This window comes from Eublepharis macularius, chromosome 6, assembly GCF_028583425.1.
Source record: "Eublepharis macularius isolate TG4126 chromosome 6, MPM_Emac_v1.0, whole genome shotgun sequence".
NCBI classification, from domain to species: Eukaryota; Metazoa; Chordata; class Lepidosauria; order Squamata; family Eublepharidae; genus Eublepharis; species Eublepharis macularius.
This window is the reverse complement of record NC_072795.1, coordinates 90,213,587-90,335,482: the sequence shown is the minus strand read 5'-3', so window position 1 is coordinate 90,335,482 and position 121,896 is coordinate 90,213,587. Positions and strand designations below refer to the sequence as shown.

Sequence of the window (121,896 nt, the reverse complement as noted above, 5' to 3'; positions counted from 1 at the left end):
AGTGCAGTAAGCAGCAGCCGTGATTCTGCAACAGGGAGTATGAGAGAGGAACAGATGCAGACCTATCAGTTCTTCCCCTTAGCGAGAAACTTGTTAGTTTTAAACTGATACTTCCCAACCATTTAGAAAAATAAGATGGCTGTTCACTGATCGTTTTCTAAATAACCTTATCAGCCACTAATGTAAGTTTTCCCATGAACCAAATTCTCTGAACAGAAAGAGGAGATAAACTAATTAAGGTTTTCAAAATTTCCAAAATACACAGTATCAGTTCCTTTATCTTAAGCTATGTAGTGTCCAGTTTCAAAATGACAGAATAGAGAATCTTAATACTGCCGTTAGCGTATGTGCTACATAGGCTGACTGCACTGTCTGAACTCTGCTTTTCTTGTAGGTTAAATTGAGCAGGGGCAGAAAATATAGGTAGTAGAACTAACATAGTCTCTCACAGAAAATGAAACTGCCCCATCTACCTGTAAAGGATAAAAGTCAGCAGACACCAACACATCCATTAATTGAAATTGACTGTATTACTGGTTATGCTGTGATTCTTGGTTAGTTCTACATCATAGCAGTAAGTGTATCTCTCTGGGGTTTTTTGTAGAAAAACAACTGTGACACAAACCTACTCAGAGTAGTTTTGTGCTGTGTCATGATTGTATACAATCAACATTCCTGTTTTGTCTGCCATGTGCCAAGCACTAGGACAGCAATTGAAGCGGGGACTCAAGAAGCTTTATATACTTTATATACTGATGGAATTACTGGTAACTAGATCTCACTAGAAGAAACCCATTATGGAGAAGCCTCACAGGGTGCAGTTTCCTGATTAGAAATTACTTGTAACTGTATAAACTACTAGAGGTCTCTCTCTCCAAAAATTCGGTAAATCTGAATTTTCTTTACCAAATCTAATAAAAAATTCAGAATTCCCTGAATTTTGAATTTATTCTCTCATTCGGTTCAGGTATTTCCAAAAAATTCAGTCATTCACTCTGGGAGATATCAAGTGGGCTAAAGGAGTCATTTTTCAACCAGACTTCACCAAATTTGGAGGGAAACTACTGAGCATCTTCTAAGGATCTTCCAAGTTTCATGAAGATTGGACCCTGGAGGCCAATTCTATGCCCCCCAAAGAAGGTGCCCCCCACTCTCCATTATTCCTTATGAGGAAAAAATATCTTGGGGCTGGGGGTGGCATTTTCCCTGCAAATGCCACCAAATTTTCAGGGGACTTACACCTGACTGTCCTCTAATGACCCTCCAAGTTTCAAGAAGATTAGACCCCAGGGGTCAATTCTGTGAGCCCCTGAACAAGGTTCCCCCAGCCACTCCATTGTTTCCCATGGGGAAAAAAGTTAGAGCTAACTGCCATTGCAGAAACTCACTGGGGCAAGACTCCCATGGCCGAGGCAAACTCCCAAATACAAGCTGAGCTCATCCTAGAGAAAGTTAAACAGAACCAAGGAATGGGACCAACATCACATTCGAGAATCACTATTCCACTCAAACCAAACTGAAGCAAGGAACACTGTTGCAGCTTAGCCCAACAGAAGCAAACTAATGCCTTGTGCTTGTGGTTGGGTACTGCTTGGTTCTGTTCTGTGGTGTTCTCCCACTGGTTGAACCCAGAGTCTGGCTCATGTAAATGACACTGGTTCTGTTAGGCCGAATTTTACCAAATTGTTTTTAACACTTTGGTAAAAATTCAGGATACCTGATTTTTGATTTGGAAACCCAGATTTTACCAATCAGCCAAAATTTGGTATTTTAATCCGAATGCTGAACCAAACTGCATACCCCTATAAATTACCATAGGAATAAAGGCATCTTTTGTAAAATCTGTTCTTTTTTATAAAACCTGAAGCCCCCAGGCCTGATGACCCTCTCCCTGCTTCCCAGCCTGCTCATGGGGACTGAGCTGATGGAAGCTGCTCAGTCACCTGGCTGATAAGAGCATCATTCTGCTTCCATCTTTCATGCTCCAGCTCATGGCTGGGAGCTGGACTTTTATACAGCTGAAAGCAATGTCTGCAAAAGGACTTTGGTGGTGGTGGAGAGTGCCATCAAGCTGACTTACGGCAACCCCTAGTGTGGTTTTCAAGGCAAGACACTAACAGGTGGTTTGCCGTTGCCTGCCTCTGCAGCCCTTGTCTTCACTGGTGGTCTCCCATCCAATTAGTAAACAAGGCTGATCCTTAGCTTCCAAGATCTGATGAAATTGGGTTTGCCTGGATTCACCAGCTCAGGGCATGACTACTTTAAAAATCACAAATGTAGTCACTGATCTACCGATGGTACAATATTCAATGTTTTCACTCAGTATATAGAGATGTAGTTATTAAGATTCAGACATGTAGCTAAACCTATAATGTTGTATTTTGTAGGTTGACATGAATCAGTAGATGATTTGAGAACTTGATTGTTAATGAAATCTTGCAGTGATTATTCATGCCCAGGTGGAACACCAACAGACATCATATGGTTACAATTTTTAACTTTGTAAAAAGATGCATACCAAAATACACTACGGTGTGTTGATTGCGCACAGGAGAGAACAAAGTAGGCATGGCACTTCCACTAAACATTCATCGTTAAAAGTGTGTTACATTTTTAGGATATAAGCCAGAAGCTTGCTTTTGTACAGTCAAGTTTTGAAGCAGGAACATGATACGCCACTAACAAAACGCTAATATATATATATATATATTAAAATACATTTCTTCAAAATATAACTTTGTTTATTCACAGTTTCATTGCTGGAAAAGGTAGGGGCAAGATAGAAAGGAGGCCATTTTATGTTCTAGGGTAACATCTGAATTAAGTGTTACATTGAAGTAAAAGGCACATTTTGGAAGAATATGGTATGTGTTATAATTGCATCTAAATAGAAATGCTTGATGGTTTTAATTAATACAACAGGTAGATGTCTTCCATGGAGGTTCTGTTTACCAAATGCTTACAAAAACAGCAAAATGGAGTCTAAGATTAGTGTTAGCAAAACCGTTCTGTGCAACACTACAAACTCCATTATAGTTTAGGTAAAAACAGACTGTACATTTTTTACATCTATATTCAATGTTTAACACTTTTAAATAAAAAATACAAGTGTAAAAGTTATACCCAAATCGTAAGTCAACACTCATTGTACAGTAGTAAACTTCTGTTTTTCCAGCTGTGCCATCTTATAAATATACAATATAAATAAAAAGTAAAAGCAGCTTAAAGAACAGAACCATGAATCCCTTCTGGAGAAAGGCACTGATTCAACTTCTGTGACGTGTGCCACTGTTCCGTTTTAGGTCACTGATTGCTCAGATTTTTGCCTTCACTGTCCTGGGTTAACTGTTCCAGTAAGTTCAAAATAATTTCTATTCTTTCTAGCAGAGTCAGGTTTTTATTGGCTACTGAGCGCAAGAGAAGTGAGTAAACATACTTATTGGCCTTAAGAATGTCTTCCTCTTCAATGTTACCTCTGTGAGGAGGAAAAAAGAAAGATTATCTGATTGTCCAAAAGAGCACAAGAACTCTACAAATTACTCCAGACATTTTACAACACTACTTGTCATTCAGGTATGACAGTATACCTGAATCCCCACCCTCAAAAGGGGATTTAAGAAACGGAAGATAGAGATGGAATGGAACTGAACTCCAATCCTTTAAACTGCAGCAGAACCACAAATCAGCTCCCATTTCTTTTCCTGACACCCGAAGTAAATAGCTGATTATCCCATTTCTCATACCTTCAGTGGTACAATTCAGAAGAATTGCTACCTGCAACTTTTAAAGATATCAAATGCCTGTTTTGTCAGGTTTTGGTCGGTAGCCGTGTTGGTCTGCAATAGAACAATGGGATTTGAGTCCAGTGCCACCTTCAGACTTAAGGGAGCTCTGACTCTCGAAAGCTTACACCCTGAAAATCTTGTTGGTCTCTAAGGAGCCACTGGACTCAAATCTTGCTGTTCTGCCAGAGTTAATGCTACAGTATTCTGCTAGTTAGCTGCAGATGGGTAACACTTAGCAAAGTTTGTTCTCCTCTCTGCACACAGGTATTTAAGGCCTAGGAATACCCCATAAGCACGAGCCGAAGGGCTCTTGTCCTACAGCTGGGAAAAGATCACCTATCTGAAAGAGAAGATATGCTTGGAAGCATCCCCTCCCTTTCTTTGTTCTGGGTTTTTTTTGGTATTATTAACTACTCTAGGTGCTCATTGGGGGAAAACGTGAAATACTATTTATTTACACTAAATAAATTAATCCAGTTTTCATGGCAGCTTCATCAGTACTTCTATTTATTTATTTAAAATAAATTTTAGCTTGCCTTTCTCCGAGACCAATAAAGAGGTTCTCAGTATTTGCTAAAAACAAGTTGCACACACATATAACCCAATCATGGCATCTATGAGCATCATGGTGCCCAACAATGGGCTTCCTCATGCTTATTTGCTTTTCCCCCAAAGCAAACAGCCAATCTTCTGCCACCTCACTGGAGCAGGAGAACCTAGAAAAAACTGACTTTACAGTAGGAGGCTGTTTGACTTCCTACTTCTCAACATTTTGTCACTGGTCCCCTGTAGAATTCATTTTCAGATTGGCCCCGGGCCTCCATGGCTGCCATTCTGTGGCTCAGATCTCTGAAAGTGTTTACAGGCTCAACAAGTTTGGGATCCCTGCCGTAACCAATATAATTATGGACCAGCTTCTCTGCACCTATGACAATACATTTTAGTAGCATCTTACATTTGTCACAAAAATAATTTGCCATTCAAATATGTAAAATAATTTCCCTTCTGCTAAGTGAGGAGTCATTTATTTATGTATTTAAAATATTAGCATTTAAAGTGCATATATAAGAACAATAAAAACATACATACATACATCCAAAACATCCTATATACATACACACGCATATAGATATATAAGCACACAACCAGGAAGGAGGGCTAGTAAGATTTTACTGAGGTCTTGCTCCATTGAAGGAAAACTTGCTTACTTCGATCCTAAAATTTCCTCTAATTCCATATTTTCATTAGTTTCCAATCACAACAATGTATAATTACAGAAATCTAAAATTTTAATCTCCTCTCTATGATATTTATCTATCTAAGATTAAAAATTAACACACACAAATATAGAACTAAACTTTTGCAGTTTATGGACAAGTATTTTGTTGGATTCTGTGTAAGCTACAAAGAGTCAATGTTAGAAAAACTTTCAGAATTTGATGTGAGAAGTTTTCAGTGACGAAGACTGCACCAAGCATTAGATTTATGGCGTACTAAGACTTACAGAGAATAGTTGGCAGGGTTTTTTTCTTCATTGCAAATGTTTTATTCCAAGAAAGCAAGCAGCAATTAAATTCTTGCTGGCAAAGGGAACTGACAGCTTCATTTATTACCTAAACTAGTTTGTCAATTAAGATGTTCCAATGAATTTAAATCAGAATATCCAGGAGTAGGCATATGTTTTAGTGTTTTAAAACAGTTTTTGTAGTCAGATACCACTTAGTATTTCTCTTTACATAAAACACCATTTTTCTCCATAAATTCTGTGGATTATTCACTGCTGTTTTAGTGATGGGATGCACAATATAATAAATATTGGTTGTCAAAATCTATTCTTAGCTATGTGCTCTACTTTAATCTAAGATGAGATAAAGCAATGTAACAAACTCCATCTCCATATGGTTGCTCCTTTCTGCAGAGTTCTGAGTTAAAATCCATGAAGCCTTCTGTGCAGCCCAATTCTATGCTTTAGTAGCAGTGGAGCAAACAACATTTAGTGTTTGGCAGCCCTTGTTAGGCATCTCTGCATCTTTGACCTTTCTCTGCATAATGGCCAAGGCAATGGCATCAGGGGAGCTCCCAGGGGAGCTGGATTTCAGCTTTGCAAATGCCATAGTGAATTACATTTTCTGTGTGCCAAGTAACTGGTGAGGACCAAGTATTGTCTTCTCTCTCTGCGTCTTTCTTCAACTCTTTCTGCTTTTCCTAATCCCTTGTCCTACAATGCTCATGCCTCCTTTAACAAACTGTCTGCAACATATGGTTGATTCATACAGGCTGCAGTCAAATTATCTGAATGAGCCATAACAGACATCACTTTAGAATCATCTTACATGCTGTGCTTTTAAAGCAAGTCAGTTCACACATGCTGACAACCATCAAGCATTGGGTAATGGAAGCAATGGAAAACGAAATGATAAAACAACTAGACCCCTACATTAATGTTAACTTGGCCCTCAAAGCCTTTTGCAATTAAAAAAATCCACCGTACTTGGCAACCCAAGCCTATGGTATTAAGTGACAGTATTCTAAAACGAACACAAAACCACCACTAGAGACCACGTGCTGATACTCAATCCTAACTCCAACTACTAAGAAGTCTGAAACTACTACGATGCTGCTTAAATCTGTTGGCTTATAAAAGCATAGTGCAAAGGTGTTTCTGCCTGAGTGAGTTTCAAGCTGATGTAAGAGCCATGGAGGTTGGTGCAACTTGTCAGCAGCTTCAACTGAGGCAGCTGATGGAGCTACGTGGGATCATGCCAAGTATATGATTCTGCTGTAGCTCCAGCTGCAACCAGGTGCTTACTACAGCTTTATGCTTTCATTTTGCCAAGTTCAGAAAATTAAGAATATAATTAGATTGCAGTGTACATGTACAATCTTTAAAGACAATTATTAGCGATTAAAAGAGAAGAAGAAGAACAGGAAGTGTAAGTAAATATTCTGGCATCTCTAAGCCTACCACAGCACTGTAACATTTAGTGACACTAATGAATTAACAAGAAATGAGTTAATCTGAAAAAGGAACTACATTTTGATCTTCTGTATTTATATTGCCACCTTGTGGAGATATAAAAATCTAGTGCAACAACTAAAGACAAAACTGGAAGTACTGCAACCTCCCTGCTGCCATTCCATCCTGCCAGATATTATGCTACCCCCCCCCTTAAGCTGTTCAGCTAGATGGCTAGTAGTTGCTAGACTTTTCCAAACACATTATCAGCACAAGTATCCAAAGAAGCCTGAGGGTGACTATTCCCCTTGCATGGTACATGATTGGCACTCCAAGATGCTCTCCCACCCCCACCCCCGGCCTCAGATTTTCTAATATGAATGCCAAAGCCCACCATTTGTATTTTAGATACAAATAAGCAATCCAAATGTATATGTAAAGGATCTGGAGTGAGCGAACAGGATGAGCAAATGGAGTTTTTTCTGGGAGAAAACAGATGGCAGTTCCAAGGGAGTAGTTTGTGCTTGGTTTGTCTGGTTTGAATCCTTTCACTGGGTCTGCTAGGTTCTTGGTGAGTAGAAGCTTGTGTTGGCTAGTGTGTGTGTTTCCCTCCTTTCCTTCCCCTCCCTTTTCTCCTGTGGCTGCTGAGTCACCTGACTTGAGTTGGGGGCAGGGTTTGCAACTGCACTGCACAGTTGCAGAAATTGCCTCACACACCTAGGAACGAGCAATCTGAAGTGAGTGAACAGGGAGTTTTGTCTGGAAGTTTGGCAGGGGGTGCAGGAAAGTCTGGTACATTTCTTGTATGGATCCAAGCAACATGGTTGGTGAGGGAGATGAAGCAGTGACCTGCAAAGTCTGTATGTCATGTTTGTCTTTTTATTGAAGGGTAATGGAAATTACACTTACAGCAGGTGTAATATGAAAGCTCCACTGGAGGAGAAAATACAAGGGCTAGAAACTGCCTATCCACACTTCAGCTTATTAGGGAACATGAAGAGTTCTCGGGGTGGGGGTGGGGAGACATGAAGCACTCTTGATTTCAGTAAAGCTTTTGATAAGGTTCCACATGATATTCTTGTTGACAAGTTGGTAAAATGTGGTTTGGATCCTGTTACTGCTAGGTGGATTTGTAACTGGTTGACAGATCACACCCAAAAAGTGCTTGTAAATGGTTCCTCGTCCTCTTGGAGAGGAATGACAAGTGGAGTGTCTCAGGGATCTGTCCTGGGTGCTGTGTTATTCAACATCTTTATAATGGACTCGGATGAAGGAACAGAGGGGATGCTCATTAAATTTGCAGATGATACTAAATTTGGCGGGGTTCCAAACACAGTAGAGGACAAAAGCAAGATTCAAGATGATCTCGATAAGCTGGAAAACGGGGCTAAAACGTACAAAATTAATTTCAACAGAGAAAAAGTTTTGCATTTAGGTAGGAAAAATCAACAGCATACATATAGGATGGGGGACACCTGTCTTGGCAGTAGTACATGTGAAAAGGATCTAGGGGTCTTAGTAGATCATACACTGAACATGAGTCAGCAGTGTGATGCTGTAGCTAAAAAGGAAATGTGATTTTAGGCTGTATCAACAGAAGTATAGTGTCCAGATCACACAATGTGGTGGTATTACTTTTGTCTGCTCTGGTTAGACCTCACTTTTCCTCAGTGGAACAGGCTTCCTCAGGAGGTGGTGGGCTCTCCTTCCTTGGAGATATTTAAGAAGAGGCTAGATGGTCACCTGACAGCAATGATGATTCTATGATTTAATATGAATGTACACAGATCAGAAGAGGGAGGACATGAAGGGATGAGCCGGTGCTAGGCTCTCATGGTCTTTTCTTGTATGCCCTGGAAAATGCAAATCACCACTTTGGGGTCAGGAAGGAATTCTCTTCCAGGCCAAATTGGCCAGGAATCCCAGAGATTTTTTGCCTTCCTCTGGGCATACAGCAGGGGTCACAGGGGAAGGTGAAGGGGGAAATAGCTGTGAATTTCCTTCATTGTGCAGGGGGCTGGACTTTGTGTCCTGGACTATATGTCCTATATGTCCCTTCTAGCTCTATAGCTCTATGAGACTGTAAAGCAAAATGAAAGGGTATGAACTGACCCTTACCCCATTTTCTTTTTTGTTGATGTAAGCAGCTTAATGGACTGAAGGAGGAGAAAGGACAATCGAGATTCAAATATACTAAGGAGCTTTGATACTTCTTCCTTATTAAGGCTGACAGCGGAATTTTCAATCGATATTTTCTCAGCGTTGCTTTTGCCTTCTTCAAGTCCCTAAAAACAGAAAAGATGTTTGTAAAAATCTTAAAATCTAGACAGAATATCACAAATTAAGACATAAATGAACATATACATGTTCACATAGGTTTCAGAACAAATATATAATTTCATAGAACAGAACAAGCAGCTATAGAGGAGTCATCAAATATTTCCTTCTGAACACACAGTAGCCAGATGTAAGCGACCAGGCAACATGCCAGAGGCACAGATCATGCTCTCTAATTACCTGCTCACATTCATCAACCAGTTCCTTTCTCAAGAGATGAAACACAGAGTGGGTCTGTGTCATTATATCCAAGGCACCATACAGAGTCTTTAACTTTCCACCACTACTATTCTGACCTAAAATTAGGATCAGACAGACATGAGTGTTAAACATTTCTCTACTTAGAGAATTTAACAACTGGAATTTTCTTTTAACACAAAAACAACAGCAAATTTCAGTGTATCCCAGGGAACCACTGATCAACCTTTGCTCATTTTTTTCCAAAAAGAACCTGGGTAATAGTTACTCCTAATACAGCAACTATCCTACTTACTTGCCATTTGAAATTCTGCAAATGCAACTCTTTCCAACTGTACACGCAACAGTTCACATGGTGCATCTTTCAGGAGCTGGAAAAACTTCACTGATTTACCATAATGAAGATCGACAAGTACTCTGTGTTGTTTCCGCTGATGTTCATCACCAACCTTCAAAGAAAAAAATATTTTCGTTTTCAAGTTCGTCATCAGAAGAAAAAAAAACATAACCCCACTCTGTCCTATGCTTTTTACAGAGCTGCTTAAATACGTGCTCATAAGCATATAATATGGGGTTTTCTTTCTGACTGTTTAAAAGACTAATTCTTTAATAGATTGCTATCAAATACATGCAGGCGCCTACTGAAGTAGTCACATCAGTCTGCTGCAGTGCCATGCAGTTACATTTTTTCTTATCCATACTCACAGCTGAAGGAAAAGCTCTCTCTCTATGGCTTTTCAGACAATCATTTTTGTAATGCAATAAACACTAGTTAGCCAGTGTGGTGTACTGGCTAGAGTAACAGCACTAGGGTGCTGGGAACCCAGGTTTAATTTCCCAATATGCCACAGAAGCTTGCTGGGTGACCTTGGGCCAGTCACAAACTCTTAGCCTAACGTACATCACAGGGTTGTTGTGAAGAAAAAATGGAGGAAAAGAGAATGACGTAAGCTGCTTTGGGTCCCCACTGGAGAGGTGGGCTATAAATAGAGTAAAATAAAAACAATTTTAAAAACCAGTTTGGGATTCAAAGAGAAGGGAATTAATGGAAGGGATCTTTGTAAAAGCCCACTACAGCTCCCTGTGTTTCCTCAAAAGTTGTTCTTTCAGGGGAAGAGGATCCTTGGATTGCACAAGGGATCAGCAGTAGGGCTCTATGCTTCGGGTTTTGCTTCGGGTAAAGTTACCAGAAGCAACCCGATTCAGAATGCTTCGGTATTCCCTGAAGCGGGGCCAGCATGCTGGAATACCAAAGCAAAGCTTTCCGAAGCAGTGGAGGGGCCCTTTAAACATTAACCCCCCACCTCCCCCGCCACCTACCTTGCGGTGGCTCCAGGCTAGCTCCTCTGCCACCGCCGCACCGCCGCCCGAGCCGGCAGGGTGGTGGGGAAGGCCGGAGCCGCCTCTTCCAGCCCTTCCTGCCCCTCAAATGGCCATGGTGGCCATGGCGGCCATTTGAGGGGCAGGAAGGGCCAGAGGAGGCGGAGAAAGCCCTTCCTGCCCCTCAAATGGCCGCGGCGGTGCTGGCACGCCGCAGCCATTTGAGGGGCAGGAAGGGCCGGAGGCGGCGGCTCCAGCCTTCCCCACCACCCCACAGGTTTGGGCGGCGGCACGGTGGCAGAGGAGCCGGCTGGCTCCAGGCCACGCAGCCTTGTGCTGCCGCCACCGCCCAGCTGATAACCCAGGTAAGTGGGTGGTGGTTGGAGGGATCTCCCCAGGGTTGGGTGGGGGGTGGGGGGGTCTCCCCAGGAGGGGTGGTGGTGGAGGGGTTGCCCTAGGGAGGGTGGGTGGTGGTGGTGGGGAGTTCCCCCCCTCGCTTCACTATGCTCTAAATCTTCACGGAGCAAGTGATTCCCGAACCCCGAATCTGAAGCTGTTTGCCACTTCGGATTTCGGGGTATTCTGAATACTGAATCTACCCACCCGTGCACAGCCCTAATCAGCAGTAAAAAGCAGAGACTGATGGACATCAAACTGTTCTTCCAAGCACTTGTGCAAAAACAGCAAGAGTTTATTCAGGGGAGGAAGGAGATTCTTTTGATTTCTCCTGCCCACTGTGCCACACACTTCCCAACTCTCAGGAACAACTTTGAGGAACCAGAGGGGAATGCAGCAGGAAGGAAAGATAATTTAGCAATGATCATTTTTGCAAGCTTCCTTTGTGGCTTATGGATTCAAGCCACAGTTTTCATTCACTTGCTCAGGACCCAGATATTTTTCTTCAGTGCAGCAGTTCTGCTCCTGGGGTATCACACTGTACCAACACCGAAGCTGCAGTATTCCCTCACTAGAAAACACACATCTCCTTGTCTCCAGCACACCCCTGGCTATTATGACTGTAAGTTGTAAAAGCAACACTGGCATCTGCTCTACACTGTGTATGACTTCACTCAGCACAAGCAACAATTCCCACACACATTCCATGGCCTTGCCATTTTGCAAACCGTTTTAGCATTCTCTGTGGCTCTGTACTACTTGCTGCAATGCTCAGCTAGCATTAAGACACCATTTAAAGAAAAGACAAAGAAAAAACGACCTTCCTCTGCACCACACTTATTTCAGGTATTCTTGCTTGATTCTTAAAAAATATTATTTGAAAACAGTACCCTCTCTGTTATGCAGCAGTGTTAGAAAATCCAAAGTTGTTGCAAGAAAAGGAAAGCAGAAGCCTATCCTCCACAGATGTGGGGCAGAGAATTTTCTGGTGCTTTATTTTTCTGCAGAAAATCATTTCTAAACATTCATTATTTCATTAAAATAACAATGAACAGATGTCCCCTGCAAATACAGTCTTTAGGCAAGTGCAGCAGTTTCAACAATTACAATGTCTTCTAGGTTATGCTTAGAAACAGTGAAAGTACATGTATGTTTTACTGATCGGTAAACAGGTGGGAGAATAAAGCCACACATAAAATAGCAATTCAAATCAAAATATCACGATTTCATAACCTGACTGACCTTCAAAGCCAAATCAAGAACCAAAGCTAAATTTCTTATATGTCTCTTCTCTCATAGTGTAACGGATATTGTAATTCAGATGGGTGACCTACCCTGTAATGCAAGTGATGCTATGGAAAGTGATAGCAAAACTGAGGTGCTGCAGTGAAAGAGTAAAATGCTATTGAAAAAGATGAGTGGACAACCACATCAAAAACATACCATGCACAGTTCTCTGGAACTGCTAAAATTTGTGTCAACAGTTTTCAATGTCTTTGAGATTTTTCTTCTTAAATTTATATAAGGGAAGTATATGCTATACTTCACTCACATACACACACACATTTTTTCAGCTTACTAAGCCTGAAAAATTAAAAGGTATCATGCTCTTCGTTTAATACATGTAATAAGTAAAAACCATGACAGAAAGGCACATAGGTGACTCTTTAAGGAAATACCTGGTTTCGCAAACAGCTGTGATACATGGAAGCCAGCCTGTGATGAATAGTAGCTGCCCGGTACTGGCAAAGGGGTTGTCGTGCAGACACAGTATCAACATCACAGTATTTCAAAGATTTCATCATTGATTCACTAACTTCTTTTTCTATCTACAACACACCAAAAACAACCTTTCAAAACTACAGTATCAAATACAATTAGTCATCAAACCAATGGCTTACAATGACAAAACCTGTCCCACATAGTTCCTGTTTTCATACAGTACCAGAACAGTATTTATCTGAACCAAATAAGTGGCTTGCATAAAACAAAAGGCTTCCATCAGGCATTCTGTGGCATTTTTGACTTCTTTAAAACTTATGTAAATCTTAAATGCAAACTGAAAAATATAGGCATAAACAAGAGAAAAGGGGAAAAGAAAAATAATCATGCAAAGTACCATCTTTCCAAAAATAAGCATTACATCTATATAGATTATTTTAAATAAAAAAACAAAACTTATTTTCTGTTTACACTTTCTTTGAATTTTATCTTGTTCCGAAACACTATATATGGTTTTGTGTTTTTTTGACAAAGATTTCCTAAGCAGATTGTCTATAAGCTGCAATTTTTTTCCATATACACAATAAATCATATTTTACAAACCTCCATACTAGGTAGTTTCTCTTGCTTCCAATATTATGCTATTTACAGTTTTGCAGCTGTTAAAATATTATCTATGAACGCCATATTTTTTATTTTATTTTTAAAAAATCCCAGAACAATTACTCCATGGTTCCTTAGAATGTTGCTATTAACAATTTATCCTATGGCTTTAAAAATTTCCTATTACAACAACAAAAGAATACAGCTGAACCACAGTGTAAATACAGAGAAAACCAAGTTCACAAGTTGTGTGTTTATTGCGTGTAGGCTATTGTGAAACATGACTCTGAGGAAGGCATTGAAACGCATGCTATAACCGGATGGGCGTAAGCCGTGTGTTCATTAACAGCATTACAGAAGATGAAAGACTGAAACAGTGGGAAGTTTCCTGTATACTGAAAATGACTTTCATTTGATTGTATATCTGCCTGTACACACCTTATTTTAATTTGTTAAGTATTGTAAGAGTAAAGTTTGCATTGTTAATTGCCAGTTTACAGCACGGTGTTTATTGGTTTTCTCTTTAAAAATTTCCTGCCAAAATATTTTTGAGCATTACCACCAAATATGAATAAATAAGCCAACATGCTTCTTGCATTTTCAGCAAATTTTGGAAGTTATTGGCATCATCTGAGCAATTAACTGGTGGTGGAAGAGATAAGACCCTCCAACCCATTACTTTTCTTGCATTTTCTCCAATTCTAATTATTAGTGAAAATGTTTAGATGGCCATGTGTAGCTTTAACCATGCACTTTTGAAAGCTGTCATTAAATCAAGTTTCCCATCTGTTCTTATATTAAGGTGGTCTGCCCCAGGTGCCTGATGGATCTTGATGGCTTCCTTTCTGTGCTTGGGGACTTTCCCACCTCAGCTACTGATAATTCTGTCGCTGCCCTCTGGAATAGGCAAGTGGCCGGAGCTACTGACACAATCATCCCTAAGTGCCCGCTCCCCCTGTACAGAGCCAAGCACTCTGCCTGGTTCACGGAGGAACTGATGGCGATGAAATGGGAGGGATGATGGCTAAAGCACTGCTGGTGGAAAACTCGACTGATCAAAAACAGCATACAGCCTGTATTAGAACCTATGCTTTGGCAGTGACGGTGGCAAAAAGGCAGTATTTCTCCACTAGTGCATCTCCGCGTAACTGTCCAGATGTTTCATATGGGTTGAGGGCTTTTACACTACAGCCCCACAAAACTGGATTCTGACTACACAACAGCTCACTGTGATCAATTTGCTATTTATTTTATAGACAAACTAAACAAGGTCCACTCTGAGTTATGGCTGCCAGCATGGATGCATGCTGAGATGATGTACTTCTGGCATCTGCTTTTCTGATTTATATGGATACCTTTCACCTTGTGGAACCCAAGGATGCGTACAAGATCCTTGCAGAGCTAAGATAAACCACCAGTGTCCTTGGACCCTTGCCCTTCCTGGCTAATAAAGGCTGCAAGAGGGGGACTGGCTGATTGGTTAAGGGGAGTGATAAATGCTTTCCTTGAGAGTGGGAACTATACCACCCATGCTCAAGGAAGCAGTAATTAGACCTGTTGGGAAAAATCCCTTCCTGAGCTCTACTATGTTGGAGAACTTCTGCACAGTCTCCAGTCTTCCATTTTTGAGCAAGGAGCTAGAGCAGGTGGTTGCTTCTCAGCTTCAGGGATTCTTGGAAGAGAATGATTTTCTGGACCCATTTCAACCTGGCTTCAGGCCAGGATCTGGAACAGGGACTGCACTGGTCACCTTTATGACCTTTACCAAGAACTGGACAGGGGGAAAGTAACCCTGCTAGTCTTGCTGGATCTCCCAGTGGCCCTCAATACCATTGACCATGGTATCCTGAGTCATCTCTTGACCCTGGGGCTAAGGGGCACAACGTTACGGTGGTCTGAGTAATGAGTCTCAGAAGGTGGTACTGAGGGACTTCTGCTCTACCCCATAACCCTTTCCCATAGAGCTCTATTTTACCTCTCGTGTCATTTAATATTTACATGATGTTAGCAGTCTGACCCCTCTGTACCCTGAGAGGGCAGTTTATGGATGAAACATCATAAACCCCTTCCATGCATAATTCCAAGGGACTGCCTGAACCAAGGCAGAGAGGATGTCAGCTGGCCTGGAGACTGGAAAGTAGCCAGAACATGAGTCAGAAGTGGGTGGCTGACTGACTACCCTTCCATGTCCCAAAGAGACACAGAGATAATGAGGCTCCCTGAGAAAAATCACTGCATAATGCCATCAATGCCCTCCTCTACCTCTCCTCATCTACTTACCCTAATCAAAAACTATTCAGCAAGCCTGATAGCCTTCCCATCGTTAGCAGTCAAACCATACCCTCATGCTAATAGGGAAGTTTATGAATATGGCTATATTATAAACTCATCTCCCCATGTGCTTCAAGCACATGACACATGGTCTGGCTAGGCAGAACAGTTCCCAATCTGGCTGGAAGAGAAAATCACTGGAACGTGAGTCATGAGGCAGGACTGGCCAGCAGCCTCACACCCCAGAGATGTGCAAAGATGTAAGGACAGAAGAGGTCTTTCAGGAGTTCTGAGCTGATCTCCTCCATACCCTTCCAACCTTCCCTCACCCACCTTCCTAATCAAGGCTGCTCAGGGACCTGATAGCCCTTCTCACCCAACAACTGTGGGTCATCAATCACCTTTCTTACCTTTAGTAACACCCAGGAAGGTTTAATCAAGCCCATTTTATTCTCTCACCTCCAGAGATAGCAATTATTTTGGAGGCAGAAAACATGATTCTGCCCCAGGGTACATTCCACAGTATAACTGGACTGCCTGTAAGGATGCCAGGCAACTCTCAAGAGACTTCTCTTCATGAGTACAAGTTCTTTATTGATAAGATGCCAGTATCAAGTATCAAGCAGATATAGGTTCCCTGAGGCTACTCCTCCTAATCCGCCCCCCTTTCTCCTAACAGTCCTCTAACTCTGCAGACAGGCTCCCCGGCTCGAGCGAGACTGCAACAGGAACAAACACCTCCCACTCCCAGTTTCCCACCCTGGGTTCAAATAACAGAATCAACTTCAGCTGCAGGGGGTGGGGGGTGGGGGTAGTGAATATGACAATCTCCTCAAGGAGGTATGTCTGGTCTCCTCACTTTCTATCTTTAGGAGGCAGCTGAACACTGTTTTAATCAGGATGGCTTTTGCTTAACCACTTTTTAATGTATTTAACTGCAACCCTGATCTGAAGATACTTAAATCGGGAGACTGCAGCCATGAATGGAAAAGACAGCTCTTCCTACACACCTGAAAAATGTCCCAGGTTTGCAGAAAAATCTGATATATATATTTAAAAAACCCAAAAATGATATATATATATAAAAAACTAAAAAATGATAAAAGGAGCACCTGTAGCTTCAACCAGATGCCCTCAGTGGCTGTTGCTATGCAATCATGACCGGTCAGCCAGTATTCCATGCTTAGATTCTATCAGTAAAAGGCAAGGAGAGAAGGCAGGGGACTTTCCAGGGCTGTTTTGGCCTTTGAGGGAGGACTCATTGGGGCCAGGCCCAGAAGCAACCACTAGGTTGCTTGATACCACAACTTGCATGACTCACTCAGGCTGGGTTGCTTGCTACTGTTGAAAAGTAGCCATCTCTTCCACAAAAGCCAGTGCAATATAGTGGTTAGCATTTCAGGGTAGAATCCGAGAGATCCAGGTTTGAATCATCACTCTGCTGTGGAAGCTCACTGTGTGACTTTGATCCAGTTACACACACTCAGCCTAACCTACGTCTCAGGGCTATTGTGATGTTAGTATGGAGGCAAGGAGAATGATGTAAACTGCTTTGGGGTCCCCACTGTGGAGAAAGGCAGTATATACAAGAAGCAAATAAATAATAAATATAATAAATATATAGATATAAATATAGAGATGAAGATGGGGGGCAGATAAGTTGTTTAGTGGGTATGAAGGAGAGAACGATATAGGAAAAGGTAGCAATATGGAGGCTGCCAGGAGGAGGGAAAAGAGGAAATAGTGTCAGGAAGGGGATACAGGGGAAAGTGAAGTACTCCTCTGCTAGTCCTTGCAGGTTCCCCAACATGCATCAGGGCCCAGCTCAGACACCATCATGCAACCGGGCCACAGGGGAGAGGCTGCTGGGGAGAGGGTGAAGATGGAGGGGTAGACAATGGTGGGAGAGAAGGAAGGAGGAAAGGAGGTAAGGTTATGAGGGACTAGGAAGGGAAAGAGAAGATATTGAGATAGTGGAGGAGGGGAAAATGAGAGGCACCCCACAAATCCTTGCGGATTTCCACTTGTATTTTATACTGTAAGTTGCCCTGGGTGCCTTGCTGGTAGACAGATGACTATAAATGTTTTAAATAATTCTCTATTTTCTTCTCATTTTCTGATAGAATCACATATATTTTAGCAATGAGACCTGTCTGGCAAATTGGCCTAGATATTATACATCCTAGCTCATTTAGTGGGTCCTCCTTTATATGAATATACTGTAGAATATTATTACAATACATCCGTGTTTTCCAAACTGGAAGACATCTGGTACTTCAGCATGCATCTGGTACTTTTGATGATTCACAGATGAAAATATTAGAAATATCTCACAAAAATCCAATGCCTTCAGACTTTTATAAACCACATGTACACGCTATGCAATGCCCTAAGACAATCCCAAAGATAAGAATTTTCTTGCTCCAAAAGATTCTATGAATCACAGAGAAGATTTTGTTCTCCATGTGGCAACATTGCAACTGAAGGGGGAAAAGTCTTCCCTAGAAAGAGATGAAGCTGGGGATCCTCAGGATAAAAACTGCTACCCCTAGAAAGGGAGAGGCTAGATTGTTTTCCAAGGGTAAGAAAATATTTTTATGTGGTTGGAGATGTTTGGGAACCCTTTTATTATGCCATCCTGGAAGGAGCATCATTATGAGTTGAGCAGTGCTTTTCCCAGTAAAATTATATATTGAAAAGTTACACAAGAGACGCTTTTCTTCATATGTGAATGCTAGTAGAATAGCTTGTTATAATAAATAAAAATGGTTACCTGTTCCTGAGCTTTTCTAGATAAGGGAGCATAGTCTTGCAACAGAGTTGCCATAGTAAAATACGTAGTGGACAGTTCCCAGTTGACAGAATCCCAGACAGCTAAATGGACTTCTCTTTTTCCCAACGATCTTAAAGCCTTCAGATAATAGTCAATAGCCTACAAAATATGATCAGTGCATAGCAAAGTAGTTATCAGAAGTAAGTATCACCATTAGAAACACATGTGGTTCATGGTTGGTATTAAATACCACTTGTTGGTTTTGAACACTGGTCATTGTAAACATCTAAACAGAATACTCCCAATTATTGAACTTTAGTCCATTAACCACTCTTTAATAGCAAGTGTGAGGAAACATTTGTATGACTTACCTCTGAGGAGTGTTCAAATTAGTCAATTAACTCAAATGACTGCAAACTTGGACCCAAAGATCTGGTCTTTCTAGAATTTCACATGAAAAACTAAGCAAACACTGCAAGTAGTACATGCCCTCTAACATGTCTCAAACTCACGCTGTTCCAGCATTTTGATTTGCTTTTAGGCCAGGGTGCAGTAGTAAGGCTATGTTGTTCACTCTGGTTGATTATCTTCCTCAGGAAATCATTAGAGTAGCAAGATACTGCTTGTTTATCTAGATCCCTCGATACCTGTTGACACAATCAACCATGGTAGCTTTCTGGAACCACTGGCTAAGACAGAAGTTGGAAGAACCATGCTACAGTAGTTCAACTCCTATCTCTCCAGGGGAGTCCAGAAGATAATTTTGAGGAGCTTTTATTTCCTTAGATGGAAGCTCACTTTCGTCCAGCCCGGATATCTTATTCATTTATTTTTATTTATAATCCACCTTTCTCACTGAGACCCAAGGAGGATTACACAGTGCAGTGCAATATAATCAACAGCTAGAACATTTACTGAGCAAAATACAATAATGAACAACAGAACATTCAGTGAGCAGATACAACAGCTGAGCACAGAGATGAAAGCTTTCTGAAACAAGGCATAACTAATTTATGTTGCATGTTTAACAATATAGAAACTCCCTAGTAAGAGCATATCTTCATCAGTAGACAGTACCCAATAGCATAGTCTATACTCCTTGCCCCTACCAGGGCATTTCTCTGAGTTATTTCTTATGACATAGCCTTATAATCTAGGCAGAAACTCTTCCTGAATCATTTAGTTTACATAGTTTGCAGAAAGCCAGGGCAGTAGAAGCTTTCCTAGCCTTCTCAGGCAGGCCATTCCATAAGGTGGGGGCTACCACAGAGAAAGCACGTGTATGGGCAGCTGCTGATTTTGCCCAGTTCCAGGGTTGTATCTGCAGAAGGCCCTGTTCAGATGAGCAAAGCTGCCATGGAAGAACATGGGGGGGAAAGGCAGGTGCATAGATACGAGGGAACAAGCCATGAAGTGCTTTGAATGGAAGTGATATGCATGCTCCATCTAGCTTCTGAGAGTAAATGAGTTAGGAGCGTTTCTGCACTAGCTGGAGTCTCCAAGTCGACTTTTAAAACATTTTTCTAAAGTCTCTAGTTGAGATGGAGATTTGGTGCACTTAATCACTCAGCTTTGTCTTTACACATCTTGTATGTGATGAAGAATGGACTGGATCAGGGTGAATAAACTGAAGCTTTATCCAGACAAACTGAAGTAACGCACAGTGAGTAATCCTACATCTGGTGAAGCAGCAGAAATGCTCACATTCCTCAGCTGAACAGACTGGAGTCTGGGAATGTTCTTGGAAATAGTTCTCTTATTAGAAGGCCAGTGGTCATTTTATCAGTTTCAGTTCATTTCCCAACGATATCACTTCCTACAACAACTAAAGAGTTTAGCTATAAGCACATACCCTTATTAACCTTATTAGACCTCTGTTATGTAACAGAGGGGCTGTCCTTGAAGACAATTTGGAAGCTATACTAAGTTCAAAATGTGGCAGGAGGTATTCTAGTTTCCTCTAACTCCCTTGTGAGGTGGGACACTGGAGATACCCTTCAGTAGCCTCTTCTAGATATCCCCCCAATGTTATTCCCAAGGGGTGCAATTGCTCAAGAGTGCCCTCAGTAGTAGTGGCTAGCAGTATGAAATATGTGGGTTGGAATCAAGGCAACGAGTCTTAACTAAAACAACTACAAAGGTACTCTAGAGTAAATATAGTAGAGAACTAGGATACAGGCTAAGGGGAAAAAGGCATAAAAGGTTGCTAAACTAAATGTAGGCTTACAGTTTCAGAACTGCTGTAGCATAGCGCTTAAGCTTTGACCCTTGAAAGCTTGTAAACTGGAAATCTAGTTGGTCCTTTAAGGTACTCCTGGGCTCGAATATTATGTATATGTAATGCAGGTGATCTTTACTTTTTATCTCCTTCGTTTATTAAAATAAAATTGGTTTATTAAAATAAAAAAGAAAAATAAATAAAAGAAAAATAAAAGAAAAATAAAATAAAGAAAAATTTTAAAAATTGTAAAATAAAATAAAAGTGATGGCCAGGTTGATTTCTAGTGTTAGTATAGAGAACATGTTTCAATAAATCTTAAGAGTTATATTAGTTGCCAATTTGCTTTCAGCTTAATTACAGTGCTGCAATTATCTTTAAAGCCCTATATGCCATAGCCCCAGAATACTTAGTGAAAGTATTTTCCTCCCCGTATCTTCTCCCACTACCTGAAATCTTCAGGGGCTAGTGTCACTAAAATGGGGGGGGGTCTCCTTGTGAGTTGGGGGAATTAGCTCTCAAGGAGATGCAGAGAGAGAGAGGGTAACTGGGAAATCTCTACCTATGTATACCCAGGATTGTTCCCTTAGAGAATGCTCAAAAGACAAACACACAGAAAATCACACACAGCATACACACAGAGGTAACTAGGAAAACAGTGAGGAAATGGGAAAGCGTTTTCAAGGAAAGGGTGAAATTTACCAGGCTCGGAGGGAAGGCAGAGGTCTGCAGAGGAGCAGCAAAATGACCAGCACTTTACGGAGAGAAGAAGCCCAATGGAGTGGAGGTGCGTGAGTAGATACCAAGTCATACACACACTGAGCATACGGCTGGACAGCCCAGTTATAGGGTGAAACGTACCCTGGAGCAAAACTGATGTCTTGCTTCCAAAGACAGTATCTCCATGGCTTGTCCATAGGACAATAAGTTGGGAAAGGTGTGATATGTCTATCTCGGGATGGACTATAGGTAAAAATATAGCTTGATGACCTGGTAAGTATCAGATAGGAGGGCTATCAGATGTGCTGAATAGTCATTCCCCTATGACTCCTGTCTTGGTAACTTTCCAGTCTCCAGGCTGGCTGGCATCCACTCTGCTTGGGGCCAGGCAGTGTCTGGGACCTCTGGCAAGGGGTTTGTGATATTTCCTATTCATAAAATGCCCTTTTAGTATGAGGGAGCGGCCTGATTGCAAACAATAGTCTTCTGATCATTCTAACTAATTTCAGGGTGGGAGCCCTTCACAGCATGCATTTTCAGCCATGGTCAGCTTTTGATCCAGTTATGCACTGAGAGTCGTAAGATCCAGGACCTCATAGATTCAAACTCTACTTAAAGCCTAACATAAGAACATAAGAACATAAGCAAAGCCATGTTGGATCAGGCCAGTGGCCCATCCAGTCCAACATTCTGTCACACACAGTGGCTAGAAATCCAGTGCCATCTAAAGGACTGTCAGTGAGGCCAGGACACCAGAAGCCCTCCCACTGCCTTCCTTCCAGCACCAAGACAACAGAGCACCACCTCCCCACAAAGAGAATACCATCTATCTCCTGTGGCTAATAGCCACTGATGGACCTCTGCTCCATATATTTGTCCAGTCCTTTAGAACTTATTCACAGCTATGGTGTTGGATGTCACCAATATGCAGATGGCACCCAACTCTGTATCTTGCTATTCAGGTCCCCACAGGATGCAGTAGAAATCTTGGATTGCTGCCTGACAGCTGTGATGAAATGGCTGAAAACGAAACAAATTGATGGTGTTTGTCTGACCCTTGCATACTTAGTTAAGAGCCTAGGGATTATACTGGATCCAGTGCTACTACTAGAAAAACAAGTTAAGGCAGCTGCAAAAAATGCATTTTACAATCTCACTCTAGCCTGGAAGATGACTTCTTACCTCGACAAGGCTGAATTGGCCACCTGGATCCATGCTGCGGTAACATCAAGACTTGACTATTGTAATGCACTATACATAGGTCTCCCATCCAGGTTAACTAGGAGAATCCAATTAGTGCAAAACACTGCAGAGTGACTGTCATCAGGAACGAGCAAGAGCATGAACATCACCCGCATTCTGCAGTCACTCCATTAGCTACCTATCAGTTACCGCGCCCAGTTTAAGGTATTGGTTATCACATACAAAGCTCTTCATGCTCTTGGTCCGGCATGCCTACTGGACCGCCTCCCTCCCTATGTTCCTCCACAGGGTCTCCTGCAGGTGCCAGCCTGCACATGGGCAAAATCAACAGCAGCCCATACATGGGCTTTCTCTGTGGTGGCCCATATTTTGTGGAACAACCTGCCTGAGGAAGTCGAGAGCCCCCACTCTCACAGCTTTCTGCAAATTATGCAAAACTGAATTATTCAAAAAGGCTTTTGTATTGTAGGAAAGGGATCTTAGATGCTTCGTTAAAGAGTTAAGAACCATTGACTTCACCACTACATTGCCTTACATACTATCTGTTGTTTTGAAGATGTGCTCCTATGAGCTACCTGCGCTTCATGTTGCTTAATGTCAGCCCTAGAACTGCTTATGTTCTGTTTCAGCATTTCTTCAACTCTGTATTGGATTCTTACTCATTCTATGTCTTTGTAAACTTGTGTTTATTTACCCTATGGCATTGTTTATGGAAATGCCCTTGATACTGACTGTACTAATCTCACACTGTGTAATCTGCCTTGAGTCTCAGTGAGAAAAGTGAACTACAGATAACATACAAAAATAAATAAATAAATACATACATACATAGAGGTTAAAAGCAAGCAAACAATCTTGAAGACATTTTGTTCATTTGCACAGCTGATGACATTGTTGAAAAGCTCGTCAAATGTTTTAAATAATGAAACAACTACATCCAAAATCACCTATCTGGTTCCTGCCTTTTTCCTACAGCTGTCCTTGATGCCGAGGCTGCAGTCCAAAGAAAGTAAATTTCTCAACTCTGAAGCTGAATTTCCATTAGTCCATTTGCTCCAGTTGACCATCCATATGAACATTTACTCAAGCGAACTACATAACATCATGGATACTCACAAACTCCCAGCAGCACTTTCTATGAAAGTCAGTGGGAATGTGAAAATTTAAAAAGCCGCTTGGACTTCTGTGAGTGTCCTTATCCAGGAATGCACTTCTTTAATGATCATACTGCACGCGAGAACAGTTATGTGTTCATATGAAACACCACACAACCATCTGAACTGGCTTTTTTTACTTGAGGTAAGAGTGTATAGGGTCAGGTTAGGAACTATCTGTCCCTATTCTAATAAAGAACGGAAACTTATGCTTTTTATAGTTCATATGTTTAATGCATCACTAGTAACAAATCTGAAAAATCATGCAGTCTAATCTCATGGCAGAACCCCCCACACTAAATACCACTTTTGAAAATTCAACATGTAATTCATCCACGTAATTGTTTATCTCTTTCCTATGCTTAGAAAGAAATCAATACACAGGCCTGTTCTATCCAGTAACTGTAATCAGCTTAAGAGTTTACCTTATTATAATAAAGGGCCTCTTCAGGGGAAAATTCTCTTTTAAAATCTCCACCAGCAGCACAATGGGCATGAGCACAAATCCGCATCAATCTTCCCATGTTACACAACAGGAGCGCAGCATTGGTAGCATCATCAATAGACTCAAAGTTTTGAATTCCTTTTTCAAAACAAGAGAAGCTTTTCTTCCACAACTGCTGTTCAGCTGAAGATACAGTTTTGTTCTCTAGAACAGAACAGAATGAGTAAGGCCAGTTTCACTGAAGGCTGGAGTAAGATATTTGTTTAAATCTCTCTGCAGAATCAGTCCAGTGTGCTGTGAATGCTAACAGTAAGACTTCTGATGCAAATATGGAAGACATGAACAAAACCCAGGCTTCAGTTTTGTAAACTGTTGTTGCAGAAGATGATGTTTCTAATCCTTACCTTGTATTCTAATACTGACACACAACAGCAAATGCCAAGCAACACCAGAGGCCAGTGGAGTGTAACAAAGCCCGCTGCTTGATCAGGACTGTCAAAGGCTGTACCTTCCTTCCCCCAGTTCCTCTACTTGCAAGCACAAAATTCCTCTGCCAGACTGTGAAGTGTTATATTAGCACTGCCATTAATTGTAGTAGATACTAATCAGGGTTTTGTCTTTACTAGGATTTGAAATCAGCCTGGCATCCAAGAGAAATGCCATGGAAGGAAAATGAAATTGCACAGCTTGTCCCCAATCCCTTTGTCATAGTAAGAGGCCACCTTAAGTCTACACTGATGGAACTTATTCAGTATTTTTTACTATGCAAATACCATCTGTGGTGGCAAGTGCACTTATGGCATTTATGGCAACCCCATAGATTTCCAAGGCAAGAGACATTCAAAGGTGGTTTGCCTTTGCCTGCCTTTGTGTAATGACCCTTGGTAGTCTCCCATCCAAGTACTGATCAGGGTCAACCCTGCTTAGCTTCCGAGATCTGACAAGATCAGGCTAACCTGGACCATCTAAGTCACCAAATGGAGCACATTTACTTAACCAATGTTTGTGTTATCATACTGGTAAACTCCATGTAAAGAAGTTGCTAACTGGAGACTAGGTCTTTGAAAGAAAATGGCTGAACTTAGATTCAAGGCTGTAAGTATTATAAGGTTGTGGCCTAGCTCAGATATGTGGTTACAGAGATGATTAGAAACACCTGGGGAGCAGGCTCTGAGTTCCCCAGAGATTCGGCCTTGTTTTCAGAGAGCTCTGTGTTAACTCCCTAGTTTTTCACACAGCTGAAACACCAATTTGCAACTCAGCCCTGATTGGTTCTTGAGTTGCTGGGTGATTCACTAAGTTCTGGGGAAAATGGCTTCTCAGCTCTCAGTTCGCTTTCAGCATGATGCCAATATGCCACAGAGAAGCTGAAAGCTGCATGCTGTTCATTACCTCAGCATGTCCATATGCTGACTCAACTAGGCATGCAAGAAGGCTCATAGTCTAATGGACAGATGAGATAGTCAATAATGGTGACCACTCAGAGATGCTCTCAAATTTTAGATAAGCAGTTTTATTATCTAGCAACAGTAAGGTTTACTTGTTTTAATGCTTGTTGCTTGTGTAAGTGATTCACGCTTTTGAAGACCCTCCTTAGTTAATAAACTCATCTTTTATTAAGCTGAGCCTGCAATTCATATCTTGCATATGGGTACACCCCAGATACGAGCCCTGAGTAGAGATGGGCATGAAATGGGGAAAAACTAAACAAGTGTTTCGAGTTTTGTCGCATTCCACGAACCACGAACTTTCACAAAATTGTCCCGTTTTGTGAAACGATTCGTTAGTTTCATGATTCGTCAGAACCCAGGGCACTTCAATGGCCCCCTTCATACCCAGAGATGCCAAACTCGCAAGGAGACTTCAGTAGGCTCTCCTCCACCCACCCTCACCCAACAAGCCAGCAAGAACAAATGCTCTAAATAAGAATCTAAGCAAAGAAAAAAAAAGGTAGGCCTCAGTCAAGCTAGGCCCCAGAGCCAGGCAATGCCCTGAGACTGGGGTTGGGTGGGGTGGAGAAAAGAAGGCAATCTCACCCAACGACCTTCCCAGCAAGGCCCAGAGCTGAAATTAAGAAAAAGGCTTTTCAGTCTCTTTTAAAGCAGCAGCAAATCCAGCCCAAAGTTTCCAATTCCACTCTTTCATTCCAAATCCCAGCAATAGGTCCTCCCTCTCCCTCTGTCTACTGGAATTGAAAAGCATGAGGCAGAGAGCTGTGCCTTATATAAGAAATGCTCACATAGAGCAGAACAGGAGGTCTCTGGTTGGCAGACAGACCTGCCTAACAGCGTTTGGAGGGATGAGATTGGTGTTCCCATGGCTACAGAAGGCCCATCTCCCCCCGCTCCTTGCTGTATAGGGCAGAATGGAAGCTCTCCAGTTGGCAGGGAGAGCTGCCTATCAAGGTTACGTAGGCTAAGACTGGGGTTTCCAATGGCGACAAAAGGTCTGCAGACATTCTAGGCCTATGTTGCCTAGGGAATCAATGGATCAGCACCAGCCTGTCTGGCATCACGAATCATTCACAAATCGAACGAATAGGTCCAAAAAGTCATGGATTTTGTGAAAACCGCGGCCCCACAAAACGCGTTTCACGAAACACGAATTGGCCTGATTCATCACGAAATTTGATTCGTATTTCGATTTGTGCTCATGTCTAGCCCTGAGATTGGAAGGCCGTCTTTGGGAAAAGAAGAACTTTTGGTCTCACAAAACAAACAAAGGGAATAGGTCCTGCCTGCCTGACTGCTCGACTGGCTGTGATCAGTGCCCAGAATTGAGAGCTGAGGTGCTGGGTCCCCCTATACTCTGCATACCTGATACAAATTAAATGCTAAATAGTAAAGAGTCCAGTAGCACCTTTAAGACTAACCAACCTATTTGTAGCATAAGCTTTCGAGAACTACAGCTCTCTTCGTCACGTGGATCTAATGAAGAGAGCTGTGGTTCTCAAAAGCTTATGCTACAAATAAATTGGTTAGTCTTAAAGGTGCTACTGGACTCTACTACTTTGCAACTACAGACTAACACAGCTAACTCCTCTGAAATTAAATGCTGATTTTAAAAAGATACTTACCTACTCTTTCACTCTGTAAAGCAGCAGCTTGGTTCATGTAAAATACTCCAATTTCATTTCGGACATTACCAGTCCTCTTCATTACTTGTGTGTACTGCTCTGCATTGTGCTCTTTTAAGTTACTAAAGAGCAAAATTTCATTAGCTGCCTCATAACATTTGCAGCTAATTGAAAGCTGGCATTCCAAATCTGTAGACAAGTCAGTTGCCCAAGAAAATACTAGAAAATAAAGTTAGGACACCACATTATTTGTGAATTATGGCAAAATTGCATTAAGGAAGTGCATCAGAAGCAGTTTGACAATGACTACTCGTGCAATTTCAACAAATCATCTGCTATGAACCTTCATAATCACGTAGCATTTCAGTGTAAAAAGAATAATTAGTTTAAGAATATACAGATTTGGGTTATTTTTTTACAAGCCTGGGGGAAGCCCCAGGTAGGCAGACAAATATGAAACATTTTTAAAAAATGGGGGGGATAAAAATGGGGGGATAGAAAAAACTCCAAAATAACTGATACAATGTCTGCTTCTTGAAGAAAAGCAAGCTACACTGTGAGGTTTCAGCAGCCGTTCAGGGGTTGCTAGGCAAGCTGCAAACAATACTGCAGAGGACTCTAAGCCTCAGTTACAGAGCAATCCTAAGCAGAGTTACACTGGTCTAAGCCCATTGAAATGAATGGGCTTAGACTGGTGTAACTCTGCTTAGGATTGCACTGTTAGTGTCAGCACAAGGAAAGCCAGGGGAGAGACAAGTTAAGAGAGAGGATGGAGGGGAAAGTAAAGCTGCACCAGGGAGGAGTAGCAAAGGTTAGCAGGAAAGCTGAAGATGAGGGAAGGACCGGAAAAACTTAGGCAGGGAGATGGTTGAGGTGGGACAGAAAGAATAGGCAGAAGCTGCAGGCATTGCTGGGGGAGGCAAAGAAGAAAAGAAAGATGGAGTGTGGGAGTGGAGAATGAGATCTCATCCAAGCAAAGGCTCCTATTCCTCCCCTCAGCCAAGTTCAAAGTCTTCCTCCAACTTAACGAGCCTTCCTTCAAAGCAAGTGGCTCTTCCTCTGGCAGAACTATCACATACTTAAGAGGAAGGGTTTGAACTTCTCTGAATAATCTCATAATATACAAGTCCGAAATGTTTAATTTCAGTCCAAAGCTTATTTTGTCTGATATTCTTTTAAAAAGACATTCAACCTTAATGAGGTACAAAAGCAATCCCAGCACCAAACAAAAATATATTGCGTTGAATCCAGAAGGTGGCTTCTGCAAGTGGAAGAGCAATTCTGTTTGTGTGATGGAGGATTTTTATCAAGTCCCACTTTCTATTGCAGATGCTCACGTTGCACCCCTACTGCTCCCAAAGTTCCACATTTCAGGGAACACATGAAGAAAGCAGGAAAGATCTGTTCCACAAGCAAAACCCTTAGGATCCAAGACATCATGTCTGCCAAACAAATAAAAAGAAAACTATAAAAAGTAAATATGACATGGGGCCTTTCCAAATGATTAGTTTACAATGTAACAAATCCACAGCTTTTGCTATTTTTTTTTTACTATGTTCAGACAAGGGAAGAACAACTTTTTCAAGAATATCACATTCTTCAAAGCATTGAAATGGCATTTGTTGCCAGGAAAATGCAATTTCTTCCTCAGCTAAAGAGATCATTTTAATTTGGAGTGCTGCCTGGAATGCTGTTGCACAGGTGTCACAGTTGCCTATTGGAAAGAGTCCACTAAGTATCTGGCAGACTGAACTCTCCCTTGTTAACCAGCACTACACTCACCATCTATCGAGCAATTCTGCCGTAAGACTTGAGCTAAAAATGAAGCCAAGAAGGGAAACTACAGGTTTCTATACCCTTTGTCCTTAGACTAGTATACTTCAGTTCTTATATAAGTCCTTCTTTACAGGTTCATCCTGAAACATTTTCTGCACAGGTGCGCATCACCCAGCTTTTAAGTATGAACATATACAGCAGCATGGCTATTCCGACAGATGTCTATCCTTCATCTGTTATAGGCAGATAGGAATGTACCATTGCTGAAACTTGCAAAACTATGCTCCACCTCCCCACACAACAAATCAGAAAGCATATGCACAAACCAACTTCACAGATAAAATCTGTCCCCAAATCATCACTGTACCTTGGCAACTGGATTCTCTATGTAGGCTGTGCAGGATCTCCTGATCTTCTTTTGTTTGGTAGTTGTACTCTTCAAGATACGCAGCTCTATTGTTTGCATTTTGAGCCAGCATTAGTTGGATATCGCCACAAAGAGTTAAACACTGGCAAAGAAACAGGAGTACTTCAGAAAGCATGTTCGTGCAGAGGCAGCAATATGTATCTAGTTAGGGGGAAATTAAGACAGGAAACTAGTGAACACAGAGAGCCAGAATGCCTTTTTGGCCATTACAAAGAAAACCTGTATCCACATAGCACTTTCTCAAAAGTCAAAGCACCATGCTTTTATCTCTGGCTCTGAGCCCAACTTCAGATTTGCTGACTTAGGTTCCAAGTACTAAGGAAAGCAGTAACCTTTAGTACTAAGTGTATAATATAGCAACATTTGGCATCTGGGTTCTAGGCCTAAACCATTCTCAACCCACACTCCTTTGTACAATGCTTACAAAGCATGTATTTTACAGTCTCCTTAATCGCCCTCCCAAGATGTTAAGAATGCACAGGGATTGTATTGGTAATTTGCTTGGATGACAAGATTTAAAGGACACAAGAACCTACAAACACAGTTCTTGCCTCTCAGTGAAAATTGTCATGCTGATTAAATTACAGAGTTTTACAATTAGTACAGAACACTGAGTTTAAAAAAAGATGGTTAGTTTCTCCGCATTCTTCAGCATGACTTTTTTATATTCTACCTGTGCCCATTAAACTGGTTGGCTTTTAAAATGGGAAACATAGTTCACTTGTCTAGTCATTAATGAGCCAACCCTCAAAGGCCTTCTCCGTACTCGTTAATTTAAGTCCATTGTTTAAGACTATACTATAAAAGGAACTTGGTTGCACAAAACAGAAAAGATGTAATCTAATCCAGAACTCTGCTCAAGGGAAGAAAACAGACCCCGGACAAAACAACACTTAACCCCCCACAAAATATCACCACAGTGAGTGAAGATAACACATTCAAACCTGTATGTCAAGAACTAAACAAAAAATATTCAGCAACTTACCATGACACTGCAGGGCTAATTTTATGTATCGTAATGCTCTCCCATATTTTTGTAGACTCACAGCAGCATCAGAGAGGACATAGTAAGCTTTTGATGATTTCAAAATCAGCTGAAGTTTCATTTTGTACTGCCATGATCCCGGAATCATTCCTGACTGACTAGAATGTTTAACTTCTTGAAACAACCCCACTATAATTAAAACATAAAAACCATTCTTATTAACTTTGTAGTTAAATTTAACTCTCATTATTTCTGTTTTTCTATCCCGATGTGAATTTGTGACACACTTTTACATAAAGGCTGGCATGCAAGTGTACATATCTCACCATTGCATTAAGAAGTTCCAACGAAGTTCATATAATACTTTAGTATACCTTCACATACAAAGCCAGCCAAAGAGCCCAACATGAGAGATTCTACGACAAGTTTTGAGAGTTGCACTTATGAAGGAACATGCCAGTTTTGCAAAATGATATATTGAAAGACTACTAAGGGCTTGTATTCACCAGAGGCTTTCCATGGGAGCAAGGATTTCCTCTCGCGAAATACAGCTTTCTTGGCTCCTCCTTCCCACCCACAGCAGACCAGGAAGCCTACTGAGATCTTTCTTCTGAGGGAGAGGGGACCCCTGGAAACAGGATTTCCTAGGCATTCTAAGCTGCTTTGGCGGGGGGGGGGGGGGCTGAGAAAACTATACCACATACAAAGAAATCCTTACACCCATGGAAGAACCTATGGATCCCAGCCTAGATGTCTAAGATTGGTTTTGTGTCTGAAGATGTTTGAACTTACACTTTTCTCACCTACAAATTAATTATATAAGACATATTCTAATCTAACCACTTTTAATACTAAATATATTATAATATACCAAATTATGCTAATTATCAGTCTAACTGGGATGTTTGAACTTTTAACTAGTGAAAGATTTTAAAATATTGCTTACAAGTGAAGAAAGGATTTGCCAATAAACTGTTTAGAGGATCAAAACAATGTATCAATATCCTTAATTGAATGGTTCGTTCGCACAAGAATTTAACTTACTCTTGTCTAAAAACAAGGCCATCTGTTTCTCAAGGCATTCATGACCAGCACTTGATTCATCCTCATACTTTAATGGAATAGGGGTATGAGGATCAGCTGCAGGAAGATCGCTTTCCTTCTTGATGCTACTGTCAACTGATTTTAAGCCCTGTAGAAAAGTCTTTCAGTCATTATTTACACTCTGAGGTGGATATAAATAAAACACACTGATTTGTTGCAAGGCTATAGCAGTTTACAAAATGACTCATTTAATAAACATACCTCAAGAACATAGATGAGTACCAGTCTGCATCGTTCTTCAGTGTCATGGCAAACAGGAAATGCACAGCTAGGCTTAAGAGAAAAGATAAAATCAGCACTCACACTGAATCAGTGGCATACAACAGAAACTCCTTTTAATGGCTTTCAATGAAAATAAACTACTCAATAAAATATGTCAAAGAGTGATAAAGGCTTACACTTTTAATACTGACAGAAGCAAAAGTTTTTAAAATGTGCAATTCTTCAGCCACAAATACTTTTATGCAACTTGCTGCATTTCATACTGTTTGAAACCTGGCATCTTCCAGAATCCCAAGCCTTAAGGGACCATCTCTCCCCATATATACCCCAGAAGGTGCTGAGATCTTCAGGTAAACACTGGCCCCAGGGAGGCTCGATTGGCCTTGACCAGGGCCAGGGCATTTTCGGTCCTGGCCCCGACCTGGTGGAACTCTCTGTCAGAAGACACTTGGGCCCGCCAAGATCTTCCATCCTTTCGGCGAGCCTGCAAGACAGAGATGTTCCACCAGATATTTGGTTGAGGCCAACATTAAATCCATTAAATGCCTGCCTCCCACCTGGGGGGAGGGCTATATGGTCATCTGCTCCCCACTTATGAGCAGCTGCAGGATATTAACCCACACCTTCACCCTTTGAGCAGGGGCGAATTGTTGAAATGTTGTATTGTAAGATTTGTGATTTTATATGCCTGTGTTTTTATTTTCGTTGTAACCCGCACGAGCCCGCTTGTGGGGAGGGTGGGCTATGAATTAAATAACAACAACAACAACAACTTAAGAAGAGCCTTCCACAAAACTCTGTAGTCTTTCCAGCCAACTCAGAGTCCCTAACATTTCAAACATTAAAAAGCATTAAAATAATTTGTATATATTTGTATTTTAACACAATTAAATAAAACCATATATAAACAAAAAATATAAACACACACTAACAGGGAGGAGGGCTAATAAGAGTTAGTGAGAGAATGCCAAACCAAAAAAACCCTCCCTTCACACAATGGCAGAAGACAACAATAGAGACAGATGGATCTCCCAGGAGAAGGAATTCCAAAGTTTTTTTTTTTTTAATTTTATTGGGTGAGTAAAAATTAATATTACAGATTTTCAATTAAAACCCTCACTTCCATGTTCTCCCACCCTTTTCCCTCCCCCCTTTAATTTAATTTAATGTATTATATTTATATTCCGCCCTCCCCGCTTTCGCAGGCTCAGGGCGGATAACAAATACAAACATCATTAAAAACATTTAAAAACATTAAATAATACATTTAAAAACATTTAAAAACATTAAACATTACAATTCATGCTGCATAGTGGTTCATACATGCCTCTGTGCTCGCATGGGGCGATGGTTTAACCCCCCCTTCACGGGGGGGCGGGCACTGCCCGGCGTCAGCCATATGCCTGGCGGAATAGCTCTGTCTTACAGGCCCGGCGAAATGCAAGCAAATCTTGCCGGGCCCTTGTCTCGCAAGACAGAGCATTCCACCAGGTCGGGGCTAGGACCGAAAAGGCCCTGGCCCTGGTCGACGCCAGGCGGGTCTCCCTAGGGCCAGGAACACTTAAAAGATGTTTTCCACCAGAGCGGAGAGTCCTCCGGGGCTCATATGGTGAGAGACGGTCCCTCAGATACGTCGGTCTCAGTCCGCGTAGGGCTTTGTAGGTTAACACCAAAACCTTGAACCTGATTCGGTACTCCACTGGCAGCCAATGCAGCTGGCGTAGCACCGGTGTAATATGCTCCCACACCGGTGCTCCAGCAATGACCCGCGCTGCTGCATTCTGTACCAGCTGTAACCGCCGGATCAGGCCCATGGGAAGCCCAGCGTAGAGCGCGTTACAGTAATCCAACCTAGAGGTGACCATTGCTTGGACCACTGTAGTCAAGTCACGGGGAGACAAACAAGGGGCAAGCTGCCTGGCCTGCTGAAGATAATAAAAGGAAGACCTGGCAACTGCAGTGATCTGGTCCATCTTCAGGGAGGAATCCAGAATCACCCCCAGGCTCCTAACTCTCAGGGCCAGTGTAAGTGCTGCCTCATCAAGTGTAGGAAGCCGGGGTCCCAAAGCCATCTCCCCACGACCCACATACAGGACCTCCGTCTTCGTGGGATTCAATTTCAGCCGACTTTGTCTCAACCAACCAGCCACAGCCTCAAAAGCACGCTCCAGGGCATCAGGGGCCGATCCAGGCCACCCGTCCAACAACAGATAAAGCTGGGTGTCATCCGTATATTGGTGACACCCAAGCCCGAAACTCCGCACCAGCCGGGCGAGGGGGCGCATATAGATATTAAATAATAATGGAGAGAGTATCGCTCCCTGTGGCACACCACATACCAGTGGCCTACGAGATGACACTCTCTCCCCAAGCGCCACCCTCTGTCCCCGATCACGGAGAAAGGAGACCAGCCACTGCAGTGCTGTCCCCTGAATCCCCACATCGGCAAGGCGGTGGGTCAAAAGCTCATGATCGACCGTATCAAACGCTGCTGACAGATCCAGCAAAATCAGCAGTGCTGATCCGCCCTGATCCAGATGTCTGTGGAGATCGTCTGTGAGGGCGACCAGCAATGTCTCGACCCCATGTCCTGGGCTGGAAGGGGTCTAGGGCCCCTTTAATCTAAGACTCCCAACAGTTTTCCAACCCGCTGTCTGAATCTACTACTTATATCCCCTTTTCTATTCTTAACTATCTTAACACACTAGTAAAATAGATAATATATATTAAACAAAACCTAACATCAAACTATCAGTTACATTATGTTTCCAGCCTATCTCCTCTCTTCTCTTGTAAAGGAGTTCCAAAGTTTTGATGCCACAATCAAGAAGGCCCTTCTCAAGTTACCACCTGTTCCCAGGAGCTGTGATGGTTCAGGAAAAATCTGAACACAATATCCAAGAATAAGTTTTATTAAGATCAACTAAAACAACACAAATCATTGCAAGACCATTCAAGTTCCCCAGAACTCTTCCTCAGGCTATTCTTCACATGCTGGGGAATGGGGGGGGGGGGTGTTTCAGACCACAACACTGAAGCCTGTTTGGAACAGACAAAAGGCCTCAAGTACTATTCTCTATCTCCCCATATTTTAAGATACATTGTTTTTTTGCTCTTAATATAAGGTATTCTCTCCTCTATTTTATCCTCACAAGAGCCTTGTGAAGTAGTTTTCGCTGAGAGGGAATGCTTGTAACTGTATAATGTTAAGTCCAAACTCTTATTTTGTTCCAAAAAAAGAAAAGAGGAAGACATTTTCTTTCATATTATATTTCATTTTGTTAGGGAATTTGTTGCTTGAGGCTGTCATCATTTAGACAGGCTATCATGTTTCTATAAAAAAAGGTTAATTCCACTCTGCTGATTCAACACTGCATACTGGGTTATCTTACACGTATCTGATGTGTAGATTTATATTTTTCAGGAACAGACAATTCTCCGACAGATTTGATTACAGCAACTGCCTTGTTGTCATCAGGAGGATCTGAGCTGGTGCTATACGATCCGTTTTCATCACTATCAGGCATTTCTTCTTCTTCTTCACTGTAGCTTTCATCAGAATTCCCATTTAAGGGAAACTCGCCAGCCTCTTCTTTTTTAGGCTCATCAAGCTGGAACAGTTCTGAGAGCATGTAGTTTGCTGAAGCAATAATCTTAACAGAAAGAAGAAAACCGTAAATTCAAAAGATTTCCTGACAAAGGAGACCACGTATTGTCGAAGGCTTTCACGGCCGGAGAACGATGGCTGTTGTGGGTTTTCCGGGCTGTACTGCCGTGGTCTTGGCATTGTAGTTCCTGACGTTTCGCCAGCAGCTGTGGCTGGCATCTTCAGAGGTGTAGCACCAAAAGTCTTTTGGTGCTACACCTCTGAAGATGCCAGCCACAGCTGCTGGCGAAACGTCAGGAACTACAATGCCAAGACCACGGCAATACAGCCCGGAAAACCCACAACAGCCAAAGGAGACCACTTTTGAACAAAGCTGAAAACCCAGCTTTTAAAGTTGTAACGAGCTTGATCTCTATTATTCCTATATTATCTGATAGTCATTGTGGTTCTGTAATAACTGTGTTAGGACAGAATTCTTACCTGAGGATGTCTACCCTTGTCCAATAACTTCACACAATTAAGGAGTAATGTTCTGATAGTACCATAATGTTTCCTGTTTTGGTTTTTCTTCAGCATCATATTGCAAGCAACTCTTAAGGGGGAAAAATCAGGTAAACAGAAGAATCTTTTATACAATCCATACAACACTGATTGAAACAGCATTCTTTTCATAAACATAAAGCTGATGTTCTTGTATTGATTACTGGAATATGACTAATTCTTATGAAAAAGGCAAAAAGATCAATCTGCTAAGACCTTCTCAGTCAAAGGACAGCTTAGCTGAAAGGTGTCACTGGAACTGACCAATATCACTGTGCATTGCATTTAAAAAAAAAGAAGAGAAGTCAATGGACGCAATATGCTCCTAGCAATACTCCCCTTTAAAGGCTTTCCCCCTTCATGTTGTATTCTTTCTAGACAACATTTAATAGGTAATTTTTCTTTCAAATGCATTCATGTCTAAGTAACATTTAAAAAGGTAAGTATTAATGCCAAGGACATTCTGAATTCATTATGAAGAGGCTCTTTTTCTTATTTGTTGCTGGGATGTCTGCTAATTAAAGTCACAATTTAATTGACTGTATCTGACAACGATACTCGTTCATAGATCAAAATTTTACCAAGAATTGTTATTCATAGTTTTGAGGTACAACTACACAGAAGATGATACTACTAAGGTCCAGAACGACCCCACTGAGGTTTGCTCAGCTCCAATGTCTTATTTTGGCATTTCCCAGCCTCCTACCTCAAAACCTTTGAAGCCAATATTGAGTGTCATTTGACTGGGGAAAGGGTACTTGGCAGCTATTAGGCTTCACTTCAGCATAACAATAGTGTGGGCAGCTGCTGCTATTACCATCCCAACACATGGAAGTATCCTTGCACAAGATGTAAGCGCTGCACCCCAGTCCATGTCCCACTGTTTCTTAAGTGCAGGGCACAGGCTTGAACTGTTAACTATTGCTGGATGATCTCCTGCTCCTATATACTGAAATCAGTAGGGCAGACTTACTTGTATAGAAGAATTGCTACAGGCATTGTAAAAGGGTTCTGGTATTTATCTTCAGTTTCTTCGCAGAGAGTTGTGAGGTCATATAGCTTTACTATATCGCTTCCACTTGCTGAAAAGAAAGAAGTAGTTATTCTATCAGTCTAACAGTCTAAATATCCTATGTAAGACCCCTCCCTCACACTCTCTCTCTCACACACAACATTTTTGGTTACATCAGCATGACAAAACAGAAGGAAAGCAGAGGGTCACGGGTACTCTTGAGACTTTCCAAGTCCCTCCTCTCACTATGACATTCTTACCCTGAAAAAAAAGCTGAAGGAGATGTGAAGTAGCAAGGAACAGAAAGAAATCACTGCCTTCTTCCCAGTCTGGTCGTTCCATTCATGCTCCTTCTGCACACACTGGGCCACCCAATTTGTTTCCCTTAGACTAGTGGAGCATAGGTCCAAGGCAGCAGAAAAGCACTGTTTGAGTAAAGTAGGCTGCCACTACATGCCGAGCAAGCAAGGGAGGACTGCCCATGCACTGCCAGGTGCCCCAACACAAGCCACTGGAGGAGGGGAGACAGCAGCATTCTCCTGCCCTGTGCACTGTCTACAACCCACAGGACCAGCCAACACATCACATGGTAATGCTTGGCATGGAAACACTTACCCTTAAATAGCCAATATGTATGTCCTTCTTTGGTGCAGTTAGACTTCAAAAAAGATAAAATATTTTGAGCAATATCTTTTATTACTTTCGTAGAGAAATTAGAGTTCTCCAGATTGGGTATATCTTCCGTCTTAATCATTTCATACTTCTGCAACAATAAAAAAGTCCAGCTTTGTTAAACTGAAAAAGTGAGCAGCACCACAATGGTTTTCTCATATTGAAGTATTCTGCAACCTGCTGCACTTAAGATTTTCATTACTAAGAGTATTTGTAGCATTACAGAGACTGAACACATAACATTTGGATGCTAAAGAATGTTTTGACTTAACCATCCTAAAAATCACTGCATTTCATTAATCAAGGACAAAGAAAGTGAGCAGAATTATATGAGTCAGAAGCTTACCTGGACAATTCCATTGACATGGAAACACATTACAAGTTCTGGCACATTGCAGATCAAGTTGTCCAGCCAATAGTCAATGCCTGTCAGCACATTAATGGGCTTATTGTTATCCCTACAATGAAAATATTTTGAGTATTATTTCAGTTATGGGACTTGCTAAACCATAAGGACCCCCTCATTCCCTCTATTAAGCCTCAAGTTCACAGAACAGACAATTTATATTAGGTTGTTGGCTGAAAGCTAGAAAGTAGGCTAGAGAGATGGAGGCTAAGAAGGTGAACCACAACAAGTAGAAAGGACCTTTGACTCTTGAAAGCTTATACCCTGAAAATCATATTGGTCTCTGAGGTGCCACTGGACTTAAATTCTGATGTTCTACTGCAGACCAACACAACTACCTTTCAAGGAATTATAGAAAGGACTTAGAAGTACGAACAAAAATAATTTAATATGGGAAGAAAATCTAAGGCACCATTTCAACAACTAGCATATTAGGAGAAAAACCTGTCTGCAGGTGAGGTGTGTGACGGTCCAAAAGAGAAAGGGACATACTGTATGATGCTGGTTTTCCCAGCTTGGGAAGAGAAAATACTGTTAAAGCCACTGAAAGCACGGAGGAAAAACTCCCACAAGAGAAACAAAAGAGAATGCTCACCCACCCCCAAAAGAAAAAAATATTTACAAGGCTCTTTTAAACATAGATGAAGGCAATATATATTATCTATTATTAAGGAGTCAACTTGTTCAGTTCTGGGGGGGAAAAGTTCGCAAGTTGGGGGTACCATCAGATCCACGTTCACAGATGGATGCTGAATTAACCTCTGTGTTGCGCAGTGCTTGTATTCAGCTTTGGCAGTGTACCAGGTGTGGCTGTTCCTTGATCAACAGAATTCAACCACAGGTACCTACCTATTCTTTGATAACATCTACATTAGACTTGAAGGTGATTTGGCAGTTTTAGCTGATGAAGAATGCAGCAGCTACACTTCTGACCAGTATTTAGTATCAGGAAGATATCTCACTAGTATTAGAAGGCTGATGTTATTTCCTTTCAGCAAGTAGGCCATCTAAGCACAGATTAAATCCCTTATCTTTACCACTGGTTACCTATTTGCTTCAAGTCACAATTCAAAGTCTCTTAGTCCCAAGTGGTTTGAGAACAGAGTACTTAAAGGGCTACCTATTCCCATAAGATTCGGCAATTTAGGTCATGCACCAAAACCCTTTTCTCCGTGTGTGCACGACAACAGAAATGAGATGGGTGACTATCAGACTGTTGTTGTTAACCTATCCAAGAATTATTTTTTTTTAAAGTCAGATAGCAAGATTAATAATAAAAACATCATAAAGAAAAAAATCCCACCCACTGATCTAGTTCAATACAGTGAAATCACAAATAAAAAAATCAGAGTCTTTACAACGCTTTTTGAAAGATTACTGACAGCTCTGGCACTTGAACTTGCCTATATTTTTCTGAATGCTTGAATGGCTACAGCAGGGACCAAGCCTATACAAGTGACCTCTAGCATGTACAGCTAGCATTCTAGCTACTGGAATCTTATGCCTTTTAAAACACAGCCAGTTATTATGCTGACTTCCAGATCTATGACTCTTATCCAAACTACTCACCATGTCTCAAATAAAGGTAGCAGATGAGGCCATACAACATCAAGAACAGAACTGCATCTTAAATTCCATTACCAATATAGAAGATGGCTTGTTATTTATGAATAACCTAAATTACTTCCATATGATAACACTGCCTAATTTAACCCCTTCATTTTCATAATGAAGGCAGAAAATCTGCTGTTATTTCCTTTCAGCAAGTAAGCTATTCAAGTACAGATTAAGGGCCTTATCTTTATGAAAATATTTGGCCCTCACAAGTCACAAGTCAGAGGGAGGTGTTTAAGCTTGTTGAATGGAATTCAGTAGTTTTCTTAGATCACACAAATTAATGTATAAAAATAAATGCTACTGTTCTTAATCTCTTTACCAGTATTCCTAAGGCACAAACCATGATTAATCATCATGTTAGATACTGACTGAAAGACACAAATTAATCAGTCTTTTGAAAATATGTTGCATCTCTAATGGATGAACACCAATTTAACTCCAGAGGGTGACAAATTAGTCTCAATGAAGTAATCAAAATTGAATAGTGCGCATACATATTGCTTTATCTGCCACTCTTCTCTTTCACAGCACCTGTTTTAAATAGCTAGAAATTCACCTGAGACGCAAGCTCACAGCAGGGTATCTTCCTCCTCCAAATATAGGCATATTTGATCCAACCAACATGTGAATATCTTCAAATGTCCACAAGATGTTCCGAACAAAGTCATTTTTAAGGCCCTTTATATTTGAAACAGAGTTTTGAAAATTGTTTGTAAATCATGTGTCTCTTTAAAAGGGAGAACACACAACACAGTTTGCAAATATACTACGAGAAAGCAAAAGGCAAGAAAAGCAAATAAAGTTTGACACATGAAGACTATGCTACATATTCACAGAGGCCACAAAGCAATTGATAGAATAGACATCTTTTCTCTCTCTCTCAGATGCACTATAGATTAAATTGAGTAAGGGGATTAGACTTCTTAGTTTGGATACCACATAAAACCATACCTGACTGTTTTCCCCGTCATTGAACAAAGTAGCTAGGTTTTGTTCTTTGGGGGCTGAGGCCACATGCCCCACTACATATGAGGGTTCAAGAGGCACACTTCCCTGTGAAAAGCACAAGGATATGAAGAAGTGATTCTACTGAAGATATTAAATGTCTCTTTAAATCAAGTATGCATCCTGCAAATCTCAACAGTAGTCATTTGTGAAGTGAACACTTAACACCTCTGCACTCTTTATCAACATGTGTATTAAATTTTTCCATAATTCATCAGTACTTTACATTTGCAAAATAAAGTACTTTACATTTGCAAAAGAAAGTCTTGCAAGTCTTCTACAACGTCAACTACAGAATCCAGAAGCATTCTAATTCATAAAATAATTTCCTGTAAAATTCTGCAAGGATAGTGATTTGATAATTCAGGAGATTTTATTTTGCCCTGTTATCCTAAAAAGAATGGATACCACATTGCAGTGGCAGCACACTCATCCCTTTACCAGTGTCAGAACCTCAGCCAGGCAATACCATTATCTGTGACATGAAACACTATGGAATACATTAATTCATCCTTGGGATTTCTATATGCTACCTGCAAATTGCCTAAAACTAGTGAACACAATTTTTTATCTAGATTCACAGTTAAAAAGACATTTAAAAATGTCTTAGACTGAGTAGTAGACAGATTACCAGGGGCACAAAACTCTCTTAGTATATATCACCAATGGTTTAGGTGATATATGCAATACACGTGGTATGCAATGTCTATTCAGAGATCCTTAATCTACTGAAAACATGGAAAGGGAAAGAATAAGAAGTGACAAGTTAATGGTTTGGATAAACCAGGAAAGAGCCAGAAGGCAATGGAAGTGCAACAGCTTTGTTGAATAGGGATTTCGCAAGGCATTTAAAGGGGGGGGGGGGAGACATCCATTAGCCTGTAAAAGAGAACCACAACAAAAAGCAAAAAGATACTGATGTGCAGAGCTTTAAGTCCAAAGATTTAAAAAAGAGAGGAGGGAATCACTTAAGAGACTTAAGAAAAAAGATTATGTAGATCAGTGATGAAACAGAAATATTGTGAGAACAATGGTTTTATATAGCCTGTACTATTTAGAACAAGGTATCAAGATGTCTGCTCCTGAATAATTCAAAGAACTTCCTCAACCTATTAAGAGTCCACGTTTTGCAAGTCTTCTCTAATAATTTTGTTTTCTATCTGAAACAAACATTCATCATTCAAGAGTTATACAGGTTCACAACTTTTTGAAATACTTTAAACCCAAATCACAAATCAAATATCAGTACTGGAAATTATATCAACAAATCCCTGTCAAAACATCAGCTACTAATGAAAAGCTAACTAAACCAACTATCATGTTTCCATCAAACAAAACCTAAGTATATTTCACCAAAAATATAGAACATATGTTAATAATACTTAGGCTTGGATCCCACGCAGCACGAGATGAGTTGCAATGGTAATTTTCCACTGCAGCCATCCATGACCCCAAAGTTGTTCCCCTGTAGATCAGCAGACCCCTAAGAACATGAGAGGGATGGCGGGCTGCAATGAACAGAGGGAATCTGCAAAATTGTCTTCCCCTTGTTTTATGTGTAGAAAATGCCTGCCACTAGGAAAAGTAATCCTTGTAACAGTGGGGCAAGTATTATTACCGCCACATTGCAAATGGAGGGAGTAGTGAAAAATCATGCCATATCTAAGGTCACTTTGTTTGTAGCCAAGATGGATTTCAAATCAAGAACCTCACAGTTCAGTTCATTATCTTAGTCACTTTGCTATAGTATATTGAGCGATTCAGCACTTTTTTGTTTCTAGCACATCACCCCATTTGTAAGTATGTCTACAAGTAAACGTTAAATAAAACTTCAACCATATTAACCTGGTTAGAAGAACTTGCATCTTCAGATAGCGAGGAAGGCATTTCAAAAGGGGCTGGCCAAGAAACTCTTCCAGCTTCACAAGCTTCATCGTCAGCTGTCTCTTCTTGATGCTGTTCGTCAGGGTTAGGAATGGGCTGAGCAGCTCCATCACCATTGATACTGACAAGACAGACACTGAAATTTTAGTTTAAATCCTTTCCCTACAATTTAATGTTCTGGATATTAGTTCTGTCGACTTCTAAGTTGGTTAACAGCTGCAACTCTTCAGAACTTATTTTCCAACACACATTATAACTCCCAGAAGCAAACTCTTGATAGGTATACTCAATAGCAGAGTTTTTAATCATCCAGTTCCTTGTCACCAAGATTCTTACAATATACCTATAAAGTAGGATTATTATACAACAAAGTTCTCCACAGTTAAACTTCCAGTTGGATCCAGACATTACATGTTACCATCATTAAGAAAAGAACCTAGTTTGTTAATGGGCTTGTGTGACCAGGCCTCCTTCCTCATCCTTTTTTTGCACCAAGCACCATACATCAAGAATCACAGCTACCCACCAGCTACAAATATGTCACAGGTAACTGGAAATAACATTTAACCACAATTCTTGGTGTGAGAAGACTGAAGTAAGTGAGCACAAGATCAGCAACAAACCAGGTTTGTACACATCTTTCCTTGACTGCAGTTACGTACAATGTCTGCAAGCAGTCACTATGTTTATCTGTGATTGCTTTCTCTTCCATTCAAGATCATGCAAGTAGTATCCAGAACAGAAAGCTGAATCCTTGCTTTCTAATGCCAACAGTTCTATGATTTTATGAACAATGAATGTATGTTGTCCCTGAACAGATGCTGAAGCAACGTTTTCCCTGCATGGCACCTTTCTGCTTACACAGGATCCAAACCTGCTCCATATTTGAACAAGTGATTTCTCCCATACTTGCCTTTGTGCTCATTAAGATCCAGCAGTTAAAACTATTTTTATTATAATACTTTAGGCTAGGGAGGTGGTCACAGCTAAACATACATTTTGAAAAGCTGCCCCTAAACCATGTAGCCTGTGGGGTCTGCCAGATCTAGAACCATGATTTTTTTAAAAAGGCCTTCCTTAAAGATTCATCTTTTTAGTCAGGCCTTTGGTAGCTAATGCGTCCAGTAGTGTTTGAGCCAGTTTCAGTTACACATGTATTCTATTTTTATTGTATTTTTACTGTGTACCTCACTTTGAGCGCATTAGTGCTAGAAAGCAGGTTATGAAAATTTTCTAAATAAATGAGTCAGAAGGGTAACGTGTTCACAGAAATCAGCTCCTGTCCATACCACTGGATGTCAAAACTGACCTGATCCATGGGCAGGAACTGATTTCTATTAACACATTGCCCTTCTGACATATTCACTTTATTTTGAAAACTTTCATAACCTGCTTTCCAGCACTAACGCCCCCCCCCCAAAAAACATACAGCCACTGAAGATTAGGGGGAGGGTTCCCGCTCTGGAGCAGCAGTTCATGAAGTACAAGGGGATTGCCATTAAAAGGAGTAAACAACACAGGCACATGGGATTTCTCTGCATTAGCGCCATATTCAAGAAAAATCTGTAGGGTATCAAATTTCCAAATGATAGCCACAGTCAGTCAGTCACCGCTTCCTTACTGGGGGCAAGGGAGGGCTGAGGCACTTTAAAACTCTGGAAAGCATGTTTTTCCCTTAGGGTGCTGATCTGTGTATTTATCAGCAATCAAGTAATTTTAATTCAATGTAATAGACTAGAATTTATGTAAAACGATACCTGTAATACAGAAATTTGGAAAGTATAGCTTTCTGGTACCAGTGTTCTTTGCTCTTCTTCTTCCTTTGCCACTTCTGATCTATTAATCTCTGATAGAATTCTTTTAACCATGTCCAATCTCCAGTCTGTGATATAAATAAGCATACAATTATTATATGAATAAAGCACCTTAGTGTATGATATTCAATTACCTGGATTGCACATGAACTTAATAATTTTATACCTGTTTCAACAGTTACACTTTTACAACTGGTACGTCTTGTAAAATCAGCTGTTTTAACATATCAATTAAACCTATTCCTGGCAAGAATGACAGTTTACATTCCATCTTAGAAAAATAATTCATAAAACATTCCAGTAGTACCAAAACAACAAATGCTATTTAACAGTATCATTAGCCAAGATGTAACCTGCTATCTAGTACAGTTATTGTAGCAATCTCCATAACGGAACATGTAATGCTTCTTAAAACCAATGTCCTTGGGAACAAAAATACCACATGACCAAAAATACCAAAATATTTCAACAATATTTCTCACCTGTGATGATCTCATAAAGAGTTCTTGAATATCTAGGTCATCCAATAAAAGAGTTCTCCCAATCCGATGTACAGCCATACTGACATGTGATTTGCTATAAGGAATCTTAAGAAGTTTTTTAATGTTCTGCAGAATGAAAGAGAGAAAAGATCTTTCAGTTTGTTCTAAAAGCTTAAGATGATTTCAAAACAAATGTTCAAATGTTCAAAACAAATCAAACTGTAATTCTTCTAAGCAGGACTCAATTTAAGGTTTAGACCAGGGGTGTCAAACATACAGCTCGTGGGCCAGATCCAGCCCTTCCAGGGTTTGTATCCAGCCCGCGAGCAACTGGGAGAAAAGGCAGGAGGCTAGAGGCTGCTCCAGGGTGTGAACAGGGCGTGTGAAGTGAGGGTGCACCAGCTCAGAACTCACCAGCTGAGACTTCTGGCTCCCAACCCAGGCTGCAAAATGTGACTCACAAGATGCTGTGCATCAGGGGTCCTGACAGCAGTAAAGCCACTTGCTCTCAGGGGCAGGACGGCTAGTTCAAATTGCCATAGCAGTGGAGTGGGTAGGGAGCTGGCTAGGTGTCAGACAGTTGGAGCTGGCGGCGGCGATGCATAATTCAGCTGCAAGGGATGTTAAGGGGCAAGTTGGAGTGGGATCACTGAAAAAAAGTGTGTTTGTGTGAACCTAGTGTAGCTCTGATGAATTGCTGGGGTAATCAGATGTCAAGAGCACATGGATGTCAATGCGGTTGGTGTTTGAGGGGGTGATTGCAATACAATTAGGAGTAGGAAAACTGTGTTGGGGGGTAAAGCCTGATGTTGGAACCTTTTTAAACCGGTGCTTTAAGAATCTTATTATTAATAATTTTGCATTTGCATGTTTTCTCTTCCACTCCCGGTACTGCAAATGGCATTCTTGCCTAAAGCATGTGTGACTCTGTGCAATTCTGAGAGCACTTTCCATCAACTGAACTGACCTGAGAAGGATTCTGAATAGAATCTGTTTAGGACTGTTCTTTGTACTCCTACAATAACCATCATTACTCAGGACTAAGGTACTAGTAAACAGGACTTCGTTCCCAAGAAATCAGTAAGACTTAGATTTAAATCATGGTTTTCTACAAAAAGACTCATTCTTTTCTACATAAAGACTCCTCACACTTAGTTTCTTGTGCAGACCTATTCTACTCCCAACAATCTTCTATTCATTGAATTTTTTAAAACTTAGCACTTAAGAGGTAAGGGGTTGGTTCTGTGTACAAAGATTTGCAAAGAAATAATGGGATTAAGGTCTTTTTCTCAACTGTGTACGTTTATTTTATAACCTTTTTGCTGTGAAGAAGAGACATGATCTTTGCAGACACAAATTCAGTTTTGAGTACTGTAAAACTAAGCATCTGTAATAATATCTTATAGACAGAAAAAAATGCCCTATCTTACAGAAACCTCTGTAAGAGCATGACACTGTGAATGGATTAATAGAATTCATTTACCAAAAAATTTAAACACTGCATGCAAATACAGCCTCATGCTACATAATTAAAAAATAATCCTTATTTCATGATGCTAACCTTTGGACTATAATGTATCTTAAATAGAAAATTATCTTTAGATAGATTTTTTATTCAAAAAAATTTTATTTTAAAAAATCCGATTTAAATTTTAAAAATCTGGTTTTTAATTTTTTTTAAATTAAATCATTGATTTTTATCTACCCCGATTTCATAGAATCATAGAGTTGGAAGGGGCCATACAGATCATCTTGTCCAACCCCCTGCCCAGTGCAGGATCAGCCTAAAGCATCTCTGACAAATATTCATCCAGCCTCTTCTTGAAAACTGCCAGTGAGGGGGAGCTCACCACCTCCCTAGGCAGCTGATTCCACTTTTGAACTACTCTGTCCGTGAAAAAGTTTTTCCTAATATCCAGCCAGTACCTTTGAAGTGAGCTCACTGAGGAGTAAGGCTTCTTGGGTGAAGTGGAAATGATAACCCAGTCCTGTACACGTTTAGTAGGAAATAAGTTTAAGACTGTAAATTTTCACTGTTCCGGAATCTTGTGGGGCAAGATGAAAGTTGCTTAAGGTGACAACTGCTGCTAGTTTTCTCTGATCTGGGTTTCAAAAGGCTGCTGAAGCAATGGGGGCCGTAGGTGACCATAGGGATTTCCAACCTAGAGGTGACTGGTGCACAACTCTTCATTAATGTATGTATGAGCATTTAAATGAATTGGCATATTTTTAAATGTTGAAGGAAGGGTGGTTTTTTTTGGTGAAACTGAAAATTGCATGGCATGGAGATATGTAATAGCAGAGCAAGAGGTATTATCAACGGGTTAAATAAAGGAAATGTTGTAAGAGTGTTAATGTTTTAAGCATATTTATATTTTGAGTAAAAATAATATAATTAATTGAGTTTGCCTGTGTCCTTTATAAAGTTTATATTTCCAGTACCCAGCATTACATTTTATGGTATACGTGGCCCAACAAAGTGAAATTTATGTCAGATCTGGCCTTTGTAACAAATGAGTTTGACACCCCTGGTTGAGACTCTAGTATCTCAATAGTCCTGGTCCAACATTCTCTAACCATTTCACTAATTCTAAGCCACTTAGAGAAAAGAGGAAAGGCATGGAATGTGTTTTGTTAATTAATAGCAAAACTTTCCTGGGAGTAAGACCCTTGAATAGACTAGAGTAGGGTTCTACTTAAGTTTTCTCTTAATAGTCTTGTTTTCTATTTTCTACTTTACTTTCCCAATTTTTCTTCTCTGGCTATTAGATGACTAGCCTATGATGCAAAATATATCATATTGAACTACCTTGTTTATGCCACTACCTAAGTTGTGTGAAAGTTCTTTACACATAGATAGTTGAACTACTGCTGAAAAAATTGGGTTCTGGTTTTTCTCTAATGATGAAAAATTTCTTATTTGAATAAGCAATCAAGGATATTAATCCAAGGCAGTGTTTCATCTTATTGTATTTGTCAATTTAACAAAGCATCTTAGAACCAGGACTGGTAGAGTGCTCTTAACTGATATATGTTCTCTCAGAGGAATCCTTAAGAAAGATAAATATTAGCAACCAGATAATTATAAGATTTGATTATAATTTTTTGCTACTAGCTGCACCATTAAACCAATTGCAGAGTCAATGTAAAAAAGTCAAATAGTGCAACAGTTCCAACACAGCAATGAAACAAATGGTGCAACAGTTCCAATTTCAGAACTATACAAAGAGGTTAAAATTATTCTTATAGTATGATGCACATTCATATCCTCAAGCAGTCTGTAAAAACTTCCACTAGGTATATAATTTACTATATCATACATTGTGCATTTTTTAGATTTTCTTTATCTGCTCATAATTAGATAGAAACTATTCCACTCACTGTTCTTTTGAAATACAAAATAATACATTAATAATATAGCACAGAAATACATGAGAATCACATTTATTGTGCATGGCTGCTCTCACAAGTAAAATTGATTAATAAAAATGAAAGTTCTCAAAATCATTTCATCATGGCTGTTCAGCAAGAAGCATTATTAAAAGAATAAGATCAACAAAATAAAAATTTTAAACCTAATTACTATCAGTTACCTTGCATTATTTCAGTGAAAAATATACATACCTCAGAATCAGATACAACATCCACATCATTTCCAACTGAGTCAATAAAATCATATGCCATACCAAAGCTATTAAAAAAAACAAATAATTTAAAGTACAACATTCAAAGCAACAACTTACTATTGATAAAATATATTTTAAGCATACAATAAAATACTATCATTCAGCTACACTAACTAATCAAATCACCTAAACTACTCTCCAATTACATGCCAGGAAATAATATTAGTAAGCAGGACCTTTCAAAATGCTTTGTTTTACCATTCTCCAATTATGCCCCGGCTATATTACTACCCATACCATATTTTTCGCATGAATTTTCTCAGGACGTTATCTTTGTAAAATTCAAAATCTTCATGAATGAGCCTACAAATTAACTAATAAATTTTAATGATAAATTTTTAAAACTTACACAAATATCAGATGCTTTCAAAATGGAAAATCATTACAAAAATTATGAAATATGTAAGCTGTCTGACAATCCTGCCATGTTTCTATAAAATCAATTATTTCATTGCCTGCCTTACATTAAATCTCTTTTCTATGGGTTTTCTAACCTCTCCTACTGAAACAAAGCAACTGTAAGTGGAATGAAAGCATGTTCTTCCACTTCCCCATTTCCCCCATCTACTTTTCTCCCATCCTTCATGTCAAATTTTAGATTGTATGCTCCTCAGACAAGGACTTCTGTTCCCTAAAGAACAATGCATACTGATGACACTACATAAACAACAGTAGTGGGAATAAACAAGATTCAAAGTATATACCTGGAAAATGGTTTGCTTTTCTTGCTGTTACCAAGAATAGTTGCCCCTGCCGGTCCCAATTTAGCACTTTCACGCAACCAGTTTGCAGGGGGCAGTTTTAGGTCAGTCTTCTCTTGTAGACGGGCAAATGCTGCTTGTGGCGGAGCAGATGAATATTTTACCACAGCACTGCTCTTTATTTCATTGCCTCCAAGAAATAAAATAGATCCCTAGATCGCATAAAATAGAGATTTAATTAGTAAAATAGTTCTAAGTCCTTTACTCCTTACTACAGATATCACTACACACTGCTTGAATTAGTAATTTCCATTCAAGAAATAAGCGAATAATACAGTATTCAGTAAACGTAGCAATGTAACATTGACAACTCAGAACCAAGTATCAGTTTCTTCCCAGCAGAGTACAACACACACACCAAGACATAGTACACTATACTAGGCAACCATGCACAACAGACCTCAGCATCCCAGCAGAAGCCCACTGATAAAGGTAAAAAAAACCCCTTCATCAGTGGGCTGCTACTTGGATGCTGAGGTCTGTTGTGCATGGTTGCTTAGTAGACCGCAAGTCCACTGATATCAACTGACATTTCATAAAATCAACACCTTCACTTGATAATCCAAGAGAGCAGAACTGAGGAACAAGGACCTACATATCACTCTATGCATCAACTTAGATAAGCCTAACAGCCTCTTTTGGTGAGTCCTTAAACCCAGCAGGTCCATTCCACTACATCTAGAACCCCTGGGTTGGAGCCCACTACTAGCTTTTCCACTGTAGTAAGTGGAAGGGGAGCCCCTTTTGACCACCCCGCCCCCCCCCAGGCCATGCTTGGAATCATGGAACCGACATTATTTATTTATAGTTCACCTTTCTCAAGAAGCTGGTAGGATCCAACCCAATGATTTTCAATTGTAGCATACACCCTGTGTAATAATCTTCTGAAAGATGCTCTGAAAGTACCCTCTGAGCCTGTTGTTCACAAGCTGTGTGAGACTTTTCTAAAAAACATTTAGAAGAGCACACACACGCTGCAGCCGTATAGACACAGTCTTTATTAAGAATTTTCTGGGGAATTCAATCAAATTACCAAATGAAAGAAAGACACAATGCATCAGATGTTCTCTACAACAATGCCCTAGACTAGTGCTTCCCAATTTTATCTGTAGCTATGGTTACAAGTGTTGCGACAGGGGTTTAAAATGCCTTAAATTACATCAGGGGACCCAAATCTCAGGAAAGAACACGCTTTCCCAGGGAAGGGAGTAATAAATTGCTTAAATCGCTAGCTAAGCACAGATGAGTTTCCTGCAAGGAGATAATCATTTGCCCCACTGCCAGGAAGGGGCAAGACAGATGGCTATTTGGATGACATCAGAGGGGCAATAAAGGAAGGTGACGTGCTCCAAGTTGATTGAGAAAAAAGAGTACCGTGTGACCCATGAGAGGCGTCACTCTCCAAATTCAGGACTGAGTGAAGGAAAACCCATCCAGCTAGGGTAGGAAGGGTTAAAATATTTGGACACTCTATTATCAGTGCTCAGGCCAAACCAGAAAGGGAATAGATTGATATATGCCCAGACTAGCCTCTATTTCATAAACTCCAGCTGGCTTATGTCCATACCAAGGTAGGGATGTCAAAGTAACATGTATGTCTCTAAAGTTTAGCTAGCCTCATAAGTCTTTTCTTTCTTAGTTCTGCAATAGCCTTTTAGTGCTGTGATATATTTTCCCCCTTAGGACTGGTAGCCAGAATGTACAACTGTGTTAGATGTACAGCTGTGTTATTCATTATAAGAATCAGACTGTGTTCAAAGGGCTTCATCTGCACAGCTGACCATTTCTTCCACTCAAAAACTATAATCTCCTAGCTAGGTTGGGTTAGACCACAAACAGGACACATTGGGCTAGGAGCATCCAAACTTCACTCATGGAAATGGAGCCCAACCAGTGCCCCAAGCCTCTGGTGGACGAGGAAATGGAAGAGTCCAATTGGGGGGGTAGCATTCCCAGAATAGCCAGTGGGAAGGGGGGAATGAGGTGACCCCCCCCAACACACGCATAATCATTCCCATCCACTGTGACAACAGGTACTTCCATGTAATAGGCTTAGTGGCCACAGTGTCTCACATGTCCAGTGTCTCTGTAGCACCACTGGTGAAACCATTAACTAGATATATTCCTACAATGTCTATCTCATGCCCTGTCTGAATAAGCAGGCAGCAAGCTACTCTGGGAGACAAGAACTACTGAACTTCTCCTTTGTTTATGTCAAGAGGACTCCCTAGAGCACCAAAAATCATGTTGAATGTGTCTCCTCCCTTGGTGGATTCCTCTCAGAGAAGATGCATCCTCCAGAGAAATTCCTTGATCTTTTGGACCTGATGAGCAATGATACAAGACACTGTAGAGTACAGTTCTTCCTAAAACGGTGTTTCATTCTACAATTTCCTGCATTGTAAGAACATTCCCCACAAAACATGACCTGCCGAAGTCCACTGCACAGAGCTCAAGATAGACATGTCAGATGTTTGCTGTTAAATCCTTATCCTATTACTCAGCTTAATCTGAAGTGGACTATAATAGGCAAACCAAAACCATATCCCTGGCAAGACTGTTACACTCCTCTCTTTTCTAGGCTCTCTGTCTGCTACAGGCCAGTTCACCCAGAACTTACATAAGCAAATGAAGCATCTCAAGGATATCAAGTCTTCTCTATCATGAAATTTTCCCTAGTATCTCTGTGGCTACTGTGTCACTCATCTCATAACAATATACTTATTTGATCATAGGAAGGAGGAAAACCGTATGTGGTCTTTGGGGTGGGATTCCTGATGCCCTTTTATGGTTATTTCAGTACAGAAGGCAGATGTGTCCTCAATATTATTTTGTAGAATTCAAACACATCTTAACATCATGGAACAAGGGCTAAAGAACAGTCACAATGCATACAAAAATATGTTTTAGGTAAGTTCCTCGGGTACCACTAGTGCTACAGGAAGGCAGACACCTTAATATAGTATATATATGCATCCCTACGAACACTGCTGTGACCGCTTGATGGCAGTTATTGCAAGATGCCCCCTCCTTTTCTCTCTTCTGCAAGAAGGGAGAGCAGAGAGAAAACAAGGCTGGGAAAGAGGGGGGGGGGGATTCGACAACATCAAGGCCACAGTTCACCCTCGTGGCGGAGCCATCGGCCACTTCCCCGCCGGCTGCTGGCAGAAACGGGCGTACGAAGACAGGCTGCAACCCAACGCCTCCGGGTGCGCCGCGTTCACACACAACCAGAGTCCCTCCCGTACAGACTGTGCCATGCGAGCAGCATGCAGCTCCGCCAGGGGCGGAGTACGAGCTGGCCCTTCACCGAGAGACCCGAAAGGGGTCCGGAAAGTGGGTGTGAAACTTCGCCGCGCCGGCTGAAGTACCTGCTTTGGCTCCTCTCGTTCCCCCTTCAGCGATGCCGGGCCAGGCTCCGATGTCCCCGGGTCCTTTGGCCCAGGGCTGTTCCATTCCGCCCCGGCTCCCCCAAAGTCCCCCATTGGCCTCCCTCCACTCAGCCAGAAGCGGAGAGCGCTGCCCGCCCCGCGCTGAGCAGGTTCCGGCAGTCTAGAAATAACCGGAAGGAGCTCGAAACAAACGCGCACGTGTAGGCTCCGCCCCCTGAGTGTCGTCACCGACTCAATTTACCTCCGCCTCACGTTCCTCATGGAACAACTGGCCGGCGAGCTCGCGCGAATGCTGAGCTCGCGAGATCAGTCGGGAACCTTCTCCCTCAAACGAGGGCGGGCGGAGCCAAGGCTGGCGGGGGAGTCAAAACTCGGCTGTCCTCACGGCCTGGTGAATGAAGAGGTGGTCGAATCGATTGCGCCATCATTTCATCCTGGTGGTGGTAGAGTCTACTTTGTCCCCGTATTTTTTTGTTTTAAGCGCAGATGGAAACGCAGCGAGGCGAGAAGTTCCACCCTTTGCATTTGCAGGGAGTTTTTAACATAGCATTCCAAACCATGTACTCTTCCACGAATGATCCCTCTCTGCATTCTGATGTAGTGTAATCCTGTCTGTTGCCTCATTCCCTTGTTTGCGTGAACAGGTTTGTGGCATTGTAAAGTGACCAGAGTTAAGAATTTGTATGGCGGTGGCGGAGATGCTCATCTGGAGTCTCCAGAGTAACTAATCAGAAATGCAAATAGCAGTCTTGTGATGCTTTAAATACTGACGTGCTTATATTCTAGCATAAATTTTCATAGCGTAGAACTTGCTTTTTGCTGTAATGTAGGGGGGGAAACTACCCCATACAGTTATTGGAAGAAAGTAATACCAGGATCTTCACGGATCCTGCAGTTTTTTAAATCGGACACCCACAAAATGTAACATCAAATCACATATTTCAGCCTGGTCCACAGACTGAACATAAAAAAAATACGGATCCAAAAATATGTGCCACTGTTACAGCAAAAGTAAATCCGAGGCACAGATCCTCATGAATTCATATGATTTTTACTTTGAACCAAAAACACTTGTCATATTGTAGATCTTAGGCAGCACCAAAACAATCATGCATAACAATTCATGGCATTCCCACACCACAAACACATGGTTTGAAAGCATTGGTCCTCATTGATCCTCTGGATTTTTAAATTGGTCACCCAAAACTCCATACAATCCCATATCATGTCTGCAAAAATCATATCATATAAACCACAAAACACCCATCCGCCACTTGGTGGCGCTGCCATGCTGAAAAAATGTGGTTCGAAAGCATGGATCCTCTAGATTTTTACATGGGCTCACCAAAACTCACCATACAATCCTATACCGTGTCCATAGCCACAGACTGAACCACAAAAATCTACCACCAGCCACTTGGTGGCACCTCACAGTGTAAAAAAGTAAATCTGAGACACGAATCCTCATAAATTCATAGGATTTTTACTTTGAAACAAAATTAAAATACCGTCATATTGTCGCTCATGTCTTACTCTATAGGCCCACCAAAACAATCATGGATCCCCCACTTCATTGTGCCACTATGCTGCAAAAATGTGGTTCGAAAGCATGGAATCTCATGGATTCTCTGGATTTTTCCATCAGGTCACCCAAAACTCACCATACAGTCCCATATCATGTTGAGTGCCACAGATTCCACCAAAAGAATCATGCACCTGCCTCTTCATGACACCACCATGGCGTAAAAACACGGTACAAAAGCACAGATTTTCCTGGATCCTCTGGATTTTTACATGGGGTCTCCTAAAACACCATACAATCCAATATGATGTCCACTGCCATAGATTGCACCCAAACGATCATGCACCGCCATGATACAAAAACAAGATTCAAAACCACAGATCCTCATGGATCCTTTATATTTTTACATGAGGTCACCTGAAACTCACCATACAATCCCATATCATGTACATTGCCGAAGATTTCACCTAAAAAAATCATGTGCCCACTGCTTCATGGCACTGTCACAACACAAAAATGTGTTGGATCCTCCAGATTTTTACATGAGGTCACCCAAAACTCACCATACAGTCCCATACCATGTCCGTTGCCACAGATTGCACCAAAAAATCAGGCGCACACCGTTTTGTGGCACCCCAAAAGCGCAAAAATGTGCTTCAAAAGCATGAATCCTCATGGATTCTGTCAATTTTTATACAGGTCACCCAAAACTCACAGTTCCATATCATGTCCATTGCCAAAGGCTGCACCCAAAAACTCATGCACCCACCATTCCATGGCACCGCCATGGCACAAAAACATGCTTCAAAAGCATGGATCCTCCAGGTTTTTACACGGGGTCATCTTAAACTCACCATACCGTCCCATACCATGTCCATTGCCCCAGATTGCCTTCCCCAAATCATGCATGCATTCCTTCATGGCACTGCAAAAACGTGCTTCAAAAGCATGGATCCACTGGATTTTTATGTGGGGTCACCCAAAACACACTATACAGTCCCATATCATGTCCATTGCCACAGACTGCATCCAAAAAAAGTATGCACCCACCACTTCATAGCACCACCATGGCACAAAAACGTGCTTCACTCCAAAAAGTTGTTACTCTGTGTTTATGAGAACTGAGGTTGTACCCCATTTGCTTTATTGGAATAATAATATTTTATTTTAGACCTTGGACTGATTTCTGTATAATACAAAAAAACCCTCCTCGTGTAATTTTCATCACTTTGATTTTAATACTTATTCCAAAAAGTGAACACATATGCAGAGTCATTACCTGAGTGGGTCTACTCAGATCCTACATAGCCAGCATAGGGTGATGGTTAGTGTATTGGAGTAGGATCTGAGAGACCCAGGTTAAAATCTCTCCTCTGCTTGCTGGATGATGTTGGACCAATCGCACACTTTCAGCCTAACCTAGCTCATCACAGTGTTATTGTAAGGGCATGAAGAAGAGAGAAATGTTGTAAGCCACTTTGGGTTGCATTGTAAAATAGTTTTTAAATTTTTTTACAAACTTTATTTTAACTAGAAAAATATACAAACATATATAATTAACATAGTCAAATGCCATCAGAAACAAACACTAGTATCAGTGAAAATATAGATTAATACACAGTGTAAAACAGTTTTAACCAAATGAAGTCTTGCATTGTTCCTTTTTAAAAAAACCTCCAGGTTGGCAGACACAGAATCCTGTCAGCTTTCTGTCTCCAAAAGGCACACATATCAGCACTCCATAGAGTTCTCCTTTAGGTGAATGTGCACTCATGCCTCTTTGTTGCTGCAATCCTATAAAACTTACCTAGAAATAACCCCTAGTGAACCCAGTGGATCTTACTTCTGAGTTAATATACACAGAGTTTCTCTGATTTTTTTTCTCCTTCCTTTTTTTTTTTGAAAAAAAAATATTAGGTGAGTACAAATTACAAATAAAGTTTTTATTTAAAAACCTAAATATCAGTTTTCCCCCACCCTTTCCCTCCCCCCTTTTTCTCAGACTTCCAACAGCTTTCCAACCCATATCTTATTCTATTACTTACTTATCTAATAATTTTTTTTTCTCCTTCCTGATGGTCCCTGACACGCTTCCTCTTTTTCTATACATACACACTTCATTTTCTCTGGATTATTAGTTGGCTGTGATTTGACCTTTTTTTAAAAAAATAACACCCAATATTCACTTAGATAGTGTATCCTATGGATATAATGACCTTGCAAGATTTTACAAAAACAGTTATCAGTATTCTGAATCTGTAATGTCTAACTTGAACAGGTGTTTAAAATTAAGACTAAAATAAATTGCTATCTTTCAATATCAAGAAGTCACAAGATCTCTTTACAAAGGGACTAGTATTATTATACAATGGCTATTAATGCTTTGATTGGGAGGAACCTGATCAGTTGCTTTAGGCTCAGACTTGGTAAGATGTATACAGAAGAATGAAGTAGGAATGAAGTGGTAAGGTGGTAGAATAGACTTCAGACAGCAGATAGTAGATTCCAGCTTTGAATATTCCTGTGCCTAAGAAACTGCATGCAAGTACAAAACTAGCACAGAAAAGAAGTTCTCACCCACCGCCCCTTGCTGGCTGTGGTAGCTTTGTTATTTGCAAGGAGGAGATTTTAACATAGATGAGCATTCCTCTATGATTCGCCATCTATAATCTGATGGTACAGTACATTCTACCACCTCAACTTTCTGCCACATTCTCCTGTATGCAAATATATGAAACTGTGTTATGACCCTTTCTTTCTCTTGGGTAGATTTTCGCCTTTAATTTTTCTCTTACACCTTCTGGGTAGATTGCTGCCACCAGGAATATTATATTCCAAGATATTTTATTTAAATTTCCCCTTTAGTAACGTGCCCAAGGGTCAGGCTTTTTCGTGGTACTATGTGGCCCTGAGGAAAGGAATGGGACTTCCAGGATGGAGTAGCGAAGGCATGGCAGCTGCGTTATGAGCTCTCTGCCGTGAGCTTCCTGGTTCCTTGGGACTCGAGAATTCAGGCCCCCAAGTCCCCCCCCCACGGAGAGGGGGGGCAGGCTGGAACAAGGTGGAGGGCCTCAAGGGGACTGGCAACCCCCGGGAAGCCCCCACACTGGTTCAAAAAGCAAGGACCATGGGAGTAGCCAACATGGCTACGAAGCTGCAAAAGCCGAAAGTCCGACAAGCGAAAATGAATTGAAGCGAAAACAAAGCAGATTCCTGATAAGACAAATAAAGACACCTGGAAGACGGAGCATTGTGACCCTACAAGACTTCCCATCAAGTAAGAAGATTATTTTATGACTTTACGAGGGCTAACCAGCTTGATTGCAAGGCGGTTGCCCGGGCGAAGGCTGGGAGGAGGGAGGAAGGCACGGAAGATTGATTGCAAAGAAAACTCTCTCAGCAGAGGGCTGGAAAGCAATAAATCGTTTGAAAATATAAATAAAAGCGAACCTTTTTACCACTTTGACGAGAGTTTGGACATAACACTTAAAAGTAACTTTGAAATGGCTTTCCCAGAAGAAGTATTTTCCAACTTGCAAGAAATTGCTAAATTGATGACTGAATTAATAACTAAAGCAGATACGATATTTGGAGTGGAAATGGATAAAAACACTATAAAAGATGATAAGGCAGAAGAAATTTCTAAAGGGGCAGACCTAGCTGAAAGAAAACTAGAACAGAATGAGGAAAAGTTTAGCCTGCAAAATGGAGGAACACATCAGTATGTCTCTGTAAAAAGACAAGGCATAAACAAGAAAGAGGAGGAGCAATGAAGCAACCCATGAAGAAGCCCAGCGTACTGTTTCTGAATGAGGAGAAAAGAATGCAACGTATCTTAAAGAAGAAGAATAAACAGAGACCAAACACTATTCTTACTAACCCCTTCCAGAACTAGTTAGAAGATAAGAAGAGTCGTCTTTGGGAATGCAGATGGGAAAAAGACTTGATGTACCATTTTCCAGGGAGGAAGAAGAAAAAACGAGAATGAAATCCAGATTGTGATCCAATAATTTAGGCTTAACCTTTTATATCTATCTGTCTCTCTAACCTCTTATACTGTTAAGGGATAAGAGAGAGGGGGGCCGATGTCTTCTCTTTTTGTTTCTTGTTTGAAAGGGAGAAAGAAGGAGAAACATAGATTATTAGGCTCCCTCTCTATGCTTAATGATATGTAATACAGATTTATTGAAAGTTTAGATGTTCTGTAACATGTTAGATTTTGTATATTTACTGTTAATGGATTAGTGATAATGTGATAACTGGGTCTTTGGAATTCTTTAATCCTTCCTAGACTGTAGCTGTTTTCTTTAGAATATAAACTAGTGCTTAAGCCAAATACTTACCTGTTCTTCCCAGTCTTACTATTATAAAAATTCAATTATATAAATGTAGATGGCTTGGATAAAACAGATGAAAGACCTACCCTCTCTAGAATATAAATTAGTGTTTAAGCCAAACACTTATTTGTTCTTCCCAACCTCACAATTATGAAAATTCAAATGTATAAATGAAGATGGCTGGGTTAAAATAGAGGAGAGAATGAGGGAAAACTGGTATAAAGTGTTCCTTTTTCCTATATTGATATATAATAAGAATCATTTATCTTTCTGCTTATACTCTCTATTTTTCTATTTTTATCTCCTACTCCTGGAATGATTAAGGGATTTTGGTTAAAATGTAAGGGATTGGAAATGTGATTTATGCATAATATATATAAAGGAAAGAATTATTAGAAATGAATTAAGAAATAGAGTAAAGTGGATAAGAAAGCATAGAATGTAAATAATGATTGCAGAGATTAAAAGGGAAGCTTGAAGGTAGAAGGGGCGTTAACTGGGTATGTAATGTCTTGCTGTATTTATGGATGGATGGATATGTGTCTTGTACACGAATCTGCTATTGAAACCTTTTTGTCTTTTTGTAACCCTTTCCCCCGCTATAAAATCCATTTATAAAAAAAAAAGGAAAGGAATGGGATATAGGAATGACAGATACTCTGGGATATTAAAAAAAACAAAGTAAACTTTTTTTTTTATAAGAAGTGTATCAGTTTCATATTATTTCTAAAACGTGATGGTTTCAAAAGAGTAGTTCTCAATTCTTAAAGATACTTTACTTAAACTCAGTCACATAGATCTTCTCTCAGGTGTCACACACAGTTTGCCTACTTTTGATATTAATTTCTCTCTCAATTACAAGTAAGACCTTTTGCAGCTCCAGCCGGAATGAAGAGACAGACACAGGCTTGGAATTAAAGGGCCGTTTATTAACATGACCATTAAACATAAACCATGGCAAGGGCCAACTAAGCGGTACAGGTCAAGCCACTTGGTCATTCCCAGACCTCTGCCTTGACCTGTCTGGGTGAGCCCCACGGCCCCGGGTGTAGGCCATCCATTGGAATGGCTGCAACCCGGCCAGCCAGGCAAATGGATCCCCCCATCAAGCACCTAATGCCCCAGCCGTACAGCATGAGGGAAGGCCTTGTCCCTGGGGATCCCCACAGGTGTCTGCCTGTGCTATGGTAGCCGTCAACAAGCATACCTCACTGTTGGCAGACCCTGTTCCCCACCCATGTGAAAGCGCCACTGGGTGCTCACCGGCCCGCGCCCTATTCCCAAAACTTTCCTGCCAACACAAGGGTCAAGCCTCTGCTTAGACCCTCACGCCCACAGGTGGCTTAAAACCAACTGAAGCCCTTGCCACAGGTCATCGAGAAATATCTCTTTGCCCTCTGTTGACAGGTATACACTGTTGCCTCGGTAGAGGTGGGCAACTTCGGCCCCAATTCTCAGGTGTGGTAAATAAATGCCCAAGCCATCCCCCAAGGGTTTCTTAATGGCAGGATTAGCCTTACGTCGGGCCCCCTCGATTGCCCTAGGATCTAAGGCTTCCCGCCAAACTCATCTCTGTAGCATCTCAGACCAGAATATAAGCACACCCAGCCATCGGCTGCTTATAACCCGAAGGTCATCAGCTACCTGCAGTGACAGGGTTTTACCCTGCACTAACCCTAGGTCATTACCACCAAGGTGGATGACCAAAATGTGTGGAGGAGGACCCGTCCTTCCCCAAAACAAGAGCAGCAGTAGGCCGAGCCACCTAAGGCCATGCCATCCCTGCCACTCAACAGTGGCCACAGCACTCAAGCCCAGTTGGGATTGCGCAAAGCAACTGAAGGCCGGGGAAAGCAGAGCTGCCTGCAAACGGCACTTGGCTCCACCCCCGGCCAAAGCCCCGGATGCCCTGGAAGGAAGCCTGTCTCTCCCTCCAGGTAGGGCTGCAAAGGACAGCTCCCAGCGTGACAGCTATGCTGCTGCCGGGTAAGCCGAATTCTCAAGCATACGCACAGTTTGTCTGCTTTTCTTGACTGAATGTTCTTTCACAAACATCAAGTTCAGGCTACCACACAGGTTATATTTCTCTCAGACAACATACACAAGCTCAGGCTGCACACAACTTACCTGCTTTCTCCTGACTAAATATTAGTCTCAGAACTGCTTAAAAATACTCAGGCTGCACACAGCTTGCCTCTATGCATTCACTCCGCCCACACTCTCAGTCATCAACCAATCATATCACTCACTCATCCCTCTCTTTCACTCCCATTCTTCATCTATGCCACACCAAGCATTTAAAGACACATACACACATTTACTTAAAATCATTACAAACTGCCTTATACTGAGTCAGCCTATTGATCTATCAAGATCAACAGGTCAGTGCCTGCCCTGGGAAATCTAACTAAGGACCTGTCGGAGATCAGGAGTGAAACCATAAGCTCAAAGTGAGCAGGTCACATACGCCAGTGTATTGGCAACATTGAGACAACTGTCAATTCTCTCATATAAGGAGATAGTTGTATTGTCATGTTTCCATTGATTCCTTGTCCCTGCTCTTTTTAATGTAAAAAGTATAAAAGGTTTTGAGGTGATTCATTCTGTGCTTCTGTCATAGGAGACTCATAGAGCCTGTGCACGTTAAAAATAAAACTTTCAGGTTATAAGGAACAGGGTGGCTGTTAGGTGTTTCAGTCCACCAGGGATAGCCCAGTTTGCCTCAAAGAACAAGTTCTCAAATAATGTTTGAAGTGTTATTTTAGTTTATTATTTCTGCACATTCTCTCTGTATTGCTAGTAATATTATTAAAGTAAGTTTCCAAAGATGCAGTATTGCAGCTGTCAGTTTAGAATGGCAGGCTAAGTTAGTAAATAAGAAGCACATTTCATGAAAAAATACTGCATTTTGACTGTAACTTCAAAGTGTATGTAGTCTGAAATGTAATTTTGTGAAAAGCACACTGGAAATATCATTCTGTCGAAACCCATGACAGAAAGATGTATATTTATATAAAGGCTTTAAATATACATGAGCTTTCTGAGAGAAAATGGAAAAAGTGGATTGGTAAACGTTTATATTTGTTTGAAGATCCAGTGTGTTGTAATGGCTAGAGTACTGGATGTGAACATGGAAAATTTAGTTTCAAGTTGGCACTCAGCTATGATGTAGAGTGGATGGCCTTGGGCATCCCTTTAACTCAGCCTAAACTGCCTGTCCTGTCCTGTTATGAAGCTCTGGGAAGAATAGTAGAAAATCGCATGAAATGTGCATGTAAGTATACAAAACACCTGGGAAGCTGAAGCCAATGTGAATACCTAGTTCCAATGATAAGCCAATGACATATTTGCAAGGGTGGCTGGGAGTTGCTCACACAAGTTTTACCCTGCTGGTGTTACTTCAGAATTGAAAACACACAAAGAATTATGACTCCTGGTTGTTGTGGGTTTTCCGGGCTGTATTGCCGTGGTCTTGGCATTGTAGTTCCTGACGTTTCGCCAGCAGCTGGTTTCACTTTCTCAATGAGGAAATTAATCATCTAAACCACGCACTTCAGGCAAATGGCTACTCCAGAAATGAAATCCGAAGAGCAATCAAACCCAGGATGAATCAAACAACCAAGGAAAGACAGTAGAGACCCCCTCACCTCTGCAGGGGTATACCGTATACCCTGCAGCTGTGGACAAGTTTGCATTGGGACCACAAAGCGTAGCATCCAGACAAGAATAAAAGAACATGAAAGACACTGCAGACTTGGACAACCTGAAAAATCAGCAGTGGCTGAACATAGCCTAACTCAAACAGGGCACAGTATCTTATTCCAGGACACCAAAATACTGGACAACACTTCCAACTACTTTGTCAGACTGCACAGGGAAGCCATTGAAATTCACAAGCATAAGCAAAACTTCAACAGGAAAGAAGAAACCTTAAGAATGAACAGAGCATGGTTTCCAGTTCTGAAAAACACCAGGCTAACAAAACATTCTATCCCCGACAATAGCCCTGCAGAGAAGATTAGCACATCAAGCACCGATCCATGTGCAGAAGAGCCTCCTCAGGATGCAGTGAAGCCTCCCGCCATTAGCATTCCACACCCTGGGAAACTCTTGCGGGATGACTCAGCTCAACCCCACCCCTCCTGAGTAGATACAAATGACCTACATCTTTTCCACACTGTGACACTGAGAGATCTCTGTCTTTTGGTGCTGCACCTCTGAGGATGCCAGCCACAGCTGCTGGCGAAACGTCAGGAACTACAATGCCAAGACCACGGCAATACAGCCCGGAAAACCCACAACAACCATCGTTCTCCGGCCGTGAAAGCCTTCGACAATACAATTATGACTCCACTTCAAAATGGAAAGACCTCCTTCAAATAGATTTGTAAGATACTGGATTTTATTTACTGAACATTGGAATATAAAACGTTTGTGATACTGTCTGGAGTTATGTATATTTTTTCTCTCATTTGGAAAAAGAACTACAATTTTTGGCTCCTCTACATACCTATTTTATACGAAGGGCTTACAGGTATGAAAGAGCCCTTCAAGAGATGGCTGTTTTTCTTCTGCCAAACATGATGTTGAGTTCCCTTTGCCCTTCCATTTAACAGCTGGTGGGGGAGCAGGATTCTCTGCTAAACCACTTACATTAACTCACCCTCCTCCAGGCTGAACCGGATTTTCCCTCTAACTGCTGTAGAGTTTGAAGCTTTTAAAAGCAAGCAAAGAAGTTCCTTTATCCCTTTACTTAAACAGAGGTCATTTCCCCTCCTCTTCGTTATTCAAAACAAGATGTACTGAGTCTGGCTTTCCATTTGGCTCTTGAACAGGATTCCGGAGCCTAGCGCCAAAGAAAGAAGTTAGAAAAGCAGTGACCATGGCAACCATTGCTGCCCCAGCCTTAACAGAGTCCGGGCCCCCGGCTGAGCAGGAGCGACCTGCCTCCTTTCTCGTTCCTTCGAGGGGCTCAGCCAGCACGGCAGGGGGTAGCCAGTAATCATGCCCAAGGGGAGGTATGCCAACCCCAGCACTGCACTGGATGGTGCCTGGGTAAGGCGAAGTAGCATAAGAGCTGTGCTGCTGGAGATTTCCTCGGGGCAGGGGGGTGCTGATGGGCCAGGCACTCTGTAGCTGTAGCATGTGTGGACGGTGAAGGGGAAGAGAGGCCTAGCCTGAACGTATCCGGCGTTTTCCACTTTCAAGAGAGCTCATAGTTGCAGAAGCGTTACCCTTCTGCCTCACACCACATACATGACCCTACTATTCCGAATGAATTCAGAAGAATTAATTCCTCCCCATTTTGTTTCCCCACTCGCAAAAGTGTGCATCCAGTTACTAGATTAAAATCCTGCTGTGCACATAAACATGACAGGGAGGGAATCCTCCATTTCATTGTTTTCATTTTAAGTATGACAGAGCAGTGAAAGAGTGTGGTGTAAAATAATCTGCATGAAGTCATCCCAAGTACGCACTTTTAGAGACACTTGGGACAGCTTATTCAAAAATCAGATTTCCCATTGCCCGTGTGCCAAGGTCTATGGCTGTTTTGCCCGAAATGGATGTAGGGGGCTTTCTGGTCTGGGTAAATTTTCAAAATGCAGATTAAATGCCACTCAGCATCCTTTCATAATATTTATACTAGAGAAAGAATGGATTTTCCTATCTTTTCAAGTTGTGTTTATGGATAAATTTTAATTTGCATCTGTGAATAATTATGGCTATGGAATGAAGAGATTATAGTTGCTTTAGATTTAGTAAAATACAATGTGATGATTTGTTAGAGAGTATCATTTACTACAGTACTATGTCAACGCAAAATAAAGTGTTAACACTGGCCAAGATCGCACACCACCGTTGCCTACAGTAAAATGTTGTATTATGATTGTCTGGAGAGATTATAATGGTACATTGGAAGTACCACAGTTATATAGAAATTCAGCAACCAGAATATTTAGAATATTATTCAAACCTCCTATGTTGACTGTTTACATTATTAAATCCTTCATTAGCTTTATTAACAATGTGCTTAAGTTTCATATACAGAGCAATACTTTCCTCTGGGTGTATTTCCAGCATCTCCCCTTCCACAGTTATAGACTGTTCTAAATCTTTTCATTCTTTTATACTGCATAGTTAATTTGCTTTTTCATTTTTTTTTATTTGCCAAGAAAATGCCTCATTATCTTTTTCTCTACCAGTAGCAACACAAAGGACAGTAGCAGTAACTGCTATTGTTCTGAAGTTCTAAACTGCAGTGCACACAGGTTTAGTATAAATTCTTTGGCTCTGTTTGCAGCAGGTAAAATACTGATCCTGTAATATACTGAGCATGCCAAGCACTGTGTTTTTGCCCTTACTTTCACATTCTTTCTAAGGAGCTTTGAACACAGCATTAACACTGAAGAACATTGAAGAAAAAGCTGAATTATTCAAAAAGACTTTTTTACTCAGATAGGAGGGATGTACTCAGAAGCTAAGCAGGGTCAGCCTTGGTTAGTAATTGGGTAGGAGACCTCCAATGAAGACCAGGGTCACAGAGGCAGGTGATGGCAAACCACCTCTATTAGATTCTTGCCATGAAAATCCCACCAAGGGGTCGCCACAAATCAACTATGACTTGAGGGTACTGCACACACACACATTATAGAGAGGAAGTCTCAGATGCTTTGCTAATGAGTTAGGGACCATATACTTCACCACCATGTTGCCTTACATTCTATCTGTTGCCTTAAGTATGTGCTCCTATGCTTCAAATATGAACCTGTGCTTCAGGTATGAACCTACTGGGTAATTATATGTTCTCAAATGTCAGTCCTAGAATTGCTTATGCTCTGTTTCAGCATTTCTTCAACTCTGTATCGGATTCTTGCTAACACTATGTCTTTGTAAACTTGTATTTATTTACCCTATGATATTGTTTATGGAAATGCCCTTGATATTGACTGTACTAATCTCACACTGTGTAATCTGCCTTGAGTTTCAGCAAGGAAGTCAGACTATAAATAAATAAATAAATAAATAAATAAATAAATAAATAAATAAATAAATAAATAAATAAGAACCTGTTATTTATAAAGACTGCCCTCACATTAATTTCTATTTTCAGAATGTCCACCCTACCAGTTAAGATGTTTGCTGTGTGTTATGATATTGCTTGTGAACTCTATCCTTCTTCATCCACTTAATTGTTTTGCCTGCATACCACATAAGCTTTGAAAGCCAGAATTATTTTCTATTCTGTGTTGGTTTCTGTTGCTTGTAAAATGAAAATATAGTGGGATCTGATTCTAAATGGAGCCTCTAGGTGTTGCTATAATACAGATAATAAAAACATCTCATTTCTACTAAATGTTGAGTTTTGTTTTTTAACTTTATCATAACCTTTTTTTTCACAGTTTCAGCACTCTAGACCTCTGCAAGTACATCCTGAATCTCTTACTACCAGTATGCAAAAACAGATACTAAATTTAGAAACTGTTCATCAAATTGAAAACAGATTGCCGGTAATGTATAAATTTCGGGAGAAGGTAAGTTAATATGCATGCCAAATTTTGCTTTACTTTGCACTTGAGTCCATTTATTTGCATGACCATTTGTAATTGTTTAATTATTTTGCTAGCATGATATATTTGGACCAAATTGGGTGAGGTGTTGAGAGAGTTTCATGAATAGGTCTTCCAGGCAATTTATTTTTTGGTAAATAGCAGATGCTGGAGAGCCTGATATGTAGTGGGTGGGTCTGTGTAACGTGTGGGAGCAGTATTTGCATTGCCATCCTTAGCAAACCTCAGAATCCAGTTCAGTTCTGTTCAATGGGGGTTACTCCAAGGCAAGTGCTCTCAGGATTGCACTTCTCTTGAGCCATTTCTTGACCTCAAATTGCTCCTGGACCAGCTCTTTGTCCTATTGGAAGAAATACACAGCTTGCTTTTATATTGCCTATATGGGTCTTCTGACTAGTAAATAGCTCCAGGCAGGGCTTTTTTTCTGGGAAAACCGGTGGGGGAACTCAGTGGGTTGCCCTCGGAGAAAATGGTCACATGGCTGGTGGCCCCGCCCCCTGATCTCCAGACAGAGGGGAGTTTAGATTGCTCTCTGCAGAGCAGTCTAAACTCCCCTCTGTCTGGAGATCAGGGGGCGGGGCCACCAGCCATGTGACCATTTTTAAGAGGTTCCGGAACTCTGTTCCACCACGTTCCAGCTGAAAAAAAGCCCTGGCTCCAGGGCAGTTTGAGGTTGGGAAAACTGTGAGGGGGGAAAGTCTGTGGAAATGGCCAATAAGTTTAGGCGTAATAAGTCTTTTTAACAAGAAGCCATTTTCAAGGTCAAGCAACTGTAGTTTAATTTTCTATTATCAGTCTGATATTTGCTAAGCATACAGTAATTACAATCAAATTGTAGAAATACTGAGGGGGGGGAGCATGAAGCTAAATTTTGGGAGAAGAGGTGCTATACTTCTTTTTGTAAACCTTCTATTATTTTGGTCACTGATCAAAAGGCTCTGTAAAATCATTGATCTATTATAGTCTGATCTGTCTAACTGATATGACATGGATTTATTATCTGTTGCTGTTTACGGTGTTGGGAAATATTCCTGTACATGTACATCATCCTTCAATGATAGAGCAAAACCAGAACATCTGAATGAGTAAGACGTTAGATGGTATATGAGGTCACAGTGTGCAAAGTCTGCTTTTCTTCGTATAAGCTTTTGAGAGTCAATCAGATCCAGGGAGGAGTGGAAATCCCTAAGCCTTTATATCCCATTCGGGTGAAGCAAAGAAGGAATCAGGATGTAAAGGTTCAGTGCAGCTTGATTAGAACAGAAATTAGCCTCTGTAGTGGGACAAGAATCCTGTGTCTCTATTCAGCCGCAGGGGTTCCATTGTTCTAAATTTGTAAATGAACTCCAGTTCAGCAATCTCATATTGTAATCTGCCCTTGAAGCTTCTTTGTTTGAATGCAGCCACTTTTAGGTCAGCAGCAATCAAATGTCATGGAAGATTAAAATGTTTTTGAGTGTGTGATTTTTAATGTCAGATTTATGCCCATTTATTCTTCTGCATAGGTACTGAAATGTTTGTTCAGTGTAGAGAGTAGAAGGTCATTGCTGACACATGATAGCATATGAATATGAACAAGTGAATGAACCTGAGATGGTGTTATTAGGTCCAGTGATAGTGTTGTCGGTGTAAGTATGGGGACAGAGTTCACAATGGAACCCCTACGGCTGAATAGAGATATAGGATTCTTATCTCACTACAGATGCTAATTTCTGCTCAAATCAAGCTGCATTGTACCTTTACATCCTGATTCCCTTCTTTGCTTTACTCCTCCCTCCTGCTCACTGGAATATAAAGGCTCAGAGATCTCCATTCCTCCCTGTATCTGAAAAAGGATGCTTTGACTCTCAAAATCTTATATCCTGGAAATCTTGTTGGTCTTTAAGATGCCACTGGACTCAAATCCTGCTGTTCTATTGCAGACCAACACAGCTACTTACCTGAAATACTACTTTACTTCAGTAATTTTTGAATAACTGCTAGAGAAAGCTTCAGTTTAAAAGGAACTGATAGCTGACTGTGGGCAACAACTGTCTGTCTCTAATCTCTTCCTGCAAGGGAACATTCTAGCTGTGAGATTAATTAACTTGCTTAGAGGTAGTCCTCCACTATTTCTTTGGTTGTATCTCATTGTTTTACTTTTGATGCAGTCTCTGGAAATGTTTCAAGTATAGCTAAATTGTTAATTAGTTTGATTTCAGAGAATTCATTACATTATTAAGGGGAGGAGAATCTAATAAACTGTGGAATTCCTTCTTTATGCCAGAAGAGCAATAGGTCTGTGCTTCTCAAACAGCAGCCCACCATGCTTTTAAAACTGAGAAGGTTTCCAGAAATACCTTGAGATATGGTAAGGTGACTTTATTGATCAAAAGTAAAAAAAAATCAGTAGGATAGCTTCATACATTTTCTCATAATACACAGGCCCCCTCCAAGTTCCAGATAAGCCTGGACCACTTCCAGCTTTTGAGGTCCCTAATAATGCTTTTTAAAAAGGCATTAAGTAAAAACAAAATTAGGCATCAAAATTGAATATTTATGAACTTTTAAACTCCTCTTATCTTTTCAAAAATGGCAGCCAAGATTTTAGGATGTAACTTCTTAAGATCTTGGTATTTTTGTGAAAACTATGGCTTAGATCCCATGGAATATTTCCACAGGCAAAGGGACATACACTCACAAAGTACAACTTCCTCACCTCCCAAGGGATCTCTCGGGAACAGGATTGTGGGGTCATATCAGGCTGCTGTGGGATGGGGAAGGCAAGAAAGTTGTGTTCTGTGAGTACATATCCCTCTGCCTGCAGAAATACTCCTTGGGATCTAAGCCATTATTATTACTATTTTTAATCTGCAACCATGGGGATGATCCAGGTCTGAAATACCCCTGTCTATATCTGGCCCCATTCTATGGGGTTTTTTTAATCTGCATGGGGAGTCAGGTTTACAATTAGATATGTGATAGAATATCTGGGAGCTCAGAGATCGGAACTTTCCCCAGTACTACCATAGTCCTGACTTTTATTACCCCAGCCCTTATAATCAATTACATCAGTTTTCCTCATTTTATTATTATATTATGCTTCTCATAGTATATTTTACTAGCACAATAATTAAAGTAAAAACAGTAAATGATTTAGTAGATTAATATTAAATTGCTGGAGAGCTGTAGGTACCTGCTGTCCATAATACTATAAGAATCCTGTAATTCTTAGCTGTCATATAAACTCCTGATTTTCCATCATTTATCTTCTTGGAGAAAAGCCTGTTTCTATCTTTTAAAAAGATGGCAAATGAAATGGTCACCAAATTAATTACAATTTTAGATATCACTACCCTCTAGTTCAAGAAAGGAGCGAGTTAGAGGCACAAAGAAAATGGCTAACTCCAGAAAACCTAAACGGTCAAGGGAAACTTCCTGAAAAAACAAAGTTGCTATTCCTAAATTACTAATAAAACACCTCTCACTATTAAGAACCAAGAATCCTACTGTATAAAAGGGCATATCAGGCATATCATCGCCATATTGGCGATGACTCACTTTTTATCCTCACACAGGCACACTCGCATGCCCCTCCACGGGGATGAAAGGTGAGTCGTTGGCAACACAGCTTGCCTTGGAGGCCCCGAGGAGGCCGCTGCGTCAGCAGGAAGGTCCAGCAAGGTGGTGCAGCTACTGCAGGGCATTAAGAGGGCTACACCATTGCACTGGGCCTCCCTGCCACCTGCATAGGGTTGCCAGTCCCCCACTGGGGGTATGGGATCCCCTGCTCCCATCCTCCACCCCCACCTCCGTTTAACTGGCTGATGGGGGGAAAGGCAGGGGAACGTGCCTTCCAGGGCATGATCCCTGGTGGTAGTCTGATTTCAGCCCAAAATGGGCCCAAATCAGCCCACTGCAGAGAGCGAGAGTGCTCCAGAGCCTGTTGCACCACTCCAGCAGTGTTCCTGGGCTCTGCAGCAGCCCAATTCAGCCTGAAACAGGCCTGATTTGGCCTGCTGAAGAGGGCAGGAGCACTCTAGGGCCCGTTGCGCTGCCCAGGCAGTGCTCCCGAGCACCACAGCGGCCCAATTCAGGTCGAATTGGGCCCATTTTGGGCTGAATCAGGCTGCTGTGGGGCACAAGAGCCCTCTAGGGCCTGTCACGCCACCCTGGTGAGCACTCCCACGCTCTGCAGCAGCCCAAATTGGGCCCAATTCAGCCTGCTGTGGAGCGCGGGAGTGCTCACCAGGGTGCCACGTGGCCTGTGCAATGACATCATGTCCTGGAAGTGACACCATCGTGTCACTTTGCATGCACACATGAAGATGCCCGAAAGATGAGTGCCAGGTCTTCCACCCAGGGGGTAAGAGGACCTGGCAACCATACATCTGTGGCAGGCTTCTGACGGGCCGCAGAGGTGGCAGGGAGATCCAGCATGGCAGTGTAGCCCTCCCAAGGCCCCACAGTGGCCACAGAGGCAGCAGAGAGGCCCAGCACGGCTGTGTGTCCCTCCCAAGGGCCTGCAGCGGGGGCCTGCCAAATCAGTTTTCTACAGCCCATTGTATTTTTCCACACAACGGGTTCTGTTGCTAGTATATAAAAATAAGTTTCAAGGATACTATGTTGCTTGTTACATGAAGTGTATTCTGTGATACCAATACCTTCGCGTTTCCATCCCTTGACTACACTTACTCAGTCCCTGCCTGTTATTTCTGTTATTTCTTTTTGAATCAGTAGAAAAGAGCAAGAGTCCGGTAGCGTCTATAAGACTAGCAAAATTTGTGGTAGGGTATGAGCTTTCGTGAGCCACAACTTACTTCTTCAGCTGTGGCTCATGAAAGCTCATACCCTACCACAAATTTTGTTAGTCTTCTAGGTGCTACTGCTCTTTTCTATTTATAGGTGCTACTGCTCTTTGCTACTGTCCTTCTACTAACCCGTCTTTTTCTTTTTGAATGTTATACAATCTCTAGTGCCATTTCCAATAAAATGGAAGAGAACTCCTGCTTTTCCCCATCAAGTTCTTTGACTGGGTTAAAAAGCCAAAATTATATTTGCATGTCAGTGTGGGACAAATAGACTTTTAAAACCACAAATGCTAACATGCTACTTGGGACTGCTCCCTCAAAACAGGGAAACTGAATTTTGATGGGTAAATCTGCCTTACAGTGAGGAGAGTAAAGTGGGGTCCATTGTATCAGGTTAGTCTTCTCAGTCAACATTTCAGACTCGGACAGTTTTCTAACTTAATCTAGAATCATTTTCCGCTGGTATGCCTGAAGCTTGATTCACACTGCATCCTAAGCAGAACTATGCCTTTCTAAGTCCATTGAAGTCAGTGAGCTTAGAAGGGTGTAACTATGTTTAGGATTGCATTGTCAGAGTAAAAAAAACATAAAATAAAAGAGAGAAGAAAGATGTAAAGCCGCTTTGGATCCCCATTGGGGCGAAAGGCAGAGTATAAATGAAGTAAATACATAAATAAAATGTTGAGACAGTTCAGTTGAGACATGAAGCTAAACATTTGCATTTATATATTCATAGATCTATGCTGCTCATGTTAAAGATAAGAGAAGTTTCTAATGGTAGAATTCTACTACTTTTGAACAGGCTGAAATAGTTTAAATCAACATTGTTTACTTGAAAAAATATTCATGTTAGCATTGTTCCCTTTGTGAGCAAATGTTTTCAAACTTGAATCATAATACAAAACACTATATACCAGTCACTTGCTGAATTGTCATGTGCAGTCCGATCTTATAATTCCATTACATTTTGGCTAATACACCGCGATTGTGCTGATAGGTTATAATGAGACTGCATAACCGGCCAAAGCAATTCAGTGAGCTTCTACAGCACAGTAGTGATTCAAATGTAGCTCTCCCAGATCTAGGCTGAAACTCTAACCACTATAACATACTCACTTTCATGATGTGGCTGCTTTTGAATAGCAAGCAGCTGGGCCTGCATAAGTCATGCTGGTTGGGTGGTATCAAGTCACCCATGATGGTTGCCAGACCTGACCCAGTGTACAGAGGTGGGCGCTAATCACTATACAAATTTAAAAAGTGTACAAACCAGGGTGGTTCGTGAAAACACAGTTCGTGGGGCCACGTTTTCCACAAACTCCACAACTTTTTGGCCCGGTTTGTCAGATTCGTGAGTGGTTTGTGAAGCCAGACAGGCTGGCGCCGTTCAATTGATTGCCTCGGCAACATAAGCCCAGAATGTCTGCAGACCTTTTGTTGCTGTGGAAACCCCAATCTTAGCCCACCTAACCTTGATAGGCAGGTCTCCCTTCCAACCGTGGAGCTCCAATTCTGTTACATGGGAGCCAAGAGCAGGGGGGAGACAGGCCTTCTGTAGCCATGGGAACACCCATCTCATCCCTCCAAACCCTGTTAGGCAGGTCTGACTGCCAACCAGAGAGCTCCTGTTCTGCTCTATGTGACTCTTTGTTATATAAGGCCCACCTCTCTGCCTCGTGCTTTCAGTTTCAGCAGATTGTGGACTGTTGGAGGACTGTTGCTGGAATTGGAGGAAGAGAGAGGGAGAGTGGAAGTGAGCTTGGCTGCTGCTGGTAGAAAAGAGAGACTGAAAAGCCCCTGCAGCTTCAGTCTTGGCATTGCCAGGAAGGGTGCCTTCTTTCCTCTACCCCACCCCAGTCCCAGGGCCACTGCCTGGCTCAGGGCAGGGACCTAGCTTGACTGAGGACTACCTTTATTTTCTGGGATTTTCTTTCTCCTTATTCCTTCTGGGTTTAATTATTATCTATTTTGTGCCCCTGCCCTGCCTGCTCAGGTCAGGTCTCTCTGTGTGGCGGGGTAGGGCTGGGGGGTGATGTCAATGAGCTGGTCAACGAGCTGGAGCATGAGGAAGATCTTCTCCCCAGGTTACAGGACTTGGTCAAGAGGTTGCAGGCAGGCGTGGCCGCCCACTTGCATCCTCTCTCTCAGGAGGCGCCTTACAGACTGGCTGCCTCTGAGACCCCCGTATCAAGGGCAGCATCACCATGCAGGAGAGTGACCTGCAGCACTGGAAGAAGGAGCTCCACAGAGAGGTGCACAGGTTCCAAGCCAAAAAAGCAGGATCGAGGGAACAAGGCAGGGGCGAGGAGGAGGAGGAGGTAAACGAGCCAGGCCATGAGAGCCCTCCCAAAACAGGCCCACTCGAAATGTGGTCCTCGTCGGTGGGCTGGGTGGTTGGCAGCAGCAGGGTGGGCACGTCTGTCATGGCGGAGGACTCGGCGGGGGCTATGGTGCAAGAGTACCTTGCTGAGCCCACTGAGCTGTCCCACTTCAACCCCCTGGAGTATTGGGCACAAAAATCTGCTTTCTGGCCAGACCACTCCATCATGGCCACTAACATCCTCTCCTGCCCTCCCACCAGTGTCCAGAGCGAGCAGGTGTTCTCCCACCTGGGAGACCTCCTCCGTCCCCACCGCTCATGTCTGCACCCAGACCTGGTGGACATGCTGTCTTTTATTGTCAACCTCCACCTGCTCAGCTAACCCTCCCTGGACCTGGACTTATCTGGGCTCTGAGCCATTCCAGTCTATCGGAGTCTTAAGTTCTACGGCCAATCTCCTCTGCTGTGGGCTCAAAGTCTCAGGGCCACAGTCTGGCTCTGGGGCCAAGCCACGTGGGCACCTCAGCTGAGGACTCACATTGTTTTTCTTTTTTATTTGATTACTCTCTATTTTGTGCACCTGTTCTGCCTGCTCAGGTCAGGTCTCTGTGTGTAGCGGGGTAGGGCTTTACCTCCCCCCCCCTGTCTCAGGGTCACCGTCTGGCTCTGGGGCCAAGCTAACTGGGCACCTCAGCTGAGGGCTCGCGTTCTTTCTTGTTTATTTGCCTACCATCTCTCTTTATTTTGTGCACCTGTCCTGCCTGCTCAGGTCAGGTCTCTCTGAGTGGCAGGGTAGGGCTCTACCCCCCCCCCCCATCTCAGGGCCACCATCTGGCTCTGGGGCCAAGCTAAGTGGGCACCTCAGATGCGGGCTCACGTTCTTTCTTGTTGATTTGATTACCATCTATTCATTTTGTGCACTTGTCCTGCCTGCTCTGGTCAGGTCTCTGTGTGTGGTGGAATAGGGCTGCCATGCAAGGGGGATCAATGTCTCTGCCCCTTCTGGGTGCAACTTTCCCCTATCCATGGGACTTAGTCTCTCACTGCCTGACGGGGGGAAGGGGTTCCATTGGTGCCGCCATGGCCGGCAGGCGATATCAGCAGCCACATCTTCTGGTGCAGGGGGCCAGAAACATTACTGTGTGTGTTCTGCGTTGTCTACCCCCTGGCAGCCCTGAAAGAGGCATCCCTTGAGGTCCCTATTTGCCTGCTGCCAATAAACTGCACCTGCTCATTATGGGATGCACACTATGAAGGGTGGTGGCATCCTTCTCATCCGCCACGGCCGGCAGCTGAGTGATGTTATGTAGCTGAGCAGGACTGTGGGAGGGTCCCCTATCATGGTGCTTGGTATGTCCCTCACCCCCCAACCTAGGGGAAATGGGTTCCATCATTGCCACCATGGCCAGCCGGGGGGTGATGTTTGTGTCCACCGCTGCTCAGCATGAGGGACAGTGTTACACATGTAGCTGAGCAGGACTGTAGGAGGGTCTCCTATCATGGTGCTTGATGTGTCCCTCACCCCCCGACCTTGGAGGAATGGATTCCATCATTGCCACCACAGCCAGCAGGGGGGGTGATGCCTGCAGGGACAGGCAACAATTCAGCGGTCTCATTGCAGGAGAGGGGACATAGTCTGTTCCTCCCTGACCGGGGAAAGGGGTTACGTCCTTGCCGCCACAGCCAGCAGGTGATTGGTGTCTGCGGCTACATTCTTCTACGGTCCCGATTAGGACTTGCTGACTCCTCTGCGCTTGGGGGAAGGCGTTCCATCCTTGCTGCCATGGCTGGCAGGTGGGTGATGTCTGTGGCCGCATCCTTCTACAGTCCCAAATGGGACCCACAGTCTCCTCTGCACCGGGAGGAAGGGGCTCTGTCCTCGCTGCCATGGTTGGCAGGTGGGTGATGTCTGTGGCCACCACATCCTATCCCCCTGGGACTCAGAATGGCCTCCCCACAAGGTGGGGAAGGCATCCGTGACTGCCGCCTCATCTCAGCGGTGTTTTTTACCTGTAGAATCAAAACCATGTTCTCAGATAATATAATAATACGTCATAATGTGAGAATATGCAACAATGTGAAATGAAATATTTCGATAATATTAGTATATGCAATAATGTGATATGAAATACTTTGCCAATATGCAACAATGATATGAAATACTGTGAGAATAATTGAGTGCCACAGAAGTTAGGGTGGGTTTTGTTTGGTCAGCGGCTACATCTTCTAGGGCAGAGGGGCCTCATGCTGTTGAGGTTGTAAGCTTCATCCATGGGACGTAGTCTTACTCTCCCCAGCCATGGGGAGGAGGAGGCAGCCACCAACATCACCCATGTACTGGACAAGAAGGTGGCTGCCCATTGGGGCATGTGAGCGGGCACAGGGGGAGTACAGCCGGCTCTCAACCAAACTCCCTGCCCCCGAGAAGGGAGGCGTCCAACTGCCTCCCCGAGCCCATGAGGAAGAGACAGCCACCAACATCACGATCCATATGCTGGACGGTGGCCGCCCTTTGGGGCATGCGGGCAGGCATGGGGGGGTGCCGCCGACTGGCGACCAAACCCCCCGCTCCTGAGAAGGGAAGCAGCTAACCATCTCCCCGAACCCGCAAGGAGGGGGCAGCCACTGACATTACCCACATCTGGGGGTCTATCACTTCAAACGAAGCGATAAGTCAATTGGCAATGGCTCCAATTCTAATGAATTGGACTTTCCTGGGGGCACTGAGTTTGGAGGTCTATAACTCGGCGATCTGTATTGCAATCTTGACCAAACTTGGAGGGTGTTGGAGGAGAGCCTCCTGAAAACTCCCTGAGAGTTTGGGCTCTCTGAGTGTGAAGGAGGCCGTTCTGGGCCCCCACAAAACACAAACCAATTCCTGAACTGGGTTAAGTTCATTAAAGTTTGTGGTTTGTGGTTCATGAAACTGTACGAATCTCGAACCTTGCAGTTTGGGTTTGTGTCGGTTCGTGCCCATGTCTAGTAAGGATGTGCCAAGCAACTCCCAATAGACTTCACTGCAGGCAGTAAAAGAACTTTATTGAAAAGCTTCTAGTATCATGAGCTTACTCCATCTTTGCCAGGAATAACGTTCACATAGGCTTCCAAAGCGCAGGCACATTCTAAAATCTGGCCCCCCTCCCGTCTAATGGTCTGCTAAGCTCAGCGGGAAAGCATCTAAACGGGAAAACAGCAGAACTGATGTATGGGATTTTCAAGGCCATGGTGTCTGTGCAGTTCAGAGGAGCACACATATAACAGCAGGAACAAATGCCTCCCTTGCATAGTTTCACATCACAGGTCCAAAAGACAAGGCGAGTAACATTTGCAGTCCAGTCAAAGAATAGCCTCAGCGTTTAGCCATAACAATAACATAAAGCATTAGACCACAATCATAACCACAGGGGCTTACTGGGTATAACAGGTGATGCTAAGCACCTGACACCCTGAGGAGTCCTCCCTCAAAGGCCACAACAACCCTGGAGAGGGCCTTGTCCTTCCTCCTGTCTTTTACTTACAAAAACTAAAAGTTTGAAGCCTGGTAATACTGTGGGATTGCCTAGCAACTGCCACTGAGGGCATTTGTTTCTTAAAGCTATAGACATTGATTTTATTATTAGGAGGGTTAATTGGACAAATTATTCCTTCTGATTTGTTCTAAATTTCGTTTTTTGGATCCCAAAACTGAGGAGTTTGCAACAGGACCACTTGGCTCTTTTCTCTGCTCTGATTCTATTGTTCTAAATTGAAGGTTTTGCATTATAAACATCCTGTTCTTTACAGGATTTTTGTAGTGCTAGGTAACTGCATTTTGCTAGGGCCAGGAGAGAGGGTTTAGCTTTTATTTCACCATAGAAAATCTTTTCAGGATTGGGTTTCTTGGCTTTTGCTTAGCATGAGCGGCTAGAAATTGGCAACTAAAAGTAATAAAATTAAACATGTATACATATACTTGCTAGATTTGGAACTTAGCCATTTTAAATATGTAGTCTGCAATTTGATATAATATATAGCATCTTCTCAGTGGGTGGCACTGAGCTCATAAATCTCAGGTTGACTCAATTATAAGCTGCTTTTGAAGTCCAGCTTTTATTAGCTGTGGATTCAATAGTGAGTCACTTAAAGCACTTTTGATATTTATCAAAAAAAATGTGCCCATATGCACAAGGGTTTCTGCAATTTGAAAGTTTAGGTGTTCATGTAATGTTGTAGATTATTCATGAAATTTAAATGCTCTAAGGAGTTTGAAATAAAATGTAGCTAGTATCTATTCTGTACTAATATAATATTACAAATTCATATGTGCCATATAAGAATGCTATATGAGTGTAATACTAGATTCTGTAGATGAATCTAGTTATATTGTTATAGAATCTATTGTTATAGAATCTATTGTTATATTGTTATAGAATCTAGTTATATTGTTATAGAATCTATTGTTATAGAATCTATTGTTATATTAGACATACACAGGAAAATGTCGTATTTTCTTTCCTTCTCTTTCTAGAAACCAGTAAACACATTTCCATTTTCAGTCCATGACAACAGACATTGCTTACTGAATGTAGGAGAGTACTTAGATTCTGTAAGTATTTTGTTTTACATTATTTTCTCTTTTTAAAAAAAATAATCTGGTACTTGTTAGAACCGTCTATAAAAATCTATTAGGTTAGATCCAGCATTTATTTCTGCTGATGGAAAGAATCTCTGTCAACAGAACAAGATTTTTGTATCTTTCCCATCCCCCTGCAACCAAAAACACTCACTGAAATGCTGCTCCTGGGGACAGGAGGCCCCCTAGGAACAGCATGAGCCAGAGGTCTACAGTAGAATCTGGAGGGGGGTGGGAAGCCTTCCATTAGTAGAAATCTACTGCAGGATCCAATCTGTTTTATCTCTTGCAAGTGACCAGTTTGATTATTAAAAACAAAATACAGAATTAACAATAAATTGATATTAGTTATTGCAATATCTGGTTTTAATAATTTCAGTTTTTGCATTTACTACTTTTAAACAATATAAACAAGTCATATCTCTGCCCTGGTGTCTATTTCTTTTGATTGTAGATTGTAAAGGAACCATAAGCTTTTGTATATACAGATTATATTATTTAACATTTGTTTATTTAGTAGTTTCACCTATGTGCACAGCTAAAACAATCTATTTGTTTTTTTGAAATTTATTTATTTAAACAATTTATCTCATGCAGCTCCTCAAAACTTGAGGCACTCCACAAGTTCTTAGTGGAGAATTTAGAAGTATACCTAAGAATAATGGCAATAAATACTGTCTTTTATGAAATAAACAGCTATCCAGTTTAACATATATCTAGATGTCAGACTTGACAGAATCATTCCTTGATATGTATTCTGTGGGTGACATGGTACCCTTGAAGGCTGTTTCACAAATTACAGAAGAAGCTGCTACATGTTTTAAAATTTAGGATTGGATTTAAAGGTACTGTTCCTGTGGCATAATGGCACGTCTGCTAGATTAGCAGAATAGCAGTTTGTTGGTGGATTAGGGGAATGATTTTTTTTTTGCAAATTCTCCCCTTCATCCATCCCCCACACTATTCATGAGGGTCTCCTGTCCCCAGGAATAGAATTTCCGGAGGGGGGAGGCAGCAAAATCCCATTCCACAAAGTTTGCTCTATTTATGGTAATTTGGATCCAGCCATTGTATTTGTTACACCATTGATGACATAATGAATCCCAAATTTATCTTGGCTCCCTGATGTGTGTTTCTGCAATGTATGTTCTTCTCCTGCAGGTAAATTAGGAAGTGGTAAGCTTAGGGTTGCCAAGTCCCCTGACCCCCCGGGCAGGAAATCAGAGGCCAGGCACTTACCTTTTAGGTTCCCTCTTGTGCGCACACACTCCAAGCCCATGTGATGACATTGCTTCCCAGAAGTGATATCATCTCATGGGTCACGTACCACCCTGGGAGCATTCCCGTGCTCCACAGTGGGCCGAATCAGGCCTGAATCCAGCCTGAATCGAGCTTGAATCAGCCCCAATACGACCACTGAGAAGTGCTGCTCCCACACTCTGCAGCGGCCCAATTTGGGCCGAATCGGGGCAAATCAGGCCCAATTCTGGCCAAAATGAGCCACTGTGGAACCCAGGAGCGCACCATACCGCCTGAGAGCATGCCCTGGGAGGCATGTCCCCCCCACCAGCCTGGTAAGTGGGGGTGGAGGGTGGGAGTGGGGGATCCCCCTCCCCCAGTAGGGGACTGGCATCCTTAGGTAGGCTTGCTTCTTCTATTTATAGGATAAGAATAAAATCTTAAAACAGACAGATAGACAATCACCAATATGACCTGCAAGTTCTATAAGAGACCAAAAAATGTTGTTAGCTACCTTAATCGATAGTATCTTCCTAAAGTATATTTTTTCACTTCTTTTAGGGGCTAGGACTAAGAAAATTTCAACATGAGATGTGTCAACACTATGCACAGAACTCCTCCCTTTTGGCCCATGAACCTATTTTGAGCAGTTCAAGCTATCGTACCATGTATCAAACATCATTTGTCCCATACCCAAACCCTGAACCACCCTTTCCAGGGCGATTTCCTAAAAGTCATGTAGAAAGATCCCGTGCTTTAAATGCTGTTTCTAAAACTGATGGCAGGTTGTTTTCAGAATTCTGTGCCAGTCCTAATAATTTAATTCCTGGTAAACCTGTTTCAAGTTCTCTCCCTGATCTTAAGGAACTACCTAATGTGCAGTTGATGGAATAAATGTTCATATAAAGTGATACTGAAGCATGTTCCAGTTTGAATTTACAGTAACTTTTTTAAGATTAGCAAATTCTCTCTCAATCATTGTATTTCCCCCCTAGAATAGACATAACTGCAAGAGCTTAAGTTGCTTTAAAGCAATAGGAGTTGAACAAAGATAGTCACATTTATTCAGCTTTATTTTTTTACAAGGACCAATGTATTTGGAAAAGGGCAAAAGCATTTTATGTTTGTATAAATATGGAATTGTTTGCTTTCTTCCTGTCTGAGGGCATGCCCTAAGATTTCCAGTTGTACCTATAGAGCCCTGGAATAAGGGGAACTATTATGCACAGGCACTGGATATAGACTGTACTCTATATTCAGTCAGAAAGAGATGTGATGAAGAAGATAGTATTTTATAGTAATCTTTAAAGCTATTTCTACACTTAGACGACAAAGGAAGCACGCCACTAACTCATTTTGCTATGCTATGCTCTTGTATATCATAACCACCCCTTCCTTTAAGAACCTTAGAATGGTGTCTGTGGTTAGTTCTTCTCCAAGAGTGTAAATTCCAAAATTGCATAGCCATTGCTACCTAGAGTGCCCACTACTTTCACCTCTTCAACCAGTTCTTCCTTGTTGGTGAGTATCAAGTCCAAGATAGCCAAAACCCTTGTTTTCCCTCTCCATTTTCTGAAAAATGAAGTTGTCAGCAAGACAAGTCAGGAATTTATTTGACCTTTCATTTTTAGCAGAGTTAGACTTCCAACAGATATTCGAGTAATTGAAATCTTCCATGTCTCCTGTGTTCCATCTCTTTGTGAACTGTGTAATTTGTTCTAGGAGTTTCTCATCCAAGTTGTCTTCCTGGCTCAGTGGTCTATAGCAGACCTCCACTATAATATCATTATTATGTCTTACTCCCCATTCAATGTAGCCTCGTTTGGGGGCAGGGGAGAGAACACGCTTGGATGTGGATGACTTGAGCTGTCTGAGATCAAGGTTTCTAAAAGATGGCCTCCTCCTGTATGAACCTGCCTGTTGGTTAAGATCATGCAGAAGCACCTGGGCTGAGGCAAGAGCACATGGTGGAGAGCTGCTGCTAGATGGTAAGAGGTTGTTGTCTTTCTGCCTTTTGCCCTTTGCCTTTCCTAGCTACTGTGTGAGAAGCTGAGGGTGAGTGGGTTCTGTGTAGCTTACTAGAGAGTGGTTCTGGTTAAGTTCTGTGTGGGGCTGTTGGGGGCTGAGTGAATTGCTGTTGTTTGCTGCTGGTTGCTGTTGCTCTTGGTTACAGCCCCGCCCCCTAGTGTCCTGGGGCCCTGCTGGGCTAGGCAGGGAGTGACCTTTTGAAACAAAAGGCTCCTCTTCGCCAGAGGTGCGAGCCTTTGGCGTAAGCTAAAGGGCTCTTGGCCTGTGGCTCTTCGCCTGGGGATCTGCTGGGGGACCTGAAACTCTGCTGGTATACTGGTTCTGCTGGTACTCTAGGTATATATCTGGAAGGCAATCATGTCTACTGAAGCCCCCTTCGTAGTCACCTGCATGGAGTGTGCCATGTTTGTTTTCCTCCCAGAGGAGAAGACAGAGTTCACTTGCCAGAAGTGTAAGCTGGTCAGAGTTTTGGAAGAAAAGGTTCAGAGCCTGGAGGACAGGATCACCACCCTTCAGGAGATCAAGGAGGGAGAGGATTTTATTGACAACAGCCTGGGGGCTCTGCACAGCCAAGAAGAGGAAAGTCAAGGAGGAGAAGAAAGAGTCGATCTCCCTTCTGAGCCTCCTCTCAGATCTACAGTACAAACCCGAAGATGTCAACGAAGAAGATGCTCTGGTCCACTTGAGCTCAAGAATCGTTTTGAAGCGCTAGAGATGGTGACAGAGATGAGAGTGGAAGGAGAACCGCAAAGTGCTGGAAGAGGGTGTGCAGAAGACATGAGGCCACATGGAAGTGGAAAAAAACGGAAGGTGTGTAGAGAAGACAGGAGACCAAGGTCCAGATGCAAAGTCTGTCCCTCCTTCCAGAGGCGAGGGCTTTATTGGAAAGTTTTCAGGAAGTCCCAGAAAAGAGCAATGACCAAATATGTCTATAGCAACAGTTACATATTCTAAACCAGTCACAGCTAGCTAAGCAGATACGCTGTGATCATGCTTTTGTCTTATCTATGAAGCATAGTGAGATGAACACAGTGAACCTTAAGACATGTAAGAATATTACTTAGAGTGTATGGGAATATTGTGCTCTGAGAAGGATGAGAGATTTATTGTGCTCAGATGAAACATATTGACACTACTCCCCTGATTCCCGTGTGGTGTGCCAACTGACCAGGAATCAGGAATGTAGAAATGTAAGAGTCAGCTAATGCAGACTGTGTGGCATGCCAACTCCCGGTCTACAAGGTGGTAGTCGTCGGGGACTCTTTGCTCAGGGGTATGGAACGCCATGTCTCTGGGCCAGATCCCCTATTCCGAAAGATGTGTTGCTTGCCAGGGGCCAGAATTCAGGATATTACTGACAGGCTGCCGAAACTCATCAAGCCTGCTGATAAGTGCCCGTTTGTGCTGATTCATGTGGGAACGAACGACTCGGCTGCGAATACTGTTGCAAGAATTAAAGAGGATTATGAAGCTCTTGGAAGGCAGTTGAAGACATTGGGAGCTCAGGTGGTATTCTCTTCTATCCTTCCAGTCATTTTAATTTAATTTAATTTAATTTATTATATTTATATTCCGCCCTCCCCGCTTTCGCAGGCTCAGGGCGGATGTTTGTCACAGGAAGAGGAACACGCAGGGAGCGGACCATACTTGAAGTGAATTGTTGGCTGAGTTGGTGGTGCCGGCAGGAGCGCTTTGGGTTCTGGAACCATGGGATATGTTTTCTTAGAGAAGGCCTTCTAGCACATGATGGGCTTCACCTCTTAAGGGCAGGGAAGAAAACGTTTGGAATGAACCTGGAGAACTTCATCAGGAGTGCTTTAAACTGATGCTGCAAGGGGAAGGGGAAGATCAACATGGTGATTTCAATGATGAAGTGAAAACAGTGGGGACCCACCTGGGTAGGAAAGGTCAAACAAAGGTACAAGGCTACAAGTGTTTATATACCAACGCCCAAAGTATGGACAATAAGAAAGGAGAGCTTGAGCTTCTATTGCAAACAGAGGGCTACGATATAGTAGGAATTACTGAGACTTGGTGGGATTATTCCCATGACTGGAATGTGCTGGTGGATGGGTATGAGTTGTTCAAGAAAAAACGGAAGGGTAGAAGAGGAGGTGGAGTGGCGTTGTATGTGAGGAGAGGGCTTGATTGTCAAGAAGTTATGGAGAATGGGGCGGACAGCCCGGTGGAAAGCATATGGGTAGAAATAAGGGGAGGAAGGACAAAGGGTATTATTGTTGGAGTCTGCTACAGACCACATGACCAGCGAGAAGAAACGGATGCTGCCCTCTTTGAACAGATTGGTAGAGTATCCAGACAACAGAACCTTGTAATTATGGGTGACTTCAACTTCCCTGATGTGTGCTGGGAGACAGGCTCAGCAAAGCATCATGAATCACGCAATTTCCTGACCTGCCTGGCCGATAACTTCCTTTTTCAAAAGGTGGAGGAAGCTACAAGGGGCTCGGCCATACTAGACTTGATATTAACCAACAGAGAAGAATTGGTAGATGAGATGAAGGTGATGGGTACCTTAGGGGGAAGTGACCATGTCCTCCTTGAATTCCAGTTGCTGTGGGAAGCCAAGGAAGTTTGTAGCCAAACTCGTAGGTTAGATTTTCGTAGGGCCAACTTCGATGAACTCAGAGGCTTGATGAGAGTCATTCCGTGGGGGAGTGTGCTGGAAGGGAAAGGAGCGAATGAAGGGTGGGCCCTTCTCAAACACAAGCTTTTGCAAGCTCAAGCCCTCACTATCCCAGCAAGACGGAAACATGGTAGGGGCTCCAAGAAACCGATGTGGATGTACAGAGAGCTCCAGAATAAGCTAAGAGAGAAAAAGGAAATGTTCAGGAAATGGAGAGAAGGACAGACCTCTAAAGAGGAGTATATGAGGGTTACTAGGCACTGCAGATCAGCCATCAGAGAGGCCAAAGCTCAGTACGAGCTGGGTCTGGCCAGGAGGGCTTGCTACAATAAGAAAAACTTCTACAGATATGTGAGAAGCAAACACAAGGTAAAAGAGGCAATTGGACCACTGTTGGGAGTAGATGGAGAAACTCTGATGCAGGACAGAGAAAAAGCAGACAGGCTTAATGACTTTTTTGTCTCTGTTTTCTCCCTGAAGAACTCAGGCACATCTAGAGATAGTAGAAAATGTGGCAGGACACCTGAGTGGCTAATTGACATTGACAGAGAGGTTGTGGAGAGGCATCTGGCTGCATTGGATGAATACAAATCCCCTGGGCCGGATGGGGTGCACCCAAGAGTGCTTAAAGAACTTTCTAGAGAACTTGCAGAACCCCTGTCCATCATCTTCAAGGCCTCCTGGAGGACTGGGGATGTGCCACAAGATTGGAGAAGAGCGAATGTTATCCCAATCTTTAAGAAAGGGAAGAAGGATGACCCGGGAAACTACAGGCCGGTCAGTCTGACTTCTGTTGCTGGGAAGATATTAGAACAGATTTTAAAGGGATCAATCTGTAAGCATCTGAAGGACTGCTCAGTGATCCAGGGAAGTCAGCATGGTTTTGTTCCTAACAGATCTTGCCAGACCGACCTGGTTTCCTTCTTTGATTGAGTGACCAGCTTACTGGATCGGGGGAACTCTGTTGACGTGATTTATCTGGATTTCAGTAAAGCTTTTGATAAGGTCCCCCATGACATTCTGATGGGCAAACTGGAAGACTGTGGAGTGGACTGTAGGACAGTTCGGTGGATAGGGAACTGGTTAGAGGACTGCACTCAAAGAGTGGTGGTCAACGGCATTTCATCAGATTGGAGGGAGGTGTCCAGTGGGGTGCCGCAGGGCTCGGTTTTGGGCTCGGTACTTTTCAATGTTTTTATCAATGATCTGGATGAAGGAGTGGAAGGGCTGCTCATTAAATTTGCTGATGATACCAAATTGGGAAGAGTAGCAAACACCCAAGAAGATAGAATTAAAATTAGACAAGACCTGAATACTCTGGAGAAGTGGGCAGCTGTGAATAGGATACAATTCAACAAAGACAAGTGCACAGTATTACATCTGGGCCACAAAAATGGGAAGCACAAATACTGGATGGGGGATACACTTCTGGGCAGTAGTATATGTGAAAGGGATCTTGGGGTAAGAGTGGACTGTAAACTAAATATGAGCAGTCAGTGTGATGTGGTGGCAAAAAAGGCTAATTCAATCTTGGGTTGTATCAAAGGGGCCATAGCGTCGAAATCGCAGGAGGTCATAGCCCCTCTCTATACTGCCTTGGTCAGGCCACACCTGGAGTATTGTGTGCAGTTCTAGAGGCCTCACTTCAAAAAGGATGTGGCCAAAATCGAGAGGGTGCAGAGGAGAGCAACGAGGATGATCAGGGGTCTGGAGACTAAGCCCTACGATGAAAGGCTAAGGGCCTTGGGAATGTTTAGTTTGGAGAAGAGGAGGTTGAGGGGGGACATGATTGCTCTCTTTAAATATTTGAAAGGCTGTCATTTGGAGGAGGGCAAGGAGCTGTTCCCGTTGGCAGCAGCGGGTAGGACGCGAAGCAATGGGCTTAAATTACATGCACAAAGGTACCAGCTGGATATTAGGAAGAACTTTTTCACGGTCAGAGTAGTTCAAAAGTGGAATCAGCTGCCTAGGGAGGTGGTGAGCTCCCCTTCACTGACAGTTTTCAAGAAGAGGCTGGATGAATACTTGTCAGAGATGCTTTAGGCTGATCCTGCACTGGGCAGGGGGTTGGACTAGATGGTCTGTATGGCCCCTTCCAACTCTATGATTCTATGATTCTATGATCCTTTTATTTTTAGAGACTCTCAGCTGAACTTCCATGCTCAGATGCATGTATTTCCTCCTTTACATATAATGCTACTCCTCCCCACTTCCTTATTTGTTTATCCCTTTTGAACAAGTGAGGCAACCATTAGTGGTTGGTGTTTTCTAAACTGGAGAGCCAGTTTGGTGTAATGGTTAAGAGCAGCAGGACTCTAATCTGGAGAACCGGGTTTGATTCCCCACTCTTCCACTTGAAGCCATCTGGGTGACCTTGGGTCAGTCACAGCTTCCCAGAGCTCTCTCAGCTCCATTCACCTCACAGAGGTGGATAACACACTTTGTAAACTGCTCTGCATGGGTGTTAAGTTGTCATAAAGGGTGGTATATAAATCATATGTCATTATAGAATCATAGGGTTGGAAGGGACCTCCAGGATCACAATTACCTCCCCCCGCCCCCCCCACACACACACAGTGACCCCTGCTCCATGCCCAGAAAATGAGAAAACACCATCAGGATCCCTAACCAAACTGCCCTAGGGAAAATTGCTACCTGACTCCGAAGTGGTGATCAGCATTATCCTGGGCATGTAAAAAAGGGCCACGAGAAATAAGCACTGATGTAACCCTTCCTGCTCTCCCTCTCATGATCTACCTAGGTTCACAAAATCAGCATTGCTGTCAGATAGCCATCTAGCCTCTGCTTAAAAACCTCCAAAGAAGGAGAGCCCCCCACCTCGAGGAAGCTTGTTCCACTGAGGTATTGCTCCAACTGTCAGGAAGTTCTTCCTAATGTTTAGCTGAAAGCTCTTTTAATTTAATTTCAACCCACTGGTTCTGGTCTGACTTTCTGGTCCAACATTATTATTATTAGGTTATTATTATTAAACTAGGTCTTTTTTGCATGGGCGATTTTTGCTGCTTTTGGCCCCGTACCACTTCGGGTTTTCTTCCAAAATATTCCAAATATCAGATGCTTAACTTCCCCTTCAGATTTCAATACACAGGCAGAAAATTTGGAAGAGGACCCTCAAAATGCTGCATTGAAATCTGAAGTGAGAGTTAAGTATCCGAAATTCGAAAGAAAACCTGAAGAGGTATGGAGCCAAAAGCGGCAACGATCACTTGCGCAAAAAAGGGACTACAGTAGGGAAATGATTGCTTTCTGATTACTAGTTGCAAGTGTTGCAGAGAACATGCAAAGAAAATTCTAGCTGAGCATATTTTCTGGCTCTAGCATGCTGGTCATTTTACTTAGGCATTTTTTCTTTTTAATGGTCTGCTTCTATTTTATGGATAGTTTTCATGCTGCTTATGTCTAATGGCTTGTTTTTAATGGCTTTTTTAATACTTGGTTTTTAAATTGTAAGCTGCCTCAAGCAGGACTCTAAAAAACGGAATAGAAGTATTCTAAATAAATAATTTTCCTTGTGCATACACTTTTATGCCTTTCACAAAAATTTTAGGATCAGGGTGAGGGAAGCCCACTACAGGACAGTATGAACCAACAGACAATCTCCCAATCAAGGCCAATGAATCTTCGAATGGCTGGCATCCAACAGGTGGCTGTATTTTCCAAGATCCCAAAGGGGATCTGGATAGGATCACGACGGCCTGACATCCGAAGAGCACCTTGGGGAATACTGATATGATTAGTCAAGAACGTTCCCTTTTGTCATGGAATGTTATGGGGTGGCTTAATAGGAAGAAGGAGAATAGCACTAACAATTACGTTTCCAATTTAGATAGAATACTGTTTCAGGAGATGTTGCGCCTTGAGTTTCCAGCTTTGAATGGCTACCAAACTTTTGCCTTAGCAGCTGAGCCCTCCCAACATGGGAGAGCAAAAGGAGGATTATCTGTTATGATCTCAATTGCCCTTAATGGGGAAATTGCTGAGCTCCCGTCATTTAATTCAAATGCTATGGCTGTGGCTCTCCACTTGCAATATTGCTCCTTTATAATTGTTAATGTCCATCTGCCCCCCACGCAAGCAAAAAAACAAACAGAAGAACTCTGGACAAGGCTGGAATCATATATTGGCCAGTTATCCCTTATATACCCTACTGCACAGCTGTTAGTGGAGGGAGATTTTAATGCCCGGAGAGGTGTGAATGATATTAGCCTGTATACCCAGTTCAAGTCCCATCCTCCTAGTATCTCTATTCAAACTTTACCATATGTTCACTCTTCAAAAGATTTTAAAGCCAATTATTCAGGCTTCCTCCTGACACAAATGTCATTTTGAAACAACTTATGCATATTAAATGGTTCCATTTTGAACGATCACCCAGTTGAATACACATATTGGTCAGGAGATAGAATGAGCACAATTGATGATATTATGGTTTTGGATGATGATGATGATGATGATGATGATAGTAGTAATAACTGATTTATATACTGCCCTTCAGGACGACTTAACACCCACTCAGAGTGGTTTCCAAAGTATGTCGTTATTATCCGCACAACAACAAACACCCTGTGAGGTGGATGGGGCTGAGAGAGCTCTGGGAAGCTGTGGCTAGCCCAAGGTCACCCAGCTGGCTTCAAGTGAAGGAGAGGGGAATCAAACTCGTTTTTCCAGATTAGAGTCCCGCACTCTTAACCACTACGCCAAACTGGCTGTCCAGTTTGTACAATTTGTACAAATTGTACAACCTTGTACAATTTACTTTTGAGGTCAATCCTTACTGTGACAGTGATCACTTACAACTCAATGTGAAGTTACCTGTCCCAATACATAAAGCAGATGTAGGGAAACAAGCAGAGTGCAAACCAGCCCAAGGAGAGAGATTCTGTCAAAATAAAAGGAACGCCAACCTAAATAGGAACACATCTAAATTCCTGAACTCAGGGAGACTTAATGCCAAGTTACAAAGATTCCATAATGCAGGAAATCTTGATTCCTGCTTTGGAGAATACAACTCTTTAATTGAGGAATTTCAAAAAGTCCTGAAGGGCTCAGATACGAAGGAGACAAGGGTAAACCCGAGACCTAATAAATCCTGGTTTGATGATGAATGTAGAAAAGCAAAAAACTCTCTTAGTGTCACCTACTTTAGATATAGGTCTGAACCAGGACAGTAACCTTGGAGGAACTAAAAGCCCAAAAATCACAGTACAAAGAACTCCTCCAAAGGAAAAAGCAGGAGGTGGTGAGCCTTATATGGGAACAACTTAATCAGGCAACAAAGAACAATAACTCTACCCTATTCTGGAGACTAATTACACATCACTCAGACAGTGCTCATAAGATGACAGACACTATAATAGTGCCAGAAATATGGGGGAAACACTACAAGGAATTGTATAGAAATTTGGCTGTGAGTAATTACCACACGGAAGATCTTAGCTCCCTTCCAAAATGGCAGCCAGTGAATCCCACAGAAGTGAAGCATCTTATTGAATCTTTAAAGCTTGGTAAAGCACCTGGCATTGATTTGATACCGCCCCCCCCCGAGCTAATAAAACAAAATATTGACTGGTGAGTTCCTTTTCTGATGGAATTATTTACAATAATAGACAATACCAGCAGAATCCCAAGGGATTGGGGGGGGGGGCTGCTGTCATCATTCCTATCCATAAAAGGGCAGTAAAGATGACCCTTCTAATTACAGACCTATTAGTCTGTTAAGCTCTATAAGTAAGCTATATGCAAAACATCTTCAATGGAAACTTAAGGATTAGATCAAGGAAGGGGGTTGCCTAGCCAATAAACAAGCTGGGTTCAGAGAGGGGCACTCAACATTAAACCAATGTGTGAGCTTAGACCACCTAATTACAAAATCTCCAATTCAACAGTGTCATTATACGCAGCTTTCATTGACTTAAAATCAGCATTTGATTCCATTTCTAGACCCACCCTATGGGAAAAATTTAAACCTACATCAATAGACAGATGCTTATTTTATCTTATCTGAGCCCTACATGAAAACACAACCATATGAGTCAGATACAGTCCCCAAGGTCAACTTTCAGGCTCGATAGAAGTAAGGCAGGGAGTCATACAGGCCCCCCTTCTTTTCAATTTATATATTAATGATATAGTATCCTATTTAAACAATCCAGATTTCCATCTCCCGAAAGTTGGGAACAGACATATCCCTGTGCTCCTTTATGCAGATGATCCAGTCATACTCTCCAGGACTCCTATAGGATTGAGGAGAGCTATGCACTCACTTATGCAATATATAAAAGGCTAACTGTGTTCTAGATAACTCTCTTCCTACCCTGGTGTGCCTCCAGAGGGTGCTGCTGTGGAGGAAAGCCCAGAAGAGGCAGCCCGTCCCTCTGAGAGTGTGCTGCAGCTGGAAGCCCAGCCCAGGATCAGGCCTGGAGCAGGTGGCTATGCCTGCCCCCCGCCACCTTCACCCAGCTTGGATCAGCAGTGGAGCAGGTAGCAATGCCTGCCCCCCTGCCTTCACCCAGCTGGGATCAGGAGCAGAGCAGGTGGCAATGCCTGCCCCCTGCCTTCACCCAGCGGGGATCAGGAGCAGAGGAAGTGGCAATGCCCGCCCCCCTCACCCTGCTAGAATGAAGAGCAGAGCATGTTGCAATGCCCACTCCCTGTCTTCAACCAGCTGGGATCAGGAGCGAAGCAGGGAGCACTGCTCACCCTCTCTTCACCCGGCCAGAATCAGGCACAAAGCAGTAGACAATGCACACCCATCTGGGATCAGTAGCTGAGCAGGTGGTGATGCCCGTGCCCCCTTCACTTGGCTGGGATTAGGAGCAGAGCAGGTGGCTATGTGCCCCCCACCTTAACCCGTCTGGGATCAGTCATGGAAGAGGAGGCAATGCCTGCCTGCCCACCCTCCCCTTTCTAGAGCCTGTTGTATTTTTTCCCACAATGGGCTTTGTTACTAGTGCAATACAACATAGAAAGTTGCCACATTTGGCTGGATGGAAATGAACAGGAGATTGTTCATTACTAATTAAGGATAGTCTTGTATATGGTTTTATGATATCTGGTTTAATGATATACTAAATTCTAAATTTTAAACTCTTTAATGCAGTGTAAGGCAATGTAATTTATTACTATATTGATGTATCTTTTAAACTGTACGCTCTACTTTTATTCTTGTAATATCCTTGCTGGTCTAAGACTGTAATAAATTTGATTTCAAATCTTAGCTGTTGACCAGCAATGCATTAAGAATGTGCACTAGTATATCAGCAGATCAACAAAATAGAAAAGACATTTCCATTTGTAATTCTAATTAAAATGAATTTTAAAAATTAGCAACGTCTATTAATATTTGGTAATATTTTTGTTAGTTCTGGTTTGGAGTTTTTGGAGCTCAGACATATGGGGTGGGGGGGAACAAGAAGAGATAATTTAATGACATGGAGGCAGGGCCGGTGCGTCCATTGAGGCAGGTCCGGCAACCGCCTTGAGCGCTGAGGTGCCGGAGGGGGTGCAGGGGCACACGCTGTGGAGCTGCTGGCGGCAGCACTGGTGGCTGAGCAAGAGGATGGGAAGCCGCCTGCATGCCGCCCCAGCTGCCTGCCGGGCCTGGCCCACAGCTTCTGCAGCCTTCTAGCCCTCCCGCCCCGCCCTGCTGCTGCTGCCGCCAGCATGCACCCCCGGCTGGGCACAGCAGCTGTGGGCCAGGCGCAGCAGGTGTCCAGGGCAGCACATGGAGCAACAGAGTGGGAGGGCTGGGAGGACGCACACATGCCTCCCCAGCCACCTGCCACACTTGGTTGGGAGTGCGCACCAGCGGCGGCAGTATGGGGCATTCTGAGCAGGCAGCCTCCCAGCTGTCCTACTCAGCCACCCCACACTGCCATCAGTACACAGCTGCGGGCCAGGCATGGCAGGCAGCCAGGGCGGTGCGGGGCAACCAAATGGGAATGCTGGGAGGCCACCTGCGCGCTGTCCCAGCCGCCCGCCACGCCAATGGGGCTGGCTGGCAGTGGCATGCTGTGTGATGATGTCATCACACAGTCCGGGCACACGTGCATCTGGGGGCAGCAACAAACCTGAAACTGCCCCCAGCCTCAGGCTCCAGAAACCCTGGCACCAGCCCTGCCACATTCTGCCCTCATTTAGAGTGTTGAGTGCCAGGATTGGGGTACTGCTGCTGCTGGCCGGACCAAGCAGGGGATTAGTGTAGGACAACAAACAGAAAACACTTCTTCCTTCCCACCTCCCTTGATGTCTTGGAAGCTTTTTCTGGTTTGTTCAAGGCAAGAAAACTTGGTGTACCCTGGAAAATACTGCCCCAGGATACTTGACATTAGTAAGGGGTGGAGGGTGGAAATATGGACAAAACAAGCTGGATTTATTATAAAAAGAACAAAAGCAAACAATTTTTCACAATAAACACACACTGGATATATTGTATACTGTTTGCAAATAAATTATGCAGGCAGGACATGACAACTTACCTATTTATGATCAGGATTCTAATCAACTTACTGTCTTTTCACTCTGTGCAAAGATGGATCAAAAGCTACTGTGAATAATATTAATTCCCAATCTTTTGAAAAATGCCCCTTATCAATACTGGGTTGAGATGCCGTGACAAAATAAGATATTGTGCAAGATTTCAAAAATAGCTTTGGAGAATTTATCAGCAAATACTGAAATAATTATAATAATTTTATTTGAAAATAGCCCCCCTGTTGAGATGCTTGGGGTGCTGCTACATAACATTTTGAAACACAAAACAATTAACAACATCATTAAGCAGTAGTAAAGCCAAGAGCATGGCATCATTAAAAGAAAACGATTTCTTGTTTCAAGGCAGATAGAAGCAGCCTGTCTGTTGCAGAATCAAAATTTCCACAGCATTAGCCAACAATTTCATCCCCAAGCAGATTCCAAACCAAAGTGCATGCCAATCATATAATATGTGAAGTACCCCATGCTGTTTGGCACACTCAAGAGGGTAATCTTGGTCCTCCTACAGAAGAAAGAAAAGCATTCTTGCTACATTTGTAATGTTTATCTGGGGTCTAAAATATACTTTATGCTTTTCACAAGCAAGAAAAGATTACAGAGTTAACTCTAGCACTCTGCAGGCTAGACTTGTTAAACATTTCCTTGTTCTGATACTTTGAAAAGTTGTGGATCCCCAATTTTCCATTAAGTGAACAAATGGGAATTAATGAGATCGGAATTTGTGCTTTGAAAAGTAACCTGTTTGGACTTGTGGAACCTGCAGTTTGCCCTTCCTGAACTTGAAGAAGAAGAAGAAGAAGACCACAGACATTAGCGTGGAATATGCAGCACATACACAAAGAGAGTGTCTCACTGAATTAAGATGTCACTGTCACTCTTGTTAACACTCATAATATCAGTAAAGCTTAGTGATACCCATGTGTTTTTACTAAGTGAACGCATCAGAGAAATTTCGCTTTCTCCATGATCCAAAAGGCATGTGTCCTTATAGCTATTTGGCAACCAATACCATGTCCATTAACCCCATCATTAACTGCCATCATTTAGGTAACCAGTGAAGATACATTTTCTTTTCAGTCTTAGAACATTGTTCTGTAAGGTTCATGCTCTAGACTTATGCAGCATGTTTCTTCTCCATCACAATAATCTCTCACATATTTGGAATTAGACAGAAGACCTTCCAGGACAGGTATTATGCTTTCCAGCAGGTATGATTTGTTTTTGTTTTTTAATCTTAAACTGCCACAGTTTATCCTCCAGAATCTCTGAAATATGTGCAATTTATTTTAAATATCTGTACCATATCACCAAGACAAAGTCTGTATAAAATGTGCTTGCAAAAAAGCTTTTTCTGATGAAAATGTCCAGCCCATTTTCTTAAAGTGCTTTACTATGGGAATAATGTGCTGATCTATTATAAAAATGCAATAACTTCCAAAGCAGTTATATTTTGCTGTTTCCTCCCCTGTAGATTTTTTGCAATATGTTTCTAGAAATACTTTATGTGCTCTAACACAAAACAATATCTACAGCAGTAATAATAAATTAGATGCAGTGGGAATTCAAGCTTGTTCTCGTGTCCAAGGTGATATAGTGGAAATCATTCATAATGAAGAAGAGAGTAATTGTTATGCAGCATTTTTGTATTAAGCATGGCCCCAAATTATCCTGAGTATACAACAGAATGTTCTTGGGGCTCTGATACAGCCAATGTCTAATAAAATGCATGTGAATATCCCCCTATTTGCATAACTGAAGTGCCTATAAATATAAACCTTTCCTATTTTAAGCCATGCCAAATTTCTAAGCTAGGAGCATGTCCTAGCTTCATCATTAATCAAAAAATACTCAGATCAATAAACATGCAAAATCAATCTCCTTGTGATTCCAGTATGCAAATATATTACATATTGATAGAGTTCTCCAGAATCTAAAATTGTTGTGTTCTCTTTCTCCCAGCAGTCACTGTGCCTTTTAATATTAATATTTTATGCACCATTGCACAAACAGTCTAAATATGAGAACGAACACAACTAGTTTAAAACTATTTGTCAGTTGCTGCCTTGGGTCTTTTTATTGCTTATGTTAACCTGGGTGACATAATATACATGTCCTTTGAGTAGTAAAACAATAAAATCGAAATTATGTAATTGAAAATAGACACCCAAGCCATTTCTAACCTATTTAATGGCTAAAAAAACTCAAAGCACTGCACCTGACTGTCTTAGAAATTCCAGCATAGTTGTTAGTGGTCATGGGCCTTCTAATCCCTCACTTAAGGTATGTTTTCTAAAGAAGTGGCTCACTGATCTCACCAAGGGAAAGAACCATCAGCTCCAACTTCAGGCAACGTGTCAGAAGTGGGGGATGAGATGTACAAATCAGCCTCACTGCTGAAAACTCAACAACTGAACATCTATATTCAGTGCAATTCTAGACCATGTTACTTCTAAGCTCCATTGAAACAACTCAGATATGCTTGCAAACAAATAAATTCAGGACTGGGTTGCCACTTCAGCCCCCAAAGGAATTTATACATATCTTTATTAGTCTGCCCAGACAGCCCATGAAAAGAGTTTGTAAACATGCCTCCAGGATAAAGGCAGTAAGTACCATTGATACGATGAATGCATATCAAATGTTTCCATATAACTGTCTTGATAACTTGGATATCTCACAATTCCTTTACCATATTGTTTTCTTTTGATGACTTGGTCATGGAATAATATTGATAACATGAACAATATCTTCAGAATAGTTTATCGCAACATCCAGGGAGATCGGACCAGAACTGAGTTATATTGCTTGCTGATAAAAAGTCCTGTTTTTACAGCACGTCATGTCTGTTTGAGTTTTTTTAGCATGCCTCATCCAAAGTTTCGTCCTCCTTATACCTGTTTTGACTCTTCAGGCCTTCTTAGAGCTTTTGCCTTGGTAAGACTTTATGCTCATTCTTCGGTAGTCATGTGGGGTTGATTTTGGCATTTATTCAGAACGAATTTGTACTTGTTCCTTAGGTAAGATTGATACTATTGCACATATTCTTTTGGAGTGTCCTTTGTTGCAATTTTTTTACTCATTTTATCTATTGGGTAATAAATGATTAATAACAAATAACTATATATACTGCTCAGGATCGTTGCATCATAGAGCTTGTATTGGATGAAAGAAAAGGAAACTCAGCCAATTTTGGATCCCAGTCAATTTGTTAAACTTGTACAAATTACTTCTATGATTCCTTTTGAAAACATAAGAGAAGTAAACTTGCTCCATGTGATCTCCCTCCTATTGCACAGTGTGATTTGTTTTTAAATAAGCGCAACAGAGAAGTCATTTAAAAATTTTTAAAACCCCACCACCACCCAATACTGTTCCCAGCATTTGCATGTGAATATGAGCTACCCTGCTGTTTGATTAAATTAGAAGGGTTTTTTTTAAAGTCTTTAAGAATCCAGATTCATGTGCTGTAAAGTCCTTTCCACTTGTATCATAAAGGTTGTTGGAGAAAAAATGATAATATCCTTGGAAGTACATGACTAATGAGAATATATATAGCACTTCTGAGACAGCTCAAATGTATAATTATTGTGAGGATTTCACAGACACATAAATATAATGATCTTCAAGTAAGTAAATTGCTAGCTACCAATGAAATAAATACAGTCCCTTCAGAATTTGAAATTATTTGGTACTGTAGGTGGTGGGAAATGATTCACCTTTGCTGTTATCTCTGAAACAGTAATATAGAAATATATCTGCCAGGGCTGGAGCATTTACATTGTTCTTCATATCCTGTGGAGTTTGTCAGAAGATCTCTGGTCCCTGCTGATTTCCATCCCCTTATTTTGATAAGCCACAGCACAGCGTGAGTCAACAATGGGTTGGAGCAGCTAATATTGTTTACTGTAGTAGGCATTCTGCCCATAATATTTTTTCCAAGAAACACTGATGTATTCAAAGGTCAGGTGGATGTTGAATTGACTGCTTTATATGATCTCATCTTTCTAAGAGTAACATGGCATACATGCCTTGGGATAAATGTTAAACTGTTTTTGTCAGCCAAACACAAGTGAAAAACACAACTCTTTAATACACAAATCACAATAATTTATGCTTCCTAGTCAAATAAATTTTGTACTTTCCACACTGGGTGTAAAGTACTTTTTAAAAAGCTCATCCGAATCTTCACTGATCATACTTAACTACCAAAAAAACATTTTGCTTATGTTCACTCTGATGCCCAGCAGGATGTGAACTAGTGCTGCTGGCAGGATTTCCTACTGCAACATTGTATGTGGCTTCCTGAATTACTGCTGGCACTAAACAAAATCCTGAAACTACGGTCCAAGTAGCATTTTTTCAGGGCCTGGTACAAACCTGGAATATGATGTCTCCCATATGCACACACAGACCTACATGCAATCTGATGAGTCATGGAAAAATGACTGGTTTATTTCTGAAATGATATAAATAGACAGTGGTGGGGTTGCAGTGTTGGCCTCTGGATTTTATTTCCCCCCATCCCCATTCATAGAGTCTGCCTGTAGGACAGCCCCTGTTATTCAAGATGACCAGTCGACAGAGCTAAGAAGGGAAGTTAGCCTAGCAGACCTTGGTCACTGAGGCTGGGAAAGAGGGCTGCTTATTGATTTGGACCCACGAACCATTCCTCTATACTGACCATTCTTATTATTCCTTTAGCATTTGTATCTGAGTAGGACTTGCTCCAGCAGGCCATGTAGACTATGTAGCATAGACTGTGCCAGACTATATACATATTATTTTCATGGAGCAATAATTGTTACTTCCTTTTTCCATTTATGGTACAAGCTAATCTGCTTCAGTGTTTAAGAACTATGTAAATGCAATGGAGGACAAGGAGAGCCTTGTTTTCAGCCAATGGCTTTGCAGTGTAACAAAATGATGAACGACTTTTTTTTTTTTATTAAAAAGAGATGTTCCCTGTTATGCTATAAAAGGGGGACATGCATTGTTAAAAATAAGAACATACTCATAGCATAGCATTGTTATGGAGTAGTAGTACATTATTTTTAAAAAATGGTTTGTCTCGTCATAGGGTTTTGGAGTTATAAAATTCTCAGAAGTGGTTTACCGTTGCCGCCTTCTGCACATACTAACCAGTGTTAGCTGAAGTGTCACTGCCGTTGTCTGTGAAAGATCCTCAGCCAGTGTCACCTTCCACTACTGCTGCTGCCCAGTAGGTACCCTTCAAGGATTCCTCTGTTCCCATCACCACTGGAACTGTCTATTCTCTTCTGCTGATGTCACCATTGATTCTTGAAGGGGGTGAATGCATTTTAGTCTGGTGCCTCAGAGTTGACCATTCCATCTTGATTAACTCTCCTAGGAGTTTAGACTCTGGATTGAGCCTAAACTGCTGACAGTAGTGCTGTCAGCTTCACACTCAAACCTCCTCACCACGTTAAGGTGTGTATTCAAGACAGCAAGATCTGAGCAAGGCTGTCAAGGATAAGAGTTTAGGATGTTATTTTATAGGGTCACCATTAGAGATGGGCACGATTAAAAAAAATTAATGATCCAGCTGATCGTGGATCGGCGCCGACGACAATCCCGGATTAACGACCCGCACCGAGCATCTCCCGTTCCCGATCCGTGGATCGTGGATCATGGGGGCAAAAGCGGAGGGGCGCCCCGCTGTTCCCAGCGATACAGGAATGGTGGGTGATGCAGGCGGCATCTGTGTTTGTGTTTGGCCGTCTGTGTTTGGCCGTCAGAGCTGCCTATCAGGGTTTGCAGGGATGAGATTGGAGTGCCCATTGCTACAGAACACCCCCTTCCCCCTCCCTCCCCTGGGTGTCTTCTCCCAACTTGTGACTGCTTTGCTGCTCCGTGGTTGGAAGGAAGCCCTGCTGATCAAGGAAAGCTGGGCTTCCATTCAGGTTTCCAGGGCGACAGAAGGAGGGCAAACAGAGCTCAGGCATTCCTCTGGCTCCATTGCCAGGGGAATAGATTGCTGGCGCCTGAGTGTCTGGATCCCCGATCCGAGCCCGGATGCCTTGATCCAGGCCCCTCCCGATCACTGGATCGTTGGCCATGGACGATCACGATCCGCTGGGTCACAATCACGCGATCGCCATTATCGTGGTTTTTTTTCGATCGTAATGCGGATCGTGCCCATCTCTAGTCACCATAAGTTGGAAGTGATTTGATGGCACATAACACAAACATTTATATGCAATGATGGTAAGCGTTCATACTTTCACAAATTAATTTTAATAAAACTGCTCTGGAATGGGATTATGGGAAGCAGCCATTACTCAGTAAGCATCTGCACTGTCAGAACAAACATGTATTGTAGTACCATTGACCACATTCTTCAGAACCAGCTTTGCATGACATCGTGTAAACCACGACAAAATCCTGCAAAACTAGTTTGTCAAAAGATAAGTAGACAGGAAAACTGAACTGGGCACCATTGATAATATATTACCTGCAAATCACTGAAAGCTACTTTCTGAACACACTTGGATGAGGAGTGATTTCCTTCCAGAAATGATGATGACAGACTTGTAAAGTGTGTAATTCTCTTTAATGACTGAAGCTTAGCAAAAGTGAGAAGCACCTTCAACTCACTAGTAAAAGCAGGGAATATTACAGGTATTAGTATATTTTCCAGCTTCTGTATCTTCTTCCTGATACCTTGTTCTGCCTCAGGCATTTCTGCATGTAATTCTTTTAATAGCTTTTCTATTTTCTGTAGGTTGTTTGGTAGGCTGTAGGTTGTTTCTGCTGAGAAGCTTTAAATTGGAATACATTTACAGTGCAATCCTAAGAGGAGTTAGCCCAGTCTAAGCCCTAGACTGGAGTATCTCTTCTTAGGATTGCACTGTTAATGAAACTAATTGATTGAAACATGCAATAGCACTTTTATTGTAAATTTGAAAGGAGCTGTCAATCTTAATTGGAATATTTCTAATTTTTCAGTCCTACCTTTTTTTTTGCCCTTGTTTTTATCTCAGTTGTCCAGTCTTTATCTTTTATCTCTTTCTAGAGATCTCTGAGTTTCCGTGAATATACCCATCATCCCTTTTTTCCCACTAATTGTTCAAAATGGGACATGCCATTTATGTAATCATATGGTCAGACTTGGAAACATTAGGATCTTCCTAAGGAAACATGGATGAATAATGATTTCACTGTTTACAGCACAACCTGATGATGACTATAATATTCATTGACAATAATATGAAGATGGGAAAAACAACAAATGCTCCTTAGAGCATATGTTCATATAACTGATGAGACAATACATGATTTAAAAATGTTAGATGCAAGGAAATTTTAGATTTGGGGCTTGTTAAAACAGGCTTTATTTCAGAGACTGGGTGTCATCATTTTTGATTCCTAAAGTTCGATAGAATGGGATGATGCAGTCCAAATGGATGCCCATGTGTCTGATGGCAAGAACCATGTATGCTCAACAAAGGTGAAAGATTAAGGGAAAGTACCCAAATTTCCATTATTCTTTGGCATGCTACAACATCAAACCAAGAATGTGGGAAGACGCAGACACTGATCCAAATCTAGTCATGGGCAAAAAGCTACACACAGTAACTGGCGACACAAGATAAACACATGAAGCTGCTTTATACTAGCCTTGTTCAAAAGTTACCGTGAACACATATACAATCTGTGTACAGTGTAATTCTCAAGTTATAGTCAACACATGTACAGCTGTATGTTCATTGAAACATGGGAAGAGGGTTCCTGAATCAGACTACTGCCCTATCAAGGTCAGAGACAGTGCTCAAGGCACTGATCTATCAGGGCAGCTGCTCTGTAGGGTCTCAGCTGGATGACGTTCTTCACATCATCTGCTACCTTTAACTGGTTATGTCAGATACTGAACCTGGGACCTTTGGCATTTACAGCAGATGTTCTACCACTAAGCCATGGCACCCAAAGTGCATCTCTAGCCCCATAAAAAGATGCAACGGAACCCATAAGAATACTTCATACTCAGGGCCAGCCCGCCCATTGAGGCTGGTGAGGCTGCTGCCTCAGGGCGCTAAGGTGCCAGAGGGGCGCTGGCCTGGGGGCAGGGGCACGCACCACGGAGCTGCTGCCGCCACCGCCAGCCAGGAGCATGTGCTGGTGGCGGCAGTGTGGAGCAGCTGAGCGGGCAGCCTCCCGTTCAGTTGCTCTGCGGGCCAGGTGCAGCTGGTGGCCAGGGGGGCCGGCTGCACCTGGCCCGCAGAGCAACTGAATGGGAGGGCTGGAAGACCCCCTGTGTGCTCAGTGACATCATCACGCAGTCTGGTGCACCCATGCATGCGTACACAGAGGCAGCATTAAGCTGCCTCAGGTGCTAGCGACGCTGGAGCCGGCCCTGTTCATACCACAACAGTTACATGTGCAGAAGCCTTCTGCATGTCAGTCTCCTTTGCTGGACTAGGATGAGAGTCTCAGTGAGCAGTTAAACATCTGATTTTGGTACTGTTTTGGAATTCTTATTTTTGTGAATTACTGCATACTTTCTCAGTTCTGAAAGTATGTTTTTGTTTAAATCTGAAAAGATTACTTTCAACAAATTGCCTGTATATAACCATGATGGGTGCAGGATTATAATCTAAAGAGAGAGATGCTTACCATAAATAGCAGTATTAGCTCAAAGAATTTGATTCTGTCTAATTTCCTTTAATTTTGTACAACATTTGGTACTCAGTCCCAGCCCACATTAGAACTCTGCTTCCATATCAACCAAAATTCAAATAGAAACAGTATCATGTCCTGTTTTTATTGATAATTGTGCTTGGTTTACAAAAATTATGAAACAATTCATGTACCAAATAATGATAATCAGATAAATACACATATATTTATGCCCTCACAAAATCACATGGAAAGTATCTTATCCTTATTTTTCCATGTCTACTATTTCCAAACCACATTGTTAAAAAGGAAAAAAGAAAGAAGAGAAAGAAGGGACCAATAAAGTTAAGCACAGCATCAGTACTACTCATAGCAAGCGAAGCATTATAGAACATGAAACGATTCATACTCAGTTCTCTTCTTTCGCAAACATTTTCATTATCTAAGATAGCCACATTTTGTGGCTCAGCAGAGATCAGGTTTGCCAAGCCCTTAATGCAATCTGCTTAGCAATCAACACAGTTCTAGCAATCCACTCTTTGGTATTTACTGAAAGGCTCAGTATTTGGAAAATAGCCTAGCACTGGATGAACTGCTGTCAATGAACAGACAGTAGCCAAAACCAAGTTAATATTATTGTCCATAATGTATTAATAACCCTACATCCCTAATGTACATGCAGCAGACCTCTCACTGGAGCATCAGAGTGCCAACAACAAAATATACAGTAATCCCAGGTTTGCCTAAATGCATTAGGACAGGATAAGCTCTGAAATCAATTATCTCTTAAATTAGTGTAAGCCTCACATCAAGTTCCACATAAGAAATGTGGCTCAATAAGATCTTCCATGGACTAGGAGTGATAGTGGTACCCAATTCCCAGATCCTAATTAAGCACAAGCACTCAAGAAGACTCCAATATGTTGTTCAGTCAACCCTACTGAATGCTCACTGGCCATTCTGACAAAAGTGTCACCATGACAGAAATAAACAACAAAGGGGGGAAACAGAGAACCTGGGGCATAATTTAGATATCTGTGTGGCAATAGTATTGCCATCTAATATCAGACTGAGAAAAATGTTTCCTTTAATTCTGTAAAGAGAAGTAGTGTAAGCCTCTCTTCCCATAGCCCCACCTTGCTACACTTCCACCATCCTGCCAGGCGCTTGGGGAAGTCTTCCCTAGGCCTCAGAATTGGGCAGAGGAGGGGGTTGCTTTACCTGGTTCCTCCTCTGGCCCACTGGGAAATGGCACATCACCTGCCAGTCCACCCCTGCCTCTCCCCAGCCCAGTAGGGTTGCCTTTTTTTTAAAGCACCTTTGGCCCACCTCTGCCCAGGGGGCAGCCAATCCCCATTGACTCCCATTCTGTTCCTGCTCCACCATGTGAGAGGGAGGAAAGAGTGACTGATCAGCCACCTGTCACTCCTGGTTTTCTGGCACCTCCTCTTTCTCCCATCCATTGGGGCTGCCTTGAGAACTGCTGGGCTCTACCCCCTTTCACTCCTCCCTCTGACTGCCCTCCAGACTGGGTGCTTCTTGTCTGGTATCTGCAGAGCCAGTTGCTCCTCCATTGTCCCCGAGCCAGTGAGCCGTGAGAGTGATCCCCTCAAGTGAGCAGTAGGGATGTGCATTTCGGCTTTCCGAATGTCGAAAGAAAGCTGAAAGAAATGTCTTTCGGCTTTTTTCGGGTTATCCGAAACGTTTCGGGGAAAGCCGAAACATTTCGGGTTATCCGAAACAAAATAACCCGAAACTTTTCGGGTTTTTCGAGTTGTTTCGGCTTTTTTCAATGGGAAAATGCCTCAGTCTTCCCGGACGCCTTTCACAGGGACCAGCTGGCACTCAGAAGTGTGCCCACCATTGTGGCACCCCTGGGCTGTGCAGAATTGCCCAGGGAAAGAGAGTTTAGAAGTTCCCAGCATAGGGAACAAAGGGAGAGGGCTGGCCTTTGCCAGCCTGTTCCTGGGGTTATGGGTGTGGGGCTGCTGGGGGTGGATTTGGGTCTGTGAGGGGCTAATGTTGGGATTTGAGCCTGTGTGTGGCAGCTGGGGGGGGGGAATTGGGTTTGTGTGGGGCTGTAAGGGGTGGACTTTGGGGGCTGAGAGCACCTACTTGGGGAGGCCATGAAATGGCCCCCCCAAGTGGGAGCAGGCTGAGCCTTGGTGGGGGGTGGGAGGAAGGGTGGGAGAATGGCCCCAGAGGGTTGGGGGGCATTTTGCATGCAAAATGCCACCCCTGGCAAAGGAAGCCTGCCTCTTCATTTTTCCCCATAGGAAATAATGAAGAAGATTAGCAGCAGCAAGCTAAAAAGACGCTCACTTTTCCCTTACTTAGGCGAGGATAGGGGGACCTGGTTTGGGGGGCCATAACATGGCCCCCAAAGTCCAATCGGTCTGAAATTTGGGGGGTTGTTAGAGAGGGGTTAGAGGAAGGTCCCCACCAATTTTGGGATGATTCGGTGGGAAAATGCCTCCCCCAGGCGTCCGGGAAGACGGAGGCATTTTCCCATTGAAAAAAGCCGAAAGCCAAACGCCGAAACAAAGCAGAAAGCCGAAACGGCTAGCCGTTTCGGCTTTCGGCATTATCCGAAATAGATTCTTGTTTCGGGTAAAGCCGAAACAAGAAAGCCGAAAAAGTTTGGCTTGCACACCCCTAGTGAGCAGGAGAATGTCTGGGCATCTGGGTTCTGTGCTCCAGCCTTGCCTAAGCCCGCTGAGCTGCTGTGCCCTCCAGCATGTCCCCAAGGCACTACCACACCAACTTGGCTCTCTTCTGCCCCAGCCCTGACTTGGCAGTGGGTGTTGCTGCTGTCTCCTGAGGCCACAATGGCCACACTTCATAGCTGGGCCACTCCTCTCCTGGGCCCCTTGTCATGGCCAGCGCCTCAGGGCCCTGCTCCAAAGCCATCATTGCCTCCCCTGCTGTGGATAAACTGGTCCCATGACCCAGTAGCTGAGCTGGGCTCGTTCGCTAGGATGGGGGTGGGTAGTGGTGGTGGGCTGTGCTGTGGTTGGGAGGTTGGCAACTGCCCCAAGTCCAAGGCCAGTTGCAGCAGCTCCAGACAAGTACCAAATCTTATTTATTTAATTCATTTATACCCCACATTTCTTCCCAGTGGGAACCCACAGGACCTTACATATTTTTCATCTCCTCCATTTTATTCTCACAACAGCCCTGTAAGGTGGGTTAGACTGAGTGTGCATGACTGGCCCAAGATCACCCAGCAAGTTTTCATGGCAGAAGGGATTCAAATCTGGGGCCTCCAGATCTTAGCCACTATCATACTGTAACTACTGCACCACAAGTCTTGATAATTCAATAAACAATTAAGGCTGAAGTCATGTACAGTTACTCACGAGCAAGCCCTCAGTCTCACCTGGGCTATCCAGGTCACACTGGACTGTAAAACATTTAATACTTGCAGTTCCCACCATGTTTTTTAAAAAGCCTGTCAGTTGTATATGTAAGCCAGTACTGGAAAAAGGGTTTGGGGCCTAGGACCTAGTCCTGATTAATAGACTGCAGATAGATAGACCAGACTAACATAACTGAGCTGTACCTAGGGTTGTTTAATTTGCATGTTTAGCAAAGGCCCATGGGGCATGTATATAAAAAAAGAGGTCACCATGACTAAGAGGAGTGGTGTTATATAGGACTAGGCTAGCTGGAAATACTAGAGAAGAAAAGAGCTGCTGCCGCTGCTGCTGCTTGGAAGGCAAAGCTTGTTTCCAAGTGGTTGTTGGGGGTTTTCCGGGCTGTATTGCCGTGGTCTTGGCATTGTAGTTCCTGACGTTTCGCCAGCAGCTGTGGCTGGCATCTTCAGAGGTGTAGCACCAAAAGACAGAGATCTCTGAGAGATCTCTGTCTTTTGGTGCTACACCTCTGAAGATGCCAGCCACAGCTGCTGGCGAAACGTCAGGAACTACAATGCCAAGACCACGGCAATACAGCCCGGAAAACCCCCAACAACCATCTTGTTTCCAAGCTTTGGAGCTTAGATCATCACAGAGCTGAACTCTTCTTCTTGGAAGAACTGAATTAGCTGGGAAGAGCTGAAGAAGCAAGAGTGGGAATTGCTGACGGCTGAACTCGTTGACTGCTTGAGACTAGCACTGTAGCACAGAGCTGCCCCACTTCATCTTGCTAGGAGAAAAGGGGAACTGCTCCTAGAGCAACAAGCAAGCCCCAGGATTCAGACAGCATCTTCACAAACAGAGTCCTGCTGCGGCAAGGCCTTTAGGATATTTTGGACGCTGTTCCAGGCATAGCCTCTGGCCAAATCCACAGAACTGTCTGCAAACCTTACCAAGGGATTGTGAGTAGGACTCTGCACTGGGGTCACTGGTTACTGATCCAGTATTGATGACTTTGGAAATTTCATAGTTGTGTTTAAATAAATTGCATTTATATTTTGAATTGATAAACATTGAACCTGGTCCTCTTGACTCTGGGGGTTATGTATATATGACCAGGTTTTTCCATATAGGTGTACTGAAATGTATATACAAGCCAGGCTTTAGCATTCTAGACATCAACAGCCAGGCCTTTCAAGCTGAAGTCAGTGTCCTGACGTGAACTGAAAAGGATACTGCTCAGTATGGGAAGTGAGTTATAGACCTACAAGAAACTTGTTAAAATGCACATTGTGTGCGAGTATTCCAAAGAAATATTTTCCAAAGACAAGTAGGATTCCAAGGAAAGAAGAAATTATAGGAAGGCTACTCTCCTGGACTGGGAGAGACAATTTCAAAGAAAAAAGAACCTAGGCCTGGTTTTTTTCACTCCAAAGAAATAGTCTGAAAAATCTATCATGCTTACAAAAGAACATCACAGGTATAAAAAGTGGCAAGCCATGAAGAACGGATTAAGCAGGATATACATTCCACTTAGTAATGCTAAGCCCTCCCACACCCTCTTGCAAGTGATAAATTGTAACAGCCATTTTTCTGAATTAAAAAAAATATATTTGGGGAATCGTATCATCCAGGATAGTTCAGACCACAGAATGGATGGTCTTCCAGACAACTAGATATTTCAGTCACTATGATTGCCAGCAAAAAAGAACATTTAGCAAAAATAGGACTCTGTTACAACTATCATTTTTTACATATTCTCTATATAACTCTACTATTATAATTTCAGTTCACTAATAATTTAGAAGTAGTTTTTATGCTTGACTGGGCAATTTCCAAGTTATTTCCCCCTTTTTGCTTCCCTGGCCAGTATGATCCATAGGCTCTTTAAATGAGAGTACTCCCATTTGATCTCACATCTTTAAAATAGCGCCCCATTCACAGAATGCTGGTGGCTTCTTTGTGCAATTTCTGACATCACCCGGATGCAGGCAGCGATAATTCTGTTTTCATGGCTCCGCAAAAATGGGGTACTATTTTAAAGACGTGGGGAAACGGCCTAGATCTAAGTACAAAAGCAGTGGTTTTAAATAATAGCCAATACCACACTGAAACAATTCACATGATCTTCTGGCTCTTGCTCTCCCCTGCCCCTCCTCTAGTTTGAACTGTGTGCTATATAGGGCATAAACTTTAAGTTCCACACTACTTCAGACCTTCCAAATGTGTGTTGATTGATGGTACACAATATTGTGATTTGTGCTCATCTTGAATTTAAATAATGCCTTTCAAAATTACCACTTCAGGAAATATTTTTCACACTGGCTGGTCTGCTATGAAATGCCAAAGCATCTGTCTGCATGTTGTCAAGGATTCTGGGGCGTGTTCTAAATTAAGTACATTCAATTTACCACATGATATCCCAGTGTTTGGCTCCACTATAGTTCTGTATGAATTGAATAAGCTTCCAAGGAAACCTAAGTTTCCCTACAGCCTGTCTGAAAACCAGTGATTTAGATGACCTAATAAGCACAAGCATGTTGTAAATCATGCTTTTGGCCAGAAGAAGAGTGGCTGAGTGAATCAACATTAAGAACAGGTAAGAACAGTTAAATGGATAGGAGTATACAGGAATGTGTGTCTTAGGGCTAATTCACAGTAACTCAAAAGTTGCATTCTTTACTAGTCCAAGTCACATCCAGCCTGATGTGTTGGTAAGGAACATAAATTTCAGTTTTGGCTCTCATTGCTCAATCTGTGTAAGAAACATTTGCAGTGGTGATACGACAAATTAGAAGGGAAAGGTTGTAGCTGAGGCAGACTATTCAGATGACTCATTTGCCTTATTCATGACGCACTCTGATTGGAAGACCCAGCCCCTGACTTATCTGGGGTCCCAGTTTGTGACCTGCAGGGGATAGAGGGATGTGGAGCACAGCAGCTGCTATTAATTAGGACATAGTGGCTTCCAGAAGTAGGGATGTGCAATTCGGGTTTGGTATTCCTTTAAAAATACCAAATTTTACCTGATTTGGTAAAATTCAATATTCCCAAACTCAGGTATCCATAATTAATAGCGGCTGGGTTGTTCCTTTGCTGTTTCTTTGGTTGGTTTTCATGGGGAAACAGGGCCACGAGCCAAGTTTTCCCATACTTAGGGATCCTCTTAAGGGATCTTGGGGTTGAGGCTTTGCAGGTACAAGCCCGGGGGACAGCTATTAGAGCATGCTCACTCCCAGGTGGCAGTGGGATTGTTGCAGAGGTTTGTGCCCATGTGGAATGCCATGACTAGAGATGGGCACGAACCGGAAAAAACCCGAACCATGTTGTTCGTGGCTCGTCTAATTTCATGAACCATAAACTTTCATGGACCTGCCCCTGATTCGCGAACTGGTTCGTTTGGTTTGTGAAAACGCCACATCCAGGTCAGAAAACCATCACTTCCAGGCCAGCAGAAGGTCTGCAGGAAGTCCATTCCCTGTTGCCTAGGAAACTGATTGATTTGGTACCAGGCTGTCTGCAGTGACAAACCAAAAAATGAACCAAACAAACCAACCTATAAGTTCATGGTGGTTCGTCAGAAATGGGATCTGAAGAACCATGGTTCGCGAACCACGAACTGGCTTGGTTCATGCTTAATTTTGGTTCGTATTTTAGTTCGTGCCCATCTCTAGCCATGACCTGTCATCCCTGGTTTTCCCCTTCAGCAGGTGGGCTGAAGGGGTGAGGAGGTCGTTGACTGGCAGGTGGGTCAGCTGATGGTTGCATACATGCCCTATGTGGATCCAATGTTCCACAAGCTGCAAACCAGTAAATTCTGACCTCTTGTTAATTCCAACAAAGTGTCCATGCCTTCTGTCGCCTTGCCTTCAGCCCTCAACCCCCCTCCCCAATGCTGGGCCCACAAAAAGCAAGTTGAGTTACTGTTCTAATCAGCTCTTACATTCTCCGTACACAAGGATATAATGTTGACAATAATTGTAGGGCTGAGGGGAGAAGTAATAGTTTCAAACGGAATGACCACTGCAGAGAAATGTTTTTTTAAAGGAAATATATTCTAAAAATTTTAAGTAACCTAAAATCTGTTTCTGTCTACAAAAAGATGGCATCTAGGCTCAGATAAACCTTTTGATCTCAACTTCAAGTAGCAAGTTGTCATATCTCAGCTGTCCTGGCATTTGGTTTAGGAACAGATGGCGAATACTATCCATAATAATCTGGTTGGCCCAGAAGCAGAAACAATATCTCCTGGAATCCTAAGTGGCTTGCTGGCTGAGTTCAGTTGTAAAGGATTGTTATTAGCATTGCTTCCAGATTCACCACTGCCTGGTTTTAAAGAATTCATTCTGCTCTTCAAAGAATTATCTGAATCTATAAACAGAGCATTCTGTACTATATGATCGTATCACAATCTTTTTAAAATCTTTTTTTAAAAAAAACAACAACTTGGAATTCTAACAATTTTTTTTGGGTTCACAAGGCTTTGATTTTATATTTGAAGAACCTGGGGGGAGAATTTCTGATATAATAAAAAAGAACATTGGATTTAATTTGGCATTTTAACATGGACTTTTTATGTTCAGAATTTTTGTTCAGATTCCTAGCCATTTAAAATGCTGTGATATAATGACCATCACGAAAGCTTCCTTCTGATCCTTTCTCCCTCTTCTTCTTTATGTGTTTCCTTCTACTTACTTGAAGAAGTCTCCAAAGCAGCCTCTTTTTTTGTTTTTTTGGCCTTACCCCAGTCTGAACTGGAGGTAGGGTTGTTGGCAAATTCCTGGATACTTGGGTGGTGGTCATCTGGGGAGGGGAAGAACTTCAGCAGTGTACAATACCATAGAGTCCACCCTCCAAAACAGCCATTTTCTCCAGAGGAAACTGACCCCTGTGGCTTGGAGATCAGTTGTAATTCCAGGAGATTTCCAGCCACCACCTGGAGGTTGGCTACCCTAACTGAGGGTAGATCTAACCAGATGTGCCTATTTCTGCAGCTTGCAGATTTTTCTCAGGCTTTATAATCAGTTTGTGTAGGCCCAATTCAGATCAGGACTGCTGTGAGGGTAAGAGAGGTTAAGCTTTCACCCATGCAGTGTCTTCCTTCCTAACAAGAAATGGCCTGGTGAGTTGCTGTTTTCCCCACTGGGGAAACTTTTGTCTGCTGACAGGGGTATACAAACCGCACAGTGCTAGTAGATGGAAGGAACAAATCATTCTTATTGTTCATAGAAATCCTTGTTTTGTGTTTCTATGTTGTTGTAGTTGTGAAAGTCTCTCTGTTAGGTAAGCTGAAGGCCTAGACATTGTATGCACAGTCTGTGCAAATGTAGATCATGATTGTGATAGCAGGGCCCACTCTTCCCATGCACATGCTGCCGAGTCCACACATGGGTAAAAAAATTCACATAGTAACTTGTGTGTGTAGACTGGAATTTCCTGAACTGCAAAAATGAAATATATCAATGATGCAAATACTTCCTGTGGAAGTATTTCCACCAGCTTGTGGAAATCAGGTGCGTGGAAGGGGCAGTGGCATAATCTCTCAATAATTGGAGAGAAAAATAGTGTGGGTTCAGCTGTTAGAGGGATGGCAGCTTGGAAGATAGGGTACTGCTGAAGAGCCATCAAATCTGAATCTGGAACTAGGCTACCATTGTGTCGCTATCATGTATGTCAATCTATATTCATCTCACCTTATCTTTGGGCCTGTCAATCATTTCTCCTTTTCAGTGTAGCTGCAAAATTGTCTTGCACATAAGCATTTGCCTTAAAACAATTTAAATTATATATAGGTAGCCAGTTCTTTCAAAATCTCTATGAACTGCTTCTTCCTACTGTCTGAGGAAATCATGCAAGTTAATTAATTTGAATATGCTCCCTGTTGTTAATGGACCAGCTCCTGTTCAAATAAGAATTGGTTATGCTATGTATTCATTGCTAATGGGTAAACTGGGTGGAAATTGGTACTTTGATTTGAAAAGTAGAGACAATTTTGTAATATCAATATGCAGCAAAATGGAAGGTCCACAGTGCAGAAGTGATTATTCTCACTATATAATTAGGACTTAAGTTTTAAGACTTAAGGGTTATAAAACAGATATATCTTCTTTATTCTACTGAGGCTTATTCACTAGATGGTCTAATTATTTCTTAAGCACAATAGCAAACCATGTTAGAAATCTCATTCCAAATCTAATGATATTAAACTTCCCAAAGACACTTTCAAGCTTCCTTTTAAACCAGAAAGGGCAAACCAATTTTTAAAACAAAGGAAATCACTTCAGTCATTTTCATTCTCAAGAGACCAGAAAACCCTAATATTAAGATGGGTGATCTTTTACAGTGACTGATCTGATTCATATCTTATGACTCAGCTGACATATGCAAATAATTTCAGTGAAAGCAATCTATTAACATGAACAATATGATACCTAAGAAGTTTATTCATGGATACTTTCATACAGGCAAGAGAAATATCTGCGAATAAGGATTTCAGCATCACTAATATGCTCAGTTACAGAAGGTGCAGTGAATAAGCATCACATTATTCCTTGAATAAGCATCACAGATGTAATACTACTCACATGAGTAGACCATTTACATTAGCAGCTATTAGTGCATATCAGAGTCAATTCATGTCCATGTACAACTAGATTATTGTTCTGGAAACTTTGTCCTAATACCAGAACTTAATAGTCCATGAGCATTTTATCTGTTGATTTGAAAGAGTTCACCCTCTCTTTACCTACCTGGGTCCTTTTGATGGCAGACCAAAAAAAAAATCAAAAATACTATATACAAACCTGCGTGCAATTTTAAAACTTTGCCCAGTTCCATATTTAACTGGTGAGGGGCTGCTAAAGTCAAAGGGTTTATGTTATGTAAATGTACCCTTTCCCTGACAACTCTAGATCCTCTCTGGTCAAAGTCATTTTCAGTGAAATTGTAAGCAGAGTTACTTCAGTCTAAGCCCATTGATTTCAGTGGTCTTAGACTGGAATAACTCTGCTTAGGATTTCACTGTTAGCCTTTCATCTCTGGGAAAGCTGTCTATAAACATCAGTATTTGCAGAGGAGTAACTGTGTAAATCTGTTGGAGCAAAACAAAAGTCCAGCAACACCTTAAAGACTAATAACATTTATTTCCATAGCAGGTTTTATGTCCAGTGGCACCTTTAGAGACCAACAAGATTTTTCAAGAAGTCAAAGCTTTGATTTTTGAGAGTCAAAGTTGAAGGTATCTGAAAAAGGAAGCTTTAACTCTCAAAAGCGTATACCTTTGGAAAAACTTGATGTCTAAGGGCCAAGCTACAAGTGACGAATGACACTTGAACGGCAAGTGGATTGAGTGGAGGGCAAGTGAACAGGGAGAAATACACTTGCCGTTCAAGTGTCATTCGTCACTTGTAGCTTGGCCCTCAGTTGCCACTGGACTCAGATCTTATTCTGCTGCAGAGTGCAGACCAATATGGCACCTCCCTGAAACTGTTTATTCATTATAAGCTTTTGTGAGACAAAGCTCACATCATCAGATATGTGGAGACGAAATTGTTTTGGGAACTCTTATAGTGAAAGGCAGACCAAGGGCTTTGTGCAGCTTACTATTTCTTACCATCAAATCCCCTTCCGATGTCCCAGCTGATAACATGGGGGGGGGGAAACAATTATAGGTTCGCCTCAAACTAATGTTGACAAACCATTTTCAAAGGCATTCAGTGGTAATAAATTTACACTTTTTAATAAGAGATCACACATAGAGAAAGTCAGTGTGATAATGGGAAAGGGAATCCTTCTTAGTCATTTTATAAATTTATTGATAAAAGCAAAGATGACTGGACTTCTGTTGGAAAGCTAACATTTCTTGTGATTTTATAATGCAGCATACAGATAAGAATTTGTACAAAATGCAACAATAAAAACAATTTATTTCCTTCAGCATATTTAAAATTTTCCTCGTGGACCATTTTTCTACTCAAAATAGTTCCACAGCTGTTTTTTTCTCCATGTGGCTAAATGTTTCTCTGTTCCCAGTTACAGCCTTCGGAGGCTCCCTTTCATTTTCATTTTCAGGTAAGTCAGTCAGAAGAATGTTACATGCAACTACATGTAAAACCTTGTTTATCTGCCCCTGTAAAGAAACTGTTGAAGTTAATTAGTTTTCCTGTGAGAACTAGGGTTTGTCAGATCAAAAGTTCACTAATATGGTCTATGGAATTATATGATCCCTCATATTATAACATACAGCAATTGCCAATATGTAGGTGTTTCATTTTAATACATACGATATTTAATAAAGCTGGAAAGGACAGCACAAATTTCCTGTTCCTGCATGTTTATGTGTTTTCTTCTTCTTTCCATAGTGCAGAAAGCAAAATTCTTTTTACAGAATTTGTTGTTTCCTGTGACTCTTCTCTCAGCAGCCTCATATGATCACATCTTTCATTAGGAGGAATGGTTCCTTTCATACATTTAGATTCTATAAGAGACATATGAAGCTGTGAACTCCCAGAGCACAGCAACTAGAATATCACTGTTCAAAACCAATTACACATACTTTCAGTGTTTGCAAAGGGAAATCTATCAAGTAATAATATTTCACAGATTTCCCCTGTAGATGGAGCTGTTAAACTTTTGGCTGCTACTAGAGAGAATAGGGAAGACCAATGTTTAACACTGTTAAAATCACAAACTCTTGTTTATTATACCACAATTTTTTTGCAGTTTTTATCATATATATTTTATTTCAATTTACAGACATAAAAATATGACAAACTATAATCACACAAACAAAATATAAATTATAATCATTTGTATTTGTTATACGTTTATGTGAAACTTTAATTTTAATATTTCACTTCTATTTAAATACCTTTATTCTATCTTTTTCATCTATCTTCATATCTAATCACATTTTTATTATAAGCATGTATTACCTAACTCTTTCCTTCTATCATTCTCTATTAATTTAATTTTGTTCTTGATTTTCACTTATATAATTGAAAACAACTTTCTATTTTTCTTGAAATTTTGAAGTCTGTTATGTATAAAAGATGTTAATTTTGCCATTGTCACATATTCATTTAGTTTGTTTTTCCATTCCTTCAGGTCTGGGCAATTCACTGCCTTTCATTTTGCTGCAAATATTACTCTTGCTGCCATCACCATATGCTTAAATAATTCACTGAGTATTTTTGTAATCTTACTTGGTAAGATATTTAATAGCATATTTTTCAGATCCATTGGAAACTTAAATTTTAATATTTTTTGCATTTCTTCATGTATCTCTATCCAATATTTTCTTGTTTTCTTGCATGTCCACCACATGTGAAAAAATATTGTGTCTATATTCTGACATTTCCAGCACTTCTCATTATAGTATTTATTTATTCTTCCTTTCTTCCTCATATTCTCAGGTACTACTTAAGACTTATAGGTCAGAAGAGAAGAGGGAGAGTCTTTATTTGTTTTTGCTATAACTTTAGGGGTAATATACCATCTAAAGAACATTTTATGCCAGTTCTCTCTTAATAGTTGACATTCAGTAAACTAATTTCTTTAGTCCATAGATTTTCCCACTGACTCATGTATACGTTTTCTCCAAAATTTTGCATCCATTTCATAATCCAGTTTTTTACTTGCTCTGTTTCAATGTCAGTAATATTTTATAAATTTTTCCTAATAGGTGTTTTAAATCTCCAGTAATTAATTGTTCAAAAGTCATTTTCTTTCTTTATCGTTCCCCTTGGTTTCAATGGGCTTAGACTGGAGTAACTCTTCTTAGGATTGCACTGTAAATCGTATTCTTGGCTTCTTTCCTCCTCATACAAAGTTATCATTTTTTGCCATTTTAAAAAAAACTTTTCATCTATATGAATTGGTAACATTTGAAACAAAAAAGTCAACTTTGGTAATATATTCATTTTTGACTGCAGAAATTCTTTCTAACCATGAAATTTTCAGTCCTTCCCATCTTTGTAAATTGACCGGGACTCTTTTTAAAAGCTTTGTATTTTAGAGAATGAGCATGATTTCATAATAAGTTATTTTTGTTCATATCTTTTCTTTGGAAACATAAGTGCAAGTGAGGTTGAGCTTGTGGCCTTTCACAAGCTACAACCATCAGAGCTGAACATTCAAGACTATGTCCATATCAGTCCAAAGTTTTGATTTTGAAAACAAAAAAAACACAAACACATACTGCATTATTGCAGCTCCCTTTTCCTTCCCCTGGCTACCATTGTCGCATTTTATTGATAAAAGGCATTGATAAAAATAATAAATAAATGTTTCACATTTTTGGATGCAATCATAAGACTTATCAGTTTGGCATCTCTGTCCCATATGTCCGGGGCCTGAGTCCCAGCCCCCAGACTTGCCAAGAGGGAGCAGTGGGAGGCAACCAGGAGGCAGTGGCCCTACCACCCCAGCCAGCAACCAGGTCCAGAACCTGCCCACTCCAGGGGGAAGGGGCGAAAGGCCAAAGCCTCAGAGGGCTGGAGGGAGCAGGGAGATACCAGCCAGCCCCACCCTCCAGGGGGAAGAGAGGGGGCTAAGCAGAACAGAGGAAAAGTGCCAAGGCAGGGGGAATAGGGACCCAGCAGCAGCCCAAACAGAGCCCTTACCAGCTAAGGAGGAGAAGCAGCCACTACAGCCCAGAGCCACACCCCGGCTAGAGGACAGCAGCCTGGCTCAGGAGTTGCTAGGAGCCAAGCCCCTCCAGGTGGAGCTGCCACAGGCATTCTGGGGGAGGAGATGGGCAGCCCCGCCCAGCATCAATGAGTAGGCAGCCCAGAAGCTGGCCAGGGCAATTCCTCGCGAGCAAAACCAGGCAAGCTCAGCAGTACATAGGCTGTTACAGAGTACCAGTAAGAAAATGATTGAAATGGTACCTCTGCTGTCTGGTTTGACACTCCCTTCCCCTGAGAGAGATGCTACTGGTAAGAAATTTAAGTTACTTTCATCCCTATTTCTGAACTCTCTGGAACTGTACAAATTCACATGTGTATTCTTACACTGCTTTATAGGGATTGCTTCTTGCTGCTCCATGTCTGCAAAAATGTTGCCTTGGGACCTGTTTTATCACAATATTCCTGTCCATGTTGAAAAGTAAAAGGGAATGCAACTTAATTGTACAGATTAGAATAAATTTGTGCATGCACATCTTTCAAGCAATTTATCCACTGTTGGTTATTTAAAGAATGACTGCTCGGGCATGAAAAATGGCTGCCAGCCACAACACATAAGCTACAAATGACCCTGAATCACAAGTTGCCACTGCACAGACATGCAGCTATTCAGTGCAGCATTTAAATCACACCTGGAGCAAAAACATTGAGGCAATCTGGTAATGTGTTTATTTGAGGAATTCAGTTATGGTAAATTCTAATGATAATGTTGATTTTGTTCTCAGTATTCCTGGAGAAATGTGGCAGGACAAGAATTCTAAAATAGGTGCCGGGTGGGGGGGAGTGAGGTTCTAAGGTAGTGATTGGCCAAGGCCATCAAATGAGTGCACAGTCCAGGTGGGAGCTGGCCTTAATCCCAGCTCCACCGACATCCAGATCCAGATCTTTGAGTAACACCACAGCTCATTTCTGTATAATGGGCATAATCCAGGGAAAGTCAGTTAAGACTAGATCTCATATGCTGGCAAGAAGAAAATTATGAAGCCCATGAAGTACAACTTATATAATGGGATTTAAGCAAGAAAAACAGAATTGTACCCGTTTCTTTGTTTGATTTCAGCCTCCAACAGTGGGTGCAGCTAGACAATATGGGATCCCTAATCAGACTTCCCAACATCTTTTATCTAATAGCAGCCACGTGGACTGGAGGGATTAACACTCAGTACTGTTTCCTATATAGAAATCTGCTTGCCTCCTCCTGTGTTGCTATTAATCTTTTGTCCCAGCACCTGAACGTGACATGAGGCAATAAAGACAGACATGCATTATGTGGGTTCAACTAGTTTCTTAACCTTTTACTTTAAATTGCCGATCTACGAAACTTGCTTGTTCTACAAGCTTACTGTTTTGAGGGAGGGCTTCACTAGGCATCCTCCTTGGATGCCCCCCTGGTGGGTCCAACTTGGCTGCAAACGTAGCTGGCAATTTTTGCCTGCTTTGTTTATTCCAGCCTGAACAGCCTCCTGTGCCAAGAGATGCCCCGCTTCATCCACCTACCAGGTTCAGGGGATGCCTCTCAGCACCTGGGGCACTCCTTCCAAGCACCACCCAACCACCTGGCATGTGGTAGCCTGGTCTGGACTAGACATGGGCACAAACCAGGAAAAAAACGAACCATGGGGTTCATGGTTTCTGGGGTTTCCATGAATCATGAACTGGCACGGAACTGGCCCAGTTACAAACCAGTTTGTGGTTCATGGTGTTTAAATGCCCCTTTCCGGCAGGGAAAGGGGCATTTAATCATTTAAAGGGCCCTCTCCTGCCACTTGTAAGGGGCAGGACCCTTTATCAGCTGGCTGGTAGGGGAATCCCCCCCCTGCTGCCGGCCACTTGCAAGCAGCAGGGCCCTTTAAACTCCCCAAACCCCAGTGCCTCCCAGCCCCAGCCCCAGCCCCTCACCCCCCAAGCCCCAGCCCTCCACTTACCTTCCTTCTGATGCTGGGGTGGTGGAGGCCTCCTTCGCTGCCCTGCAGGCCCGTGCAGCAGAGGAGAAGGCCGAAAAAGCCCTTTCCACCCCTCAAATGGCAACCACGGCTGCCGTTTGAGGGGTGGAAAGGGCTTTTTTGGCCTTCTCCACTGCCCTACGCCCCTCAAATGGCAGCCGTGGCCCACAGGGTCCCTTTAAACTACCAACTGGCAGTTGACGAGGGGGTGGATCCCCCCCCTGCTGCCTGCTAGTTGATAGTTTAAAGGGCCCTGCTGTTTGCAAGTGTCAGGACAAGTTTAAATGGCCATTTTCCCTGGGGAAATGGCCATTTAAACTGGCCTTTTAATATGAACCAAACGAACCAGTAGTCCAGTTTGTGGAAGTTCATGGAAACGAGCTTGCACGAACCCTGGTTCACGAACCTTGAACTGGGCTGGTTCGTGGGTTTTTTTGGTTCATATTTAGGTCCATGCCCTTCTCTAGTCTGGACACCTGCCCCATCACTGAGATGTCTCCGGGTGTTTTCCATTAACCCTACCTATCCTGAGCAACCTGCCCTATTCCTGCAACTAGTTGTGGCCTAATTAGTCTTCAACCAAGCCTAGTGAAATTCCTATGATCACATACATTATGGAGCAGGTGAAAAACAGGCCCCCGTGTAATGCCAATCTGAGAGAAATCCCCCAAATTCCTGCTCAGCCCCAATTGGCAGCCAGCTAATCCCGTGATGTATCCAAGGAGGATGGGTGAGTTGATCCTCATGGTGAATGCTGGCTGAGGTAAAGGGAGCAGCTCGATGGATCCTCTGCTGGCCCCTTCAGATTGGCTGAGCCACCTCAGCCCCACCCAATGAGGCTCGGCCACCATCGGACCGTGTGGGGCTGAGGCAAATTAGTCTCTGGCTGAATAGCCATGAACCCCACTTCTTACCAGTACAGCAGCTCAGGGGGGAGAGGTTTCTGTTCAGGAAACTGTGTAGGAGAGTTAATCTCCTCCTGTCCCATGGTGTTGCCGTGATCCAAACCATGCCTTCTCTCTTTCCATAGCTGGAGAAAATGAAAGATGTTAGAAGAGTCAGTCATGGATCTATCACACCTCTCATAGATATTCCCTTAGTCTACACAAAGAGTAGTAGCACTGGTAAAACTGTACAATTTCAGACAGTGGCAGCAACAGTCTTCTGTTTGAATACTCTGTGACAAAGAAAAATCAGTACACAAAGAAACGTAGAGAGTTGGAAGGATTTGGATAGCCCTAGAAGTTCAAACTCTAATTTCTTTTCATGGCTAGTGTGAGAACTTGGGAGCAAATTTCTAGTTCCTAACCTGAAGTTCCCAATCATCTGGAAACTAGATTTGCCTGCTTATTTTATTTATTTAAAACATTTTACCTGACTTTCACAAAAACCAAGGCAGCTTAAATGAAAACCATGATAAAAGTAACAAACCACATAAAGGCAACACAATAATAAAATCATCTCCAGTCTTAGAATTTCTAATGCTCTGTTTCAGCATTTCGTCAACTCTGTGTATTGGATTTCTGCTGATTTTAAAGCTTTGCAAATTTGCATTTATGTACCATATGACATTGTTTATTATGTTTGAAATTGGCTGTACTAACTCACACTGTGTAATCTGCCTTGAGTCTCAATGAGAAAGGTGGACTATAAATGACATAAATAAATAAAAATAAAATATTCTACCACCTGCCTTTCAAAGAGGACCGAAAACATCAGTAGTTTTTAAAAATATGGTTTTAAAGAAAACATGTACATGGTTGAATAATTGGTAAACAATTATTTCCTTGTATCCTCCTCCCCACACTATTCCTTCTTTTCTCTCCTCTTGACAACCTCATATTCTTAGCTACCCATGTTTCCTTCTTCCCAACCAGCTTTATTTGCAACCTGTCTTCAGCTTTCCCTTCTTCCTTCCCTTGGAAGCCTTTACCTGGGAAAACTGTAGTACAGTGGCACAGTGCTGATTGCCAGACTGTACTCAGGGGCATGGTGGGGCTGCAAGAATTTACAGAGGGCACCTCTTTCCTCTGTATCCCCTTCCCCACACTATTTCCTGTTATCCTGGCCAGTCCCACATCCTCACCTTTCCCTGCTTTCCTTCCCACCCACCAATCAACCTACCTTCTATGTACCTCCCTCAACTTCAGCTATATTTATTATTTATTTACTTCATCTATATCCTGCTTTTCTCCCTAGGAGGGACCCTCAACAGCTTACATTGTTCTCCATTTTATTCTCATAACAACCCTGCTATGTAGATTAGGCTGAGTGTGTGTGACTGGCTCAAAGTCAACCAGTGAGCTTCTATGGTAGAGAGGTGATTTGAACTTGGGTCTACCAGATCCTATTCTTAAAATTTAACCACCAAACCAGGATGGATTTCATAGGGCTGCTGCTGTAGCAAGCAGCCCGGGGTGTGCGTGCAAGTCGAGTGAATTGAATTTACATGGTGATTGCTGCTAGGTCTTGCCCCAATAAGTCCTCCTTCAAAAGTCAAAACAGCCTGGAAAAAGATCTCTCCCTGCCCTTTTCTGACAGAAACCAAGGCTTGACAATTGTTACAGTTGCCTAGGAATGGGCACTGAGAACATCTCTTTTTGAAAGCTACTGGCACTCCTTTAATCGTTTGGGTTTTTTTTACACCCCCCTGTACTTACAAAAGGAGAGATTTCAGAGTCTCCTTTTCTCAGGTTTGTAGAAATATCTGTCTTGTCTTTCTGTGGCCCCGGTCTCTGGATTTAAGTATCCATAGATTTTAAGATTTCATTTCTGAATATTTCCCCTTGCCTGTTACAGTACTAATACATTGTGCATATGACCACAAAATGAATATAGGAGATAAGAGAATTACTACAATATTCAGTTCCTGTAGTTACACTTTACTATAAATAGGCCGATTCAGTATGCGTGCTTTTCATAGTCAAGTGTCCTTTAGTCAACAGGGAACTTGTTAATACCATTTTGTACTTACACGTGACAATTTCCTGAAAATCTCCATTGTATATAGATTTGATGGTAACAGTTATAGAGGGCACCTAGAATGAAATGAAAACTCACAAAGAGCAAAACACATCCTGTAAACTAAATTCTCACTAGTTTTTCAAATTAGTACTTTCAATACCCGCCATGCATTTCTTCATCATATTGCAGAGATCTCTCTGGTTGTCTTCAGCCTAGTGATAATAAATGATACAGAAAATAACCAAAACAAAGTGAATCTTTAAAAACCAGGCTAGATCTTCAGAGCTAACAAGTACAGACCGAAGCGTTGTCTAACCCTTTGAACCAAAAGCAACCCATAACACTACCACAGCTGATCCTTCAGAAACAAACCTTATTTCAAACTGGGCACTAATCTGCACCATGAACATCACATAGAATATAACATACTGTATGGGATTTTCTGGAGAGTAAATTGTGTGGCTAACCATTTCATTTATTAAAAGTCAATGAGGACAACAGCAGTCACAAAGAATGCCTTGTACAAATACAAATACATTGGTCAGGATGATAACTGGGAGCAAGAGGCGGGTACCTTTACACAGCTAAAAACTGAGGAGGGAAGTTTGGGAGTGGGCATTCACTAACCATCCTACAAATATATCAAGATGCCAGTCTGGTGGTTGATGCCTTCGGGCAAATGCCTGACAAGTTTCCATATCCAAACCACCATTGCTATAAACCTTCTTTTGCACTTAATGCATTGACAACACTGTTGAGGTTAATACCTTATTTTCAGTATTTCAGTATTGTGCCTGATTTACTTCTGGCAAACTGTAGAGGATGATATTTGCTCAAGTCACTGCGAAAAGCAAGAGACCTAACATATGACAATGGATCAGCATTTTCTATGTAGCTGGTGCTTGTAAGCCCCCCATGAGAAGCCTACAGATTTGTGGGAGCTGGTTACTTGTAGCATCCAGGAGCACAGCATGCAAATACATCAGGAATAGCGTTCCCAGGCGCTCACCTGTGGTGGGCAAACTTCCAGGGTTTTGCCTCCTTCCCCTCAATCTGCCAGGGATTGGTGGGAGGTGTTAGGCCACTGGAGGCCACCCTCCACCAGCAGGCACTCCAGGAACATGCGTGGCATGCACATACCAGGGGGGGTACGATGACATCACTCCTAGAAGTTACATTGCACCGGCTGCGGGAGCGCTCCTGCATTTCGTTTTGGACCGATTTTGGCCTCAAATGGGCCAAATTGGCCCTGCCTGAAGCATGGGAGCACTCCCTTGGCCAGCGAGATGAGATCACTTTTGGGAGTGACATCATTATGCTGTTGCTGGAGTGTGTGTGCTTTGTGTGCATTGCGAGCAGAGAACACACTGCTGGCATGAAGTAACTGCCAGGTGCCCCCCCCCCCCGGAAGGTATAGAAAAGAGAGGCTGCCCTGGAAAACACTATATGCTACAAATGGAGGGGGACCCCCCCCCCAGCTTAACTGGGTGCATTTACAATATCTAAGATGAAAGGAAAACTTTATCTCCAGAATATTCAGTCACTGTGATCTTTTGTACTATTGTATTGATTTTTGAAGGGAATATAATTATGTTATTCTGTATATTCTCTCTTGGATATTTAGTGCTAGTATTGTGGAATAATTGAACATAGGAATTTGTATGAGCACTTTGAGCACCTTGCACTTTAATATTGCACTTTTGATAAAATAGTGTAAATTAATATATAAATATTTATTATTGGATAACTATAAATTGTTCTACAGTATCTATTGTGTTTTAGTGTGACGTCTTTAGGTTACTGCCCTATTGGGAGGGGTCTCCTCCATTTGTGCGGTATAGAAACCTGACGATCCTAGCTGGGAATACGTTCCCCCATGTGCACCTCCACAACCCCCCTGTCCTCCTTTCTACTCAACATGCATACACACACATGACGCCTGAGTGGTTGCAGTTCCCCTACACTGAATTTACATGTAGAAACCACGGGGGGGGGGGGGTTCTTTGCATGCAGGCAATGCCTGCTAGTAAAGGGAGTGAGGGTCCTCCCTTTGAGGGGGAAGGGTACAGTTTACTGGAGCCCAGAGGTTAGAGCTGCCCAGAGAGAAAAATGAGGATAAACTATAGATCACGCCTGAAGATATTAATAGAAATTTACTTCCTTGGATTTAT

General features: G+C 42.1%; 2 protein-coding genes across 3 annotated transcripts; one reads left to right on the top strand and one right to left on the bottom strand.

Moving 5' to 3' along the window:
• Positions 1-2,688: 2,688 nt before the first annotated feature.
• On the bottom strand, positions 2,689-52,662 carry EDRF1 (erythroid differentiation regulatory factor 1). 2 transcript variants are annotated; one of them, XM_054984065.1, is made up of 24 exons: positions 52,549-52,662; positions 49,121-49,329; positions 48,355-48,421; positions 44,731-44,856; positions 44,192-44,316; positions 42,396-42,555; positions 40,102-40,223; positions 37,869-37,980; positions 37,466-37,613; positions 36,812-36,920; positions 35,779-35,890; positions 35,084-35,344; positions 31,671-31,742; positions 31,410-31,557; positions 30,366-30,554; positions 29,321-29,521; positions 27,178-27,396; positions 24,082-24,305; positions 18,362-18,520; positions 12,672-12,821; positions 9,572-9,725; positions 9,259-9,374; positions 8,860-9,026; positions 2,689-3,475 (listed from the first exon to the last, which is right to left on the bottom strand). In XM_054984065.1, exons 1-24 carry the CDS (start codon positions 52,660-52,662, stop codon positions 3,304-3,306), a joined length of 3,636 nt encoding a protein of 1,211 aa, XP_054840040.1. In that variant the 3' UTR covers positions 2,689-3,303. The 2 variants fall into 2 exon arrangements, with proteins under 2 accessions (XP_054840040.1, XP_054840041.1); XM_054984066.1 differs by lacking the exon at positions 52,549-52,662 and adding an exon at positions 51,376-51,437.
• Positions 52,663-63,432: 10,770 nt separating this feature from the next.
• TEX36 (testis expressed 36) lies at positions 63,433-79,851 on the top strand. The gene is made up of 4 exons (XM_054983928.1): positions 63,433-63,483; positions 65,829-65,960; positions 77,614-77,691; positions 79,519-79,851. Exons 1-4 carry the CDS (start codon positions 63,433-63,435, stop codon positions 79,849-79,851), a joined length of 594 nt encoding a protein of 197 aa, XP_054839903.1.
• Positions 79,852-121,896: the final 42,045 nt, after the last annotated feature.

What these genes read in the sequence shown, in the direction of transcription:
- EDRF1 (XM_054984065.1), bottom strand. Translation starts at nt 52,662, where the DNA reads ATGGGGGACTTTGGGGGAGCCGGGGCGGAATGGAACAGCCCTGGGCCA. An exon ending in ACAAGGGTAGACATCCTCAG is followed by an intron (nt 35,345 to 35,778) that starts GTAAGAATTCTG and finishes CTTTCTGTTAAG; the next exon opens with ATTATTGCTTCAGCAAACTA. An exon ending in TCAACAAAAAAGAAAATGGG is followed by an intron (nt 3,476 to 8,859) that starts GTAAGGGTCAGT and finishes TCCTCCTCACAG; the next exon opens with AGGTAACATTGAAGAGGAAG.
- TEX36 (XM_054983928.1), top strand. Translation starts at nt 63,433, where the DNA reads ATGCCCAAGGGGAGGTATGCCAACCCCAGCACTGCACTGGATGGTGCC. An exon ending in CTGCACTGGATGGTGCCTGG is followed by an intron (nt 63,484 to 65,828) that starts GTAAGGCGAAGT and finishes TTTTTTTCACAG; the next exon opens with TTTCAGCACTCTAGACCTCT. An exon ending in TAGGAGAGTACTTAGATTCT is followed by an intron (nt 77,692 to 79,518) that starts GTAAGTATTTTG and finishes CACTTCTTTTAG; the next exon opens with GGGCTAGGACTAAGAAAATT.